General features: G+C 41.9%; 11 protein-coding genes and 1 long non-coding RNA gene across 19 annotated transcripts; 4 read left to right on the forward strand and 8 right to left on the reverse strand.

The window, feature by feature from the left end:
• The first annotated feature begins 2,273 nt into the window (after window positions 1-2,273).
• cabcoco1 (ciliary associated calcium binding coiled-coil 1) lies at window positions 2,274-3,939 on the forward strand. Its single transcript, XM_079577788.1, has 6 exons — window positions 2,274-2,362; window positions 2,436-2,527; window positions 2,652-2,821; window positions 3,024-3,180; window positions 3,330-3,399; window positions 3,750-3,939. The coding sequence occupies exons 1-6, from the start codon at window positions 2,303-2,305 to the stop codon at window positions 3,873-3,875; spliced, it is 675 nt and encodes a 224-aa protein (XP_079433914.1). The 5' UTR covers window positions 2,274-2,302; the 3' UTR covers window positions 3,876-3,939.
• Window positions 3,940-5,212: 1,273 nt separating this feature from the next.
• On the forward strand, window positions 5,213-21,408 carry arhgap23b (Rho GTPase activating protein 23b). Of its 4 annotated transcripts, XM_079577770.1 has the most exons (24): window positions 12,025-12,370; window positions 13,299-13,490; window positions 13,609-13,639; window positions 13,707-13,799; window positions 13,875-13,953; window positions 14,267-14,321; window positions 14,440-15,430; window positions 15,586-15,694; window positions 15,772-15,811; window positions 15,885-16,022; window positions 16,103-16,411; window positions 16,781-16,842; window positions 17,015-17,121; window positions 17,228-17,340; window positions 17,530-17,682; window positions 17,898-17,976; window positions 18,394-18,467; window positions 18,571-18,660; window positions 19,133-19,258; window positions 19,379-19,420; window positions 19,508-19,601; window positions 19,745-19,769; window positions 20,197-20,225; window positions 20,293-20,432. In XM_079577770.1, the coding sequence occupies exons 1-23, from the start codon at window positions 12,170-12,172 to the stop codon at window positions 20,216-20,218; spliced, it is 3,225 nt and encodes a 1,074-aa protein (XP_079433896.1). In that variant the 5' UTR covers window positions 12,025-12,169; the 3' UTR covers window positions 20,219-20,225; window positions 20,293-20,432. The 4 variants fall into 4 exon arrangements, with proteins under 4 accessions (XP_079433895.1, XP_079433894.1, XP_079433896.1 ...); XM_079577769.1 differs by lacking the exons at window positions 12,025-12,370; window positions 19,745-19,769 and adding an exon at window positions 5,213-5,393 and having other exon boundaries at window positions 20,293-21,408; XM_079577768.1 differs by lacking the exons at window positions 12,025-12,370; window positions 19,745-19,769 and adding an exon at window positions 9,001-9,206 and having other exon boundaries at window positions 20,293-21,408.
• Window positions 21,409-22,147: 739 nt separating this feature from the next.
• On the reverse strand, window positions 22,148-26,044 carry acbd4 (acyl-CoA binding domain containing 4). 3 transcript variants are annotated; one of them, XM_079577772.1, is made up of 11 exons: window positions 25,877-26,044; window positions 25,233-25,360; window positions 24,860-24,980; window positions 24,667-24,751; window positions 24,471-24,591; window positions 24,303-24,371; window positions 24,029-24,117; window positions 23,805-23,964; window positions 23,321-23,553; window positions 23,195-23,248; window positions 22,154-22,603 (listed from the first exon to the last, which is right to left on the reverse strand). In XM_079577772.1, the coding sequence occupies exons 2-11, from the start codon at window positions 25,321-25,323 to the stop codon at window positions 22,478-22,480; spliced, it is 1,149 nt and encodes a 382-aa protein (XP_079433898.1). In that variant the 5' UTR covers window positions 25,324-25,360; window positions 25,877-26,044; the 3' UTR covers window positions 22,154-22,477. The 3 variants fall into 3 exon arrangements, with proteins under 3 accessions (XP_079433900.1, XP_079433899.1, XP_079433898.1); XM_079577774.1 differs by lacking the exon at window positions 25,877-26,044 and having other exon boundaries at window positions 22,148-22,603; window positions 25,233-25,355; XM_079577773.1 differs by lacking the exons at window positions 25,233-25,360; window positions 25,877-26,044 and adding an exon at window positions 25,073-25,221 and having other exon boundaries at window positions 22,152-22,603.
• Window positions 26,045-26,840: 796 nt separating this feature from the next.
• On the forward strand, window positions 26,841-33,533 carry plcd3b (phospholipase C, delta 3b). Its single transcript, XM_079577441.1, has 16 exons — window positions 26,841-27,124; window positions 27,695-27,750; window positions 28,411-28,522; window positions 29,137-29,365; window positions 29,475-29,604; window positions 29,765-29,990; window positions 30,493-30,694; window positions 30,771-30,915; window positions 31,028-31,180; window positions 31,599-31,736; window positions 31,810-31,963; window positions 32,028-32,144; window positions 32,218-32,396; window positions 32,472-32,607; window positions 32,906-33,055; window positions 33,128-33,533. The coding sequence occupies exons 1-16, from the start codon at window positions 27,037-27,039 to the stop codon at window positions 33,286-33,288; spliced, it is 2,376 nt and encodes a 791-aa protein (XP_079433567.1). The 5' UTR covers window positions 26,841-27,036; the 3' UTR covers window positions 33,289-33,533.
• Window positions 33,534-36,121: 2,588 nt separating this feature from the next.
• Window positions 36,122-42,274, reverse strand: ghdc (GH3 domain containing). The gene is made up of 11 exons (XM_079576744.1): window positions 42,071-42,274; window positions 41,614-41,904; window positions 40,879-41,075; window positions 40,447-40,641; window positions 39,449-39,568; window positions 38,350-38,647; window positions 37,952-38,141; window positions 37,560-37,631; window positions 37,349-37,482; window positions 36,987-37,075; window positions 36,122-36,440 (listed from the first exon to the last, which is right to left on the reverse strand). The coding sequence occupies exons 1-11, from the start codon at window positions 42,153-42,155 to the stop codon at window positions 36,219-36,221; spliced, it is 1,893 nt and encodes a 630-aa protein (XP_079432870.1). The 5' UTR covers window positions 42,156-42,274; the 3' UTR covers window positions 36,122-36,218.
• Window positions 42,275-44,412: 2,138 nt separating this feature from the next.
• On the reverse strand, window positions 44,413-50,448 carry LOC306978344 (FERM domain-containing protein 6-like; the record flags this gene model as incomplete). The annotated part of the gene is made up of 10 exons (XM_079576867.1): window positions 50,369-50,448; window positions 49,073-49,163; window positions 48,865-48,944; window positions 48,726-48,784; window positions 47,363-47,552; window positions 46,967-47,122; window positions 46,835-46,900; window positions 46,700-46,768; window positions 45,772-45,946; window positions 44,413-44,594 (listed from the first exon to the last, which is right to left on the reverse strand). Exons 1-10 carry the CDS (start codon window positions 50,441-50,443, stop codon window positions 44,413-44,415), a joined length of 1,143 nt encoding a protein of 380 aa, XP_079432993.1. The 5' UTR covers window positions 50,444-50,448.
• Window positions 50,449-52,322: 1,874 nt separating this feature from the next.
• gpam (glycerol-3-phosphate acyltransferase, mitochondrial) lies at window positions 52,323-65,120 on the reverse strand. 2 transcript variants are annotated; one of them, XM_079577381.1, is made up of 21 exons: window positions 64,912-65,120; window positions 62,945-63,075; window positions 62,491-62,610; window positions 61,981-62,054; window positions 60,221-60,334; window positions 59,802-59,936; window positions 59,635-59,734; window positions 59,413-59,546; window positions 58,554-58,653; window positions 57,714-57,926; window positions 57,311-57,424; window positions 57,137-57,222; window positions 56,679-56,791; window positions 54,543-54,613; window positions 53,896-54,163; window positions 53,661-53,818; window positions 53,342-53,419; window positions 53,137-53,274; window positions 52,877-53,066; window positions 52,739-52,797; window positions 52,323-52,639 (listed from the first exon to the last, which is right to left on the reverse strand). In XM_079577381.1, exons 2-21 carry the CDS (start codon window positions 63,026-63,028, stop codon window positions 52,523-52,525), a joined length of 2,466 nt encoding a protein of 821 aa, XP_079433507.1. In that variant the 5' UTR covers window positions 63,029-63,075; window positions 64,912-65,120; the 3' UTR covers window positions 52,323-52,522. The 2 variants fall into 2 exon arrangements, with proteins under 2 accessions (XP_079433507.1, XP_079433506.1); XM_079577380.1 differs by having other exon boundaries at window positions 59,413-59,549; window positions 64,912-65,119.
• A 551-nt stretch (window positions 65,121-65,671) lies between these two features.
• On the forward strand, window positions 65,672-67,377 carry LOC306979104 (large ribosomal subunit protein eL19). Its single transcript, XM_079577919.1, has 6 exons — window positions 65,672-65,779; window positions 66,396-66,502; window positions 66,581-66,703; window positions 66,776-66,896; window positions 66,984-67,094; window positions 67,197-67,377. Exons 1-6 carry the CDS (start codon window positions 65,775-65,777, stop codon window positions 67,321-67,323), a joined length of 594 nt encoding a protein of 197 aa, XP_079434045.1. The 5' UTR covers window positions 65,672-65,774; the 3' UTR covers window positions 67,324-67,377.
• Window positions 67,378-67,714: 337 nt separating this feature from the next.
• On the reverse strand, window positions 67,715-69,353 carry LOC306978435 (dynein regulatory complex protein 10-like). Its single transcript, XM_079576968.1, has 5 exons — window positions 69,324-69,353; window positions 68,531-69,100; window positions 68,258-68,452; window positions 68,117-68,188; window positions 67,715-68,000 (listed from the first exon to the last, which is right to left on the reverse strand). The coding sequence occupies exons 2-5, from the start codon at window positions 69,089-69,091 to the stop codon at window positions 67,722-67,724; spliced, it is 1,107 nt and encodes a 368-aa protein (XP_079433094.1). The 5' UTR covers window positions 69,092-69,100; window positions 69,324-69,353; the 3' UTR covers window positions 67,715-67,721.
• Window positions 69,354-78,013: 8,660 nt separating this feature from the next.
• LOC306978503 (SH3 and cysteine-rich domain-containing protein 2-like) lies at window positions 78,014-104,249 on the reverse strand. Of its 2 annotated transcripts, none has more exons than XM_079577051.1 (11): window positions 103,804-104,249; window positions 92,638-93,019; window positions 91,305-91,399; window positions 87,180-87,264; window positions 86,426-86,538; window positions 86,250-86,343; window positions 84,762-84,817; window positions 84,343-84,431; window positions 81,364-81,415; window positions 79,993-80,130; window positions 78,014-78,680 (listed from the first exon to the last, which is right to left on the reverse strand). In XM_079577051.1, the coding sequence occupies exons 1-11, from the start codon at window positions 103,894-103,896 to the stop codon at window positions 78,582-78,584; spliced, it is 1,296 nt and encodes a 431-aa protein (XP_079433177.1). In that variant the 5' UTR covers window positions 103,897-104,249; the 3' UTR covers window positions 78,014-78,581. The 2 variants fall into 2 exon arrangements, with proteins under 2 accessions (XP_079433177.1, XP_079433178.1); XM_079577052.1 differs by having other exon boundaries at window positions 78,018-78,680; window positions 86,283-86,343; window positions 103,804-104,248.
• An 8,781-nt stretch (window positions 104,250-113,030) lies between these two features.
• Window positions 113,031-121,089, reverse strand: med1 (mediator complex subunit 1). Its single transcript, XM_079576945.1, has 16 exons — window positions 120,944-121,089; window positions 120,230-120,336; window positions 120,059-120,137; window positions 119,921-119,975; window positions 119,700-119,832; window positions 119,592-119,620; window positions 119,430-119,501; window positions 119,276-119,350; window positions 119,036-119,199; window positions 118,856-118,967; window positions 118,644-118,768; window positions 118,442-118,569; window positions 117,946-118,147; window positions 117,754-117,849; window positions 117,564-117,669; window positions 113,031-117,489 (listed from the first exon to the last, which is right to left on the reverse strand). The coding sequence occupies exons 1-16, from the start codon at window positions 121,062-121,064 to the stop codon at window positions 113,697-113,699; spliced, it is 5,397 nt and encodes a 1,798-aa protein (XP_079433071.1). The 5' UTR covers window positions 121,065-121,089; the 3' UTR covers window positions 113,031-113,696.
• A 14,713-nt stretch (window positions 121,090-135,802) lies between these two features.
• Window positions 135,803-138,508, reverse strand: LOC306978742. Its single transcript, XR_013793919.1, has 3 exons — window positions 138,331-138,508; window positions 138,103-138,251; window positions 135,803-135,848 (listed from the first exon to the last, which is right to left on the reverse strand). It is a non-coding gene; the product is annotated as an uncharacterized lncRNA (long non-coding RNA).
• Between the last annotated feature and the right edge of the window lie 856 nt (window positions 138,509-139,364).

A 139,364-nucleotide genomic window follows, 5' to 3' on the forward strand; every position in this document is an offset into this window, starting at 1 on the left:
GAGCTGAAAATGCATTTCAGGCCACAGTACACTTTACAGCAGAAGATACACGTGCCCAGTGCCGCTCTGCGCCTTCACCGCTACAGTCAGAGGATATTTATGGTTCTAGAGAGATGAAAGTTGCCACAGGGATCAAAGCCATGAAACATTGAGAGAATCATTTAACAGAACATTGACACGTGCTTAGGGATAACACAGTCACGTTCATGTTTAACTAATGGCAACAGCAAGCTACATTTTTTGCATCAGAAAACGCTTGCATACATAGAACACACTTGTTCTGCCATTTGGGTCAAGATGCAGGTGACCTCTGCCACAGAACGACCCCAGTAAATACTGATGTCAAAACAACACAGTTGACCAACACTCCTCTACCTCTGAAAGCACATATGCAGGGCAACTCCTCGGTCACCGTGCAATGGATTTTCTGCTGTTCTGCCTCATTTAGACCCATATAGTGCCTGTTCAAACGCCACCGTGAGACTGTGCATGTGAGAGCTATAAGCCTTGAGTGATGTGTGTAGACAGTGGTAGGGAGTACACCCAGAGGCTGAGGACATAGCGCTGTTGAAGCTTTGTGATGTGAGACTTTCATATGAGGCTGACCTGAATACAGTTGGCATACTAAGCGCGTGCCAGGCCGTGTGTGGGGGCAGCAGGCTGACTCACAGGCTCCGAGTGCCCACAGCCAACTCTGCTCCGGAGCTCTGTGTGGAGATGCCTCTACAGAACACACATCTCATCACGCTCCACTGAATCACTATCTATTAGACGCAGCATGGCTGACTAACTCTCAGATCCTCCATGTACTAAAAAGCCCACTACTTCAGCCTCCTCATAAATATATAATACACAAATGCCAGTGTGTGTGTATACATGAGTTCTTGCGAATAAGAGCTGTGTCATGTGACAAGTACATGTTATTTTCTTTTTTAATAAATTGTGTGCAAATATATTATATAGTCATATTACACTGTTTACAAATTCAAACTGAGAAAGCAAGTTACTATGACCTTCCAGTTAAAACACTTGTGAATCCAGGGTCCCCATCGCTTGGTACAAGCAGTGCTCCGCGAGCTGGTGGTCAGGCGGTTGGCCTGGGGCATCTGCCGCTCTGACAGCCCAGAGAGGGCCCTGTACAAGAACGCACACGGAGCCATTTCCTCCACTCTAACCCTACTGAGGAGTGAGAGGGAATCAACAACCACAGTGCACTCTATGTAACATCTCACATCGGCAACCGGTGTTGGTTCTGGGCTTGTGTCAATTTCAGAACCAGTGCTGAATTTTTCCACTCAAAAATGTATGCTCTTAGTTAGTTCCAAATCTAGGACACTCACCATTGTAAGATTGGAGTCAGTTCAGCTCTGGCAAACTGTGTCCTTTGAAATCCATCTCAGGCTGGAGCAGGTGATTCCTACAGCGGCCATCCTAGAAACACAGAGGCACTTTGAGGCGAAATCATATCATTTATGCTACTTTGTGTGGCCACGAGGAGGAGGAGGCTGCATGATGATAAGGAATGAAGGTGATGCTGCTCACTCTGAGGGTGAATGTTGGAAACAAAAACAAACAAACAAACAAACAAACAAACAAACAAACAAACAACTAAAACAAAGTGATTTTCCATTTCAGAATTAATCTAGTGAGCTCCATCTGAATGGTAGGCTGTACACAGAACTTTAACGCGGGCACTTTCTTCTGTCGATTTCACTTAGAATTTATAGAGGACCTGTCTTCACTGGAGGAGCATAAACGCGACAAATCAGCATCACTCATTCTCTCAAGAATATTTGTCCTAGCACTCGCCAAAGGAACAGTTGGAAGAAACGCGCGCTCACCTGCGGCAGGACCGCTCTTGTCCAGCGGAGACAGAGGAATGACGCTTCTCCGCTCTGCCGCGCTCTCAGCATCTTATGACGTAGCGATAGGAGGGAACCTACGGCACGTGTGTCAGCTTGACGTCACTGGGCAGCTTCATCTAGCCTATAATACTGTGGCTGTTTAATGTGTAGGCCTAATGTGCTTTAAGACTTAGGCCTAATACAATGAGTAATTTTTCCACACACGTAGAATTAACACGCGCACAAATTGTGGAAAAGAAAACATCCTACTTACAAGTCCCTTATTATGAAATCAATAGCCACATAAGAGTGGCTATACCATTGACTTCCACAAGAGGTCCCTATGTGACCGCTAAAAATAGGGTGGCAGCGCTTCTTCCATCCGCGTCCGCGTGGGGAAAAGCAACCCGGAGCCTGTTGTCATGACAACCAGTACACAAGGCAGCAGCAGCCTCGGTATGTCCGGTGAACGGAGGCGTGCTGCAAAAGAGAAACTAAATGACGTCGACACAAGAACTGTAAGCTGTTTAATTTCCTCTGCTCTTGGTAAACCTCGTATTTATTTTATCTAACTTTTGTTTTATTATCTAGAAAGAGGAGGCCGTCTCGTGTCTCCAGTGGGACGTGATGTCGCTCGAACAGCTTGAAGGCGCGTTGGGAAAGAGCGAGGAGGAGATGCAGGTGTGAGTGTCTCCTGTCGGTCTCTCTCTGTGTTAAACTATCTGAGAATGTGTTTTTTTCTTTTGTGTGTGTGTTTTTTGGTTCCTATTAGAAACCCAAACTGATGTTTGTTCTGTCTCTCCTCAGACTGCTGTCAGAGCAGCTTGGCCTGACCAGTCCCCACTTGTGCATGAGAGAGGCTGCCCTGCTGCACTACTACCTGCAAGGACTGATCTGGTCCCGGGATGCTCACCTCAGCCCTCTCCAGACCTCCTTCACCATGGCAGTGCTGCACACACTGCTCCACAACATCACAGGTCAGACAGGCTTCCTCTCTGCCTCCGAGACTGTGTAGCCCCAACATCCCAATGGTTTAGATAATTTCAGAGGCATGTTGTTATTTAATGAACATAAACCATCTCTCGAATATTGTTTGATCTCAGTGTTATTATAAAACATGTCGATCAGCGTTCACTCAGAAGTAAAAAACAACATCTAATGCTGTGTTGTATTTAATAGACAAGAACACGGACTTTGTCAACAATGTTCTAGAATTCGCCAAATCATTGGCAATAGCCTGTCAATGCCCCCCTGCACTGACCCCGACCAACGACAGTTTGAAACCACTGCTGAATACTGAGGATGCAGAGAAACTGATCCGATTCATCAGTGAAAGGTGGGTATCAGCTTCTATACAGTAACTATGTGTTCAACCTGCCACACCCCGGTAGATAGAAGACTGATCTTAGGTTTAAACACGGCCTTTCTACGGATAGATATGGGACTTCATGAATATTATACTCATGTTAACATATGTCTACACAGTCTGTTTCAGAAGTACCAGCTGTTCAGGGCTCTGGGCTCTACGCAGGACGAACTGCTGCTGGGTTCTCAGGTCAGACCCTCTCACTCTCAAATATCTCTGTATCTGCCTACTTTCTGTCAGGGCACTATTTTATAATTTATCTCCATATCTACTTTGTACTTGGGCTGGGAATCATACCTGACAACATGTTACAATATGTAAAACATTGTTAAACATGGCAATTCAATATGAAACAGCTTGAGATTTATATCTTTTTGTGCAACATGCACACACAGTTATGACATGTATTCATTTCATAATCAAAACACTGAATACGTCCTAATATTAACTGATACAAAAAAGCTAGCTATTTGGTGTTAAAAAAGTGTATGAATATAAAGGTAGATAGTACTAATGTATAACTAAACTATGGTTTGCAGGAGAGTGTGGATGTATTATGGAGTCAGGATGCAATGACAGTGCTGGAGGAAGGCATCTCCACTCACCTGGTTCCCCACAATACATTCAACCAGCAGCACGATGTTAGTGATGATACTGACTTATAGTTATTGTAACGCCTCCTACAATGTGTTTCAAAATATGTAGATCCACTGAAGAGTTTATTAAAGCATCTGGATAGGATTATTTTTTTAATGTGATAATAAATAAATTGTTCTGATTCTTTAAGCCAATGATTTAAACAAGTAATGCCGGGTGTTTACTGACACACAGACATACTGTTGTAGTTGGAGGCTGCTCACAGTGGTACGACTGTATCTATTATTTTGAAAAGAATAGTATAAAAATCATAAAAAACATGTCAAGGTCAAAAACACGATACTAACCGATGTTACTTGGATGTGATTTTTTTTTTTTGTCACACTTTGTCACACAGTGCTGAATTATATGTCTAGATCTGGCATGCATTATTTATTTTATGGTTTTAACATTTAACTGTACTTGAGGTGAGAAATTCATCCTGAAGGAATGAGGAAAAGGACATCCTGTGGAGCCAAAACAACAGGAAGAGCTAACTCTGCCCGCGTCCAGCTCTGTGACCCTGCCCCTCATTGTACAGGCCTATGAACTACAGGACCATACTTTCTCTCACTGTCCCAGGGGAAGCCACTCAATGCAGCAGATGGATGGTCTGACCCAATGGACATACACGGTTCCAAATTCCATTCTACCTGCACTTGATCCATCAAACTATTTTTCCATTTGGAAGAAACAAACTAAAGCTGTGAGGGAGAACACAAACTCATCTAAGTTCTTCCACTATGGTTTGATTCTACTATTTGTCTGACTGGGACTGTTGATTGGAACAATTGAAAGCCACACAGCAGAACATTACAGGACATGTGTGATGTATTACACTTAGCAACTGCAGGAGAACACGTAAACAATTGTTGTGACAATACCAAATGTGCGCCTAATGATCAGCCAGACCAACAGTATTTGGAAGTATTTAAATCTCATGTTTGGCTAAAGAAAAAAACTCCATGGGGACGAGGTGGCGATGCCCCACGCCCAGAAAAACTACGAGTCAGATCTCTGGGGAGAGGCGAGCCCGGTCACAGTAAATAAACCATGTTTTTAGATCAAACGTGGTAAAAATGGCATCCACAACAAGAAAGCATCATGTGACTGAGACCTTTGAATAGCTTATAGCTCCCTTTTAAGGATAATACTTAACACTTGATCCAGTGTGCTGGTGTGTCTCCTCCACACAACAGAACAATGTCTACTTCAGGAGCAAAGTCAGAGTCTGATGCTATAGGTTTGGAGAGGTGGGGAAGAGGGAGGCTATGGAGGCTGTGGGCTCAGTGTGTGGAAACGACAGCTGCTGATTGTACTACAGCAGGTCACATGACCAGCTCTGATCCTCCCTCCTCTCCAGCTCTAATGCCGAGTACAGCCCGCAGAGGAGATTAGAGCAAGCTCACATTCAGACAGCACATGAGCTCAACACGAGCACGGCATCACAACGAGAAGAGCCCAACAACACAGGACAGCACAGGGAATACAGCACGGGCCGCGCTGGGCTGTGGAGCCATGCAGAGGTCCTGAGCATCATGAAGCAGGTGACTCTCTCACACACATCACAGAGTCCACACAGTGCTGAGGGGACGGGACACAGGTCAGATGTGGGCCCTGCTGGACAAAGCTTGTGCTGTGTAGATGAACCCAAAGTAGACTTTGTGGTCAGTAGTTGAGAATCAGAAAAGCAGTGGGTTGTATAGCCTATGCGAGGCTAAGGGTCCGCTGTGGTGAAGCTGGTGAATGAGAGGATATCCTGCCACACATGGAAAGAAGGGGGGGGGGGGGGGGGTACGCTTTAGAGACACCATTATGCACACAGATTTCTCCCTGTTTAATATACGCTGGCTCTGCCCCATTGTACCCCGCTTTTTCATTTCTCCCATGTGTTTCTCTCCCTCCCCTGTTCTCCCTGTCCCCCATTGTGTCCATTCACCCCCATTCATCAGCTGGATCCCCTCTGCTCTATCTGTCGCCTCGAGCCTGCACTGACTCTTCAGTGATCGGTTTGTGTCTGTGTTTATTTACTGAAGAGTGAAATCATCCGCTCACTTTTGGCAGGGACATACGAGCACCTGTTAGGGCCGATTGTAATCCAGACACTGAAGTGTTTGTCGAAACCTTTCCAGAGAGAACCTTAGAACATCTTGTACAATAAAAAATGGTCAGAAGTTGAACAAAGTGTGTTGAAGTCAATGGGAACTTCTGGGTTTATTCTCAAAATAAGTGACCTTCAGTAATATGTAATACTGAGTAAGTAAGTATGTTAATATGGACAAAAAAACATATATTTGCACAATTGGAATAAACTTTGCAGTAATATAATTTCAACAGGGTCAATATTAGACTAAATTGGAAAAAAAAATATTTGTTTTTAATATTCACACCAAATTTTATTTTAGATTCCAAAAGAAACAAATATGTAGGCTATACATTTGGAATTTAAGTTTTTGCAAATGGATATTTTGTTACTGTTTAGACAAAACAATTGATAATATATTGGTTGCTTGTAACACTTTGTCTGGTCGAAATATTCTATTCAAAGTTACAAGAAGAGCAGGCCCCATTGAAAAAGGTCCATGAAGTCTCTGTATTCGTTGTCTATTTCATTTTCTGTTGTACAAAGGAAGACGGCTGTTGTCATTATCTCCACATGTAAGGCCTGAACAACATGGAGAGGGTGTGTGTCTATAGCCCAGCTGCAGTTGAGCAGTGCCATGGCTCTGCTGGTTCTTCTTTTGTCACAACTTTAGCATTGACTGTGCCCCTCTATGAGAGCTCTGGATCAGTCTGCTATCGAGCTGAACGACTGTGTTCACTGAGTCTGTCACTGAGCATGTTATAAAGGAGAGAGATCCTCTTTCTATTCTTAATAATAATAATAACAATGATAAGAAGAAGAATGCATTGGTTTTATATAGCGCTTTTTCTGGACACTAAAAGACGCTTCACATTGCATTATTCATTCACTCTATGCTTGGTGGTGGTAAGCTACTATTGTTGCCACAGCTGCCCTGGGGTAGACTGACGGAAGCAAGGCTACCAGTCACACACTACATTCGCCCCAGACTTCCTGGTGTTCCCAAACGGTCTCCAGCCAGGCCCTTCCCTGCTTATCTTCCAAGGTCTGACAGGATTGGGCTTTCTTTTTGTTTCTGCGTTGATCAGGTTTCCCCTGGCTTTTGCTGGAAATAGTAGATTGTACCTTCTCTGGCTTTCAGAAGTACTTGGCCAATCACTGTGGGTTTTGTGTGTGACATCATCTTCACAGGCCCCATGTGCAGCTCCACAGAGATGTATGTGCCATTTTCTGCTCTGCTTGTTGGAGCTTTAAATAGGACAGTGTCGCCTCGGTCTCGCTTGGTGTGAGATTGTGAGTACATTGCTCCTTTAGAGTAGAGCTGTGCACATGTGGACAGTTGTGTAACACTCTGGGGACAGCGCTGGGGCTGAACAGGACAAACAGCACCGTCCTGAGAGAGAGTTATGGGCCAGACTCTGCACCCGGGTCGTGCCTCTGTCACTGACTTTGAAGAGCTCATCTGAATAGCTCATTCTAGTGGTTAGCACACACGCCTTACAGCAGTAGAGACCTGGATTTGACGGCTGGGTTGGTGGGGCTGGAGGTTGAATGTTTTCCCCATGTCTCAGAGGGATCCCTTCTGACCATCCTTGCTCAAGATCGGTAGATGAGCCCCAGACATTGCCCACTGCTCCTGACAGGTTACCCTGGGGCACTGGCTGTGGGACGGGTCAAATGAAGAGGATAAATATCCCTATAGGTACAATAAAGGCTACAAACAATAGAACAGGCCAAATAAAAAGTGATCGCTAACATGGTCCCAGACACCAGAGAAAGTATGGTTAAATCAAGGATAAGGATGAGCATGTATTTAATATAGCATAAACACTGGTTTGTGCAGCTCCCTCTGGTGTCCGATTGCGTCTCTGCAGGCCACAGCAGATTACATGGATTAGGAAAATCTCGTACTGCCGTAAATAGACAGAAGGGTGAATGTGGCCTCCCCCACAGGCATTCGGCAAAGGCCCTCCCTGGTAGAGCTGACAGATGTTTAAGACTTTAAATCCCAAAATCAAAGATTTCATCCTCACAGGCAAGACCTCAGCTCAGGCCCGTGGGGTTTATAAATGTACACAGCATAGACTACCAATCATCGACGCATCCCCATAGATGAAAACAAAAGAAACAAGCAACAACACAACACAACACAACACAACACAACACAACACAACACAACAGTACCAAACATGAACAGGATCTCAAGCAGGTTCTACTCGTGCTTCCAGGACTTCAGACAGATGTCAGGACACATCAACAAAAAAGCTTTGTGAGATTCTGATGGCAGGTCACTCGGTGCACGGAGGATTGGGAGAGTGATGGGGTGCCCCCTGCAGTGGGATCACAGCAGATTAATTTAATTTATGCGCAGTAAAGGGCTGAGTGGTGGGGCTGAATATTCTATTGTCTGGGAGTCGTTACACTTGTCCTCTCCCAAAAACATGCAGGTCACGTGACTACTAGCCTATTTTGTTGGATCTGTGGCAGTGAAGTGCTGAGCGGTGGACTGTAGGGACTGCCTGTACACTCTCTGTCGCTGATACCTTTGTGTGAACACTGAGTGCGCGTTTCGGCGCGCTGAAGTGATGGAGCGGAAATTTTTCAGTAGTTCTCTTCTTGAGTATTTTAGTGATCTAGGCTACAACTCCTCTGCCCATCTCCACAGGGGCAGGGTCAATGTGGGCTTTAAGAATGTTATACCCTTGTAGCCACATTTTCACACTACTGGCTCTGATACTATCAAATAAATCCCACATGCAGGGATTTTTGTATGTGTAGTTGCCAAGGCTATAATTCAATAACCTTCTGGCCTAAAGTTAGACAGCAATATTGTGCAAAAGTACTGTGACTGATGATCTGCGGGTGCACGTGTCCCCGCACTGCACGGCTGTGCTTGGGGAAGTCGCCAGATTCTGTTTCAGCAGTTAAAGGATTAATTTGATCTCCGCTGTGTAAATTCATCATATTACTAAATCAGTTCCGTACATCTTGAAACCGTCTGGGGCACGTGCTTTTTTCTTTTTTTCTTCTTCTTCTTCTTGAATTGAATCGTCACTACGCTGTCAAGACGGCACCGCGCGCATTGACGCGGCACGTTGCGAACGGAGGACGTCGCGGCGCAAAGCGGTCGGTGCGAACCTCTGCAGCGGTGTTGGGACATCCAGCTTTGGGACGATGCTCCGGTGCATTTGAAAGGCTTGTGTGTGTGCGCTCTACAGCTTCGAATCAAATGAATGGAGTTGTCTTTTGTCTTGTTGGGATTCCACCTGTCTCTGAAGTAAGTCCGTTAAAGCGCGCGCGCACATGGTCGAATACGCTTCTTCTGCTTTGACTTGTTTATGCTGTTGAGCATCTGTTTATCTGCGCGTTATAAAGGGCGTGATGTTTTTTTGGCCATAAACTGGTGTATTGGGGCACTGGATTTAATGTTCCTTTTTTGAAAATATTTTTAATCGCTTTCTTCAATCGACACTTTCACTCAAAGTCACATAGTTCAGTGGGAAAGGCGTGCCCCGGAGCAGCCCACAGAATGATGGACACATTCCTCTCACCAGGGGAAGACTCCATGGCACACAGACTCAGTGTTCTGTGGTGGCAGAGGGGCGCGGCTGAGTGGGCACTGGGCTCGCACACAATGAGAATCCAGACTGGAATGCACGGACCTCCAAACTGCAGCCCACACGCTCCTCACAGAATGACCATTGTGGGCACTAGTGCCTCCTGCGTTGCTATCTGCACATCTCTCATTCGCCCACTGGCGCTCTGAGAGGACCATGTTTGATGAAAGCGTTGTGTTTACAGGTGGCACTGGAGTGAGGAGAGCGCTCAAGTGTCACCTGTGGACTTGTGAGAGTCAGGTCTGGTGCTCTTACTCTTCCCTGTGGCCCTGACAGGTAGCTGGTGGCATGCCAGAGTATTGCTGCATTGTTGTAGTCACAGTATTTTGAGTGAGAGTTGAGCAGTTCCAAAACAATAAAAATGCATGGCCTGGATTTATTTTACACTTTGCATGCTCGACCACCTTCTCAATTTTTTCATTTCTGTAGCTGAATGTGGCTTCCACTCTGCTCAACCACACGGACCAGACCACCCCCAAGTACTCACTCTGCTTTTGTCAAATCAAATCAAGTGTTTTTGTATCGCCCAATGTTGCCTCACAGGGCTGACAGTCATAAGTCACCAGTAAAATGTGTGACTAGTGACTTATAACTGAGTTTTAAAAGTATTTCAATGATCTCCAGCTCCCCTGCACATCTCCTTTCAAGCATTTATCCGTGGAGCAAGGGTCATGTAATAATTGTATCCCTTTGTGCCACATTATCACGCTTGGTTCTGAGTGGCTAACATGGCTGTTTGAGCACATATTGCATAGCTGTGACGTACGATAATTCTGTGAAGTGGAGCATGTTCTTGAGCCGGTTAGTTGTTTAGTTTCTCTGCTTTTGCTCAGACTCATCTTTGCCAAGAGAGAAGATTTGGACTCATTGCTGTTCATCAGAGCGTAGCAGAATGCACTCAGGCTGTGCATATTTTTAGCTCCATCTTCACAGCTGACTAAAAATAGGTCCTCAGTGTCTCTCAGCTCCGGTATACACTTAACTGTCACATTTGACGGCTGAATGGTTCATGTTTTACTATGTGCTTATACGAATGGTTTGACTTCCTCAGATTATGGGCTCAGTGGCTTGAGTTATAGGTGAGCTCGAGGTTGATTTGTGCTACGGTTTCTTCCCACAATCAAACCTGAAAATGAACCATATGGAGTGTGAATCAATCGCAGTGTGAATTTTGGTTAATCACCGCTTTCTATATGGTGCTTTTTAATCTAGATCACGTTCTGTGTCGGCATCTTGTTTGGAGTTTGGAGGAAACAATGGACGATAACTGTGTAATGATCTATATTTGTGAGGGGGAAGTTGGCTTTTGAATGTTATCATCACATCTTGACTACACTATGAACTGGCTTAAGCTTATGTTTGCTCAGGACATTGATCTTTGGGCCAGTTTTTGTTTTTGTGTGGATAAGCCCAGCAATTCCATCCATATTTCACCGTAAACCACGGCGAAACATCAGCAGATACCATATCCTGTTATACCACCTATAAGTCTTTCCCACATGGAATTCTTGCTGATACCTGGAGTCTCTCTGAAAAGGCTTGATGCTGCAGTAAATCCAGATGCAGGTTCATGTTCATGCTAAATGCAGGTTGTTATAAACCGTAGTGGACATGTGGTGGCCCTGAGCGCAGGCACTGAGAGAAGGAAGAATCAGGGCAGAAGAGATGTGAGTCACTGCACTTATTTTTACCCCAACACAACATCCATGCCCTGGTACATGCAGTCAGAACGTGTGCAGTCGCAGAGTAGAGCAGTTGTGTTTTATTTGCCGGGAACGGACAGATTAACAACATTTACTTGATTATTATTGGATTCATTTTTTGTCTGTGTGTGTTTGGGCTTAATGATGTACCAAGGGCTGAGAGATGTGTGGTAGCAGAGTAGATGCTCCCTCAGCCGTGCCAACTCGCTGAGTGTAAATGGAGGTGACAGGCGCTGCTTTGTGCAACAGACCAGAGTGAGGAATGGAAGCCACGAAAGAAGCTGAGGAGAGAAGGAAATGTCAGCAACTAGATCCGAGAGCGCAAAAGCCTTCTCTGCTACATTACCGGAGCCGCACCGGGATGTTTTTTTTGCCAATCCAGAGCAAAGCGCAGCAGTCTGAGATTGGAGCAGCGTCACTGACTCTTGCCAAAGGTGTGTGAAGACTGAGATGCAAAGAACTGACCAACCGCTGGACTGGAGAAAACATGGCTCTTCCTGAAGCATGGATCACTTTGGAAGAACTTTAACAACGCATCGCTGTGTGTCAGCTCAGCAAAACCTCACAGGTTTTTAGAAATGATTAGCCTGAAGAACTTTAGACCTGAAAAGCTGTTCTCTTATTTAAGTTTATGGCTGGTCTTCACAATAGAACTTTGAGACAGAAAGAGATGATAACTTCCAGAGCCTTCAGGGGATAAGGAGATAACGTTGAAGCTTCAGATGATAACAGACTTCATTATTCGAGCATGAGGCTGATCTGAGCTAAAAAGAAAAAGAATTAACACTCAAGAATTGCATTAGCCATGGCACTGTTTTATTATGATACATCCTTGGACGCAGCACATGCACAAGGCGACTTGAGCATGCAGATGGAGAGGTAGGTGCACCTGCCCAGGCTGCGGTGAGCGAGCAGGTGCCATGCTGGGGGGTGACGTGTCCCCATCTCCTGTGGGACAGCAGTGGAGTTTTCAGTGCTCAGTGGGAGTAGACTGCAGTGCTGCTGAGCCTCGCTGCATTTGGCTTGCTGCTCTGAGAGCTTCACCACAGGCTGAGCCTGCCCCCTTAATGTCACCACTGCACGGGTCCCGCAGACTCTTACGGCGCCATCGCATGGCTGGGGTGAGTTAGGGGCTAACAATACTTGTCTGTCACAGCTTTTGTGTCCTATGCCATAACTGTTTGTTTCAATATCACTCACTGAGCACAACATAGTCACATACAGCACGCAACTTAAGCAAATAAAATAACTAGATAATTAAGCAAATAAATACACATTTCATTTGGGGCTGTCTGGTATTAAGCTGATGTATTGCACCTTTGACATTTTCTTTCCTTTTTAATGGGGCACTCTCTTAAAGGGTTGCTCTCAGCATATCTGTGATAGATCTGCATTCACTTCCAGTGATCCAGATTTACTGATGCTAGTCAATCTGTTCTTGAGAGAAGACCTTGCCACAGCAGAATATTAGCAGTGGAGGAGCTGGAAGCCCCGACGCTTGCTGGTGTGTTTCTTTTATAGTGGCACTTCCATAAGCGTTTGTTTTTCTGAGTGCATCACACATGACCAGGAGCAGAGGAAACTGAAGCTTTTAGAACTACCCTCCGAGCTGTCCTTAATGGGCAGGGCCCTACACTTCCTGTCTCCACGAACACACTTCCTGTTATTTTGTGACTCTGCATGTAAAGGTCTGTGTTTGCATTGTGAACTATACCGCTCAGCTTATCTTAAAGCTCAAAACACATATTTTCTTTGCCATAAGAGCTGTGCATTAACAAACAAACAGAGATATGTTTTTGGCTTGTTCTTTTAAAGTGTTCCTGCTCAAACCAGTGCACACTCATAAATGCTGGCCATGAGCCATTCTTTCCATTGTTATGAATTTGTTTCCTATTTTTAACTTCTTTATTGTTTCTTATGTTAATAATTGTTCCAGATGATGCGCTTTAGTTTAGGGAAAACACATGTGGAAAAACGGTTGGAATAAGTGGAATTCCAGTATCAGGCCCACACCCATTTCCCTTTTCTTGTACTTTTGTTCCCACACAGGTTAAGGGGGAGAAGGATGGCTGTACGTTGCCCAATAGGAATAAGCGGCGTCCTTTGTCATCAGGCGAAGTAGAGGGGATTTCATGGCGGGGACCCAGGACCGTCGTGCTCCAGAAAAACTCTCAGGGCTTCGGCTTCACGCTGCGCCATTTTATTGTCTACCCACCAGACTCATCCCTCCACTCTCTCAAGGTACACACTGTCCCAAACTGGAATGTAAAATTAGCTGTATTTTTCAGTAAGAGTTTCCTGGTTAAATAGAGGTAAAGAAATATAGTCCTATAATGTAATTTACCGTCTGTCTTAACAGGACAAAGAGAACGGGAACACATCTGGGAAAGGTGAGTGTCACATTCAGCATGAAGAAGGATGAATGAATGATATAAATAATAATGATTTATCGTGCAGCATGTGTACACTCGCGCCTGGATCCTGTGGACACCATCTTCGTGAAGAGTGTTCGAGAGAATGGCCCAGCTCATGTGGCTGGACTGTGCACAGGTATAAAGACTGATTAAGATTATGCTACTTTGAACTGGTGTAACATTCAGAGCGTTTACATTTGTGTGCTTTTAGGGGACCGTCTGGTTAAAGTCAATGGGGAGAGCATTTTGGGCAAAACCTACTCCCAAGTCATTGCACTCATCCAGAACAGGTAATCAACCCACCGAGTGAAATGTGGGTGAAATAAAAATCTATGGAACACATGGCATTTACTTCTAATAAATGGAATCACAATAAAAGCTATAAAAGGCAACTGTTTACAATTACTATAAAGGCTTTTGAACCATATCTTTACTGTGTTGTTTGTGATTTATACAGTTAGATACAAATATGTATACATGCTGAATTTACATTAAAAATAAACTGTTATCTACAAGTCTACAATTAAGAAATCCTTACTGTCATTGTAACATTTTTATTTATGTTTTTGAAGTGAAAAAGTCACTGAGATGTTTCTGTTGCAGTGAGAGTGTTCTGGAGCTGTCCATTGTCCCCAAAGACCAGGACGTGCTACAGCTAGTAAGTGTCATTTTTGCCGCTCTCTCTTTCTCGTAGTGCAATGCACACTCGCAGTACAGTAGATAGTTACATGATGTGTTGTATTTTATCAGTGGATAACACTGCTGTCCCTCTTCAGGCATGTTCCCAGGAAGCCTACCTCAGGAGAGATCATCCACCCAGCAAAGAGGCGCGCAACCTGCCAGGGCCTCCACCTCCGTGTGACACCTGCTCCTGGCCCCGCCCCCTCGGCAAACTGGACAACTGCTCTGCCCTGGACAACTCTCACCCCAGTCCAGACCCTTTGCCAAGCACCAACAGGGCCCGCTCTTCTTCAGCGCTCAGAGCGTTGGATTTTCACTTTAATAACCACAACGCGGCCATTGCCTCAGCCACACTTCCACCCCCTCGAAAAAGTAGCCTGCCGGCCTCTGCACGAGCTGAGGCCCTGTGCCAACAGGCCCTGTCAGACTGGTACTATAGCCAGGCGCAGGCTGCCGAACACTTGTCCCCTCGCAGCCGCAGAGTGTCCCAAGACCGGCTGGCCGGACTGGGCCTTGCACTGGGAGTGTTCCCTGGCTCTGCAGAGCTGCACCACTCAGACAGTTTACAACACCATCATCAGATGGCGACTGCCTCTTTTCAAGACTCTTATTGGTTGGGAGGTGGCAGGGATGTTCCAGATTCAAGAAGTAGAGCCTGCTCCCAAAATTTGTTAGCTGCCTATGCAGAGTATGAGCAAAACTATGGTCGCTCTGTGGAAACGCTAAAACAAGCCACCGTATTGGTATCACCCCCACACCCTCACCTCAAAGATTCAGAGCCTGCTGCCCCTCCTGAAGGTCACTTGGGGGATCAGCAAGTAGCAGAGCCCCAGACTCCAGGGAGAACTAGTGAAGTGGGCTACAGTAGCTACAGCCCACCCTTCAGAAGGAAAAGCACCCTTTTGAGTCCCTCAGAAAGTGATGGGTCAATATCTCAGAGGCCCCTTACCTCCCCCATGTTGACCCCTGCAGAGGAGGAGCGGTCCATGCCACTGAAGCAGGAAGTGATCCTTAGACAGAAACCCAGGGCCAACGGCAGCCTGGCACAGCAAGCCTTGGACTCTTTATCCTCCATCCCGTTCATAGGTAGGACCCCGCTCTCCCACCTGATCACACACTTAAAGACAGTGTGACTGTTTGTATAACCTTCCAGCTAATGAAAACATGCTGCTTTGTGTTGCGTGACCTTCAATGTCCCAGTGTATTATTATCTCTCATATTCTTGTGTTTGTGGTGCTCAGCCAGTATGAAAAATCGCCGCTCGTCGTACCTCCTTGCAGTCACCACTGAGAGATCAAAGTCCTGCGATGAAGGCCTCAACATCTTCAAGGACGAAGGCCGTGTCTTCTCGTAAGACCCTTATTCACTATTCATTTATTAAAGTAGTCACATTATGTACAGTTTACCAAATTGTACTCATTTTGTAGAAAGCTTCCTAAAAGAGTCAAGAGCTTTTTCCTGGATGGGGTGAGTGAATGCTGCGTGCTTAAGTTTTCAGTGTGGTTAGTTGCATGTGTGGGTTGAAACTGTGCTTTTCTAGTCTCTGGACAGCCTACGAGCTCAGGAAGAAGCCCGTGCCAAACGCCACTCCACCTCCGAGCTGGGCACCACTGCAGTCAGCAACGTCCGCAAAGAGGGCTGGCTGCACTGCAAACAGGTCCTCAGTGAGAAGGGAAAGGTACGACCTATTGTACCTCACATAACTCACTGAAGGACTATAAATGTACATACTTATACGTGTTCTAATCCCTTTTGCAGAAGTTGGGGAGTGGCATTCGACCGTGGAAGCGCGTTTTCTCTGTGCTGCGTTCACACTCGCTGTTCCTCTACAAAGACAAGAGAGAAGCTGTCCTTCACGGGGCCGGGGCTGCTCCAGGACAAGAGGAACATTCTCCTATCAGCGTCCGCGGCTGCCTGGTTGACATTGCCTACAGCGAGACCAAACGCAAACATGTGCTGCGCCTCACCACACAGGACTTCTGCGAGTACCTCCTGCAGGCAGAGAACCGCGAGGACATGCTCAGCTGGATCAAAGCCATCCGAGACAACAGCAAGAGCGACAGTGAGGTGAGCCAGGCTGCAGAAAGATCAGCCTTTGCTCCACGAGTTAAGTCTACTATAGGCTTACGCACCTTTGAGTACAATTTACATTTAAACACCAGTACCACAGACACTGGTGCACGTCATCCCCAATACTGTCCTGGGATGGCTCTGCACTCTCAAAGTGGCACAGTAGAAAAGTGATTAAGTGGATTCTCAACTAGTTTCTGTGCACTGTGCTGACAACGGTATTTGAAAAAGGTTATTTAGGCTACATTATAGTGTGTTAAAATATACAGGTATGACCACCGCTACCAATTGTTAAGTCGATAATAATTCAGTATTGAGGTAACACGTAGAAATGCATTTCATGGTTACTGTATGTTTCTGTTTCAGGAGATTGGATTTTCCAGACAAGCTCTGATCAACAAGAAGCTTAATGACTACAGAAAACACAGGTCAGAACTATTTTCCATTATTAATGCCATTATTATTATTATAATAAATTCCGCATAATTTTGATTTATAATATATGAATTAAAGAAGGAACAATTCCAATATAGTCTGTATGTAAGTCAACTGATGTGGAGTTTGAAGGAGATTGACCAGTGTGTGTATGTATGTGTACAGTCTGACAGGTCACAAGCAAGACTCCTCCCCCAAAGGTCATCGCATTGTTCCACCTTTGCTCCTGGCCAAGACAGACAACAGCGCTGTGACCCGAGGCTCCAAATCAGGTAAGGTGGACATGGCCTCTGTACCACACGTGGGTGTGGTGGGCCGGGCCTTGGTGTCCTGTAGCAGGTTGTCAGCATTGCACTGAGCTCTTGTGTCACTGCACAGATGACAACAAGGCTCCGTGGGGCATCAACCTTATGAAGAAGAATAAGAAGGTCAGTAGTCCGAAGGCTTTCGGAGTGCGGCTTGAGGACTGCCAGCCTGCCATCGACCATAAGGTGAGCCTTCAGCCCTTGGCATAGCAAATGCATAATAATTTACTGTAACATCTACCATTTGTATGAAAAATAATATGCAAGTTCCCTTTTACATACTGCAGTGTTAATACTTAGGACCACGCATGTTTACTGATGAGTCCAAATACACAGAGAAAATACAGTTCTAATTCACTTATTCCTGCTCCACAGTTTGTGCCTCTGATTGTGGAGATGTGCTGTGCAGCGGTGGAGACCATGGGTCTAGAGTACACAGGCGTCTACAGAGTCCCAGGGAACAATGCTCTTGTGTCCAGCCTGCAGGAGCACCTCAATAAGGGGCTGGACATCAACACTGGGGATGAGGTGGGCTTATTTTCACATTTATGATCTCTCTTTATGAACAGTGCAGAATTACATTTCATATTAGACACACAATATAAAGTGAAAGAGTTTGTCTCACACTGTCATTGTGTAGTGTCCACACACACGCACACGCATGTAGACACATACAACATAATACTGTCAAACACATCTAACCATAATCTGTTCTCTTCTTGTTTTTCTGCACTTGGTTTCAGAGATGGCAGGACCTGAACGTCATCAGCAGTCTGCTCAAATCATTCTTCCGAAAACTTCCCGAGCCACTGTTTACTGATGGTAGGTGTTAGAAATGACTTGCATTGACATCTACACCCATGGTGGAAACATACTTTGAACAGCGCAAGATGCAAATCTATGTCTCATCTGTTGAGCCAACGTGAAGTAGATGATTCAAATTAATTTCTTCAGCATATATAGAGAGAGTGGTGTGATGTCAATCAAATGAGTGCTAGTGCACTACTACCACATTAATACAGGCCAACACCACATTAAGTAGTACACAAAGTTAAGTGAAAAGGAAATTAACCTATAACAATCATTCACCACTACATCAAAATCCCCAATCCTTACTCGGGGCACAAAAACAAAGGCATGATTGGTGTAACACAAGCGTGCATCACATTAGCATTTTGTTGTTTGTGTTGTAACTGATGTCCACTGAATGCTGTCTCTTATTTATCTCACTATGCAAAGACAAGTACAGTGCCTTCATTGAAGCCAACCGGATAGAAGATACAGACGACAGACTCCAGACCATGAAGAAACTGGTCAGTTTCTCTTTTTCCTCAGTCTCTTTCTACCTTCCTGCCTCCCCATCGGCCAAGGCCCTGTGTACCTCAGAGTTTGTTTAATTTCACTCTTTTTTTCTAGATCCAAGACCTTCCGGATTACTACTACCACACACTTAAGTTCTTATTAGAACACCTTAAAAAAGTGGCTGATTATTCAGAGAAAAATAAGGTAAGATTTCAAACAGCATGCATTGTTTTGTTGATTGCCCCAGTGCATGGTTAAACTTTGGAAACTTAAACTTTGGTGGTCATTTATCAAGACAAGGTGCTAAATAGCAAGTGCAAGCAGGAAAATTGCATATAGCCATTTGTGGACAAGTTGCACCTAATTTACAATTTAAAAATGTATGTGTTACAAGTCTGATGTGTAAACGAGATAATCAGTATAAAGTAAGTATAAAATGTGCTACTTTTTTAGCACATGACCAAACACTTCGTAAATGACCCTTTAGCTGTAATAATGTTTATTGAGATTATGTAAAGGATGTTTATGAAAGAGAATACATGTGTGAGATAATCAATTGCTATTCTTAGATAGGTCAAAGCTTTGGCGTACCGTGTTAAGTGCTGTGGTGTTCCCACACCATTCTGTGAACCCGAACTGCAGTGGACATACTAAATGAAGGTGTAAATACTTTCAGATGGAGCCCCGGAACCTGGCCCTGGTATTTGGACCAACTCTGGTCAGGACATCCGAGGATAACATGATGGACATGGTGACGCACATGCCTGACCGCTACAAGATCATCGAAACACTGATCCTGCACGTAAGAAACAACCTCAATGCAAAAACCAAACAGGACACTTAATTTTCATACAAAATGTTGCACCAAATAGAATTGCACTTGTTGAGATAAATTTACTGAAAAATGTTGTTTGTGTTTCAGTGTGACTGGTTCTTCTCAGATGGACCACTGGACAAAAAGAAGGTACATTTGACATCTAACGACCTCAGGATCTTGTTTCTTATTCATTTTGCTCACAATAAGTCACAGCTTCTCTCTCTTTTTGTGAAGGCTCCTGCGGTGGACCGTGACTCCCCGCCGGTGCCCAACATCGACCATCTTCTGTGCAATATCGGCCGTATGGGGAGCCCAGGAGACTGCCCAGGTGAGGCCATGCCCTTACAGCTCTGCCCAGTGAGATGAGACTGTGACCTGTGTGTACTGTGTGACATCATGGCGCAGTGGTATGCAGAAAACGGCACAGCTGTGGTTTCTTTTAATGGTTCTGTCCTTTTCTGTGCGCTGCAGCTGAAAAAGTGGATACACCGCTGCGGTAGGACCTCTGTGTTGTGTGATTCTGTGCTCCATCTGACTGTTGTCGTTTTTATTGTATTTAAATGTCGTCCTGTCCTGAAGTCTTATGGGAACTTTGACCATTTTCTCCCACAAAATGGACACGGTACCATTAGGATGTAATACTATTGATAGACATTAACCACTGCCCCTGCAAGAAGTAAAAGAAATATCAACTTGGTATTATGTATAACAGTTGTTCTTTTGGTTAAAATGAAGACTAAAACATTTAAATCACCTAATTTTCTAACAAATTGCTAGATGTTCTTTTTCCTCTTTATAACAAGTGGTGTGTATCAATAGTTTACCATAACACTCTGTACTGTGAAAGTGACATTTACTGGCACAACATGGAATATAACGGTGTGTTTTTCAATTGACATGTTGCATTTGTTGTTCTTTTCTAGATTCCACCATCGATTCACTTAAACTAAAGGTAATCCTATGGTGTAATCCTCCAGAACCTTTGAAAAACTTGCTTGATAAAAACATGTGCTTCACAGATTTCCTTAAGCTCCAAGAAAGACCTTAATGCCAAGGAGTCCCTCTCCGCTGTGACCCGCAAGCGCAAGATATCCCTCGATGACCATCCTCCCGGAAGCAGCTCGGAAGAAAACGTGGAGCACGAGCCTGTAAAATCCAGCAACTTGAGAAGAGAGCGCAAAGGAGAGAGAGACGGCGTTGGATCTAAGAGTGAGGTCCAACAGGAGGGTAGTGAGTGCACAGTTCAGGGGCAAGATTCCAACAAAAAGGAGGCTAAAAGAGAAAGTAAAGTTAGGTTTGAACAGACTGATGGAGCGCAGCTGATGGCTCACAGACAGCTGAGGCACGTTGCGGATGGGAGAAGAGAGCGTAGACTGCTTCGTCCTCACAGTTTCCATCTCCTGCAGCCTCCACCCAACGCTGCTCCCCTGCACACGCACCTGTCCCAGGCAGGAGCGAGAGGTCCGGTCCGGTCGCCTCGCTCTGGGATTCCTCCTGTTTACACCTCCAGTTTGTATGTGCCCCAGCCGCGCAACTGGGCTCCGGCTGTTCCTCTCCGCGTAAAGAAAACCCACACTCCGCGGAGCAGGGCCTTGTCCATGACTCTAGAGCTGGAGGACAGAGCCAGAGGGTGGAGCACTGAAAAGGTGGAAGTCATACGGGTCAATGAGAGCGGAGTACCACAGGGGTCTGCTATTGCAACAATGTCTTTTCAGCAGATCCCTCAAGTAAACGGTAGGATCTGTCCTTGGCCAGATCACAGCTCCTCCAGGTCTTCCGTGGTCCTTAGAAGACTCCCAAAGCCACGAGAGCAGAGCCGAGGCTGGCGCCGCCACACAGTGATGGTCTGAGCCGTTTTACAAATGCAACACTTCTCTATGCTTCACCTTTAAACACTAAGAAACACAGCCAGTGATGAAATGCACATCACATTCATAGACTTGGTGTGCACAGATCCCTTTGAATTTTACTCTACATGCATTAAGTTTCAGGTCTGAATGCTTGTCTTAAAAAAAAAAAGCCAAATGAAAAGAGTGAACACTTGCTACCTCTTATGATGGGACAGACCTGAGTAAGAGGAGAGTCCAGCCCCTCATGAACCTCGGCCTCTCGTGCTGTTGAGCAGAGGGTTATGGGCTGCACTCTGTTGGTCTAGCTCGAGCTTGTGACATACCACCCGTATGACTAGCTTCAAGTTCATAATGGCACACTCTGCTCCACACGATGATGTGAAATATTTGGGAGGTGAGGTATAGACAGATGTGACCTACTTCTATATTTATACATTGTGCAAGACGTTTTCGATACAATCTTAATTGATTTTATGAAATGGCAGAAGTAGCAGCAAAAAGTATTTCCAAAAATATCCATTACCAGATCCATTTCTCAGTGTGTTGTTGCAGCCTACAGTATCCTCCTCTGCTCTGAACCCTAAAATCAAAATCCCAGTGGAGTTCACCTTTCTGCTGAAGCACTCTGCCCAAAGGTTTGGGGCCAGTTCTTAAACTGTGTCTTACGAGGGACGGTAAGGACAGCAAGGCAGCTATGTTAAGTCACGCCAAATGAGTTTTCTTTCCTTTATACAATCTCTGTGCAACACCAATGCAAGCCCCAGTGAGTGACCCGTTCTCCTGTCCGTGCTGAACTGTATATCGTCTGAATTTTGTGCCCTATGCATGGGCCTGTTTTGTAACCTTTGTACACAGCCTTGAGAAATTAACCTATGTATGTAAATGTTATACATAAATATTAAATTATTATTATCATTATTGAGTTGGAAAATTATTTCATAGGTTTGCTGTATTTGTGACTGGTGTGACATAGAATTGGCATCAAAAAGACGAATGTAAGGCAAAGAAAAATAACGTAACCTTGTATTTTGCTGAATTAAGTTGACATAGAGTATATCACAATAAAATATCACACAAACACTACATAATTGCACCCGGACAATGTATTGAAATGTTGCTGTAGTTCTAATAATGTCATGCTACATCTGGCTCTCGAAAAAACCTATAGCATCACATTCAGACAAATCACAGACACATACGACTTATTAGGCATATCAAGCCGGTTATTGCAATGACCCATTATTTTAATTCAGTGACCCGCAATGTAAATGTCCAAAACCAACTGTTCGTTATCAATCATTCCTTTTACTGATGAGGAAATTGTCCCGAGTGTAGACACACCATAAGCAGCGTTTTATAAAGATATCTTCTTTCTGCGATTGCCTTTGCTGAGCAGGTACAGCAGGCCCTGAGCCATGAAGGGCCACACCAGGAAGATCAGCAGCGTCGGGCCGGACACGTCGAAAGGCCACCACTTCTCCTAACACAAACAATAAATTATGAATAAAAGTCACAACAAACTCAATATTACATTTAATAAAAGTGACAATTTAATAATAGTGACACTCATGAGGATAGTTTTTTGTAAATGCATTAATATCTTAAACACATGAGCTGCAATACATTCTCCATAAATTCCCTAAAAATTATCGTGGATTCTATATATATTGAGCAATAAGTCGAAGTTGTAATTATTGTCACAGGCCTAATTGTTTGTCCAACCAGAAGAGCAGTGCGGATCGAGAGCATTCCCTGGAAATTCAAGCGTAAAATCTAGCACAGATAAATACACTATTCAAGACTAAAACAGTTTTAATATACAGTATCTCTGGGTTTGAATTTGTCATAAAATACTATATCAAGTGTTAAAACAACGGAGCTATTTCTTCGCATTTCTCTCTGTTTCAATGTTTAAATATGTTTTTTTAAACGTTTTCTTATGCAACAACATGGACAATCTAACTTCTGACTGCAAATCAGGGTTTTCTGGGCAGTCTGATTTTGCAACATATTTATCGTGTAATGTGAATTATAGGAACATTTGTCATGCATAACAATATTTCTGTCTTACCTCACAAATACAGCCTTCACAGTGCATGTACGGAGGCTCCTCTGATCCCAGCGCCTGAGACAGAAGCAGTTGTTCAACACTTAAGTAGATAATATTATCCCAGTGAAGGAATTATGTGTGTCTTACATTTGAGGCTGCCAGCCGCTCCAGGACCTCCAGACGCTGCCTCACGTTCCTCATGTCCTCCCTCAACCTGTGCAAGGCCAGAACAATCTGCTGCTGGAGCTGGGCCTCATGAACACCCCAGGCGCCTCCTCTGTTCCCCCCTCCACCCCTGCCTGCTCCTCTCCCTTCACCATTTCCTGCGCCTCTGCCGCCTTCGGGGCCTGCGCGCCTCACTCCGCCCTGAGAAACTCCACCTACAAAACAGGTTTGTGTAAGAGTTGAGGATGTTTCGGGAAGGCGTTTGAAAAAAAAGTCTCCTATTATATGTACTGTATAACTGTTGTTATTGCTGGTTTGGCTTAATAACCTTAAATTAATAACCTTGATACAAATGTTGATTTACAAGACGCATGGCCCCTTTCCTGTGAGCACACAGACCCTTCTGACCTGAGATGAGGAAAGCTCACCTACAGAAAGTAAACCCCTCTGAAGTGTCCCAGCTTACGTTCCCTCCAGTGGGAGGCTCCTCGTCCACTGTCTCGGTTCCTCATTGGTCCCCTTTCATCCTTGCCGCCCTCTCCTCCTTGTCCAGCCCCTGCCTGTCTGCCGCCAGCTCGCTTCTCTGGCTGGCCCAGTGAGTGGCACTCACAGAGGCTGTTTATGACCTGTGAGTGGAGGGACATTTAGTCGGTGACACTTAAGATGATTTCCTCTACAACATTTTGTTACCTTCATGTTGAGCTGCTCTACTGAGTCCACAGAGTCACAGAAAATCTCATTTTCAGAGTCACTGGTCGGCACCAACGTCTCAGAGAGGCCTGTGTGTGCAGCACAGAGAAGCACAGTTAAGTGTAAAAATACAAGTAAAAGATGCAGCTTGTGGCTTTTAATGGCAGATGTATAATAATTAATGAGTTCATGAGAAAATTGAACATTATTATTAAAAAAAAGTTTTATTACAACTAACCTAAGCTCAATGAAAAGATGTGCTGAGTAACATTACCATGGCACACACTGTCAATGAGAGGCACAGTTTCACTCTCTTCTTTGGCTCTGTTCTTCTCAATCAGACCTGAAGGAAAAGGGAAAAAGAACATGCACATTCCTTATGTACTGTACAGCATGTAACTAATAGGTAACATGCTATGCTGTAGTGCTGAAAGGTTATGACCTTCTTGCAACACAAACAGAGCCTCTGGAGGTCGAGGCATATCATGGATCACATGGTAGAGCGGCTCAAAGTGGTGGAAGAGAGAAGCGGTGTTCTCATCCATGGGCATCGTGTCAATGACCTGAAACAGCCGACCCACAGTGAGCTGACTCTCGTCTCGTGCACTGAAATGCGACCATTATATCACATTAAGTACCTCCTGAGCAACGCTTTTCATCTCATCCACGTATGCTGCCATGGCACTCTCGCTATTCATCTCACCCAGTTTATTCCAAGCATCCCTGCACAAGCATCATGTAAAAAGCTGACTTTAGCTTCTTTTTTTGTATATATACTATATATATATATATTATGGCTGGACCACGAGAACAGAAGCTTATAAAACCAACCATTTGTATCGACCTACAGGATCCCAAAAGCCAGGACGAGGCACTTTGCATGGTCCGCACATAGCTTGCTTGTACAGACTATAAAAGCGCAGCATTACTGCATATGATGGCCGGTAGCTTCCTGAACAACAAGACACAGTTTGCATCTTCATCACATACATAAGAGTAAGAACATGTGTTTAGTTCAAATCGTGTGAGGTGCAATAGACCGACATGCATTTTATTCCTACTGATCGCACAGCAACACTAAGTACTGGCCGATCGTGTCACCCAGGATTCATAGAACCGTGATTCCAATTGTAATTTGCATTAATCCTGCTCACTCTATTAAGTCATTCAGTTTCACTCACAGACCAGGACTCGGGACATTTACCATTTTTGGGGAGGTTATGGATGACGTCCACAGCAGCCTGGAAGCGCCTGTGGTGGTCGAGTGCAGGCTCTGCCATAGTGGGCACAGGCATGACACACTTTAGTCAGGGTGGAGCAGTTCATCTGGTCCTGAAAAAGACAACCAAGATTATTGTGACACATTATGACATTTTAGATTTACAATTGTTTCAAAATAAATAAATAAAGAACATACGCAAAGGACAATAAATAAGAGACTAGATGAGTATGCTGAGGCGAATTTGGGAAAGAAAGAAAATACAAATAATATCACTGCAGTAATTACACTGTTATAGCAACTTAAGCTACATACAATTACTATTCTATTACACTTCAATCTTGGTCCTTGTAAGAGCAGTCAGGCGCAGAAACGAGGATGCCATTAGCCTCAAAATGTCAGAAAAGTTCATGACTGTAGCGTATTTCTTTTCAATCCTTCCGATTTAGGCCAGTCAACTCAACTCTCTTTAGCAAACAGACCAGTCAGTGCCACCAGCACCCTTTACTTTCTTTACGAAAGAGTTTGGGAAATAGTTTCTGACCAACACTGCGCTAAATGGTAACATATTAAAACAAGTGTCTCATTGTAATAGGTAGTAAGAGCTTAGTAACAGCACATTAGCTCACCACACTAGCTCCTGGTTTGGATCCCTGTCATCGCTCTTCCAGACCGTCCAACTCTTTTTTCACATAAAAACACTATAAAACACGAGGCAGCTTAAGGTAAACTTTGTAAAACACTTCTCAACTTCAGATGCCCCTTTGCCACCGACGGTCTGCACTTCCGTGTTGACTCACGTGACCAACACCACGTGATCAAAAAAATAAAATCCCGTTTTGTGTAAAAATCAGACAAAAAACAAAACAAATACAATACTTCATTTAACCAGACCATAAATTCCACTACTTCCTTTTCGACTGAATATGTATGTGCACGAAAAAAATAAAATAAATAAAGGGTTGTGTCTTTGTGCTCATAAACCTTGAGAGGAATAGTACGCCGGTTTGTTTTGTATGTTTTGAGTTCTTAATCTTCATTCTTAAACTCCTTAAAATCCTTACCTCCACTCTCCAGATAATCCGTCTGCGGCTCACATTTAACCAAAGGCGGAAATATTTCAAAATAAAAGTCTGGAGCATCCATTGCTTGACGAGGCAGACACTTGATTTATTTATAGCAGCTTTATGTCATAGATCTCCCTTTTTGTCGCGACGTTCCAACCATGATGTCGCGTGAGAACTATTGTTTACATCAGATATTCGTACGGTTTTAGATATTTCTTGTCAGATGCCGAGCAGATTATTTGCATGAGGTCCCATTTTCTTCTGATATAAACCCACAATATATTCTGACTACAACCATGCACCTTTTCTCCCTCCTCTGTGTTAAAAAAAAAAGGCAAACAATCACAATCAAATGACTTGTTCATCCAAAGCTTTAATTGTATAGTGACTCTATTAACCAAGTATTATTGTTATTTTGTTAATTTTCATGCATTTTCTATTTTTAAAAAACCCAAGTTTGCATCTCCCTTAGACATTACTGTGAAAGCCCGCCCCGGACGGTCTGTGGGGATAAACGCTGTGCCGCGGTTGATCCAGTGGCCGCGCGTAAATCTCTGACATCAGCTGGAGGCTTGGCGTCTCCCATAAAACACACAGGGCCCCCACAGGAGAGCCGTGGTTCTGCGGGGACCTCATGCATTAGCGCTGCTCTACCGGACCCCAGCGAGCATTTTGCTCCTCCGAGGCTCCACCGGCCAAACCAAAGCAGGCAAGCGGGAATAATGCTGGGACACAAAAAGAAAGCGGCACCGGCCCTTAAAGATGGAACCGGGACGTCCCAGAAGGCCATTGACCCTCTACGGAACCTCGGTGAGTCTGCGCCACATGGATTATGTTCTTTCCAGGGACGGGAACCAGGAGCGAGGCTTTGTGCGTATTTACTCCCGTTATCTCCCCCCCCGCCCCCTCGCTCTACTTTGGTCACCTCTGATATGAATTCTGTGATGGGATAGAGAGGAGAGTCAATTGTTATTTTCCATTGTCAAGGGCTGGTTTAATGTGTAAGGCTATGGTTTACATGCAGTCTGGTATATTCTCATTAATTTTCCATTCAGGTCTTTCCTTATTAACCATTCATTCATAAGCCAGGCGTTCTCCATACACATAATCACTGAAAGGCAAAATAATTCATTCAGCATGGTTTAATTGCAGTAGTCTCTCTCCCCCCCCCCCCCCCCCCCCCCCCTCACTTGTGGGTTTGTTCTAAATGAAAGCATTTAGTTGATGAGACGGTTCCCTGCGGTCCCTCGTGAACACCCTGATCTGTTTTAGGCCCTAGACCTAGTCATCAACGGTATAGGACTCCACCCCGCTCCTCCTCAAAAATAGGAGATGCTGATGGGACCCTCTGACCCCACCTCTCTGTGTGTCTGTGTGCAGGAGTCCAGGAAGATGAAGATGTGAAGCTCATGCTGCAGGGCGCCGATATGGTCAAGGTGAGGCGTGGCCACTCACAGGTGCATTTCAGACATACAGTGTAACAACAACACTTGAGATCCAGTACAAGTCAGGCAGCAGACACTTCGCACTATGGATGCTTTCTTGCAAACTAGGTCAATATCGGCATATTTGGCACAGTTCTTTTCACAGGGGTGCAAAAGGGGGCCTCATTGTAAAATGTTTTTGTTGCATCTCAATGAGGTAATCATGAGCATTTCGTCTTTGCTCCCCTTTGAAAATCTGACGCTCCCTCAGTCAGTTTGTTCTCATACCAAAACTAAAGATTATTGTTTCCCTTTTATTTACAGCACTGTAATAGCAGGGTGATGTCATGACACCTGGAAGTGTAATAATAGTCACGGTAATTACAAAGAAAGAGGGCACACGTGTGATTTAGTTCATGTTAATACAACTGAGTTTAACCATTAACCACTAGTCCTAACTCAGCATGAAGACTTTAAAGTGGCAGGAAACATGGTTAGTAAAAATAAAATGGAAACAGCGCTGAAAAAAGGCATCAATTCTTGTTATCCCTAGTTTCTGCACTTTAACAATCCTATTACTTCTGTGCTGTAAAATAATAACGTAAGCATCCAGCTGTATACTGCATGAATAAATCCTTGTTGAGAGGTGTAAGATGTGTGTGTGTGCATCAGGTGCGCTCGCCTCGATGGCAGAAGCACAGGAGTCTCAAGCTGATGGAGGATGGGGTCACCGTTTGGTGTCAGTCTCATAAAACGTCGAGCCGAGCCAAAGAACAGCAGTCATGTGAGTAGCCCACAGAACCAGGCTGTGTGAGGTCTCACCACAGAACCTTCTATAGAATTAGTATTTCTCTGTTTTTAGAAAGTGCACTGAAAGGCTTGACTGGGCGTGGAAAGAAAAACTGAAATAGTTGCTTCTCTGAGCGAGTTCAGCAGGCAGACTTGGGCCTGATTACAGAGTGGCTATTTCCAGTATGCGAACCCTGAGCGATGCTTGGGTTTAGTTAGATTACAGGAGATGATGCTGGGAGTGGCCTGTGGTTGTGGTTTCAGCATTGGGCAGATGTGACTGTGATGTGGCTGATGTACCGGCCCCAGGAGTTCTGTTCCCTTCACTGTCTGCAGCATCATGGCTCTTTCATCATACTCACAGTTGCTACTTAACCGTCTCAATCAGGTGTTACTAAAATGTCAAGAAAACGAAAGAAAAACAAGTGCATCTCAAACTTAGGATACAAAAACACCATTAAACCTTTTTATAATCTAATTTAGACTTGTGTTGGTGTTATTTATTGTTTTCCTTTAACAAAGTATTGGCTGACAATCATTACTGACTCCTCTCTTAAATATGGAATGTATTACGCTTTTGTTTACGTGGGTTCCTAATTCGCCCTGCAGTTTCAATCATGGAGGTGGAGTGTATCCGTGAAGGCTGTCAGTCTGAGGTGCTACGTCGCATGGCGGGCTCTGTTCCAGAAAGCCAGTGCCTCACCGTGGTTTTCAAAGGGCCGCGCAAAAGTCTGGACCTGCTGTGTGACAGTCCAGAGCAGGCCCGGTCCTGGGTTCGTGGCATCCACACTCTGCAGGAGCGAGTGGAGAATATGACGCAGAAGGAGAAACTGAACCAATATCCTTTCTACCACAATGTGATTTTGTAGTAATGAGTAAAGACATATATGGATTTGCCTTCTCCCTATGACAGAACTACAGTATCTTTCCTTATCCCTGTTGTTCACCTGGATTCATGCTTACTTGAACCGCGCTGATCAGAACCATGACGATAAAATGAGCTATGACGAAGTGCAAAAACTACTGCAGATGATCAACATTGACGTCAGCGACCAGTATGCACACAGCCTCTTTCAGGTGATCACACACACACACTCTTTCAGCGGGTCTCTGCAAGGGCCCTTCACAGAGGACGCAGTGGGTTCAGGCTCATGGCGCTCTTTGTGGGAGGCCTTTGAGGTGCAGTATACACATGATGCACTTTCAGATGTGAAGAAGCCTATGTTCATGCCCACAGAAGTGTGACCGCTCTGCAGATGGGCGCTTGGATCACGGGGAGATAGAAATCTTCTGCAGAGAGCTGCTCCGGAGGCCAGAGCTGGATGCTGTTTTTATTCAGTACTCAGCAAACGACTGTGTGCTGTCCACTGTGGACTTGAGAGAGTTCCTCCGGGATCAGGGCGAGGACGCCTCCGTCACACATGCTCAGAGCCTCGTTCTCACCTATGAGCTCAACCCCTGGGGTATATATCAACCAGACACTAGAAGCTAATGGTAGATTGGCACAATAGTTAGATAGTAAGTCATCCTCAGTAACACACTAGCATGAACTACTTTGTTTCTCAACATTTGTGAAACAAGAATCTATTTATAGTACATGAGATTATGTACACTGCATGCATAATTCCAGCAAGCTTCACCAGTTTTTGCTGCCATTTGGACACATTCTGCAGGACGTGAGCCCAGTGGTAACTAAAAAAGTTAGTAGATTCTATTTTTACAAAAGATTTTCCGACATCAAATTAAGGTCTTACTGCAACTAACACGGTTTATCCTGAGTTTTGCCACAAGAGGGCGCCTTTTAAAAACACAAGCAACTTTATTACTAGACATTCACAACTGTACAATTCAATCATTTTGATTATTTAAAAAAAACAACTCATGTTTATTTGTATTAAAGTGCACTTGCACTTAATGTTGCTTCGTAGCACTTCAAATTGATTTATAATTCTTTTTTTTTGGCAGCTCAGAGGAACAACTTCATGACTCCCAATGGCTTCACTATGTACATGCTGTCTAAAGAGAACTGTGTGTTTGACCCGGCTCATGGGAGAGTTTATCAGGACATGAAGATGCCTCTGTCCCACTACTTTATCTCCTCCTCACACAACACCTACCTCACCAAGGACCAGCTCACCGGTGACAGCAGCACAGAGCCATACATTCGGTCAGGAAAAGGCATTACTGTATTATTCTCTCATAGTCCTGTTTGAAGTCATTTTAAATAATATATGTTTCAACAGAGCTTTGAACCAAGGCTGTCGCTGTGTGGAGCTGGACTGTTGGGATGGAGAGGGGGGTGAGCCAGTCATTTATCACGGACACACGCTGACCTCTAAAGTGCCCTTTGCTGAAGTCATTGAAACTATCAACGAATATGCCTTTAGAGTGAGTATGTCACCAGACATAACCTTTATTCATTGCACTGTGACAGACGATGCTCTTCTGAGTCAAAGGTGTACTCTATAAATGTGAATGTAACTGTACCCCATGTGCACAGGCCTCCCCTTACCCTCTGATCCTGTCACTGGAGAACCACTGCAGTGTGGAGCAGCAGACTGTCATGGCCCGACACCTGCGCAGCATCCTAGGAGACAAACTGCTCAGCAAACCCTTAAGGGGCTGGGAGTCCCGCTACCTGCCCTGTCCTGAGGTAAACATGTCCACATGGATGCCACCATATTTATACTGAAGTGATGTATATACTGATGGAACTTGACATATACATACATTATATAATATAATACTTATGTATATACTGTACTAAGGGCCAGATTTACTGTGTTGCACAAAATAGGATAGTATGTGCTAAAGTGGTGAAAAAAGCAGGTGCGGTTGACAATGCTAAAAACCACAGCACAAACCGATTCACATATCCGATTCAGTGCAACATGTTAAAAATGGCATGTGCTAATTTTAGTAATCAGGCTCAAAGTGTGCAGGGTTATACATTTCTGCACACGTAAACAGCTAGCTTAGAAAAGATAAAATCAAAAAAAATAAAAACCGACTCAGATGACATGTTTTATGTGGAATTATAATAGATACAAAGGTTTGTTTGTGCTTTGCAGGATCTTAAAGAAAAAGTCTTGATAAAAGGGAAAAAGGCCGGGACAGGAGAGGAGCAGTTCAGTGCCTCAGACTTCAGCTCCTCAGATGAAGAAAGTCAGAAGGAGGCGAGGTCTAAAACAAAGAGAGCTGGTCCTACGGTGAGCCAGTGTGGTGTCGGCTGACGGGTGAAAAAGAATAATAGTGTAAACATGTATTTGTGTGTGACTTCAGCCAGAAGCATCTAATCTGAGTCCCGAGCTGTCGGACCTGGTCCTGTACACTCAAAGTGTTCGCTTTAAAGGCTTTGAACAGGCCGCCAAAGAAACGGAGTGCCACATGTCGTCTTTCTCTGAGAGCGAGGCCCTGAGGCTCATCAAAGAATCAGGTCTGAGGCATTTATTTTTTATCCTGAAGGAAACTCATGTAACACGTTTAATGTTCTTGTTCAGGGATGCACTTTGTTCGTCACAACAGTCACCAGCTCAGCAGAATTTACCCTTCAGGCCAGCGCCTTCAGTCCTCCAACTACAACCCCCAGGACATGTGGAACGGAGGCTGTCAGCTGGGTTAGTTATAAACCTGCAGTGTTTCATCAACCTTTTATTGTGTGTGTGTGAGACTATTGTGTGTGTGGTGCAGTGGCTCTAAACTTCCAGACTCTTGGCGAGCAGATGGACTTAAACAGGGGCAGGTTTCTGCAGAATGGTCAGTGTGGCTACGTCCTGAAGCCGCTGTTCATGTGCCGCCCTGACACCACCTTCAACCCGGAAAATGTGGGCGGAGGTCCGGGCCACCACCCCCTCATGCTGACTGTCCGGGTAAGAAGAGTGGATCAAGGAACAAACATCACCTCTACTGTGTCACCTTTAATGTTTTTCTTTGACTGATTCTAGGTTATTTCAGCGCAGCAGCTGCCTAAACCCGAATGGGATAAGCCTAGTTCTATAGTGGACCCGCAGGTGTGGGTTGAAGTGCACGGCCTGCCAATTGACAACAATAAGAAGAAAACTAATTATGTCGACAATAACGGTATGTACTGAAGGCCCACCTTAACCTTGTACTCGTGTATTTATAGTAACTAGTGATGCTAACATATTTAACTACAGAGAGTCTTGAGGTTTACTAAACGAAACAATAGATTCCTCCCAGATCACAATGCAGTAATTTTATACATTTGTTTCCTTGCTAATCTGCAGTATTAGTAGCCGTAATACTAATACTGTAGATTAGTATTAGTATTACGGCTACGAATAGCTGTAATACTAGGACGACTAGGGGACAATTGGCTGATGTTATTGCAAAGTAAATTGTGTGAATATTCTTCCAGGTTTCAATCCTCGCTGGGACAGTGCTTTCACCTTCACAGTACACGCACCTGACTTGGCCTTGGTTCGGTTCATGGTTGAGGACCATGATTTCACTTCAGCTAATGACTTCTTAGGACAGTTCACTCTGCCCTTCAGGAGTCTCCGTACAGGTCTGTGTCAGACTGACTTTCGGAAAGATTGTAGAAAAATGAATAAATAGCTGAACATGTTTTCATATCCAGGTTATCGGCATGTGCGTCTGCTGAAGCTGGATGGCTCCAGTCTCTCACCTGCCTCTCTCTTCATTCATGTCAAAATCTCCTCGTGCCACGACAGCAGCTCCAAGAGCCCCTGCAGGTCCCCCCTCAGGTCTCCAGCCAAGGGCGCTGCCGCGAAACACTAGACCTGGAACCGCAGGAAAACTAAACACAATCAGGCTCTGTGAGGTGCTCAAAACTGTACTTTAACACATGGCCAAAGATGTATCAGTTATCTATGCAAATGATCCTGCCTGGCCTGGATGAGCCGGCAACACCAGGGCACGAGACACTTTTCTGGTAAAATATCGATCATTATCGTGTTGATAATGGCGGCCTCATACATCCATTTAAACAACATACACTGTGACAGTGCTCTGGGTTTACATTACTCCCAATTAAGGGGTGTAAGATGAAAAATATGTTTAACACTACAGTAATATATTATATTTATAAAGCCAGTGTTCATTTTGACAACATATTTTATTTTAGTTTTAGTCTAAGTCTTTATGATGAAAATGTAGTTTAACTTTAAATTCTCTTCAGTTTTAGTCAAGTTTTAATCGATCAAAATTAAGACAAATTTGGTGCATATTTAATCTTGTTCCTCTGCTATATGGAGCTCCTCCCACATGAACAAAGCTCAGAGCGGTTCCTTTGGCAGAGGATTTAATGATTTGAGGCTCTTTCAAACAGTCAGTGAAAGTTTGGATGAGTTTAGTCTCTTTTCATCTTTATTTAGTCTTATTTTAGTCGTCGAAAATATCTGGACATTTTAGTCCTAGTTTTAGTCTATGAAAAACTACTAAAATATTACTTTGACTAAAATTATGACTTAACATTTTAATCAATGAAATTAACACAGTATGAAGTGAGAATTTACCATTTAGTCAAACCAGCACTAATTAAACGGCAGCTTAGTTTGTCTATAGTCGATGGTTTATTGCTGAAACTGTGTTGTTACAACTTTAAAGTCTTCAGGATATTTGCCTTTCTTAAAACACACGTATCTGACCAGGCCGTAAATGATCTGAGCTTTGAAAGTCTGGTTTGGCTTTTCAGGAGAGACATTCTTCACTTTTATCTCTCTGCATGATGTAGCATTCCTTAGATTTACTGAGTCTTTTGAGACATGGCGCATGATGAGCAACATACAGTACTTTATACTAAGTATAAATACAGCACTTACATTATGTGAATGCTGCGACTAACAAGAATAGTTCAATTTAAATATAATGCTTTGGTTGTATGACCAATCAAATGATCTAATTATTTTTATTCAACTACTATATGAATTTGTAGTAGTTTGTAGTAGTAGTAGTAGTAGTAGTAGTAGTTTATAAAGTGTCAGACAGCATTTAACAGTAAAATGAAATATAGACTTTTAAGTATTTAGTCTAAAAACTGAAAATGTGTCTATTAAAGAATATGGTTTAATAGAAAAAGAAGATCATCTTGTCAGTATCAGAGGGAGTTTTATTGATTTTTTAAAAATTTGTTTAAAGTAATTGCATATTTCTACCTTCTTTAAATAGCATTTTTCACTTACAACGGCATATCTGAATTACTGTATGTCTGATCTGAAGGGATATACGTATCTACATGTCAGATCCCTCTTGTAAATGAGAATTGGTTCTCAGGCAAAAGCCGAATGAAGGTGCAATAAAAAGAAACTTACAAACAAGGCACTTAGAGTATGTTGTTATAATAATGAGCTGTAAACACTTTTTAATCATAGGAACTAAATATTGAGTAAAGAATTGAAGGCGAGGAAAGACATAAGGTAGCGGCGTAATCAGCAATAGTTTTGTGAAAGACTCAAGAGGACAATTATTTAGGTGGATTTTAATTAAATAAATTAAATATCCTTTATACAATAATAAATAAGTTCAAAACTAAGACAATGAGACAATCAAAACAGCATAAATACTACGTTTTGTTTCCAAGATGGAAATTCTATGTATGTATTCTATGTCTAACAAATGCTGTTGATTTTCTGTCTCCTTATGGCTACATCTTCTATAATTGTAAATTCATTGCAATGTTATTTTTAAATAAAGATGTCTCTTATCTGAGTTGTGTGACTCAATCTGGTCTATTCAGTTTAAATGAAGCATCTGCCCCACATAAACTATGGATGGCAAGCAGATATTTTACTCATATACAGGGAGTTTCCAAACCTACTTTAATAATCTCTCATTTCATTATGTAGCTTGGAATCAAAAATCAGGTACATTTATTATCCGTTATGAAAATTCTACACTGGTCACGAGGGCTGCACGATAGAGCCTCAAACTATCACAATATAAGCTGTAAGAAAAAAAAAAATCATGCAAGACGTCACAATATATCGGAATATTATTAGAGGTCTTCCATTTGACTGATTTTTTTGTTGTTGCAAATAATACACACATTAGCACATGATTTTCCTGATTTAGTTTAAATTTAGTATTGATTTTTAAAGGCACACTGGACACATTTTCCTCATGACCAGCTTGACACAGAAAATGCTCTTTGCAGTGGGTAACCATGGAATGGATTTGGGACCTAACCTATTCAAATGTCTATTATTTGTTTTGGTGTTTTTAATGATAAAAAATATCTGTAATCAAATAAATGCTTGTATTTTATTATAATATCAAAATTATTGCAACGACTTGTGTTCAAATTAAATGTTGAAATGGTTTAGATAAATAGCACAATAACAATACTCCCATTTTCAAGGCAGTTATTGGATATTGCAGTTTTTTCACATATCATCAGTGGGATGGTTGATGCCATTTTTGAATGTATTATTTATTAAATATTAGATCTGCAGCAAATTACATTCAGAAAGAAAGACACAGCCTCTTCATAAACCGATACTCAACACAATTACATAAGAATAACAAAAGTTGTGTGACGTTTTTCTAGAAGACAATGTGTAATGTTAAACTCAAAGGCATTTAAATAATGATGTGAATATGAATTCTCAATAATTATGGGGCATGTTTATTTGTACATTTCCTCATGATAAAAACGCACGTCAAATATTCAGTTCTTATCAAAGTCTTTGTTTCCAAGTCCAGAAGAGTTTTTAGGAAACTGTTTTCCCCAAAAGAAAGTCTGCGAACTCTTTCCTTCGAATAACTCGGTGCATTTTGAAGGTGTTTGGAGAAGTGTTGGAGAAGGACATCATTTTCTTCGAGAGTTCGCTAAAGGCTCCGGGTGCCACCAGCTGCACCCTCATTGGTCCGATGCTTCCTTTGATCCGGAAAGACTTATAAACAGCCGAGTCCTGTTGCAGACACATGTCCAGCTAGAGGGAAGAAACGAGAAAACAAAAAATTATATATCAAACATGTCGAGAGTCGAACAGTCCCAACAATACATTTCTGGTATTGTCAGTACATTTATTTGCAATTTGCCCTAATTCTTCCAATGTAATGCTTTATTTTGTACCCAAAGCAAGTTGTGTCTCATGGTGTTTCATGTTCATTGTGTGATATTTTAAGATTAAGTACTTTTTGAACAGAGCTTAAAGGGGCTAGATGCAAGTTTGTCATTTTACACTCACTACTGCCACCTAAGGTCTTGTGCGTAACTGCAGCTTCTATATCAAGCTTGTGCATGACGGCACTTCGGACCGAATTAACACCTTTTTGAGTGACAGTGCAGGATTTTAGAGGCAGTTGTGGTGAACAGGTCTGAGCTCATTCTACACCTTAGGATGGAACATGTAGTTTATTTGGTAGAATAAGGTCTTCAATAATACCCTTTATCCCAACAGTTTCCTTTTATAGTTTATACAAACTTATACAAACTTTATAGTTTGTTATCGTAACAGGCCTGGGTGTGTTTTTACCTTGTAGCGCTGCTCCTCCGTGAGTTTCCTGACTCCTTTGAGCTCCAAAAACACCTGATAATGAGGGTCTGAGCCGCCACTGGAGTCCCCTGCAAATCCATGATATAAATCCATTTAGAGGCTCCTTAAATGTAAGGCATTTTGTCCTGGACTGGGCTACAGCAAATACTACAGCCACCATGCATACACCATACAAATCTAAGCTTGCATTTTCCATCTACTTATCCAAGCAACAGTCTCAAGTTATTTGTTTTGAAGTCCTCATTTTGTCCTGCTTTATGTTTAGGTACCGCATCTCTAAAGGTCTCAAGTTTGTCTGAGTCTATGAACATATGTCATGCTGTAATGAAACATATTTTTACCCATAATCCCACTCTCCACACAGCAGTAGTCCACGAGCTGAGCCCCGGGCCACTGAGAGACGGCCATCTTTAAAGCCGTGAGGAACAAATGCTCAGACACTTTCTCCCCTCGAACGCTCAGCATCTGACCCCGCCTGGCACAAAAGCAGATATAATGTAAGATGTTTGAGGTAAATTTATAATTACAATACACAACATTTATGTTTTATACCTGTATTGAAACTCAATAATAGGACACTGATTGTGGAATCCAACAACCTTCACAATGTCACCGACGCGGTATCTGAAACAACAGAAAGAAACACAAAAGATGAACCCGAAATGTACAACATGCATTTGTAAAGTGACGGTGCTGCAGACAACTAACAACATTCAATTTAACTCTAACCGCCATCAATCCCTCACACAGGGAAGTGTCTTGCCCGAGGACACAATAGTTTCCACTAGTCATAGCGAGGATCTGAACCACTGACCTTTGGATCCATGGACGAACCCAATAACCAACTGATCCACTTATAACACCCTATTTTAATGCCCCTCTGAAACAAATTATTCAGTCCAGTCCACTTTATCTCCATAGTACTGGCCATTGTTTATTCTAACCTGTAGAGTCCAGAAGCGTTTGTGATGACCAGCTCGTAGTTGTGCCCCTCCTTCACTTCCTGCATCAGCAGTGTGTGTGGCTCGTCCTGCTCCAGGCTGCTCTCGGGGAGAAACTCACAAAACATGGAGCGCGGGCACAACAGGTAACGCCTGCTCGACTCCTCGGGCCAAAGGTTCACCCCAATGAGACCTGCCCCAGGGTTTAGCACAAATTAGAAAGGACATTAATAAATAGAGGTCTTAAAAGAGCTTGCAATTCAAAAAGGGTAGGAGTTGGGTAAAAGCATCAGCATTTTTAATTCTTAATCAGTTATGTAGGAAACTTTTAGGGTTGCATTACTGAAAAGCTTCACGGCTCTGAATTTATCTAAAAGTGATCTGAAAGTACTTTTCTATACCTTCTGTAGCAGCGTAAAAGGGTGAGTAGAAAGGCACTCCTTGGCAGTAGCTCTCTCTCAGCATCTCTCCATAAATCTGGTTGGAGCCGGAGTCCACCGCCAGCACCAGGTTAAGGTTGGGCCACAGGCGCTTTGCAAGGCCCCTGAAACCGTCCTGGAAGTGCGCCCGGATTTGGGAAGCCCTCTTTGGGTCTGGACTCATCAGAGCCTCCAGTCTGGACCGCACTTTGGGATCGAGAGCCAGACCATTACTGATCGTCCCTCGCTCTATGTCCTCCGCTAGCTCCTGCCAGCGCTCCTGCAGAGAAGCCAGGAGACATTAGCTTGCAAATCCAACAGGGAAATTAAAGTTTATTTGTGTCAATGAGAGTCAGATTTGGGGGTTTTTGGAGGTGATTTTGGTTCATTTGGATCTGAGGATACAGTCGATGAGATGCGATGACAGAGCATTTATAAACTAACAGGAAATATCATAGAATCATCTGTCTTGGGTTGTTTTAGAATTACTACATTACTACAAGAACAATACAAGAGTAGAGATGATGAGTTGCTGACAAAGCCTCAAAGGCAAAACTAAAAAATCCTGCATGAGAAAGCATGTAGAAAGGGCCAGGACTTTTCTCAATTAATTAGGTTTAGTGCGACTAAAAATGTAATCAAATTTAATCACACTTTACTTCAGCGGCACAGACACTATTTCAGTTTCCTTTTTCCTTCAAGCCGTTGCTTAGGGACGAACACTGAGCAAAGCCAAAAACAATTTCACTGTCACACTTGTTTATTCACACAGTTAAGCCGACATAGCCTTATTTAAAAAGAACATTCTCCAATGTCTTGGGGCAAAATAAATCAAACTGCTATAGTCTCTGAAGTGTTTGAAATGATCACACAGACCTCACATCTCAACTTCAAATAAATTAAAATGTAGGAAAATACAAAGAAGCATCTAACATATACCTCTAAAATCACAACCCCTAAATATAAAAATGTGATTAACTGTGATCAATTAATTACAAAGGCCATAATGAACTCACCACTAGTAGAAAGTATTAAAAATTACAATCCTTCCAAAAAACAAAAAGTACTAAAATGAGTTTACCTGTAAAGCAGCAAAAGCATAAAAGACTGTAGAGGCAAAGTTGGACTCCAGAGTTCCCACAGCGGGGTCCTTCAACGCAAAGAGGAGGTGAAGATACAGCGTGTCTTTCTCACTAGGAACCTTCAACAGAAACAGTGATGTCTTTGTCAGTGAGTTCTTGCATATTGTGATAAGATATGACACTTTATTTTAATCTCGCAGAACAATATGACCAATCAATATGAACATTTCAAAGGACTGACAGTCTTTTTTTCATACTGTGAGACAAATATAGTAATGTAAAAGTGCCTTAATATCATTCAACTTTTTGCTACAGCCGTGCCATGGGGGAGGTCCTTGTTGTGCAAGTAAGCATTTGGCCTCAAGCACAAATCAAGTCCCAATTCCCTCTTCGAGTAATTAAGGTCCATGAATGCAGTCAGATGGGAATAATTTCCCCCCGCTGAATAGTTTGACTCATGGTAATTATAATTGATAATTGAGTTGTCATTGTATAAGTGGCATCAAGTCTTCACAAGTCACAGAGCTCAATCCCAAGTCAAGTCCGAGATCAAGTCCCAGGTCTGTGGTGTTTATGACTTGATTATATATGGTCAATAATATAAGTCAAGGGACAAATGAGGAGACGGTGAAAGACTGTTGTGGAGCGGAGGGAGCTGCAGGAGGAAGAGGAAGGAGGATGAGGGGGAGCTGACCAGTGCAGGACACCACGCTCTGAAACAGGGACAAACCCAGGAGGTGCTGCACTGTTTCAGAAGATCAGAGGAGACAGAGGGCAGCCAGCCAGTTTTCTTCCGGATGCTACAGTTTCCCCGTCCTTCAAGGTCATGCGGGTCAGGCTGACACACAGTTGCAGCTCAGCCGCAGCAGTTCAGGATTGACAGATAAACACTATTTCGTTGTACACTTGTACAATGACAATAAAGCACTTACTTACTTACTCAATAATATAAGTTAAGTCAGAAATGGGCAACGAAAGTGCTGTTTGTTGCTCTAACCTCAAAGGCAGGGGCTGGAGTCGTGTACAGGTTGAGCATGTGTCGAGAGGAGGCTGGTGTTGAGGAGTTGGGACCGATAGGAATACCAGCCTCTGACTGGCGCAGGGTTGGAGTGTAGAAAAACTTTGTGGTGCGCTGGAGGCTTTCTGTGTCTGGGAAGGCTTTTCGCATGGCATCTAAACAGACTGCCACTCCCTGGGGAAAGAGACAAGTTTAAAAATAAGATTTTTTTTTCTGTAATCACTGGGTCATATTGTCAGATGCTTTCTCTCTCAGAAATAATGAACTACGGTAAAGCTTTTTTCCCCCCAAGCTATTAAAAAAAATGGTTGCAGTGTATGTAACAAGTGTAACAAAATTAATATAAACCGACATATAAAAGGCTACATGTTGTGGATTTTTTTGTTATTTTTTTCAAACAGTGATCATTACTTGTAGGAAGAACTCTGTGTTGGTGTCCTTGGTGCTGAGGAGCATGGCACTGCGCCCGGACGTCCCAGACGTCATAGCCAAAATGAGGGGCTTCTCGGGGATGATGAGTTTGTCCTCTCCAGCTGCAATCCTCTCTATAAGCTTCCTGTAGTGCTCATATGTGGTAATAGGGTGACGAGCGCGGAAATCTGCTGAATCTGTGAAGCAAAGTTACAGCACAATCATTCAGTATTAAAGTGAGTCTTTGTCTTCTAGTGTATTTTTTCCTGTGACTCCCTTGTATTAAACACTTTTTTAGCCTTCAATTAATATGATTAAGCTGCAAAGCTATGTGTAATGGAGGGGTAGGATTGTTTTGCTATTGAGAAGCCAAATTTGAATTTACAGGAGTACAGTGAACAAGCCATACAACAGCAGTGTGTCAGCAGTGTTTTTGTTTTCTATAACACTCCTACAAATAACCAATATTTATGGTTAAGGTTGTGCTTTATGGATGTTATTAATTATTAAATAAATATATATTTATCTTCAATTCTTTTACTCAGGAACAGACAGGGCTGCATAAATATAGAAACAAATTCAAATTGATTTTTTTATGGCAGGGGATTACGAGTAGATTTACCATTTCTGTGTTATTTGTTTTTTTTTTGTCAGTTTGTTGCCATTTCTCTTGCATTACGTATATTGTGCAGTGCAGCCCTTATAAAGAGTGCTTACCATGGTACTTACTCTTACCTTTAATTGACCTGAAGTCGTACTCCGTTCCGTAACATGTGTCTCCGTATTTACGCAAGCGCTTCAGCAGGGTCTCTTCTTGAACCTGCTTCACATTGCACGTATCTTTGTCCAGTTTCCTCCTCTGTCTCCTGCCCAGCCAGCCCACGACCTTCACCGCCAGATACTGACTCAGCAAACTGCCCAAGGGCCGCTTTTCGGCTCCCAATTTCGAGCTGATGTCCTTGAAGATCAGTGCCATTCCGGCTGTAGCGCTCAGTGCCAGAGCCCCGGCCAGCGGCAGCGACATGACTGAAGTTACACAAGGAGCACATGAGGCTTGTTAGACAGAAGAGGGCGCTGTTGACCAACTTTGCAAACTTATAAAACGCTCAAAATCTCCGTAACCCGTGTACATGGGAAAACTCGTATTCAGTATAAACTAGACAACCATAGCTACAATTTATATATCACTTACCTTGACCCTGGCCCACAATGGCAATAATGACAGATGAAACAGCGCAGCAGAGCGTCACAACGATATGAAACCAACTCAAGGCCATGCTAAACTAACTCCAAAAGGTGGGTGGCAAGTATATATTCTCATACGATTAATAATGTTTTGTGTCTGATGATTAAAAACACAGGAGAGAAGAAGCAACAATCATGTTTTGTTACTTCCGTGTTGATTCACATCCGCCTTCACTGATTGGCTGAGAGAAGGGTGACGTAGACTGGCGGGTGGAGCCGATTTGGTACCAACAACACTGGACATTGCACCGTCCCTTTTTGTCAGCGGTTAGCTCGCAGCTTAAGCTAGAAAAAAAACACTTTCTGCAAATGTCTCAAGGACAAACGCGGAGACTCATACCGAGTCATGGCACAAGTCTGAACCGGGACCGTATGGAGACTGCACACATTAAAGAGGAGCCAGAAGAGGAGAACATGGAACAGGAGGAAGTGGAGCTGCCAGTGTCTGCGCAAAGAGAGGAATCACAGGAGGACATCAGCACCGTGTCACATTTGCCTTCCAAGACTGAGAGGATCTGCAACACTGTACATGCTCCTCACAGTGACAGTGATGACGACTTGGAACCATTCAGCTATTCAACTGCACAGACTGAGAATGAAGCTGATGGAGATTACATCGAACTCCCGATCAAAGACAGAAGCGCAGCTGCGGAAAACTCAGGTCTGCCCCTCAAATACAAGTCTGCCTCAAAAACAAGTGTCACTGTAAACGATGCAGACTTGTCAGGAACTTACCAAGGAGCTGAGAGGAAGAAAAATGAGTGCCCTTTTTGTCAAAAGAGATTCGATTGTAAAATGAATTTAAAAAGACATCTGAGGGTTCACACAGGGGAGAGACCTTACAGCTGTCCAATCTGTCAGAAAACATTTACCTATAAGGGTAATTTAGATGCACATAGCACAGTGCATACCGGTGAGAGACCTCACATTTGTTCAGTCTGTAATAATACATTTGCCCGCAGGTCTGGTCTCAAAGAACACATGAAAACCCACACTAACGAGAAACCTTACACTTGTTCAATCTGTGAGAAAACATTTGCCCATAAAGGTAATCTCACAACACACATGAGAACCCACACCAATGAGAAACCTTACAAGTGTTCACTCTGTGAGAAATCATTTGCCCTTAAGAACACTCTCGATATACACACAAGGCAGCACACAGGGGAAAAACCATACAGGTGTTCACTTTGTGAAAAAGACTTTTATCAGGGCTCTCATCTCTACAAACACATGAAAAGTACACACACAAACATAAAACAAAGCTGAACTGAAGCTATCGTATGTGGTTGTGTTCATATCATTGTATTATTACAGTTAAATGAAGATGGAGGACAGGGCAAAAAATGCAAATGTTTTTTGTTTTGGATGTGATTAAAATCTCAGATTATTTTTTCCTTCATTTTTTAAAAATGGAGGAAAAAGGCACAAAGGTTTTGTTCATATGTGTTTAATTTAATAATAAATATATATATTTTAAAGTTTCTTTAATTTTAATCACACTGCCGTTAGAAAGAGCTACTTTTCTTAATAAGATTTTTATCAATTACCCACATGTACCAAAGAATGCTCTTCAAGATATTTGAGTCTTGAAAATACATTTATTTTTTGGGCATTTCTGGGCATATGTCAGTCCACAGAAATTCCAGTGTCAGCTTTTCTCTCCAAAACCTGCAAGACCAAGGGAACAAGACGTTATTAGGTAATTTCATTTTTGTTTTAAATTTGAATATCGATTGAACAGATAATAAATACATGCACAGGTTGGATTACACTGTTGATGTAGCATTTGTTTATTTTAACCTGCATGTGTGTGGGCACCGACCTGCTTCATCTCCACAGTGAGAGCTACAACACAAAATAAAGCTGGTGAGTGTTAGAATATAGCCTTGTGCCGTTGCCCAGTATTATTGATCACCTGTCCTGTCAGATGAAGGTAACAGTAACGGTCCATCCACAGAGACGCCAAAGAGCAGCTCGGCCAGCCACAGAACTTCATCTGGACTATCAACAAAAACCTCCTCGGACTCCTGCATGTCCTCTGCAGAAACATGAAAATAACACAGAGCATCATTAAGTTGAAAACATCAGGGCCCATCAGAGGCACTGCAGGTTTGTCCATGTCTACACATCAATAAAAAAGGATTTGAGTATGTAATTGAATAAAAATGCTACTTAAAAGGTTTACTATTTATTTGTAAATTTAGTTGTAATTCATAATAATAATAATTTATACACAGAACACATCGCTTTCTCAGAACAATCAACACTTTAAGAAAAGGAAGCAGATTAGATTTGTAATGCTACATTCTTTCCCTGACAGAGGAACCAACCTTCTCCCTCACTGTTCATCCAGAACGCCCTCGTCTCTGGTTCAGTGGAGCTGTCAGTCATTGAAGACGTTAAACGCTGAAGTCTCTGCCTCAGAAGCGTTGTGTCACAGATGTAAACCTCCCTGTACAAACGAGTGGCTGAACAGAAACAAATTAAACAAGTATGAACATATTTGTAAAGAAAAAAAAGTTGTATGAAAATGCAATTATGAGGATTTAAAAAAAGATGTAGCAAATGCTTAATCAAATCAGCGTCAAAAGAATGTGATAGTTTCTTGAACCCGTCACAACAAAAAGAAAAACTTGACAAATGTGGGCATCTGACCAAAATCATAGCGTAGCGGCAGAGGCGGGCCATATCGTTATACCAGTACTGTATACATATTTTTATATCGTTGTGGACACGTTAAATTTTACATGCGCACTCTGGCTGACTTTGACTGAAGTCACGACCAGGTGCAGGCGGAGATCGCAGCAAATGTTACACTCAGCTCCACTCCGCATAAACACTGACTGTGGAGGACACAGGGACAGGTGCTTAAAAAGTAAAATGAAATGAAGGCTTTAATTGCTTGAGTAGATCACATTTGTGAGGATAAAAAAATATATATATATATCTTTGAACTAATCTTCCAAATTGGCATAAGGCTGTTAAAATATATTGTTATCATAATATTTCTTTTTCATGTCATGATATAGATTTCAAGCCATATCTCCCTGCCCTAAGTAGCGGTAGATAAGTTTCCTTGGTGGATTTTCTTTTCAGGCGCCGAACCTCCCAATCATGGCCCAAAGTAAAGCCCACTTTCTTCAAATCCAACTGTTGTTTATCATGTCTGTCCTAAACGGGGGCTGGGAGTATTAGGACAGCCATATTGTGAAGTATTTTTAGTGCACTTAAACAGGTATTTTTGGACAGTAATGTTTTATAAAATTCTCTTTGGGGCCAGAGGTTCTATGCTGGAGGGCCAAATTGTTCCCGCGGGCCTGAGGTTGCCAGCCCCTGGCATAGAGGTTTAGGTGGCTACACACATGTTGGGCACTTTGCCAGCTCCAACCATGTTCTGAATGTCTTCACTCCCCCTTTACCCCCGTTTATAATCACAAATCAGATAATTTAATCCAATGCTTATATTTAATTTTTTTCGTGAATTATTGTCAAATTACACTTAAGCGAACTAATCCTACATAAGTTTTCCACCATAACTCCCATCAGAGCTGTCAGTAATTATAGTAAAGCTGTGTCTCATCCTGCTGGATACGCCTCGTCTTTCACCCCCTATTCCACAGCTTTTTAAGTCGGGACGTGGCTGACCCTGTGTCTCCTCCATCTGTCGGACGTGGCTCAGTGCGTTTCTGACGGAGATGGTGAAACGGTGGCTGTCTCGCAGGTGCTTCAGGACGAGCGCGGAGTGGAGGGCAGACGGGCTGTAAAACTCCAGCTTAGGCAGACACAGGGAGCCCACGGCGCAGATCTCAAACCTGCGGCCCTGTTGAGGAAGAGGAGGAAAGGACGAGGCTATGCAATTATTTACTTGTTATTGCTTTTGTGTTTTATTTACTGCTGTTTTGTGTAGTGCTCTTATTTGTACTATATTATTATTTCATGAAGACTGAGCTGAATAGATTAATATTTAATTGTTTGTTTTTTAGCAGCTATATTATATTCAGGATTATGGAAATTGCGATGTGAGTATAGAAATTTGCATAGAAATTACTGAAAAGAAAACAAAAAGAAACATTTAGCCTATGTTGTTAATAATAAGCACACATTTTGTACAGCGTTTAATGCAGCTAATGTCAAACTGTATGAATATGTGATGTTGTTACTGCAGCAGTATTAGTATTTCATTAGGATTGTCCCTTATGGGGAATGTACTGAGAATACATGCGTTTCAAACATATAATTTTCTTTGATATAGATGCCATTTTGACACTTTTGTACTTAGAATAGATAATTTTGAATCTTGTTGTGCTGTGTCATATCATATCATTAAAAAGGCTTTACAGTTTGTTGTACAGTGCACTATGGTCTGTTTTCCCCAAACAAGGAACCAAACAAATTGTATTCCTCCACTAAAATCAGGTATAGGGCCTTTAAACAACGATGATGTCATACTTTTTATGTACAATGTGGTAGGGGAATAAAGGAGAGCCCTAGTGACAATTGAAATACTCAAACTTAACATTGTGACATTCCTAAGAGCCAGTACAGGGATTTGACTGTGAGGACGAGGACTCACCTGAAAAGTGACCTGGTCCACATCACTCCATGCCAACTCGTGCAACAGACACCGCTTCCCTTCTACGTCCTGAACAATAAATAGATTAAAGGTTTGCAGAAAACATGGCATGTGTTTGTTAATTCTTAGGCTCACCTGGTAAAGGCAGACACCGTGTACCGCGACACCAAAAAGGATAGACTTTTTCAGCTCTTTCTTTCCCTGTGCGAGAAGAGAACAATCATGTACCCCGATGAAATGAAAGGGTGCCAAAGTGTCTACCCTCACCCGTCTCATCCTGTAGACAGTGACTGGCACATCTTCCACAGTGTTGGACAGCTTCACAAAGTCCAACACAGCTTCTCTCTGTGTCATCCCTCTCAAATCTTCGTGTAGTTTTGGGCAGTGCTGAAGCAGGTAGTCTCTTCCTCTTCTTTTTATGAGCTTTGACCAACCACAAACATGACACAACACCCTAAATGTGGATAATACAGTATGCAAATCTCACGCATTGTTGCCTCTCATCATTTCTCTATTGTGTGGTTGTAATGAGCCACTTTTGGTGACTACCATGTGGACGGACCAAGAAGACGGATGAAAGTCTACTGTCAATACATCTGAATCACATTACATTTGACTATTATAATCATCTAGATCAGATCAGTGTTTCGTGTTTGTGTTTACCCAAGAGGGGAAATAATCCTCAGGAAGAAAGTATTGTTTGTGTTGTGGGTCCTGGATCTCCAAATCCCCGCGTTCAGCCTGCAGAGCGCGGGCTGCCAGCTGGAAGAAGACGGCCTCCTGTTGGCGGCTCAGCGAACGCAGCACCTTCTGTCGCAGCGCCGCGTAGTAGAGCTGCAACTCTCCGCGACTTCTGAAAACACAGGAAAAATCAATCAGCCTCTAAAGCTCTGTTTGTTTTGAAATATTACATTGGTTTAGGCACATTTCCATTTGGACCTTAATGGCAGTGTATTGTGTAAAGGAAACACATGGCCAAGGATGTTATATTCTGGTACAAGCAATGGTGTGATTTCCAGTGGCCGGTAAAGTAAGCTACAAAATGCTCAGGTATTGTGCAGTCGTTTTTAAAATCATATATTATTCATGCAAAAGTAGACTGCGTTTTGGATTCTGCAGGTTGACTGTTGTGGTGTCCTTGGGCAAGACACTTCACCAACTTTGTGTGTGTGAGTGATTGGCACTTCCGTCAGTCTACCCCAGGGCAGCCACCTGGATTTAACCTCCTAACCCCCGCCTCAACCGAGCACATTTTCTTCAGTTTGACTTTACCCAAATCAAAAAGCTTATTGAAAAATGCATGAAAATAGTGAAAAAAAGACAAGACAAAAATGCACCCAAAAAATGCATCAGAAGAGCGACAAAAACGCGAATGAGTCGCTACACTAAAAGTTTTGGATTTGGATAGAACTGTACTGGATAAACTTTAATTGCTTGGTTAAAGGAACAGGCCACCGTTTTTACATACTGAGATATGTTCTTGAGCTTAGACGAGTTGATGCGTACCTGTCTGGTCTTTGTGCGTGCCCTCAGCTACGCAAAACGACCAAAGATGTTCGCATTTGGCCTCTCCTAATGTATTCCTATGGCTCCAAACGGGGGTGAAGTTGGAAGCTACCAAGTTCTTCCACGGGCACGCACACAGACCAGACAGGTACGTATCAACTCGTCTAAGCTCAGGTGAGAACATATCTCAGTAAGGAAAAACAGTGGCCTGTTCCTTTAAGGTGGGGGTTAAGAGGTTAAGTAGCTGTTGTGATGTGGGTTTGCTGCATTGAGTCCAGATGTTAATCTTTGGGATGTGCTGGAGAAGGCTTTGGGCAGAGGTCATACTCTCCCTTCATCAATACAAGATCTTGGTTTAAAAAAGAGTGAATGCAATGCTAGATATTTTGACATTGCAGAAGCTATTTGAAACAATGCCACAGAAAATGTGTGCTGTAATCAAAGCCAACAATGACAGTAGGCTGCTTCACTCACAATTGCACAATACAAAAGATTTAAGGCCTACTTAATATAACCTTACTGTATCAGTCGACCGCTTTGTAGATAGTATTGGACCCGCAGAAATAAGATGGAGAGGCTCTGGAACCAAAGAAGAGAAATGTGTCACTATTATGTACTATGTGTGATTTTATCTTCAGTAAAATCCGTAACTGATTCACCTTTTCAGACCCGCTTCTCCAACTTTTCCTTAAACACTTGGCCAAAGTTTGCTCCAAATCAATGAAGAGGTATTCATTATCTACAAAACACGCACATACTGTATAACGGTTCCTGATCAGCATTTCCTCCTTGGATTCCTCTGTAGATGAATTGAAAATATTTGCCTTATCTCTCCCACTCTTAAAGATGGAACTCCCTTAAACTTACCCTGAAGAGTAGCCAGACCAAAGATCAGCAGCCCACTGATGTCCAGCTGCTCCAGCACTTTATCCAACACATCCCGTCCTCGACTTTTGGACTGAGTAACAAATCACAAAGAAGAAATTTCAGGAAATAACTAATTCAATTCAGTTTTCTTATGCTGCTTTTAAGGATAACGCTCCAACTGCTGGAGGCCTGCAGCTCTGATCAGGACATGGCTCTAGTACTGGGATTGTGGAAGTACAAGAGAATACATTTCCAAATTCTTTTTACCCATAGGATCTGGATACTTAAAGTGTGGGGTTCATTCTGCTTTCTGGTTGGATAATTATCCCAAGAACCAAAATAAAAATTTAAACTAAAAGCAATATGTGATTTTAATGTTTACGTCAGTTATCTCCCCTGTGCAATGTCAACATCCCCCACAAGGCCAAGCCACGGGTGAAAGGTCTTGATAAGGGACTGGCGCCGGGCTCAAACAACATAAACTATCTCTAAGGTCTCTGTGAAGAGCCTCATACTGTGCATGAAACAAAACTATGTTCTATGTATCCATGTATCTATCTATCCATGTATGTATATATCTATCAATGTATCTATCCATGTATCTATCCATGTATGTATATATCTATCCATGTACTGTATCTATCATGTATGTATTTATCTATCCATGTATCTGTCTATCCATGTATCTGCCTATCCATGTATGTATATATCTATCAATGTATCTATCCATGTACTGTATGTATATATCTATCTATCCATGTATCTATCCATGTATCTATCCATGTATCTATCCATGTATCTATCCATGTATCTATCCATGTATCTATCTATCCATGTATCTGTCTATCCATGTACTGTATGTATATATCTATCTATCCATGTATGTATATATATATCTATCCATGTATGTATATATCTATCTATCCATGTATCTATCCATGTACAGTATGTATATATCTATCCACGTATCCATCTCCATGTATCAATCTACCCATGTATCGATCCATCCCGTTGACATGGATATGTTTGTGAAATATTTACAGAAAATATTACATACTTTAAAAAAGAAAGAGAAAATTGTTTTGCTCATCAGCATGAATTAAAACAGATAAATAAAAGTCATAAATACAATAAAAGTAGTTAAATAAAACAACATTATCGTTTCAGTGAAAATATAGCATAATGTAACTTGGTCAGTGGTAAATCAATCAGTTGGAGTCAAAGCTCTCAAGCAAAATTAGTTTTTGAATGTGAATGTTACAATATTGCCATGGATTTCCATAATCATCTACTCACCTCGACGGTACAGTCCAGACGCCGCTTATTGGGCAGAAGGACACACACTTGTCGTTTCGCTGTGGACTTCATCATGTTCTGCCGGTGACGGTGGATTTGAGCCCTTTTATTACATCTAGTGCCCTCCTACGAGCAGAAAAAACAAGCCTCCTAACAGCTTCCTAACAAAAAATGAATTAAATCAACACAGACACACCATTTTAGTTAGTCTACCATTTGTTTATTAAAAACTACATGTCGTAATGCCAGTTGTGCTTTGCTTCGAGAAAGCAAAAACATAGGTATGAAGCTGGTGATTCTTTTCAATGTTACAAGTCCATCTTCGTGTCTATGTGTTTTTTTTTTTTTTTTTACTTACAATCTACAGCAATTTCCACACGAGGTTAACTGTAACATGCAACAATGATGAAAAAAAAAACAACCAAAAATAACACTACAGTGCATTATAAAGGCACCTGCTTCACAAAACACAGGCATTAGTCCTATACAGTAGTTACTCAGTAAAATAAATTACGAGGTCCCATTGTAAATCTAGTTCAAATTGTACCGTCGGTATTCAACAACATTACATTGACAATTTCTACTTAAAAATTCCTATCCATCTCTCAGCTAAATCTCTAAATAAAATTGCCAGAGGTACAAAATCTGCTACCCACAGGCAGCCCATAGTAAAACATGCTTTCCTTTCGCGGTACAGTCGATTCGGGGGAACACCACAGGGACATAGGCTCAGAAACGCGTTCTTTACATTGTCTCTTTGCTTCAGCATAAAAAAAACAAAAAAGCTTTTGCGCATTACTGTGTTGCATTTAAATAACATACTTATCATTTCATCAACGTGCTTATCTTTTATCCTCTTGCTTCATAAATAAGTGGGGGGGGGGGACAAAAAACTGCATGGAAAAGATGCAGGAGTATTACATAAAAGCAGTGTTTTGACAATTATTTTAGATAAATATAGAAGTATTTATCACATACTGTATTGTCAAAAGTCTAACTCATCAGACTTCCTTCTTTTTTTTAACAATACAATGTTTCTTCCATTAAATAGACATACCATTTGCCATCACATCAACAATCAAGGTTCCTGGATTAGAAAATAGTCGTTTTCTGGGATATTGTACAATCACAATATAGAAGATGCCTTTTCAGCGCAGATATGATGCCATTTTTTCAAATCAAGTTCCTTACTTTTATTCAAGCCTGCTCTAAAAGTTTGAACCAGTGTCGTGTTAGACTCGCTCCTCAACGCTATCTACAGCAGTGTATCAAAAAGTAAACATCTAAAAAGAGAAAGGCAGACTATTACTTTTTTTTTTTTTCAAGTTTCTAGACGGCGTACCACTTGCTCCATCATTGTCAATCTCACCTCCCATTCATAAATTAATCGTAGCAAACATGTACTTCAGCTGCAGCCTTTAGTCAGTCTCAGTGGTGAAGGCTTTTTGTTGAGTGTGTTCACAGAGAAAACGCTTCCCCTGAAAGGCATGACAGAACTGTTTTTACGTGTAGTTGATGATGAGGAAGAAGATGGCTGGTTTGCGATGCACATTCATTTAAACCGTGTGTGAAAACATGACAAAAATTGAGTGCACTTAGATGCATTTTCAAAGCACTTTTAGCTTGATTGTTGAAGGTTAGATTGGATTGACAATGCAGCACTGAAATTGTGTATCAAAACATTAGTTAACATAATGCCTATAATTGTACACATACGAAATACATTTTGGACATTGTTCAGTTCATCTAATTTTATACAGTACCTAGAGTAAATAAAATATTCTACTACTACTAAATACATTGTTCCTCAGTGGTCTTCATGTATGCGTTTTACTATTCATCTTGTATAGACCAAAGGCATCTTGCTTTGTTCATGGTTAGAAAAGTTTACTGACCTCATGGAGTACATGTGTGAGACTACAATCTTATGACTACGCGGTATTTCAGCTTTACATCGGCATGTCCTGGACTGAAACGGAGAAAAAAAAAGGAAGACGGCTTCAAGTCTTTCTGCCAACAGCGGAGACGTGTTAGCGTGTTTTTGCTGAAAGGCACTTCCTGGTAAAGCTTTCCGCAGAGTAGCACCTGGGATTGTTTCAGAACTAACCAGAAGAAGCCCTTGAGTGGAGGGAGAACAGGAGGAGCGTGCCCCGTTCACAGTAGAGTGAATCCTAAGATGTACTGCAGGAGTTTGTTACGGTTGGCCTGAGGTAGGAAGGTGCTGCTCAGCTCCAAAGACGTAATCCTGTTCTCTCTACGATCTTTTAGGACCTAGGACACACATAGAGGAGAATATAGACAGTGCTGCAGTAAACTGGCAATAAGGTGCGTGAACATGACGTCATTAAAGATTCTGACATTCTGACATACCCCGAGCTCTTTGAACGTCTTCACTGTATTCTTCACCAGATAATGAGTCGCACTCTCACCTGAGAAAGCAAAATAATTCAATCTGGGTCCCATACTTAATCCCACATCTCCAGGACAATAAAGTCTCTGTTGTCTCACCATAAGCTGCCACTCCTCTCTCTGTGCGTGTGAGCAGGTATTTGAAGAGCCGAAGCGTGAACTCGGACTCCGCCATGGGCTGGCTCAGACTGTGGATAAAGATGGCCGCCCCACCGTAGGCCTCCAGCACCGGGCTGAGCAGGCGCTGCAGGAAGACGAAGAACTCCTGGTGCTCTGCGGAAACGCTCACCTGTTCAAACACAGGAGAGTGAAATAATCTTTGAAGAAGGTGCTGAGGGTGAAGGTGTAACAAGACAAACCTTTAGGTAACGTATTCTCTGCTCTTCCCCAAAGTCACTGTCTTCATCTTCTTCATCACTTCTCCATGAAAGTGGTTCAGGGAACTTTTTGGGCCACGGTTCCTCTGTAGGACTTGGGCTCAGTTCTTCCTGATCCTCCTAAAGGGAAACAATCATTTACCTCAAAGGATATTGAAGCTTTAACAGTTGTTCAGTATTTACTGACCTCGGCCACATAAAGAACTCCATACTGGATCAGTCTATTCACAGCATCCAGAAAAACCTGGTAAATGGTCACACATGGCTGTGGGACAATAAAACATAAATATTATCATTTTCAATTTCTTAAATTAACATATTAGACTGATTAAGTACAAAATAAATGACATTTTCTTTTAAACACTGTTTCCCCTCATTTTGTTGTTGAGATCATTGTATATAGATTATTATTATATCCCACATATTTTATTTACAGTACATTTGGTGTTGCAACAACAGATATGGCTTTGCACAGACAGTGTTAAACTCTTCTAAACAGCACTTACAGGTGCCACAGTGACTTCATTGACGAGGAAGTGGGACAGTCCGGCAGCTTTCCGGATCAGTCGCTCTTGACTCAGGAGGAGGTCGAATGGGTCCTGGGGCTGAGACTCGGACTCTGACTCCATCAGGAGCTCTCGCTGTAATGCCAGAATGCTGCAGGCTTCACGAAAAGAGTATTTCAGTCAAAGAAATACAATATAATATAATATATATTAAGATATAGATAAAAGTACCTACCAATGATTGCATCAGGAATGAAGACATGAAACAGGCCGTTGCTGTAGAAGTTGAGCTCAAAAAGCGCGTTGACTGTTTGGTTGGGCGCGATGGTGAACTCCCCGTTACGGTTCGAGCTGCTGGTCACGTTGACACAGTTGCCCAGCAGGTGGAGCGCCCTCATCACCACATCCTCAGAGTTCCCCGAAAAACCCAGGTCAAAGTCCCGGGACAGAATCTCCTCCTTCATGTTAAAGAAGTCCTCGACCAGTTTAGACAGCGCCACCCCCTGAGGAACAAGTGCATTTCATAAGAAAAACACAAAATAAAACTTTTTTTTTTTTTTGCTGTTGCAATTGAAGTTATTCATTATAGTAGAGGCAATAGTGGTGCCAAAATGAAGAGACAACTGTATCAATCGTTTTCAAAATGTTCACTTCCATTACTGAGTCTGTAGGGGGCAGTATCTCACTAACATAGGCTCCACGTTGCAGGTGAATGTCTACTTTATGCACTTTTCTTCTAATAATTCATACGGTTATTGATGATGATTTATTATTGCTGTTGAACTAATGAACAGCTAAACTGCATCATGTGGTCGTGACAAATACATTTCTACTTCTCCACGAGGGCGAACAGGATGGGGACGTGTTTCGATACGGCCTTACCTGTCTGTGTCTGTAGAGCAGCAGACAGGCGACGATGTGCGTGGACATGATGGCTGATGATTTATTAGCCGCTGTGGGGAAAAATAGCCAGAGGACATGATGTAAGAGCACAGATGGACGGCATCGTTCAGACTTTCACATTAAGATGTCTCAAAACTTAACTGCCCAGGGAACAAATGAGAAAGTTACGAATACGAAACTTCATCAATAACTAACATTTAAAGAAGTAATGGTTGGGTTTATACAAAACAGTTTTAGAATGGATTATGGTAGAAACTGAGACAAATATTTAACAGTTATTTTATCTTCCTTTTTTGCATTAAACAAAAAAAAAAAGTTATTTTACACTTATTCTTGAATTGTGTTTTATAGATTTATAGATTTTGTTTTACTTTTAAATTAGCGTTTTTCTATAGCGTCTCCTTACAATTATAAGGTTCAATCTACATTCTGAGATATTTAGGTTTTAAATTTTTAGAACTCATAGAATGAAATGGAAATGGGAAATATATTTTTGCTAAAAATATTTAAAAAGATAAAAACTTAAAAATGCACTTTGATAGGTTTCCTCCAAGTGCTACGGTTTCCCCGACCTCCAAAAACCTGCTGGTCAGGTTGACCAACAGTGGTGGGTCGCAGCGGCTCAGGACTAACACCTGAACACTATGTCATTGTACAATGACAAATAAAGCATCTACTTACTGATATAGTGTGCAGAAAGGGGTCCAGGAACAGGAATATATGAATATCTAAATTTTGAAAAAAATGTCAGATAGACCCTTTGCCTTCCACTTTGAAACCCTTGGAATGACTTACTATAAACTTGCTTTATCTAATGATCGGAATCCACTTATCACGTATGTGCGGCACACACGTACCACAGTTTGAGAGCCAGTGTCATTTAGTTCATCCGTGTCAAATGGACCTAATAAATCAGGTTTTGGACACAATAATATACTCAATATGACTAAAAACAGTTTTGGTATGTAATGAATCGTACATATAATTTCATAAAAATTGAATTAAAAAAAAACGAAAAGTACATAATATTGCATAATAATACTAATAATAATACTAATAATAATACTAATAATAATACTAATAATAATAATAATAATAATAATCTAGCATCAAGTTAACCTGTCTGCAGTAATACCACTATTTCAATAGGAATGCCTTATGGGCGGATATGGATCTAAACTATGTCCAGTATTTCTGGTTGGTGCCGGGGTTACTAGAGTTCACTCTCCTCATATTGTCGCGCAGGTTTGGGGTGTTCTACATTAGTGAGCAGCGATGGTGCTGCATTCCACCCCTGTCCTGCTTCTCCTTCCTCCCCCGCCTCCCATTGGCTGGAAACAACATGCCATCTTTCAGGAGGCTCTGTGATTGGCCCCGAGGTAAAAAAAATATATAAATAAATCAGAGAGTAGGAGAATGCAGCTCACGGAGCTGGGGAGAACCGGTTTGTGTTGTGAAAAAAAAAGAAGAAGAGAGCCCCAGGAGATTAAAGGGATGTGAGGGGAATAGGATGATGCTGTGCTCAATTTCAATGAACGGAAAGTGCTGGGGTTTCACTAAAAGCATTTTGTATGTGTATATAGAGATTTTTTTATTTTTTTATAAAGAAATAACACAAATAACAGGTTAAGTTGCATATTGCTGCATCATTGCACATGGTAATTGTGTAATAATACTAGACGACTGGGTGAGAGCTTCTACAAAAAAGCAGCTCTCATAGTTTCTTTTCTGCAGCGGTCAAGTATCTGTCATAAAGAGAAGGCGGTAATTGGCACAGACTTTCCTGTCTGGCCCAGTCCATATGACAAGCTACTACGCCACAGATGGAACTGGAGTAAATGGTAGTAGGGCTACAACATTAATCACATTCATAATCAAATTGAAATAGCAATAAGAATGGAGAAATGTTAATGCACTTGTCAGGGCCAATCCAACTGACTAGCCACCATAAGTGGGAAAAGCAGCGAGTGCCGAGTCTGATAGAAAGATGATAAACATGAGCACAATAGGCAGGTGATCACATTATGTCTACTCTGTTTTATGCACAGTGCAAAGGAAAAAAACCCGGTCTAGCCTCAGTGGTGCAATGGCATTTAGGGAGTGTTTTAATCTTACTGTAGAGGACGTGCTTGGCCAGATTATTGATGAGATGCCGTCTGAAGATGTCGTCGGGCAGCTCTCGGTTCTCCTGCTCGTCCCCCTCTCCATCGAACGGCACCGCGTCAGGTCTGGAAGGGGAAAAACGGCGACTCAGCATGACCAGTCCAGCGGTTATTTTGTAAGCTTATCATATTTGGAGCAATCGCTGAGAAGTAAAAAATGCATGAATTCCCTCAGGTCTAGCATGTAAAACTGTTACTTGACAACATTGTGTGACTGTAGCAATTTTATTATGAGGACACTAAACCAAACTGACCCTTGTTGTCGCAGATCCCTCCTGATATTAATAGCATTGTCTGACGTGTTAACAGCGTGTTGAAGGTGACTTTGAACATGGCGCTTTATCATATTACAAGAGGCCATTTATGTTTTAGCGACGGGTACAGTATATCTGAGAGAGACTGTGGACGTACTGGGCTGAAATGATACTGGGCATCAAGGTGTGTTCGAGGGACACAGGAGGAGGGACGTGCCGGCTCCTATGGGTGTCCAGGTATTCCTAAAATTATCCACAAAAAGAAAAATCACCCGATTAAAGGCAATGCAATTCTTTCTTCATAAAACACAGCAAAACCAGTAAGAAGTACCTTGAGTGAGAACGGTTGGATGAAATCCACTCGGACACATCCGTAGTTTTTCCTCAGCATCCGGAACACTCCACACGCGATGCCCCACAAGCTCTCGTTCTTCTTGGGTTTGCCCTGGAAGAAATCAAGCACAGATAGTTACATTACAGAGTAGCTAAGATGTCAGCAGTAAGTTGGGTGGGATTTGATGACACCCCAAATTTCAGATGAGGAATGAGGCATATACTCTGTGGGTGTGGCTCAACATTTGGAAGAAATATTCCAAACAGACGATTCCCAGATGTTTTCCTTATTACTACATTATTCTTATGGGCAACTCAATACTATTGGCTTTTAGACGTCACATAAAGGCAGCTTTTTAACATAAATATTCACACACACTACGGGGCATCAAAGCGCTTACCAGCTGCTCGCTGTTATAGTTGCCTTCGATGATGCGGTCGTAGGAAATCCCCACTGGCACCACCAAAACGTCTGGGATGGTCCCTTTCCACAGAGTGTCCACCACAATGGACAACATGCCGGCCCGCGCTGGGAACACTTTGCCGCTGCGGGAGCGCGTGCCCTCCAGAAAGACCTCCAGAAACTGCTGCTGTCGCAATAACTCCTCCGTGTACTGCAGGGAACACAAGCCATTTATGTGGAAAAAGATAGTGCTTCAGGGGGAGTATTCATATCCCTCTTTCATCTATCCCCATGTAATTATGTTACTGTCTGAAAATGCTCACTCCTTTATTATTTCATTAGAACATCTACAATTGCATGAAGGGCAATTGATGAGATTTACCACAGACCTATTGCAATTATAGTATCAGACTGAAAGAAATCTTCAGAATCCACTGTACATTTACAACACTTGATAGAGCCTGCAACTTTACACTAAAAAACCCCAACAACAACAGTATTTCCAAGAAAAAAGAAGGAACTATGTGACCCTCATACACAGAGAACTGGCCGAGTGCCAGGAGCCGTGCAGCGCGGCGGCTTCACGCGGTTCAGAGAATACACACAGCTGCTCTTTGCTGAAACAATGTCCTGAGATAGATGTTTACATTTGAGGTGTTTTTGCATTGGATTTGACCTTTTACTGATAATACTATTTGCTAAAGGCAGGTGCAACAACATCCTGCTTAAGGCATTATCCTTGCTCAAGTTGCTCAAACATATTTTTAGATACTGAACAATAAAAGCATTATTTAGAATTTCTCAATCCACTTTATGTTACAATCATGACAAGACTTACTGCATGTAAGAGAGATCTGTACAAGACGTCTTTCTTCCCATCAGTCGTCTCCTCCATTCTTCTTCGAATGAAAAACCCACCCAGTTTACGGATCAGGGTGCTGAAGACAAATTAATGGATGTTAAATGAATCAAATCTAGATTACAATCAGGCATATGATTAGGCCCAAGGCCTTTAGTATACTTGGGACTATTACAAAATGACTGTATCCAAGTTGTTCTAAACGTTGAATCATTCCATTATTAAAAGTCATGTTGTATCCAGGCTTTTACAACTACTTTACACTCCTTAGCCTTGGTATTCTTTGTAGTACAACTTAAAGGGACTATACAGAGTTTATAAATGTAAAAATGATGTATTGTACATACATGTTCCAGTAATGTCCTAATGAGCCCAGACCTATTCACCACAACTGCCTCTAAAATCCTGCACTGTCACTCAATAAGGTGTTACTTCGGTCTGAATTGCCATCATGCATGAGCTTAATATAGAAGGTGCAGTTCCAAGTATGGCCTGAGGTGGCAGTAGTGAGTATAAAATGGCCAACTTGCATCAAGCCCCTTTAAAGTAATGTAAATCCTAGTAATACAAAGGTAGTAGTTATGACCCCAAACAAGACCAGAACAAGTTTAGTAAAGGAGTCTTCACTGAACCTCACAAAAATCATGGATATCTCAGTGTAACGTTTATCGGAGTTTGGGTCAGACGTTGTGAGTGAAGAAGATGGAGTTGAAACGAAACACCACTCCAGATCCGTTTGTCGTTTGTTGAGCATCTATACCATGATTGAAACCTCAGGTAATCCTCCATACCATGTTGGCAACATATTTTTAGATCAAACCTGAAATGTGTGCCATACCTGAGGATGGGCATGCTCAGGTTGTTGCCGGCGGCGATGTGCGGAGCTTTGATGTTGTGACAGAACAGGATCAGAGTGATGAGCAGGTAGTCGATGTGCGATTTGTGCACCGGGAGGAAGACCATGGGCATGTTCTGCTGCAGAGACGAGACAAAATAATCATTACTTTCATGAAAATCCGATTGACAAAAATGAGGAAATTATCTAAACAAGATAAGACACCTCTGAAGCTGCTTTCTTGACCATTTCCAGCTGACCCTTATGGATCTGAATGCTCCAGAAGAAACCATTGAAGAGTCTCAGTAGCACCCATCCCGTCAGCCTGAACACAAGCATTCAATAATATCAATGTACACATTCAGGATTGTTTTTATGAATGTGTGAAATACCTAATAAAAGCTGGTGACACACAGGCCGCCATTTCCTGGAGGACGGATCTGGCTTTCTGCTTCACTTTGCTGCCACCTCCAGAAGAGTTGGCTGCATTGGTCTCTGAGGCGACCTGCTCTATAGCGCTCTCCACTCTGGGAAGCAGCAAACAACACATTTTCTTGATTAACATCTCCAAAACACATTTAATCAGTGGTTCAAACGTGGTTGTTTTGGTAAACTATATACATATCAATGTTTCTTCCAGCAACTATCTGACATTCATTAGCATCGCAGCAGTTATGCATCTTATTTGCATGTATAATGACTCCAAATGCCCTGAGACCGTTATCCCTGTAAACACATCTCTGGCTATGTTGGCAGCGTGTAAGCCATGTCTCTCTCACATGTGTCTGTATTGGGTTACACAAACACATACCTGCTGTTGTTGAGCACTTTGTCCACCACATTTCGAGGAAACATGTCCTTATTCACGTCCCTTTCCATGACAAATAGCACATAGCTCAATCTGCGCGCCAACCAGCCCCTCTGCCTGCACACAAAGAAATACAGCAGGTTCAGAAGTACTGCACACCTCTCTATAGTTAGTCCTATGTCAGCACTAAAAATGTGAAAATTACACACATGTTTTCTCTAGATACAGACGGCATCTCTGGATTTGCCCATTTATGGTCATGTTTGAAAACAGTTAAGGGGGAAAACAATTTGGAGAAAAATGTGTGGTTCAACAGCCCATAAATACATAAATAACGGAGAATGCAAGCTACATGCTAGCATCATGCCAATGTATGACTACCGTTTTTTCGCTTCTACTGAACAATCTGCTGTGAATAAACATCCATATGGACCCGATTTAGACTACTTTATTTGTATATGATAAATAAGTCAATATTTCAAACAAAGATTCCATTTCCCCCTCAGCGAAGCCACGCCCCCTTCTATGATGCAATTTTTTTTTTTTTACGGTTTTATTTTGGTAGGGACAGTGCAAGTTAATGAACAAGCCACACCGGATTGTAGCCTTAGGCTAATTTTCATCCGTCGTCCCCCATGCACACTCTCAAACACACTCTCATACATCCTGGCCTATTGTACATGTTTTTAGTGGTAGGGGAAACCGGAGTACCCGGAGGAAACCTACGCAGACACGGGGAGAACATGCAAACTCCACACAGAAAGGCCCCGTCCTTGGTGGGAATCGAACCCGGACCTTCTAGCTGTGAAGCACGAGCTCTAACCGCAAATGCAGTCTGTAAATATTTTTAAACCTTTTTCCAATTCCAATTTTTTATTTCATTACAGCAGGGTGACCAGTGTAGCATTTTTAAAAGCAGAAATGTATGTGGTTTTCGTTTTAGACGCAATACAAGAAGGTCTGAAAAATCTCCGAATCCACAGTCTATATTATATTCCTGACATTTTTGGTTTAATACAGTTTTTTTTTTTTTTTTTTAAATGCTACCACCATCTTATTGAGTTTGCGATCTTTTGTTCTCTGCTGGTGTCTTCTGACAAACAATCTGAATTATTCAGTCGTCTAGCTTTCCACAGAACCGAGCTCGTCTTAGAGCCATTTATTATACACAGGTTGGGTGGACTTCTCCCTTCAGGCGCTTAAAAGACTGGCTGGACCGTGTAATTTAACAGCTGTCAGAAGCCGAGGTGCGTGAGACAAGTGGAAGACAACAAGGAGAACTTTGAAAAGTTTGTTCAGGCATAGTAGGCATAGTTTGCAGTTAACCAGGTTCATTGTTGCCGAGTTTTTCCACTGGAATTTAAAAATAAAGTAAACGAAGGCAGTGTTTGATACTGATATTATCTTTAAAAACAACTACACTCAGGTTTATATTGTATACCTTACCTTTCATATTATGGGAGATTACCACAGACTCAAACCTTTAGTGAATGTCCAAAACCAGGACAACTTTTAACATATACTTTCAAAACTTTGAGTATAATTACTGCTTAACGAGTGAGTGCTAAAAACCTCGTGGTAACGCTGTAGTACAGTCACTAGCTGCTCTACTGAGTGCAAAGTGCTAATACAACGCTAGCCCAGAGGCTGTTTGGATTGGAGGATGAAGACCCAAACTTGACTCAAACTCATTAAGTGTCTTTTTTGTCGAAGCTCAACCTGTTTAGGGGGTTTTCCGGATGTGCATATGATGTGACAGTTACCTGGTGTGTGTCTCGTTGATGTAGATGACATTGCGCAGTCCCAGAGAAGGAATGCTGGTGTTGAACAATCTCTCCTGAAGCGCAAACAGAAAGACTATTAAGATCCATCAAGTTCTAGCATTGATTCTGTAACTATCACGCACGGGGCAAAATTGAATCAGCTCTGCAGAGATCGCTGGAGGATTTTACAAATGTCACTTCAAACAAATAGCTTGAAACATTCCCCCAAGCTTCATAATATGGAAATGAACGCAATAACTGGCATCATACAGTATATGCACAGCCAAGAAAGGTTGCATTCAATATTGCTTACAACAGCTGACGAAATATTGTGATTATTCTAGGCACCAAATAAAACAAACAAATCAAGGTCATTGTGCTTATTTACAATGCACTGACACAAAGAGTAAAGCGTTTACATTTTTTCCATAGCCCACATTGTTTCCTATATCATTTCTGGCCCTTGCCTTATCCTCTTGTTAGAGTTAATTAGCTTTGGTGTAACATTACCCAGCTCTGCGGTGTACAGGAGTGGCAGCAGCGTCCCACAAAAGGTCTCTTTCTGTTGAGCAGACCCTCCTTCCACGTGCTCGTAACGCAGCGCAGGACGGACGGGCTGGTGCTGCGGTCCTGTTACACACAGACAGCGTTAAATAAGGTCAGGCAATACATCAACAGAGGACAACATCAGACTGAACTTTATTAATGTCACTTTGGGGACATTTCAGTCACTTCATTATCAGGTTCAATTCAATGTGTATTTTTAACATAATTAGAAGATTTAATATTTGGGAAAGACAGAAATAATCTAAGAAGAAGAACATGTTTGTAGAGTTCTAAAGTAGTGCTAAAGTGTTTTATACACAATAATGCACAAACAAAATGTGAAATATAAGGTAAGTCAGTAAAGCACAAAAACATAAAACACATAAATATGTACAAATAATATGATCTGTCTACTGACCGAGTCCTCATTGGGGTGCTTCCAGTGGTTGCACCACTGCTCGCCGCTGTTCACCTGCAGCAGGAGGCCGTCCGACAGATCCATCGTGTCTCTGGCCTTCCCTCTGAGAGCAGACACCACTAACTGCTCAGCTAAAAACAAGAACATAATTCAATATAATCAATGTGTGCCATTACACATTCTCCTTGTGATGTGAATCAGTAATCACCTTTTGGACCAGATACAATGGTTACAGAGTGTTTTTTGCCATATGGCTCAGGCTTGACTTAAGCATGACATTAAAGGGTATAATTGATCAATTTGTAACTTGAAATATTTGCGTACTTATATCATTTTCATGAATACTTTCACACTATTTGTGCCTAATATAACTTTAACTTCTCGCAGGCCAGATTGAACTTTATCACCTTACAACTTTCCGCCCACTCTCACATAACAAAAACAAAAAACTAGCATCGCATTTTTCATTGCAATTAAGTAATATAAAGTTTTCCAGAAGTCACTAGCTTTCTTAACTTACAACAATGACATCTTCAGGAAAAAAAAAAAAATCTTTCCAATCCCAATAAATAAATTGTTTGACAAATAAAAAAGACCATTAGTATGTAAAGAGTTGAAGGGTTACATTGTTTGACCATGATTTGGCCTAACGGCTGCTAACACGCCCAAAAACTGAAGATTTGATGGCACTCCTCGTCCTTAAAAATGTCAATTCATCATAAGAAGAAAGATTATATTTTGTTTCTAATAGTCCATGAAGGCATCCTTTCTATTATAGCTTTTCATTTGCTTGGGACACATCCTCAACTAACTGCTCAGACTCTCTCGGGTAAAGACTGGTATCTAAGCATCATAAGGTACAGGGAAACAGCACCAGTCCCAAATGAATTTGAGGGTGATTCACTTTGTGAATACAAGCTCTCACACTCAACTTTGAATGGAATAAAGGGCAGCTTGGAACAGCTTTTCAGCTGGACATTGATGTTTTTGGACAAACACACATATACCTGGCTCAGTCAGAGTAGTGGCCTTTATGAATGAAATGCAGTAAGAGCCATTGTTCCACTGTTGCAGGGATGCTAGTAGGTGAAACGCACACTGATGAGGGCTGCTGGGTGTTCAAAGGATCATTGACCGAAAGTACCTCTGTGGTGGTGGTGTGACTATGATGGAGCTTATGGGAAGGGGTGGGGGTCGACTATTTTAAACCTTTGCACTTTCTATTATTAGACAGAAAAATAGAACTGATAAACCTATGGCTTGTTCAGATAACCACGTCTAACCCCTCCATTGATCGTGACTCTGCAGGCAAAGGGCGTTCATTTGTAATCTAAAATAAAATGAGATAGTGGCTATCTATATTTTCACCAAAACACGGGCAGTAGGTTAATCCAGGGTTGTCTGTGGTAAGCAGGTCACACACAAGAGGTCTGAGTGACAGATGGTCGGTAAAGATACTGACTGGCCGCGCAGACAACAATAGCGCACTAACCAAGCAAGCTGGCCGTGGTTTGTGTGTCCTACAGGGGATCCTCGCCTCTTACATTATCACAATGACACCTGCAATGAACGAGTCAAATGCGGTATTTTCCTTCACCACGCTGATGTGGCACTGCGCTGGAAAAGCACATGAGAGGAATGTGACTTGTGATCCAAATGCGCCTTTACGCAGCGCTCACGCGTCCAATGAAACCCAATTTAGCCTGACCTTATGCGCAGGGGGCTAGTGCTTTAACACTGAACGATGTCCAGTCAAACTTCAATGTCAGCGCATTGCCGTAAAGCGATGCAATTAATCCCATCAAGCATCGTGTGCGAAACTTTCAGAGAACAGTGTTTCACGAAGCGAGCCTCATTGTGACCAAATCCACGTTTCTGACACAAAGCGGCTTTAGTTTATTTAGCTTAAAGTCGCATTTAGCATTAGCTTTGCGGCTTGCCCGTGACATCGACATCACTTTACTTACCTCTAATATTACGTTACGCTGACTCATATCGCAGAAATAAGTCCACACGTATGATCTGGTGCTGCTGCAGCACGGGCCCGGTTTCACAGATACACAGGCGCAGGGCTGGGCTGTGTTGAGTGGACTGGACTGAATGGTACAGCTCCTCCATGCAGCAGAGGAGTGTGACAGGACCACAGGAGGCAGACCGCTGATGTTTAGTTACGGCGCGGCGGAAAGACAGCAGCACAGACGACCAGCAGGGGGCGCTGGAGGCGACTTAAACCATAGGCGGCTAGAACAAGAACACAATATCGTCTTATCATCTCTCTCTTTTGTGTCTTTTTTAATTTGTTTAATTTTATTTGGTCAAAGCATGCCCCATAGATCTATTAAATTAACGATATGCCCTGTAAAATAAAATGTTTGAGCATGATAAATAGATGTTTTATTTCACGCCGTGTGGCAGTTGAAGATCGTTAATTAATTGAATGTTAATAAATGGTTCCTGAAGAGAGAGGAAGCTGCCATTATTATTAATTGTGTTTTCTCATTGATAGTATCGTTTTATTTGTCTTTTACTACTATGGAAAATGAACGCCACCCTCTGGTCATTTTTAGGACTTGCAACCGACTGGACCGTACTACTGTATTTCCAAACGGGGTCTTTTTAATCGTTGGGCAACATACTCATGCTTATGCCATTTTATTTTAAGCAACAGTAAAAATATGTGTGAAATAGTATCATTTATTATAGATTTGAATGCCGCAAACATGACCCTTATTGTTGTGTTCGTTATTATGTCCACCTACAATTTTAGATAAAATGGTCGCGTCCATCTCGCTCTATTTCCTTCCTTTTCGCTAAGCTAGCAGCTGCAGCCATGAGGTGAGCCAAATATATGACATTTAAAGCGTAACTGTGTCGTTTAATGTTACACTTCGCTGTCATTGTGTTTCGTAGCTATAAAGGAAAATTAAATCATGTAGAGAAGCTTATACTTAAGTAAGATTACAACGCCTACGTAGCTGCAATCTGGCCTGTCCGTGAGCTGAAAGTAAGACATGTCAGAACATAATACCGTCGGGAAGCTACATTGTTGGCATTGTGTCAATTATGTTACATTTAGCGCAAAAGTGTGTGTATAATTGTCAGCACAAACATTACCTCCAATATGTAGTAGTAGTAGAAAATGTATTGTCCCCGTGGGGAAATTCATTTGCAGTGAGTGCACAAATACAACAATGACCACAGCAGACAGATCCAAACATTGACAACATACAAAGAACAAACCACGGCCCGTCAACCTCGGTTTAAATTATGTTAAAATCATTATCTACATTCCATAAAAACCTTCTCTGACAGATCAGCTGTGCAGAATATTAAAAAAAAATGTCACTCGTAAATACATGTTATGGTTATTTGTATTTGTTTTAAGCATCCCTCCTCCAGATGTAATGAGACAAGACCACTGGCTAATCTGATTGTTTTCTTGTGTGCCCAGCATGCTCAGGCTCCAGAAGCGTTTGGCGTCCAGCGTCCTTCGCTGTGGCAAGAAGAAAGTCTGGTTGGATCCAAACGAGACCAATGAGATTGCCAATGCAAACTCCCGTGAGTGATCATGAGTGGAATTGGTGTTTCATTCAATTCCTGACTGTTTGATTTTCTGTTTTGTGTGTGTGTCATCAGGCCAGCAGATCCGCAAACTGGTGAAAGATGGTCTTATCATCAGAAAGCCTGTGACAGTTCATTCACGCGCGCGTTGTCGCAAAAACACTCTGGCACGTCGCAAGGGTCGTCACACAGGCTATGGTGGGCGTCTTCTAACAATTACAAATAACTTTCCTGCGCAATAAGGATTATAATGAAGTTGTGCCTCTGCAGGTAAGAGAAAGGGAACTGCTAATGCACGTATGCCTGAGAAGTTGTCCTGGATGCGCCGCATGAGGATCCTTCGCCGCCTTCTCCGTCGCTACAGGGAGTCAAAGAAAATTGACAGACACATGTATGCACTACAAAGACATTTTAATGTTTTCTAACCAGTTAACCATTTTAAATGACACATGTTGTTTAATAACTTCCACACTTGCAGGTACCACAGTCTGTACCTTAGAGCCAAAGGTAACGTCTTCAAAAACAAACGTATATTGATGGAGCACATCCACAAACTGAAGGCAGACAAAGCCCGCAAGAAGCTCCTCGCGTAAGTCCCTCCTCAAAATTTGATCTCATTGCTTGTCCTCTTAGTAGTTTGTTGTGGTAAATGAATGTCTAAATTAATACCTTTTTTTTTTTTCTTGAATAGTGACCAGGCAGAGGCTCGTCGTACAAAGACGAAAGAAGCCCGCAAACGCAGAGAAGAACGCCTCCAGGCCAAGAAAGAGGAAATGATCAAGAACTTGTCAAAGGAGGAGGAATCCACAAAGAAGTAAATTTATGTATATTCTTGTGAATCTCCGTTTGCTAAATAAATTAAGATTTAAAAATCTCTTGGCTGTAATTTTTATAAGAATTATTTGATTTCAAGACAACCTTAAGAACAACACAGATCAGATTCCATAAAGTCTCTAAAGGTGGCAGTAGAGGTCTAAGCATAGATTTGCAAGCTGACACATGTGGCCTGATTTTGAGTGAGTGTTTTCAATCTGCATGTCAATTCATTTTCATTTTTCTCCATTTATCAAATTGTTTATCAGCAGAAATCACAGTTGTCCTAACAACAAAGCAAGAGACAAAGCTGTACTTCACCTTCCTGTAAATCTGTTCAAATAAGTTCAAACTTAAAAATAAAGAGGCATTTGGCTACTTCCTAAAGAAAAAAAAATCCTCTTCATTTCTTCTTGCCCTTACCCTTTTTCCCTTTCCCTTTCTTATCCTTGTTTTTCATTGCTTTGCGGACACAGTGTCCCCTCCACCAGGACTGGGCGATAAGGGCAGCTTTAGTTTGGGCCGCCACAATCTGCTGCTCCTTTCTCATCTTCTCATCAGCCTTCTCTCGCTTGGCCACTATCTCCTTGTACTCTTCCTCTAGAGGAGCCAACAGTTCCTCCAAGCTCGTGATCTCCTCCTCATAGCTTCGCTGCTCAGCTCCTTTCACCTCCACATTGGCCTGGAAGACACAACAGTGGTAGCCGATTTCATACAACATAGTGAAACGCCTGAGGAATTCTGGATAGCCTTGTTTATTAGTTTAGACATCCAATTCTACCAGTGTTCAAATATTACCTGCGATACTTCCATTTTTTTATCAAATCTCTCCGTGATGTATTCAATTTCCTCTTCCACCACATTAGTTCCCTATCAAGAAAATGGGTGTTACTATTATGTATTGCAACCAGAAATTTTACTTATTACTCTTGAAATTACCTCACTAATGTCTCTCTCTGTGTCTCTGTTCTCCTGAAACAACTTATTGAGCTGGACAGTGAGATGATCAAGTTCATTTTGAAGACCGATCTGCTGCGGTGTGTTCAAATACGACTGATATTCTTCATCCGTGAGAGGTTCCTCGAATACAATCGGTGTTTTTAATTCTTCGATTCGAGCTTTGCAATCCAAAATCTGAAAACACAATTGGAATATGTAGTATAAAAAAAAAGACAAATCTCGGCCTTTGTAAAGATTGTCCGAGGCTTTTACCTTTGCACCAGTGCTGCTTATCTTTTTGGTAACACTTGCAATTCTTTCATCCAATGTCGCCTCATTTTTTGGAGCTTGGAAAGGTGTGACCTTCAAAAGAGCCTCTTCTTGCTCCCCTCGGTCAAACACACTGCGAATGGCTGCTTTAAAGTTGTCAATGAACGACTGCTCTAGTTTCCCCATGTCGTTGTCACATCTGTGTTTCATGTCAGCGGAAGCACCGGGGATGTCTCTGGAGCATCTCAACACATTTTTGTATGAGTTTTTCACTTCTTTCTTAAGCTGTGCATCCACATCTCCTTGAGTATCTTCTGCTCTCTCCAGTCCCTCACATAGCAGCTGGTGGGTTTGAAGTGACCTAGTCAGTAAAACATCTTTGCCGTCTGAGTCTGACACACAGTCCGGCTGCAAAGTCAAAGCCTCTTCCACTTGACACATGCACTCAGCCAATAGGTTTGAAAGGTATTGTTCTTCCTTTAGCTGCACTTTCTTTGGGGTCTGCTTGCGAGTTTCCCTCAATTTCTGTTTCTGAGGACTTGAAAACAACACATCCCCAGACATGATGTGAGCCTAAAATGAAAAAAACAAAAGAAAAAAACAAGAGTCCTTAGTTAATGCCACTAACAAAACAAACAATGGTCCCTCATAATGTATTTTCCCTCTTATCTACCGTTGTGATTATTAAATATTAAATATAATAATATAATATCCTACCCATCTGTTTGACCGTACGGTACATTTGTTTCCCTAAAATAAAATCACAATCAAAAACAACGAAGGCAAGTTACCGTACTTTTATCCGCTGCGCTAGAATACCGTTGCTTCTTTGGATGTGTACGCGTTGCCAGGATACCTCCAAAATAAGAGCCTGTCCTCCGCTTTTATTGTGAAGTGTATTTTGTAAATGTTCATTTCTATATATTTTTGCCAATATAATAAGTCTACTTTCTCTCTAGGTGCGTACATTTTTGGGGTGCCATTTAGAGTTCAAGAGGCTTAGCTATGCATCTGTAATTCTGGTGATTTACCGCCAGAGGGCAGTGTCTTATAACTGCATTGCCCATAAACGGGACATAGGAGCATTGTACAAGTTGTGCCTGTCTCTTATTAGTTTAAGAACTCACAGGTTGGGCCCAATACTTTTTGGTTGTATTCTGTAAGGGCAATCAAAACATTAAAGTTACATTTAAATTTGATTGAGATACTGATGTGTGGATACTGGAGAAGTATACATTGGATCAAGTTAAATAGCTTGTTATTGAGTTTTCCTTTGGACACTAGCTCCCAGAGGTATCTTTTTAACTTAAGAGCCTTCAGTTTTGCTCATAAATGTGTATTTCAAAGGCCTTGAGGAAGTCAGCTGACAGCTCATATTAAATAATGCCCTTTTTTTTTTTATCCCGACATCCTGCATTGATTTCAGCACTCTGCTTCCCATGCAGCTCTTGGCACATAAAACTATTCAACTGAATGTAATGATTATATACGGAAGACAAAACCAATCTAAGGCGACAGCGCAGGGAACTCATTGGAGAGGCATCAGTGAAGGAGAAAACTGGCCATTTCACAGCTCTGTTAATGCAATTCTTAATTACCGGGAGGCATACACTTCCTGAAGCGTGAGCCTTAATGGTTTCAGATAGGGGCCGGAAAAGAGGGGCTGCGCTCTTTATTACAACTCTACTTCAACCTGGGACTAAACAAATGTAAAAGGCAAGTTCAAGATCTCCAATGGCAGTTCAGATCATTTCAAATCCAAAACATTTACTGTAAAAGAAAGAATTACACTTTATTAACAACTCTTTATCTCTCTTATTGAGTTATGCGTAAAATGAGTGCACACGTGAGCTGTTGGATGAAAGATGTCTCAGTGTCCTTATCTCATTGAGGGTGGCTTATTGAAGAATTCATCACAGTTATTAACATCTAAGATCAGATAAAATACCTTTTTCCCAGATTTGTAGCTATTTTTGGAGGCTACTGTTTCTCACTGTGACCAAAAAGAAAATGTCTTTCAGTGACAGGCTTGGAAAAACAATCCCAGAAGAACCAATTTCCTTTTTCTTGTCAACACATAAAGCACCGTGTTACTGTGATTAGTGTTCTGGCATTGTGCGCAAAGCTTCTACAATGGCAGTGGTATACAGTATAAACATCTGTATAAAATCTATGACTTAGCAAAGCAGGAAAGTAGGGTATTTACCTGTTTGTTTTCTACAATTTATTAGAATTTGTCCATAACTTACAGCGTTCATCCCTGTGGACCTAATGCAGCCTTATAGGAACACAATGTACTGTTTCTCTATAGCTTGTAGCAGGACAAAAGGTTATAGACTATAGAGCTTTGGTCATATGATGTTCTTCATGTGCCTCTGTGCATTACACTTCAGTTTCCCTGTGTGCATTCAAGTATGTCAGCACAATTTAATCATTTAAATGCCAAAGAAAAAAGGAACTGGAAGGTAAAACCCTGGATTTACTGATCAGTCTGTTCTGACCAGATACCGGAGAAGAGGCTGAAATGATTCCTCCGTTAGGCACCAAGTCACCCTAGAGAAGCTCGGAGTCACTGCTCCCCCATGTTGAGAGGAGGTGTTGGGAACAGGAGCGAGTGATATATATATAGTCATTTTAAGTAAGCCTTTGTTTCTCTGATGGATAGGAGCTAGAATCCGTAAGAATAAATTCATAATATTTGATGTAAAACATGAACTTTACATAAAATATTACATTCATTTTTATTTATTTTTTTCATTTGTTTACATTCTTTTATGGATACTCGACATAATTGAGTTTATTTACTCTTGTCAGATTGGATTTAGAAAAACACGCTCCCTATTTTACGCCTGCCCAGCAAAAATCAATCCGTGTAATTATGGGCCACAGCAAATACAGCAGCAAACTGAGCAACGCTAAACACTTCATTTCAAAATAAATGAGTCAGCGAGACCCCATTCATCAACAGCAAATTAACAACTCAGATGCATTTTCACTCCGCAAAAGCTGAGGTTCTGTTCTTTACATTTTGACTGAAGACGACGGATGGCGCTGCCGTGATCTGTCGTGAAGGGGAAGTATCAGAACATGAGCTCTGACCAGGGAGGGAGGGAGGAGGAAGGTGTCACCTGAGTGCAACAACACTTTGATGATGGTTTGCTTCTTTTGTGGGGAACAGAAGCAAGATCATCTACAGTCAATTTTGTAGACAAGTCTTTGTTGGTTTCCCCTACTGCTAAAAACATGTACAATAGGTGAATCCTCCGGCCAGGTGATTCTGACCATCAGCCTGGCTTCACATCTGGAGATGGTGTCGCTCACTGCTCCTTTTGGGTCGCCCCAGTGGCATCGAAGGATGGGTCAAATGCAAAGGACAAATTTCCCATGGGGACAATAAAGGTAACCTTAATATTGAAAAGATGACAGAGTGGTGACAGTGGCTTAGTGGTTGGAGTGTTGAATGTGAATGAGTAGCAGTTGCTGGTGAAAATGGTCAGCCTCACTTTTGTCACTACTAGTGGGCAGCTGTGATTACAGTGTGGGAAGTGATAAAGTGCTATAAAGTGAAAAAACAAAACAAAAAAAAACAAGCCGTTATCATTAGAGAATTAAAATACTTATGTATGGTATGACCACAGCAGAAAAGCAGAGACTCTCTCTCCATGGACACATACTGGACACTACACACTCATATAAAAGGTGCACACCCTCAGCATTCTGGACTATTAACAATCTAGAGTTGACACTCACTTGCTTTCCCTAAACCAATGGACCAGTGGTTCTAAAACTTGAGGCAGATACATGAGGCTTACTTAAAGGGTCAGATATTTTAAAGGTGGTACTTGGTGTGAAAAGTTCGACAACAGCAGAAACAGAGTTGCCAGTATTAAGACCAGTTCACACATTACTTTTTTTTTGTCAGGTATGAGAAAAATCCACACTGGTCTTATTAAAAAGGAAATGTTCTGCAAGTAAAGCGGTATAATATCGGGTCTATAGCCTGTTCTTTCTCTGCACTTTCTCAATGAGCAACGTTTTACAATCGCTCCAAGAATTTATAACCATGCGTTCCATTCCAACCCTGCTGATTCTTAAGTATTTTCTGCCTGTTCATCTGAGTTTGTCATAACAGAGTTGTCACTGACTTTGCTGAAAGACAAAAATGTCAGCTGTAAGCCAAGCATCTTTCCCAAAACGGAAATTGCTCTGACGCAAAGACATCAATACTGAGAACATTTTTGGACAGCGTCATTTTATTGAAATTGGCCAAAATTTGAAAGAGTGATGACAAAGCTTAAATTGGCAAACAAGCCTGTATACATAAGTAGCAAGAACACAGGGAAATAAACACAATTAAAAATGGATACATTCACTTCAGCTGTGTTGTAGTGTGGGCTGCAAAAACTGACTCTTTCATCTGTGTCTTTGCAGCCTGCGTTGCTTTGATCCAACTGTCTGATGTGGTTCTAAGGAGATTATATAAATCAACCAAACTTTAAAGCGAAAATCTTAACAGCATCAAATGACTTTAGATGTAAAAATATTTTTTATGCATAAATATGTAACCTTTTCCATTATTTTAACGTAGTGGTAAAGCTAAATCATGTTAATATTCAGCCTATAAAGAGCATGCAATGATTATATAGATGAGCCAATATCAAAAAGCTTAAAAACAAAGATTTTTAGAAAGAACACGTCAATAAATAGTTCATAAAGACGTGTATTAACTGCACCCTGGACATTTCTCACCTTTAGTGTACCAGTGCATTGTACGGAGGTTAATTTGGTTGGACTCTTAACCTTCATCTTGTCATTGTCCAGACTCAAAGTAGCAGGACTGTCAAGCCAAATGGACAGTTTTTCCATGATTACACACTCCTCTTAAAGACCGCTTTAAAGCTGCATCATCAACCCCCATCTAAGCCACTTTTTCTGATCAAATAAATGCCCAAAGTGAACAAGTGCCCCTCACACGCTCCTCGCTTTAGTTAAGAGGCAGGCCCTTGCAGCCTTGTCCTACGCAGTAATTGTTTGACCTGACCTCCCTGCAGTGGAGTCAATGGGGCCAACAACAATATAAAAGCAACATAATGACTGGAGAGCTTAGAGCTGAAGTAGCAGAAGAGGCAAAAACACATACAATGGGCATCAGGGGAGCATTTGATCAGTGCTGAGTTGCAGGTGTCGAGGGGAGAGGGCATGGTGGTGGAATTTCAATTCAGTGAAATGTCTGTGAGGAAATTAAAGTCATTTCAGAATTAAGAGTAAGACGATATAAACCGAATGATAACATTTTAAGTAATTTGTTATGGTACAATTGCTCCTAAGTTTTCCATAACATAGAGTGTGTTTACATGCGCTTGAGTAACCTGGTTATTAGGCATATCCTGGCTATGACAATATTCTGGATATGGTGTCTGCGTGAGTCCGAGAAACCAGGACACTCATATCCCTGTTACTGTGAGCAACTACAGTGTCCAGGATATTTAGGCTCCAGAGAGGGGCGGAGCTAATGACAAATATTCTAAGGAGCCAAATAGTTTAGCAATGTTGCTATCGCATAGATTTTTCAGACATTTCTCTATAGCACAGGGAAAAAAACTATCCAAGGACGCACTTAGAACCGTTTTTTCCCAGCTTCAGCAGCAGAGAATTGAAAAGGTACCAGATAAAATGGCTGTAGGAAAGTTTTTGCTGCTGCCGTATCTGTTTCAAAAGTTCACACATGCAAATATGTCAGCAGTGGTGGAAAACCAGGATACTCTTTACATGATGCTGTATCCTGGAAACTGTGGGAATATCCCAGTGAGAATATCCTGGTTTCTAGTAACCGGATATTGGCTTATCCAGGAACTGGAAACCAGGATTCTGTGTTTACATGAACCAGACAAAACCAGGAAACTTAGATTCTCCCATTAACACATTGAGTGCCAAAAACGGAGAAACTCGTTTTTAAACTAGACACTCTAATACACCTTATGTGTGATTTTGGGAGCTCTGTGATGAACAGAAGTGAAATAAGTGACGATCAAAAACTTGTGAAAAGTCACAATCTGAACATTTTATATATATTATTGCGTTTCTTCTCTTTCTTTTTTCTGCTGGTGTTGCATAGCGAACAGCTGCTCCCGATTAACAGATCGAAACAGTTGAGATTTTAACGTTTCTCTGAGTTTTTAAATGGTCAAAATCGGTCCAAGGACGGCTGAGGAACATCCTGTTAAAGCCTTCAATCCGAGAACAGGCTGTTTACATGCACACGCGATAAAACGGATATATGGGCATTTGCCTCTTCCCATAGAGAGGATAGGAGAGGAGAGTAGGAGAGGAGAGAGTTGGAGAGAGGAGTTAATCAGAAAGCATAAAACACTCTCCTTCATTTCCTTAAAAAAAAAAAAAACCCTGATATCTCCGTTTCTATAAAAAAAAATCTGTGATTTTGATCAAAACTAGCCTCTGTTTAGCTTAGATTTCTCAGGCACATAGAATTAAACTGTTTTCACCTACGGAGAGCTGAGAGTCCCACCTTTCAAACAAGCCACAGCATGTATCCATAGCTATAACATAGAATATGCTGTGGTGCTTCAAATGGAAAATGGTCTGGATTGTTGGCACTAGCTAATAACTAATAGCGTGCTAATAATCTGGATACCAAGTAAACACACTCAGAGATGAGTTTATAAGCTTCCCTAAGTTTCAGCGAGTAAATCAGCCTACACTATCCTTTAATTAGTTGCTCACAGTGGTCTTTCCTCCCCACATATATATCTTTCTCTAGCCAATATGTGTTAAGTCACTGGGAAGGATATTTCCTCTGTATTACAGAAAGTTGTAGCCTCTGCAACACGATATGGGACTCAGCATCAAACTCTCTCCATATTCAATGGTGCTGTTGGCCCGGGATGTTGTTGAGAAATGTAAACAGTGACAACATGAAACGCCTCAAACTCCTCTAAAACCTCGCCCAGGTTCAGTGTGGGGCCTGAGGCAGCGCTGAGGTGGCATGGCGACATCCCTGTGTTTCATTATTCATCAAGCCCAGTGGATTTAGAAGTGTTTTTGTTAATTAAAAGAACCAGCAGCAGCAGCCTCTCAGTGACGCTGCATTTCTAAGACTGGAGCTTGGAGCTGAATCAGGACAGAGGAGTGCTGGCTTCACAGATGAAAAAAAAAAAAAGTAAAGTGAATCTTCTGAAACATTTATTGTCCAAGAGAATGATATTAGACACACAGTACATTTTAAGGTATACTTGAAGAATGTTTACTTGATTTTATTTTTAAACTACATGTGCCTTAGATGGAGTACATCTAAGAGTTATTAGCCAAGACTATGTGCCTCGTCTCAAAAGCACCCGGTAAACATTGCGGTTCTTGAGGTTAATACTGCATTTACTTAGACAATTTTGTTTTGAGCTTCAAAGTCAGCGTTTTCCAGTGAAAGCTCAATCCACATCCACAGCCCATTTCTTCAGAGGCCAAAATCACATTTGATCTGATGCGATAGCAGAACTGGGTCATGGTTTTGAGAAATGCTGCTCTCTCCACAGCACTGGCACAAACCACTCTGCGCCAGTACATTTTATGGGCTGCCAGGAGAAGCTCTGCTCTTCTGCAGCCAATTAATTTTAAGAATGCTTAATCTCATTATTTATGGTCATTAGGAATGTGCATGGCTCTCTGCAAAGTCAGTGTTTTGGCTGCTCCGGGAAAACGTTTTTTTCAGTACAAATTTAAGTGTGAAATGATACAGCGATAATAAGGTTATAGTGCAGAGCCTGGACTTCAATCTGCTAATGGTTGAGTTACGGTAAACTTATTATTGGTTGTTAATGTATTGTGGAAACAAAAAAGACCTCTCATAGAGCTTGTGATCTCCTACTCAATAATTCATGCAGGACACACAGATATTTGATGCAACTTTATTGATAGGTGAGCATCACAGAGCAGCTTGCCATGCAGTGAACTAGCCTGAAGGTGTGCACTGAAGTGAGCAAAGACCTGGATTGAATTGATCCTGAGCCAATCTCCATTCAAGTCAATGCCAGTACATACAGTAAGATGCAGACTCAGGTCCAAGATGGTCGCTCATGAGTATGTAAAATGTTACTATATGTGTTATGTAGAGATAAATGCTGATACGTGTGACTTTATTGGGAATATAAAATAAAGTGTGACAAGAGCTTTTGTGCATAGTATTTTGACATTTGTGCTGATGTTAATCGGTGCATACATGTTAAGTGTGTGGGACCTATTTTTTACTTTGTGAAAGTAATGCCCTCATCTGGCCCTAGAGAGTGTTATGGAGAGCCAAGTGCGTACAGTCTTTAGAAGTCTATGTACAAAGTCATATTTACATTTATTGCCATGGTAAATTCTGACACAGCCCCCATGTTTGAAACTAAAAATAAAATAATGTCAGATGCTTCTCCGGTGACATTTCAGAAACATCTGAGGCTAAAGTTGAAAAAGCTTTAATGATGCTCTGTTACATAAATCTAGTATGCATTGTAGATGGGTATTTGAATGGGATTGTTTGCTTATGGAAATGTACAGCTCCACTTTACTATTTACTGCAAACTATAGACTGTGAACAACAAACCTGTGTGAAGTTCCTGTGTGACATAATAATATGGGACAGCTCTGGAACAACCAGATGTTTCTGAAACCTCAGCAACAAAGAGAGCAAATAAATCAGACCTAGGTTTGGTATGACTGTCTGACAACAGTAGTGACAACTTCTTGGGATAATAACATCTGCTCTCTGTTCACTGAAATTAAATCAAGCACATCAGAGATTCAAGACAACAAACCATCCAAGCTCTGCTTTGCACAATTAGACCTGACAGGAGAATTACGGGACATTACATAGAGATAAACTTTGTGATAGATAGGGCTGTAATGACAGGAAGTTATGTGCACGAAAGCAGAGGCTGCGGAGTGTGACTGAAGGACACAGTGAGGGTAAAACGCACTGTCCCCAGGCGTTCGTCACATTGGAGTTGTGAAGAGCGGGATATAATCACCAGAGATTTAGAAACACTAAATCATACATTTGTGTTGACCTTCATTTGATCATAGATTCAAAGACATACAACGTGTGTTAACTGAAACAGTATGTACATCAAGAACAGGAGCAATAAGAAACATAAGGTATATGTGGTACATCGCTAGTTCTCAAACTATGGTGCAAGTACCCCATGATATTGACAGGCCTTCTGTAGCTGAGACTTACATTTGGAATGGAGCACCGTTCAGTCTTGGTCTACAGCCTTAAATATAGGTTTGGTTCCAGTTTAGTTTAGCTTTCTCATTTAGTAACCATCTTAGTTATGGAACACAAAAGTCCCGCCCCCTTCGTTACATAAATAAAATCTATTTCATTTTACTCATAGACACAAATATCTAATATTAAAGGGACCAATCAGCTATGTGGAAACTACTAACCATAACTACAAACCATAGCGTGATTATTGTCAATTTAAAAAATAATGCTTTTATAACTTTTCAGTTTATGAACTATCAGAAAAACATTCTAATTCTATTAATCTCATTGTGAGTTGGATGTTCATGAGTCACAACATAGTTAATCAATCTCCATCACTCTTTAAAACTTGAAATCTACGTTTGTGAGCCACTCTCCCAAAATAAATAATACGTAAATACATGTGATGAGATACAGTAAAATGCAGAAAGTTCCCACATGTCTTTAGCAACAATAATATTGACATCATTTAAGTCTTACGCAGGCCACTGGAGACGGCTATTGAGGTAGCCAGACTTTCCCACTGTTCACTTGCTACATCTCTGTTGTGAGTGCGCTACAAGATTAGCAGCCTCTAGCCTGAATAAATTTTAGAGAAAACCCTTGGCCGACTGCGCTTGTAAGTCTTCAGGCAGAAAGAGCAAACTTGTGGTTGGAGCTACGCGGTTATCCACTCAAGCTGATGATGTTTAAAGAGCTGGCTTCATTGAGGTTTTCGGCTAAACGCTCCTGAGGGGATCACAGTTCAGTGACCTTTTCCAGTGTCAAGGAGAGGTGTGCGCTGCCAAAGCTTCATATTTCCATCAGGTTCTTGACTGGGACCATGCCTCTCTTTTTTCCGCTGCTCATTCGCAAAAAGCCTTCGATCTCCTCGTTCTTCCCCACACAGATCTGCACGACAAAATAAGGAGGTTCAAAAATAACTTCAGAGATATTGATCACCTGCACCAGACTCCGAGGCTCTTATACACAGACACACAGCATAATCGAAACCTTTTCACAAATTATCATGAGCACTACGAATCACTTGTTCTCATGTTTAATCCAAAAAAAAAAGATTGATGAGCGTAAAAGAGTTCATCTTTTTCATACAGGCAGAACACTATACTTTAATGCCACAAATGCAGAAAAAAATCTGCACATATTTACTCTTTTAACATTTCATCAAACAGAGGAAAGAGAATTGGAACGGCAAAAAAAGAAGCGGTAAATTTCAGCCAAAACTGCAACTGTTTATGTTTTAGATCATAATTTTTGTATTTTCAATGAATTTATACAGTAAAAAATGATGAGTAATGCCATAATTTTCAGACATTCAAGGCCTTGATTTTGGCTAAATTCATTTAATGAGCTTTAAAGCAGTACTATGTAACTCATGCCCCTAGAGGCCATAAGCGCCACTGCAGGCGTTGTAGCAAGTTGCGTTTTTTTACTCATTAATTGTCCATGAGAGTAAATACTACACTGACAGAAAAGACAAAGAGGGATATTGTACATCCAAATACACAATAGAGATAATTTTTTTCACTCATATTTGCCTGTAAATACTGTTTAAGTGGCGCTAGCCCGCAGTTAGCTTTGCCCGTTAGCCTGCTAGCTTCTTCTTAGTGATTCCATTAGTGTGTATTGGGCCTCCGGGGCGGTGCAGGTAAAGCTGCAAGGGTGGTTTTCTGGCCAAAGACCCCCCAATCATCCCATTAACACTTGTATTACCCCTAGAAGGACTACGAAAAGGATTTATTAAGGTAAAGAAGTTACTTAGCACTGCTCTTTACGGCCCCGCAAAAACCCTGTTGATGTATGTTTTTAAATTTTGCATCTACAGTAGTACCAGAATTACATATTTGTGTGTATTCTACAACAAAACCGTAAAACAGGACAAGTAAATCGAAAGCAAATTTATTTATCGCTTATTTGATAGAAATCGTCTAGTTTTCGCTTTGCTTTTTGGTTCTCCTGACAGTACATACAGTGCTGACCTTCAGTAAATTCAATTGCACCATTTGGACGGGTGCTAAACGCTGCTCTGAAACCTGCACCTCTCTGTCCTCTGTAATTTCAGCATTTTACTGCATCCATTTGCATCACATTACATCCATCCTCTCCCTTTATGTAAGCCATATGGGAGGGAGGGGGTGAGAGACAGAGAGAGGAAGCAAAAGAGGGGATCGTGTATGTTTTCGTTGTTGCGTGCACATTTCACCTGAGCCTCTTTGACGCTCATTTGGCCTTTGTCTCGGTTGCCGTGGAAACCGGCGGTGACCTTCCACACCCGTTCGCCGGGACGCACTCGCTGCACAAAGTTGGCCGGGAAAAAGCCCACCTTGTCCCTGATTTTCCCCTGGTAAATACAGCACAAGCAAACATGAAGGCGCAGCGTTGAAAAAAAACAGGCCGTTAGTCCTTGAGAGTTTGCATGTGATTTTACGAGCCGATTCTTAATGAGATGTTTAAAGCCATTGTGCACAAGCCATAACATTATAAACTTATAAACATGGAGTGGAGTCACTGACAACCTACTGCTCCGATGTGCCAACCCAGTACAAGGACCGTAAATTAACATATAAAAAGGTTTGTACTTTCTGCCAATAATATGGAAACAAGGCTGCAAAAAAGTATATCTCTCCTTATCCCTAGTTTCCAAGCTTTCTCCATCCTATTACCATGTTATTGCTGTGCTGCAAAGTAAAGCGCTGCCAGATTTTCTCTGCAATTGCCATAGCCATTCATTGTTCATGTTTGCAAAAAGACTCAGAAGTGTCTCTCACATATTTCTGCCAAACTACATCATGAATCCTTTAGAAAGTATTTGTGGAGCTATAATCCCCTGTATTGTCTTTAGGGACTATGGCACAGAGGAAAACAAAACCCAAGGGTTTTCAACGGGACAATCAGCTGTGCGGTTTGCGTACAGATGTTTGCGTGACGCTTGAACCAATGAACCAAGAGCTTTTATGTCTGAGTTCAAAGTCAATAACCAATGTGTTTTTCTGAAGGTCCATCTATCTAGTTATAACATATGACAACTTAAAGTATTTCATCCTCTCTTCATTTTTAATTCAGTTTTTTCAAGTGAAGAGTGGATTTTATTGGTCTTACATGCCTTCTTCTTTAACGCATCACTTTGAATTACTTTGTTCTAATTGGGCTTGATGAATAAGCTCACCTTGTCATTTACTTCAGATTCACAGGAAGTCATTATGCAGCTGAAGGTAAGACAGATTAAAACATTTTTGTCTGCAAATCCTTCAGTTAACATTTAAATGCCAATCTGCTCATTCATAGTGACATTTCTGTTGTTGGTATAGACTTAATAGTAATATATTCTCACTTCCGTTAGAAAACAGGTAAAGGGTGAAGACAGATCTCATTAAGTGCCGTCTGTAATGTGTCTTGTCTCTTTTCTATGGTAACTAGTCCACCCACACGGCCGTCCTTCAGAGCAACACTCGTCATATTGTTACTCAAGAGCGGTGTAATGCATTAAAATGGTGGTCTCGGTGAGTGGGAAGTCAATGAATGGGCAGCGTTGCAGTGCGCTTTAGAAGTACATGATCAAAAGAAAGAAACCCACTTTCCACCAGTCCTCATTGGAGTCGTCTGTCACTTGTATTCTGTCGCCAGGCCTGAAATAAAAAGGCACAAAGATGATGTATTATCACATTTACATTAGGATTTGTGTCATTTCACAAATATACATTTTAGGTTCAAATAATGATGACAATGGAACTTGTATTGTGCTTAAAGGGGCTGGATGCAAGTTACCTTCTATATTAAGCTCGTGCATGACGGCAATTTGGACCCGACGTAACACCGTTTTGAGTGACAGTGCAGGATTTTAGAGGCAGTTGTGGTGAACAGGTCTGGGCTCATTCTACACATTAGGACATGGCTGGAACATGTAGGGGGAGGAAAATACATAATTCTAACATTTTTAAACTCTGTATAGTCCCTTTAAAGCAGCACTAAGTAACTCTTGCCCCTAGAAGCCATAAGCGCCACTGCAGGTGTCGTAGCATGTTGCAGTTTTTTACTCATTAATTGTCTTTGCGAGTAAATACTATGCTGATAGAAAAGACAAAGGGAGAGAGGGAAATTGTACATCCTGGAGATAATGAGGTTAGCTTTGCGCGTTAGCCTGTTAGCTTCGTCTTCGTTCACCATTCATTCACGCGCATGCGCAAGTGTTTTGCCCAAGGACACACAGCGGAACTGTCGGCCCACACTCCGTACACAATTACTCGTCACATTAGTCAGTTTTATGTCTCAGTTCAAAGTCAATAACTAATGTGTTTTTTCAGTAGGTCCAGGGTCAACGTAAAACTAATGAAATCACTATAATTCTCATTCAAATACACATAACATACTGTAGTTATTTATGTGTTACAACTGTGCATGGATCAGCAAATTCAGCTTTACTTTTGAGTATACAAAACACTTGCAATAGTTGTTTGCTGTTGGCCAGAACTGACATGGAGTGGAGGCAATCTGAGCGCTGAGGTGATTAGATCTTTGACTGATTTGAAATGTCCTGGATAAGGCAACATGTCCACCTTTGGGCTGTTGTTAAGGCGCCATAAATACTTTAAATTGATTTTTAGAACAAGTCGGGTAAAGTTGCACCTTCACGACATCAGCAGATGGAGGTCAAGTGTTCATATCTCTAGAGAGGGAGATGGACTGAATATGCAGAATCACTCAAATATGCATGAATAAAGTCAGTGTATGTTTTTATAATGAAGTAGCAACATTATACCATAGTTAAAAGCTCCAGAAATCAGTTTGCCGTTATATTTGTCTGCCCTTTAACCTCTTGACCCCCATCTGAGCCAAGCACATTTTCTCCGGCTTGGCTTTACCCAAATCTAAAAGCTTCTTGGAAAAAACTGTCAAAATAGCATCAAAATTAGCCAAAAACAAGAATGAAAACGTGACAAAAATGCATGAAAAAATGGCAAAAAAGTGGCGCCAACATGGCAACAAGGCAAGGAAAAAGATCCGGTTTTGAAGGTCTTAGCTTACACTACACTGGCTTTTAGGCAGTAAGCTCCAATTGAGAAGCTTTTAGATTTGGGTAATGCCGAACTGGAGAAAATGCGCTCGGTTAAGCCGGGGGTAGAGCTTAAGTTTGATAACATTCCTGAAAACGTTATTGCATAAATATAGCTTTTGCTATACCCTCAGCGTGGGTTGAACTGGTCTATGCAAACATTCATTTAAATACCATTAGCTCCTCTTCTCTGAGGCGCTCTCTGCATATCTGTGTTGACTAAAGACATGTTGTATCGCTGCACTCTTGATTAGCTCCGGACGTCCCGCCGCGCTGCCGCCTCCCACAGTCATTCAAGTATGGAGTCTTTTGGTCAAACGCAGCATGGCCATTTGTCCTTCCCGGGCCTCCTATCAGGCGCTCCCCTCCCGTTCCGAACACTGCACCCCCTACCACTGTCCCACTGGGGAACAGATGGTGTGTGAATGTCAGTGAAAATGTGCCCAGGTATCTTCTGCTTCAGTAAGGACAATTGGTAACACTTTGCACAAGCTCACAGAACAAAGAGGTTGTTTTGGGTTAGAGGCAAATGTTATTTTTAGGTCTGAATATTGTCACTAATTACCAGGTCTTTTACCATTAAGCAATCGCAAACCAGAAAACAGAGCTAACTGATGCAGTGTCTATAGATTTCTCCTGTATTCCAACCCTTTAATTTCTGAGGTGGCCTTTAAGATTCACAGATTGAATGGGCTTAGTTTAAAAATGCTAAAATTATGCATTTTCCTCCCCCTACATGTTCCAGCAATGTTCTAATGTGTAGAATGAGTCCAGACCTTCTTCACCACAACTGCCTCTAAAATCCTGAACTCAAAAAGTTGCTACTTTGGGTCCGAATTGGCATCACGCACGAGCTTAATACAGAAGCTGCATACGTATGACCTGAGGCGGCAGTAGTGAGCATAAAATGGCCAACTTGCATCTAGACCCTTTAAAGTTGGTTTTAGATTTTTTTTGTTTGGTCAAGCAGTGTACATGAACTGCCCCCGAGTGCATTTTCTCCAGTTTGGCTTTACCCAAATCTAAAAGCTTCTTGAAAAAAAAGTGTCAAAATAGCAACAAAAGACCGACAAAAGCAGGACAAAAAAGCAGCCTAAGGGGCAAAAATATGTAATAATTATTATCATTTGTTTATTTGATATGGACATATCAATAGCATTGGACAAGCCAGATACCTTGTTAGTTGTGTTATAGCTGCTAATTTGCAACACTTGTCCATAAGAAGCTTCATTGTGATGAAAAAGCAGCAAAAACGCCACAAAAGAGCAACAGAAAAGAGTGAAAAAGTGACAACAATGTGACGAAAAAGCGATGACAACACAGCAACAACGCCAGGACAAAAATCAGTTTAGGTGACTTTTGTAGGTCTTAGCTTTCAAATGAGACGTTACAATGGCCTATAGGCTGTAAGCTTTTAGAGTTCGCTGATAGTGAACTGGAGAAAATGTGCTTGGTTCAGGCCGGGGGTTAGAGGTTAAGGTGTATATGTCATAATGTACTCACTGTAGCTCCAGGTCGTTCTTCTCTTGAGGCAGGAACTTGTACAGAGCGACGTAGGTGTGTACAGAGTGGACCTCAGCGCGTTTAGGCGTCTGAGAACACAAGCAAAGCAATAGTTACCCTTAAAACTAGTTAGTAAATCCGCAGCCCGAGCAGTTATCCCATGTATCCATTCATATTGCAAACTGCTACACAAATAAACTTTGATCTGTACGAACTGAGTATCACTTTAAAGCTCTATACTCAATAGCAGTAGTAGTAGTAGTAGTGGTAATTGTATTAAAAATGTAGCATTAAGTCAACTTATGCAATGCAGTTTTCTCTCCCTTTTGCAGGAAGAGGATGGAGACGTTATCGCAGGAGAGAGGGTGCATTTAATCAAGAAAAAGCAAAAAGCGGAGACAGAGATGCTGACTACACACCTTCAGGCTGACCCTGTCTTCTGAATCAGCCTTCTCACTTTCAGGCGGCGTGAGCACTGTAACATCAGAGGGAGAAAAATAAAATAACATTAGGAGGATAAACAGAGAGAGAGAGAGAGACGTGAAGGAGAGACGGATTATTGGACGAAACTGAGAGGAAAAGACAGAAAGTGACAAAGGACAAAAACTGAAGCGGGGCAGCGTGGACAAGGTCATGTACAGTGGAGGGGCAGGACAAACGGATCGTCCCATCTCCGGGGGGGGGGGGGGGGGCGGGAGAGAGGACTGAGCACACATTAGTCCTGCGGTGGAAGCTGATGGTGCAGTTTGTAAAAATAGGGATTAGATGTAATTGATTAAAGGTTGTGCTGAATCAATACAAAAACGTTATAACGCTTATGGATCCTGGTTTGATGAATAAGATGGTCCATTTTTTATGGGGGTGTCAGTGCCAAGAAGAGGGCTGCCATTTTCCAATAAAGCCTTGCATCCTACTTCAAGTGACTCATTATCTTTATATTCTTTACGATAAAAGATGTGACTTCAAGCAATATGTGTGTACCAGGAGTAGTATTTTATGTCATTCACACATGTTAAATTACCAGGGTTCAGTGTTGGGGGTTACGTATAACAAAAATATATTACTTTTTTCAGTAACTAAGGAATAATATGGGAATATATTAGTCATTACATACATACAAGTGCATTCAAATGTAACGAAAAAAAGTCAAACTCCCCCCAAATATAATGTAGCATGTCAGATCAAGTTGGACACTGGTGTATAAGATCTGCAGTCTGTAGTTAAAGCAGAACTAAGCAACTCATGCCCCTGGAGGCCAATTGTGGTTTTCTGGCCAGAGACACCAGGGGAAGATGAAAGACTCCCCAAATCATCCCATCAACACTTGTATTACTCCCAGAGGGACTACGGAAAGGATTTATTAAGGTAAACAAGTTACTAAGTACTGCTTTAATGTCGTCAAAACAAAACATGAGAGAACAGGTAAAGCGAAGGAAATCTTTGACTGCACTTTTGCTCAGTGGAATTATTACTATTTTCAGTTTATATTTTGCCAAAAGTAACTCAAAAGTAACTCAAAGTAGTGTACCTCAGTTACATTTTTGAAACAGGAATATGTAATACAAACACACATTTTTGAAAGCTGTACTCACTAATATAGAATATATTAATATATTTCTTAAGTAACTTGCCCAACGATGCTAGGGTTTTCTTCTTCAACTACAGAAAACACTACTAATTGTATTTCCTGGATTTTGTTGTGTAATAGAGCTAATATGAAAGAGTCTTCCACATTTTCAATTCACATAAATCAAACTATCACCGGACCATGGATCTGTTAGCATGCCCTCGTCTGTATTTTGTGTTTACTATGGTTCACTTAGATGTATAACATTTTTCCTCCTATATGGTTTTCACAGATTTCTATACTAACATAAACAACACCATCATCACAAGGCTGCACTCACAATCAACTCTTTCAATGACCCTCCGTAACTCACTTCCTGGTATTGACTCCTCTTCAGCGATCGGTTGGTTTTCGAGTTTCTCCAGCGGGTTTTCCTTGGAGAAACAAAACAGAAAAGCCATTAGATGGACACTCGGAAGGAACGGACTGCCTTCTTGTGTCCACTTGCATCTTTACCTCGTGACATGGAGACTCGGAGATGCTGCTGAAGCTCGATCTGCTCATTTGTGCCAGAGACGTGCCGTAGCGCAGAGCTTCATAAACGGGGTCCAAAACACAGGTTCCCTCTTCTTTATGAACATATAGAATAAATAAGTAAATAATGCTTATAAAGGCACCAAGCGATCATTATGGTTAGGATATCGACAAATCTGCTACTTTTCTGTCAAAAATATTACAGTAATGGCAATTGAGGCTAGATTCTTGACCTATTTTTAGTTAGTTCCCACCACAAATGTACATGAGTATTAAGATTTGAGATTAATATCAACTGTTCTTGTTAATGAGGTGAGTATTGAGCATTTTTTATATATACAGTATCAAAGAGAAAGGAGATTTTAGTCTGGTCAACCCAATAAACACTTTTCCTAATCTTTACAAGTGACTGTGTATATCTGGATTGCCTTTAAACTTGGGGGAAATGATGGGACATGTTGTCAGTGCAGTATATTTCATAAATAATTGCTGCATTTGCAACTTACTAATTATAACTAGATTTGTGTCGGATGTGAGGAATGTCACAATGTTGAGGCTGATTTATATCAGCGCAGAATTGATTTATATCAGCGCAGAATTTACTGGTTCCCCTACTCTTGCTCTTATACACACAATTTTCAGTGAAGGCCACAGTGATCACTCTTTCCTGGACTCAATCATTCATTTATACATTTTTTTACAATGTGATGCCTCTGACAGTGGGTCCATCGCTCACCTTGGGCAGCGGGAGCCTCTCGAACCGCGCCCAGTGGATCAATGCTGAGCATGGGAGAGCTGAAGTTTCTTTTAAAGGCTCCGCCCTGGAGGATTCAAACGACAAGGGCGAGAGAGGAGAAACGTCACTCCGAGCAGAAAATAGACACACTGGAGTTGACAAAAGCTGATTTATTGTCTCAATGCAAAACTATGTTTGGATTATTATGAATGCAGTACGTAATTCTCAACCTAAATTGCAATAATCTGCCTGTTCGGAAAGATTGTGATATTGGGGACATGGGGATTTACAGCAAAGTGCAAACTCTCAGTAGAAGAAGAGTTTGCACATTAAATAGTTATAGGGCAGGCGTGTAGGAGATAAGAGAGCAACACAATGTTCATCCATCAGGAAAAAATCACACACATTGCCTCTCTTGCTAAATACTACAGTATATTTATGAGGACATCATTCCAATGTTTCACTGCTACGGCCTTAAACATATAAATGAAAAACAAAACAAACAACAAAGAGAATTGCCTCATGAATCTTTGTGTCATATCGTCCACCACCAACTAGCATATTACATGAACATTCTGACTCTATGACTATTTCCTTAACAATTGGGCAAAGCAATAGCACTTGTCGGGGCTAGTATTAAGACTTTATTACTTTAGTACTTTCACTTACACATTTGTAGACTAAACCATAAAATAAAAATACCTTATATTATTTGAAAACCACTGTTGGTCTGAGTATTTACTATGACATGAAACTTGCCCATATTCAAACAAAGAGTAGTAATAGCATACTGCACTTTGTCGCAATGTCCCACACAGTTACAAGGCAAAGGCCATTTCCAGTAAAGACATTATTTCTGCATTATAACACAAACTGTATTACATAACGTATAGTGTTGCCAATAACGCACTCTCCATTAGTTTTCACATTAGCTTAAACACCACTTCTCCTGACCTCATTGAGTGTGCATAACTTTATACATTTCTGTGCTGCTTCCAAGCCAAGATGTGAAAAAACACAGAGGTGTCTGTGTCAAAATTATTCTTGCTTTAATCATGTTGGCACAGATATTTCAAACTAAAATACTGCAGTATTTTTAGATGTGTATAGTGACAATGCATTTCAAAGTTCTAATTTTAACAGCTGATCTATTCTGTTCTATTTTCCACTTAAAGAGTTTTATTTGTTCTTTATTTGGAAAATGTTGTCAAAAGAAACAAACCCAAAAAACGGATGAGAATTCAAATCTGACAACAGCCACGAAATGGAGAAATCCAACTACATTTATTTAACACAATTTACAGAAGACATCCAAAAGTTAAAGGCATATTTCAGGAGTTTTGACATAGGGCCTCATTTCCTAGTTATCCAGAGTGTTGTTGATTTCTGGAGATATTTTATTTTTTAAGTAATGCAGTCCTTATGTTTGAAGAGTTTAGTGGTGCCAGGCTAGTGCATTTCTATGGTAACTAGTAGAATGCATTAAAAACCTCTCGTTGTCATATCTGATTTGTAGAAAGCTCCTTTGTGAATTCCACGTGTAGTAATGCCGGCCGCAGGTAAACAAACTAGTGTAGGTCCGGTAACCGAGCAGATCACTCCGCCGCTGCGTAGCTTACAACCAGGAAGCTGATGCTGCTCAAATACTGTGTAAGTTATTTTAAATGCAAAATGTTATATTAAAAAAATTATTCAATCAACACAGACATTTATATGTGTAGTCTGGTGTTATTAGTGATTTGCCTCAGGTGCACTGTGCTTGGGTCAGACTATTTTTAATAAAGGCTACTAGTTACAATTGACATGCACTAGCCTAGCACTAGCCTAGCACCACTAAACTCTTCAAATAAAAGGACTGCATGAATTTAAAAAAAAACGAAATCTCCAGAAATCAACAACACTCTGGATAACTAGGAAATGGCACCCTATGTCAAAAATCCTGAAATATCCCTTTAAAAAAGCAATATGCTATAAAGTATATGCTGTGGCTGTGTGTTGGTTGTACATTGCATCCCTTCTATCTTCCATGACATTTCTCGCTGCATCACAGAAACCAAGACTCCCACTGTTCTAATATACATGCTATAACACTGAGTAAAAAACTCTGAAAGATGCAGTAAAGCCAGTTGAAGGTGAGAGAAGCTAAATTAGTCGCAGTAATTAAGCCTGATCTCCCGCAGTGAGGGCGACGTGTGGACAATTTCCTGCAAAGACAATTATTGAGTGCAGACCTCAGCTGTCCGCTGCTTTAATCAAACCGTGATGCCCCTCTACGTTTAATCACATTGATCCAGAGATGTTTGTCAGGATTCCAAAGCAATCTGAGCACTTTGATTTGGAGCGTATTTAAAACGAATTGGTCATAAACAGGTGCACTCAGCAAATAGGCAGAATGTAAGCCAGGGTGAACTCAACAAGATCAAACCTGTATGATTATCTTTGAACCAGGAGACTGGTAGATCACAACGACGTCGAATAGGAAACTTTTTCATTTTTGTGTTGTTTTTTTCTTCACAAGATTTGGCCAATAACTACGGCCACAGTTTAAACCTTGTTTTCATTGTTCAATACATTCGTAGAGTTTTGTCAAGTATTATATATATTATATCATCCTCCGATAAATTGGACTGGCACTGCAAGTCAAACTGAGTCCACTCTTTTAACACCTACAAACTTGTTCATTATCTTGGGACCTTAAAGGTGCATTATGCAACTGTTTATGCAAAAAAAACCAACAACAACACAAAAACGTATATTATATTTGTGCATAATGTACCTCTTTGTGACCCAATGGCTGTATGTGTGGCTGATCCTTTACTTTCCACCACAGTGGCCTCTACAACTCTCAGGATCTTTTTTTGTGTGTAGATTTTCTGGTGAGAGGGTCCGCCAGCAGTGAAAACTCCAAAAATAACTGATCCTGGAGCCTCATAGAGTCCACTGTTATGGAAAATAAAGGCACCATGCTAACCACAGGATCACTACAAGGTCAAATACGCACAAATAAAACCTTTTTTTTTTCACATAAAAAGTTGTGTAATGCACCTTTAAGGCTTTTAAATGGACAGGTTTCAATGTTGTTTTGGAAATGAATTGGTTCTTTACTGACCCGGGAGAAAATATTTTAATGCATAAATTGACATTGGGGTATAGAGTTCAGTGGGTATTTTCTTTTTTTTAACCATATTCTCTCTTTTCTGTATACAGTGCCTGATTGGTGCTTTGATGAGCGCCGAGATGGGAGAGGGACATCACTGGGGGCTTGGAGAGGCTCCTGTGTCGTCTCCTCCAGGGGATTGTGTGCTCCTCAAACACTGTGAATTTCACAGTGAATTAGCCCAACCAGCTGCTACAGACAGATATTGATTTTTCTACTGAGTTTAGAGGAAATGTAGCACCAGGCCAGAGCAGAGGGAGGGCGAGATGTGAGAAGAGCAGCACATGCCAGAATAGGGATGAAAGGCCAAAGTGGAAGAAAAAAAAAACGCCGCGACTTGGCTATGAACTTTATCAATGTCAATCTCCCTTCCCAGATCTGATGGTATTTTTAGCAGGGAGACAGTATGATCCCGCTGCTAGCCCTTTCACACATCTCACACCGACTTTGGCTCCACGGTATAGTAGCTTTCATCAGTCTGCAGCCCCTCTCCAAGGAGCTTTATCCTCTTGGAGCAAAATGGGGGCTTTGAGGCTTAGCCCAAAAGTAAAGACAATTTCAGCTGGAGGACTGGAAGACAATTACACAGGCTAGATGCTCTTTAAATTTGCAGACAATGCATGTTTATATTCATACAGTAGTGTAGTCAAAATTTTGAGCTAGATTTGGAAATAATCTATTCAGTGTTAAGAAACTGTCTCCAGCAATTGCATACAGTATACTCCAGAATTGACAGAGATTGCAAGATAGAACCAGCGCCTTTAACAATCTGAGTTTTAAATACTAGACTACAAAACATTCTGAATAACAACTTGACTCTCTGCATAATATTGTCCCCCTCACCATAAACTGCATAAACTGATAATCACTTGAGAGCCCTGCCATATGGTTGTCTCTGTGTGGGCTGTAATGTAATGTATAGTTCTTAAGTACATGGAGGAGCGCATTGAAAAGCTACAATAACTTACCTTCCCAGTGCAGGGCTGCTGAGAGAGCTCGGAGGAGCACCAGAGGTGGGCTGCCAGCTTACAGGCTTTACACCGCAGCCCCTGCTTCGAATTCCCTGCACAGACAGACATTTCTAATTAGAACCATGGCTATTATATTCTACATTCATTAACACTCACAACAGTTTATGACTTAACTGGAAATGTTGTCTTACTCTTTTAACTAAGCGCATACAGTGGGAGGAAAAAGTGACTACACTGTGTGGAATTTGTCACATTTCTGCCTAAATTTGTCATAAAATGTAGGGTTTTGATGCTGGTGTGCTATATTCAGTGACCCAAAGTTGAATAGTTTGGGAGGAACACACAACGTCATGTGTGGAGGAAAATGGAACAGCACATCAACATCAAAACCCTATGCTCACTGTGAAGTCTGGTGCAGGGAAAATCATGGTGTGGGGCTGTTTTGTTGCCTCAGGGCCTGGAACAATGCGCTATCATCAATAGAAAAATTAATTCACAAGTTTATAAAGATATTTTGCAGAAAAAACAGAGACATTCACAACAGCATGTGAATAAGTGAGTACACCCTTGTATTATATAGCTGGTTGATCCTTCTTTTGCAGCAATAACTGCTTTCCTGTATAGTTCCAGATTAGACACTCACAACGATCAGGATGAATCTTGGACCATTCCTCTTTACAAACCTGTTGCAGTTCAGCGAGATTCAGGCGGTGTACTCACTTATTCCTCCCTCTTCTGTGAATGTGTTCATGTTATGGCCTATAGAAAATATGATCAAATGTACATTTTTGGGTGGTATTAGTTCAAGCAGACACTGTTTAATTGTTCCTGTGATTTTAATAAAGACCAGACCACATTTTATGACAAATTTAGGCAGAAATGTAAGAAATTCCACATGGTGAACTCACTTTCTCCTCCCACTGTAGATGAGTGTATAGTATATAGCCCACATGTTTAAAAACTACATTATCGAAAACATACAATAAATGTTCCTACCGTTGGAGACACGCAAAGTCCTTTTTATTAGGTCATTTAAAATGCACCTGTGTCTACAGCTCTTATCAAACAGACTGGACTCAAAATGTAGATTCACAGAAAGATATGAGAATGAAACAAAATTATACTCAAGGTACACTGCCCGAGAATCCCCTTTTTCTGCTCAGGAAGTGTATGTTCTGACATTCAAGGTAGGTTTTTACATAACTTTGCATAACATGGTTTAAAGCTCCGAAAAATTGATTTGCATTAAATAGGCCCAAATGTGCACTTTTGATTTCATATCAATTATTGTATGTAAATCATTGGTCCTGAGCTCCATATCCGGCCATACCTTGAATGGCGTGTTTGCATCGATGACAGGTGGTGGCTCTGCGGAAGACGTGCTCCTGGAAACAGTGGGTCTTCATGGGCTGGACGCTCAGGACCTGAGATTTGGAATGCGGTTTGAACTGGGACACTATGGACGGGCTTACGGAGGGCGAGTGCGACGACAGAGACGGGTTGGGGCTGGCGGAGGGGGAGAGCGAGGGGGAGCGCTCGTAGCCCAGAGGGGAGTCCGAGGAGGGGGCGCTCGGGGTGGGGGGAGAGGCGGGACGAGCCGGGGTGATGAGGTCGGGAGGCGGCCGCGAGTCGCCGTTTCTCTGGAAGAAATTGTCCATGCTTTTGCTGCGCATGACGGACTTGAAGGACAGGGACCTCTTCAGCCTCTGCAACTGCAAAAAGAAAAGAGAAAGAGTTGGATGGATTTTATTACATTAGCTGTTAGCGTTCACCTCTGGCTGCCCTTCCCCTGCTTCCTGCTCAATCCTTCTTTCCCATAGGATCACAACTTCTGTCATCTCCGGTCAATACCCCTTCAAATTCATGTGTGATTGCTTTTATTGAGCGACCACGTCTTTGCATTTGGTACAGCCAGTGACGCTGCTGTATTTCTCTTGGCTGTAATGGCTTGTGTTACACTTCCTCTGCAGCTCCTGGCCACAGTAAATTGGGACTGATGATGACAAACAGTTAGCAGGTGAAGCCAGATCTGATATATGAGAATAATTACAGCAGCAAGCTCGTACATCAAGAGAATGGCCTGAAGAATGAGGCCAAGACGGTAACAGCTCCCAAAGAACCAACAGTCAATTTTCAAGGAGCTTGTTAGCCGTCTGTGAAGAAACGTTGTTTTGATAAGCTAGTTTTGTCTAGAACGTAAGCCTTGTCTTTGTATTTGTGGGGAGATGTATTATTTTTGAGACATTGTTGTAGTCTTAGGCTTTTGTACAAACAAAATCGTAGATGCAGCTGTGTTCTGGGGCAAGAAGACACTTAACTTCCCGTACTTTGAGATGTTTGTAACCCTGTTTTGTGGAGGTGTTGGTGTGATTGTTGTGTGACATGTGTCTCCTCAAAAGAGCAAGGCTGATTATATTCAGGGCGGCCTCTCTGCCATCTTGCTTATTGCCCCTTTGATCTCAGGAGTCACTCATGAGCACTGCTCCTCAGACGTAAAGTCAGTCAATAGCATTGAGCAGGTTCCCGCTTTTTTTCTCCTTTAAGCCTCAGATTCACAGATACCAATTAGTCTGAGTGATGAAAAGAGTCGTCTCCGCTGACCCATTAGATGGCGGCACATGTAAGGCTTTTCTTCAGGGAGCTGAGGCCTGCTCTCCCTAATAGCCTTCCCTGACTCAAGCGGTGGCCCGTTCAGTAATGGATGTTCCTGCATTCTGATTCTTAACTTGTACAGCTTTGTTGTGCTGTGCAAAGGACTTGCTTTCAGGTGCATGTTATGAAGATGAAAAAGACATCCAGTCAAGCCTGAAGAATTAAAAAGCTGAAACCACGTCAAACAAGTTAAAGCCTCTTAAAACTAAAAGGAACTTAGAAATGAGATTGGCTTGGCTTTAATTCATTAAAGAAGTCATGTCACTTTGTTTTACACCAGCAAACCTCTCCATTTATTCAGGCTTGAGACAGGGTAAAGATCAATGTCTTCCCAAATCTGCAAATTGGAGCTTTACTCGACAAACAATGAATAAGTTTGTTGTTGTTTGTGTTGGATAAAACTCACATTATTTCTCAAAATGTATTAGAAATTATTATTCAAAACAGACCATATTACTAAAGTTATGTTGATAATTAGATCATTGAAAAATGACTTCATTTTTAAGTTGTTGAAAGGCCAATACAGAACAAGCTAGCGCCCTGATTTCTTAAAGGAACAGGCCACCGTTTTTCCATACTGAGATATGTTCTTACCTGAGCTTAGACGAGTTGATTCATACCTGTCTGGTCTTTGCGCTCAGTCACGCAAACGTTGTTAACATTTAGTCTCTCCCGGTAAAGGTGTAGCTCCAAACTGGGCTGAATAGACGCTAATAGCGTAATAACACCTGGAGAACTTTGACAATATTACTGTGCAGACTTCGAAGTAGGTGTTATTACGCCTCACAATATAGTGCTCCTTTTTATCCACTTAGAAAATTGACATGTTTAATTTAGTGTAATTAGACTTGGCTCGTAGGAAAAACATGGAACAGCTCGGTAGCTTCTAATGTCACCCCAGTTTGGAGCTATACCTTTGCTGGGAGATGCTTAACATTTTCATGACTGAGCACACACACAAAGACCAGACCGGTACGCATCAACTCGTCTAATCTCAGGTAAGAACATATGTCAGTATGTAAAAACGGTGGCCTGTTCCTTTAAGGCAAACCTATGCAAACAAATGCATAAATATACATCCACATATAGAGCAGCCATTTTCTCTCTTTTCTCTTCTCTGAGGCTTTGAAGTATTTATGGTTTCTAGCACTATTGTCACACACTGAACTTCTACTGACTGCAATTAGCTCAATGTTATCCAAAGATATGATACAGTAGTGACAATATACACTGTGCATGACCCCGAAATGCAACAAAGCTTTCCAAATTGCTCCAAATGAAGGAGAAATTTGCATCTTGCCCAGTAGTAGCTCAGATGTGTAGACGCTTCTATAAATAGTCAATTGTGAAGAAGTGGATAAATTAATGATTAGTGAGAGGGGAGTGGTGGTTGGCTGTGTGCCCAATGCCACTATGATATTTTCTGGCACACTTCCTCATGCAGTTAAATTCAAAATAGCCTGGTGTCGAGGAACAACATAAAAAGAAGAAAAAGATCAAGCCGGGTGTGACTTTCAGTGACCGAAAGTCCTTTCCCAAAGTTCCAGCTGTGAGCGAAGGGAAGGGCGTTTTTTTGTCCAAAAAGAAGGGTCTATAAAGCTGACTCAGCCACAAAGAGTCAAGTTAGAATTTATTGTTGTGTCAGCCCCTTGCTTTTACTAAACCATCTCAACAGAGTATATTCCTTTTTTTCTTTTTTTTTAAATCAAATTGCATCAATTTCGAAGAAAGCAAAGGACTATATTGTTTTTGTGTCCTAAATTTTGTTTCTTGGTTTGCATCAAAAGCCTCCAGTGAGAGCAGAGTCTCTCCATAGTCAAACGTAAGAGTTGAGAAAAAGAAGCTTGCTTTTTCCAAATCCAACCATTTAAAGAGCTTAACCTTAACCACACAATGCGATACAAACGTTCTTAAGCTGTCATCTGTACTGGCCTATTTTAGTGTTGAGGACGTTTCACCCTCTCACCTCAGCCTCGTTGACAACTAATGATGTTTAATCAGCAGGCAGAATGTACCTGTACCACACATTTTCTTTCTCTCAGGTTGTACAATAGGCTCTATTGTGTAGAGAGCATCAGTATCAATAACTCTGCTTACACTGACCTGACGTCTCCTCTGTCTATTGTCAAGACCCGGGGCTGTGTCTCATATGCATTAGCATGAGAATGCTCTTGATGCTGTGGTTTATCTTTTTGGATGCACTAATTTCTGTCTCAAAGTGTTAGCTGGTTTGAAGAAAACAAAGTACCGGGATTCTGTGCTCCCTAAAGATCCTCTGGAGCAGACCTGGGCAAAGTACGGCCCGCGGGCCACATCCGGCCCGCGAGATGATTCAGTCCGGCCCCTAACTTGTAGGGCATAAATTCATAAGCATGTCAAAAAAAAAAGTAAGTCTCTAGCTCATTCCTGTGCGGAGTTATGATTTTTTTTTTTTTATTACCAGAATGCTCACTCCAGCCACTAGGGGGCAGATTAAATAAGAATAAAAGTAAAGAATTCCACAGGTGTCCAGCAAAGGGCACTGGCATAATAAGATATAAGGATATAAACAACACATTGTGTGACTTGCAAGTGGGATATGGACAGTCTGCCCCTGGGCAGCTGTGGCTACAATAGTAGCTTACTACCACGGAGTGTGGAGTGAATGAATATTGACTACAATGTAGCAGAGACTTGTGACACAGGCTTGTGAAGTGCAATAAGTTTAAGCCGTTTTTATGAGGCCACAGTCCTGCCAGGCTCATCATTACAGATTTATTGAAAAAAAGTCCTCAATGTATTTTCCCAATCAAAACATTTTTTTTATTTTGGAGCTTTTGTTCATGGACCCCGGCGATACACTCCCGATATATTACACTTATATCCCGATACAAGTTTGTGTTATTGTTGGTGCGGCCCTCCGACTCAATTCAGGCTCCTCATGTGGCCCCTTATGAAAATGAATTGCCCACCCCTGCTCTGGAGCCTTTCTGATATCCCAGCGACATAAGGCATAGTGTTTATGCAAAGCTCCCAGCCACAAACAGAGCAATATGGTTTACTCCATTTATTGCATAGAAGGGTGCAACGAGCAATGGAGAAACCAAACAGCCACTTCATAAGAGGCTGTGCCAACACCACAGGAAAGTACTGGCAGCCCACAATCAGCACCTGCATCTTAAAGCCATCAACCAGACTTTGATAACAGTGAGGACAAGAAGGTGGTTTGAATGAGTAAGAAGAAAGAAAAACCTTCAGTGAATCGTCAACATGGGGCCATTGGATTCAACCTGTCCTCTATTTACAATAACCCTCTCCGGCCCAAGTTTAGACCACATCACTGAGACACCCACACCAAAGGCACTATAATAAGTCACAGACAAAACACTGATGGTACCAGCTTCAAGGTAAAACACTTATTACTAACTACTAGGTAGTTGTATAAACAGCCTGCTACTAAAATATAATTATTATTAGCCTCTTATTTATCCGGGACAATGCAATTAACACAGCTAGAATTCAGGCTTGCTGCTGTGCTCATGTCCCAGGTTGGGCCTTTCAGGCAAAACGGCCTCAACACAGCAAACAACCCAGTACTGATGAAGAAACATCTGTGCAACTGAGAGCTTACACAAACACACTGTTTAACAATTTTACTTCTCGAGAACAGCATGTCCTGACTGCACATATAGGTCATTCACTGAAGGGCTGCTCTGCAAAGAAAAAGGTTGTGTTATTATGGTTTAAACAGTAAATATGTCTTTTAAAAAAAAGTGTTTGGTTCATATAATTCTTGCAAATGGTTTCTTCATTAGAAAATAAGCCTATCTTTTGATTTTTTCAAAAAGTTCCCATAGCTGAAAGTATTGATAAAATATACAGGTTTTATTGATAGGGAACAGAATGTCCCTTCAACTAGGTCACTCACTGCAACATTTTACAAAGATCAAAAACCTTTCGAGGCTATAGAAAGTAAAATGGAAGTTGCCATTGATTAACGAAAAACTGAAGCTAAATGTGTTTTTATTGAATCTTTAAATGATGATGTCAAATAGATACTGAACGGTAATGTTTGAGTACCAATACTGTAAGCCATGAAAAAAAGACACTTGAATGAAGATCAGAAAACAAGTTAATGGCGGACACATAACAGCTATTTTTGATTCTTGAAGTTTAAGTCTAGAGTATTATGTGCCATTTATGGTCAAAGAGTCACATCTGTAAATGGGGTTTGGCAGTATATGTCTCAACAACAGCCTAAACCCGTTCAGTCAGGCATCATTTACTCTTAAAATACTTATAGTACATGTATTCTTATTGTATATGTACAAGATTATTGAAAATATGGGACCGAATATGTGTTCTAAGACTAAAGTAATAAGCTACTGCTACTACTACTACATTTTAAGCTACGCAGCCTTTAACAATAACTACACAAGGTTAAACCATATTATTGACCATAATGTGCCGTCATCAGCACAGTAGAGAGCACAGGATTGTGTTGTGAAAACCGCAAAGTTTTCATGGAGTCTTGATGCACTTCATAATAATAAACCAATGGAGATTTTAAAACGTAAACACTGGAGTAATCTTTCAAAGAAAAGCTTTGAACATTATAGTGTATGGTTTACCAGTAGTGACCCGGCAGCTACTGGAGTGGCCCCATGGCTCTTTTTTCTAAATATTGCTTTGAACTAATAGTCCATGGGTGATGTTTCTACTACGCCTTCGAACTCCAAACTCTATTTACCTGTCATTTACCTAATGCTTTGACAACTATTTCACATTCTGCACATTTAAAACTTTATAGAGATTGAAAGAAAAAATAATCTTACATCCGAAACATGCTCTACTGCATATTTCTCATACTTACAAGTCTATTCTATGAGCCCATTGCCTTTTTTGCAAAAGACTTTTACTGCCTCTGTACATCATTTTCAGGACACAAAAAAAAAGCTATTCTCAAAAGGCCGCACTCTCCCTCGACACAGCACTGCCCTCTGCTACTCCAGCGCAATCTCCTCCAACTCAATCAAGGACAGTCATTACGGGGCTTCATCATCCATCAGAGCAATGCTTGGTCAACGGTTGAACCAAGCAGTGACCCTGTAAAAAAACATGTTATTTCTTCTGATTCCGTATAGTCACCCTCTCTCCCCGTTGTACACCTTTTTTTCACCCTCGGCGTCATTTATCACGCAGTTTCTTTCATCGGATTTATGTGCACAGTGTCTTGTAGCAAAGGTCAGTGGTGCAGTCCATCACCACAACACGGAGGGACAACACATCATGGCCTGTCCCAAGTTTGATCAGGCAGTGATTGATGGATCCCAAAACGATGAAGTTAGGCTGCACTATATACATTTGTCGCGGTCTTACGGAAAGTGGGAAAGTGAGGAGGCAGGTGTAGTGTGGGCCAGTTTCTTGAATGTACTGGAGTACTTTAAAATTGCGTCATTCTTTGATGAGTAAAAATAGTCTGTTCACCTGCCACTTTTTATAGCACTGCTTCTAAATTTGGTCCGCTCTCTTCCTTCCTTGTTGTTTCCTTAATGTCCCAGCATCTGCATCTCTAATAAACCTATAAAGGACACTATCAGTTAGTACTACTGCAAAAACTACATCATTGTGAAATTTTACCAGCAAATTGTGTCAAAACCAGGCTAAATTAGAAAAGGTGTGACTCAAACGGAAGCTTTTGTTTTACGCTGTGTAAATAGAAAACCTTTGTGATTCTGCAATATATTGTGGCTTTTACCGATAAGGATATTGCATCATCTAAAAATCACAATAACTTGGTGATAGTATATTGTCCAGCCCTGTTCTCGACTGTTTTAAAAATCCCCTTTACGTCACATTTATTGTCCGTCTAAGATTCATATTTTAGGCTGGAAACAAGCTGAACAGTGAAACTATATTCAGCCACAGTGACCCACTTTTGGTTCCTGACCCGCTCTTTGGAAAACAGTGATTTATGGCGTTTGTGCCCTAAATGCTTTTGCTTCATTTATCCTACCTGCTGCAGGAAGCCGTCTGCTCTGGGCAACGGTAGGGCTAATGTCAAAATCACACTCACATGCCACAAATCGAAGGCAGCATGTTGGCAGCATGTAGCATCAGCCATAGAACTGCATGTGCCAATATAACATATATAGAAAATACAGCTGCCGGGTCATCACTGGCACATACAGCATCAGACTATAGGACAATAGGAATACAACACACCTGTAAAAACTAACCCAAATCTAAAACTGGAGCTTACAGCCTAGATTTTGGTGTTTGGTCACTTTTTGTCCGTACCGTTTTCATCACCCTTTAGCCGTCTTTTTGTGGCTTTGCTATTGTTGCTTTTCCAGCACATTTTTCTCGCTCTTTTGTCACGTTTTTGTAACATTTTGGAATTGTTTTTGTTGTGTTTTTCGTCTCTTTTTCATCTCTGTTTTGTCACTTTTTTGTTGCGTTTTTGTCACTCCTTAGTTCTGTGTTTTTGTTGCTGCTTTTTGCTTTCAGATTCCAAAATAGGAGAAAATGTGCATGTGGGGGTTAAGAGGTTAAAGTAGCAGACAACTAATAAGACAAGATGATTTACCAAAGTGTATTTTTTGGACTATGTGAATAAGGTTGGGGGTTTGACATACAGGTCATTTAATGCTAATCTGAGCTCTCACTGTCCAGGTTTCTCTCGCAAATGCCATTGATTCCGTTTGTAAACTAAGTTATTCACATCGACCGAGTCATTATTGCTTGTTCGTCGGAATCAATTGATTACTATTAGTCAGTGAGTTGCTGTGAGTGGAGCCTCATTCTCATTCTTCGCTCACGGCCCAGGAAAAAGAGAGAGGGGTTGCAGAAGGAAGTGCATCCGGCATACAACCTACAACAGTTGACTTGCAGTGTTGACCGGGGGGAGATGACAGCCAAAGGGAAAAGAAGTACAGCCTTAATCTCGAGTGTGAAGGGCAGGAGAAGGCATGCTATGATTGACTCGTAAAAACTTCTTTACTCTGAGGTTTTATGGCTGCGTGATCCCTCAATTTGTTGCGTGCTACTTATCAGGGCTACACAATTCATCAATCAATTCATCAAATCGAAATTTCTATTAGGGATGAACCGGTCCGATTCTGGTATTGGAGCCGATAATGAAAAAAATATGATGTCGACTATCGGCTACAAATATCTGATACTGAACCGATACCAGTTTTGGCTTACAATGCCTTCAAACATAACCTAAATCTAAGTGAATATGGGCATGCTGCATATCATAGGAAAGCTAAGAATCTGGAGAATTCGCTAGTTAGTTTCAAGCTAGTTAGTTTCTCCGCATTTTTAATCACCGTGCAAAATGCTTGGTTAGCATCCGTATGCTAAAGCTAACAAATCAAAGCTGGGACAGAAATGAGCATAAAAAATATCTAAAAATACCTAAAGTAGCCTAATAAAATATAATCTCCCACTGCTGAAGCCAAGCGTTTGTATCCTAGTTTAAGAAATAACTGATCTAACATATTTGTAATGATCTGATCACTTAATGTGAGTTTACATTAAAGAGACTAGATGCAAGTTGGTCATTTTATGCTCACTACTGCCACCTCAGGTCTTATGCGTAACTGCAGTCTGGGCTCATTCTACACATTAGGACATGGCTCGAACATGTAGGGGGAGGAAAATACATCATTTAAAAAAAAAATTGAACTCTGTATAGTTCCTTTAATGAAATCTAAAGCCTGCCATATGTCCAAAGGATATTTAGTGTAGAAAAGTCCAGGGATCCTTGTTAAATGTTTATCCAAGAGTTTATCAATAAATTTGATTGATAGTTGATCCGTAATATCATGGCAACAAAATATGACTTTATTGATCTTAAAATGGAGAAAAGAGTCAATTAAAATGTTCACTCAGAGAAAGCCACTGTAAAGAAAGTGGTATTGGTAAATATCGGGTATCAGCAGATCCTCAAGACCCTGTATTGGTATCAGTAGCAAAAAAGCTGGATCTCTAATTTCTATACGGCCAAGAATGAAATTATTTAGGCAGAACATATATGATCTTTTTGCAAACAACTACATTTCCTGTCAACATGCGATCTTCTTATGTTTAAACCTTGCTAACCCTGTATGCGAAAATCACAATTCTTTTGTTTCCTATAGAGTGCCACCCAAACTGTGCCGCTTTTATCTTGTCCATAGGTGAATGAAGCTTATTATAGCCATTGCAACTGCTTTTATTAGAAGGCCTTATGTATCCAAACCTTTGATGCTGCACAGGTAGGTAAATGTAAGAAAAAAATGCTGACAGAGGCTAGAAAAGACATCACCCATTTCATTTGTGTTTTGTAATTCAAAATCCCTGTTGTCTGTCATAGACACCTGGCAAACACACACACAGATTGGCACAAATGATGACACAGCTAAGAATTGCTGTTTAGTCGGCCATTTGCGTGAATTATGACCCATCCCATGGCAAGACACAGCAAACATCTGCGAACTGATTGGCTCCATAAATCCACCAAGCCCCATTGTGCGCTGCTGTCTGCTCTCAAATAGATACAACAAGAAACCGGTCCAGCTCGCCTTGTTGTCCCGGGTCCCTATGGCCACGGAGGCTGACAAAGGCGATGGGAGGGAGGATTTGTTATGGTGAAGGCTGCGGCTGCAATTAGGGCTGTTCTCCGCGCTCAATTAGACACAGGCCGAGAAATGGATTTGGGTCAGGGCTTTGGCAAAACGACGTCCAGAATGTCATCAAGAGGGATCGATAAGCGGCGGTGTGAAGTCCAGCAGTTTTACAAACCCATGGGAGGTCTGCGGGGGTCATGTGGTGAAAGTGGTTTAAGCAAAGATACTGCAAAGTGTTTAAAGTCTTTTATGTTACATTCAGGCTTTTGGATAAAAACACCCCACCTGTGCAGAGTGAACCTTTTTTTTTATTATTTTATTTTAAGTGTGCATGAGTTAAACAATGCACAAGATCTGGTGTCTTTATGAAAGCTCATAAATGTTTGCAGAATAAGCCCTCCACGTAATGAAAGATGGGCAAATAGAAAGAGTTGAGATACTAAATCTGTTTCATCTGTTTCAATCGGTTTCATAGCATGCAGTGATTATTGTATGAGGTAAAACTTTTATGCCAGATGCCCTCCCTGATGCCCTCGTGCTACACATGAACAAGCAAAGCGTGTGATTTGGTATGATCTACTAGAGTAAGATGGCAATTTATTTCTCAGGCAGCCTATTGCTCATTTGATTTTTAGCTTTGATCATTTGAATTCATAGAAACTGACAATATAATAGAACAATAGGAATTTCTTAGTGAGTTCAGCCTCCAACATTCTCTAATATTCTCTTTTTGACACACTGAAGTGTAGTACTACTGCTGTAGTACTAGAAGAACATGATGCCAAGGGACTGTCTAAGTCAATTTGGGACTTTTACATACAGTAAGCTTAATCCCACAAGCTTTTTCACAGGTGCTCTTTTAAACATTAAACATTCAAACGACTATTACTGTATTGAGAGACTTTAGTCTAGTGATTTGCGTTCTCACATAGATGGTGCCTTGTGTCTATCTCCCATAAAGCAGTTTACAACATAGCTACAGTCACAATAAGCAGCATCGATCTCAAAACCACAACACACCTAATCGCTTGGCCTCTAACTTTAGGTTAGTGTAATACAAGAAGTAAGCGGATTACCGCTGTTATGTAAGTCCTGAAACCACTACAAGGCAAGCCACAACCTGCCCCATACTGTAAGGGAATGATAAGAAGATGAATGATATCTAGTGCTTCATAGTGGTATTGGAAAAAGATACACAGATACTGAAACAAATCCCCAAAAGTAAACGCTTAAACGCCGGCTTTCTTTACCTTGGACTCGGGTTGACTGGGGACAGTAGCCTGCGCTCTCTGGAGGTCCCGGTTCTGCGAGGGTTCATTCTCCTTTTCACTAATTTCCGTCATGTTGGCTTAGAATGGCTTTTTAAAGGCAACAGTGGGAGGAAAACAAGTCCACAGTAGCAGCAGCAGCAGCGGAGATCTGAAACAACTGCGCACAGCACAGCGAGGGGTCCAAAATGCGCTACAGCAGCATCTTTTTACACGGAGTCAGGCTGCATACGGCAAACCGCGCTTCAACATCCGAAAGAAGCAAGTTTGTTTCTTATGCTAGAGTCAGTCCAGGCCGATGAGCGCACTTCATACTCGCTGCCAAACGCATCCTTGTCTTCTTTCTCCCAATTCTCCCAGTGCTCTGTCCGCCGCCTCGCTCACTCCACGCGGCTCATTCCTCCGCGCTCCTACTGTAACTTTGATTTCGCCAAAGTGCTCAGCTCGCTCTGATTGGCCAAAGCCTGTCCCGGAGAGAACAGCGAGAGCCTCGTGATTGGTTGAAATAAGAGTACAAACGTAAAGGGGGCGGGACAATGCTCAGGTAGCTAATAGACGGACAGGTTTGCTAAACTAATGTTTGTTTGTTTTTTGCGAAAGCTGCGAGATCTTACTTATTCAAGCTGTAAACTATGTGACTGATTAAATAGCCAAAGTTTATTTTCTAGCATGGGTCGATCTGCACTTGTGTAGCTTATACACATAGGCCTATAGCTTCTCAACAATTTTGGTTGCTTGGCGTTAAAAAAAATAATGCTAGTTTTTTTATGCTACAGAGAAGTTGAGTCATATTTTCCTAATTAGCCCCTTAACCCCCGCCTTAAACAAGTGCATTTTCTCCAGTTCAGCTTTACCCAAATTCAAAAGGTTTCATTGGCCTGTGTAACCTTTGACATAGGCCAATACAACGCCAAAGCTAAAACCTACAAAACTAATCTCATTGTCGGCATATTTTACCACTTTTTCATCGCTTTTCTGTTGCATTTTCATCCTTGCTTTGTCTCATTTATGTTGCTATTTTGAGTGTTTTCCAAGACCTTTTGGGATTTGGGTAAAGTCAGACTGTATCAAATGTGATCAGTTCAGGTGGGGGTTAAAGGTTAAATGATCAGCCTACATTCCTGTTCTGTCAAAGCACTTTGAAAGACTTACGTGCGGGCAATTGCCTTCACGCCTTGTAGCTTCTTAACAGCACCTCGAGCGAAATGTAACACACATGCTCAAAAGCAGCGGAGCAGTGGGTCGCAGGCACTAAATTTAGCCACTTATTCGTGTAAATATTAACATTTACAGTTGCCTGGGAGCTTCCGGGGAGTCTGCAGACACAACAGTCCCGTTACTGTAGCGGAGCCCGGAGCCAAAGCATGGGCGGCTGATTCAGCACCAAGGACAGCTCCGCGCCTCTCCCTGCTTGTGTTCCATTAATTACTTGAGCATCGCAGAATGAAAAACCATGTGGCTTTATACTCATCTAATTAGGTTTACTTTCAGCGCAGAGGCTTGAATTGAATTCCCATTATCGGGTCAGCTCATGTTACTTTAATGGCTCGTGTACTATGGTATTGTGTTACGCGGTTCTGCTCCAAGAATAGCCGGAGAACAATGGAGTCGTCGAACCACCTGCCAGTCATTGCTGCGTCAAAGCCAAACCCATACATTCTGAACAAATAGGCCATTACTCTAAAACGGATCGATGTTTAAGTCAAATATATTTCCCATTAATGTTTCGGCAAGGTTGAGTACAAAGTGTTCCTGTTCTCTTAATGGGTGGCCTTGAGTGGCTGGGAGGTGGACTCACAGCTTCTTCTACCCTCCCTGTTCGGCTATGGGAGCAGGGTAATCATGCAGATGGAAAACTGCTATATGGTTGTTGTTTCTTGATCATGGCGGTGTGGAGAACCTGATAAGGCACCATTCATTGGTTTAATCGCTAATGAAACAGACACAACTGCAGGACAAGTGATTATTTGACCTCATGCACATTTAATGACACTATTACTACCAGCACCTGCTTGCACTAAATGTAATTGATGGTTGACCTACAGGTTGCACGTTGTGCGGCCATGACGTCAACTCTAAATCCATTTCAATAAACCAATAACAATAGCCACAAAGCCTCACTTGTATGTTCAGTCATGCTACAGAGTGCAGAATAAAGGAACTTTTTCTGCTCAACTTATTATGCACGACATTTGCTCAGCCTGGAAATCCATCTCATTCAGATTTGCACTTTGATCGACAGAGTGTGCATTGTCTCGTGCGCTCGTGAAATCATACTCTAAGATGCTATTTTCTGTCATGTCTCCTGGTTTTGCAGTTTTCTTCCTTTTTGCAGCTTGCAGGTGTCACGCTGGTTTTCCCAAGCTGTCAGCTAAAATATATGCTACATCGTTCGTTGTGCGAGGAGATCAGCAAAAGGGGGATTTGGCTCCTGTCTCTGCAATGCAAGCAACCTGGTATGACATTTAATCTTAAATCCATTGAAATCAGCATATTCCTCGCCCTGTTTTCCCCACATTCTTCTCCTCAATTTATGGAGTAACCCTAGTCCTCCTTTGTTTACTTGTTATCATGCACCATCTATGTCGCTTTTGTTTCTCATCTGTTTTCAGGGGAAACTGAGCTGTATCGCAGGGAGAGGGGGTGTAGTGAGCGGAGCTGACATCAGCACTTTCTAGCGCAGGGGGTCGGAGATTTTTGCCATTATGAAACGCGCTAGTAAGACTTTCTTGGAGCATGGCAGATATGGAGCCGAGGGGTAAGGTAAAATCCCACCAGAGCAGAGTCCCAGAACAGCAATACAAGTAGTGTTGATAATGAACATTGAGTCAGCCAGCAGAGAGACAGTTTGATAAACGATATTCATTTTGCACTGCATCATTAATAGGAAACATCTTTCTTTGGGGAGCTTGTGGTGTGATTCCATATTTGGTTACCGTCACATTTAGACCCAAAACTGTTTGTGTGTTCACATTAATAATAGAAACTCTTTCATTATTACATACAAAGCTGAAGGTGCAAACCTACAGTTGGTCTCCTGTGAGAGAGAGCTTCTCATTATTGTAGCGAAAAGTGTCGTCAATATCGCAACTTTGCAGTTCTCTGGTGTCAGACCCAGTGCCGTTCTTGTCATAAAGGCAATCAATAACAGACATAAAGGCATTCGTTCAATAGGGATTTGTTTCTTGTTTAATTGCTCACACAAAGCGCTCTGGAGGTCACAGAGGATGGTCATCAAATCTGATTACAGACACATTAACAACAGCCTTCAGTGGACTCTGTTAAACGTTAGGCTTAATTTTCTATTGTGTTCAGTGATGCGAAAAAACTGTCCAGGATGTTGCAGCTCAGAAACCTGTCGAGCACAACATGCTTATTAAGATTAGACTGACCAAAGGGTTTCAAGGGATACAGACTTCCCTCAGGCACAAATAACAGTCATGTTAGTCGTCCTTGTTGGAAAATGTAATCCAACAAAAAGCAGAATATGTTACAGAACTGCTCCTAAGTGTTTGATGTGAAGAACACAGACTGTATCTGGGTCATTTACTAATAATTTCTGATAGGAGACAAATCTCTTTCATGATGCAACACACAAATGTTAGCTCATGTGTGAAACAGCCCTTGTTTTTTATTTATCACTTTGAAGAGTTTTTCAGCGTACACCCATCCCCGCCTGGAATACATGCCCCACTTTCTTATGCACTTGTTATAGTCCTGTACTAGTACAGCGAGCTCACATGAGCATTTTAGATAGAATAAAGTGATGGGCCATATTCTGTGTTTTACTCAATGGAACCTTTGTGATAATATATAATCTATGACATAATAACAGAAAACACAATATACAGTATGTGTGTGTGTATATATGTATACTGTATAACGTTGCTTGGATTAATCCACTCTGTGCCACATTTTTACAATCAAAGCAGTTTCCAAAGCGCTGCACTAAGTGATTCATATTTCATATTTCAATCAGTGCAGACAATAATGTATTCTTACTGTTAAATCAGCTGCACATTTTAGTTCAAATTCTCTATGCAAAATGGATTATTGTTGTAAGTCATTTGCCATTTTATTTATGCTGATGCCACTCTTAATTAGGAAATGGATGAAGCTATGGAGCTTTTTCTCTTAAACTGCATTCATTCCAGACATTATACAGCCATAAATAGCAGTAGTTAGTCTCTTCGTTGAAGGAGAAAAAGGAACATTGAGTAAATCCACACTCTTCTATCTCCACAGTGGTAATGCAGTGACATTATTACACATTACTGGAAGATGGATGATGGTCGTGAAGGAGAGAAAGAAGAAGAGGAGGATGGCAGACAGAGAGATAGAGAGAGGGGCAGGCAGAGGGCCAAGATGACACTGGAGTCTGTGTTCAACGCTGCTATTCGCTGACTCACACCAGGGTCCACTGGGATTCAAGGCACAATGGACTTTTCTTTATAATAAGCTCTAAACTAGCCTTGCTAAAGTACCACACAATATAAGAAACAATGTGAATTTTAATTCATCATCCCATAAGAATGATTTTTTTTTCTTCTTTTTTTTAACAAATAAATACATTCTCACGGGATAAACAAGAATCCCATAAGAAGATGCTTAACCTGGTGCACTGTAAGAAGGTCCCGGGTTCTATCCCTTTCTCTGTGGAGTTTGCATGTTCTCCCTGGTTCTGCATAGGTTTTCTCAGTGTGCTCTGGTTTCCCCTCCCTGAGAAGATGCTAAAGTTCAGTCATAGACATAACATTTGACCTTTATTTAAGGATGAAAGTCCAATTGAGATTCTCTTTTAGAGCAGAGTTCTGGCTCTAGATTGAGGACTGTACTGCACATGTGTTAAGGTAGTGGAAGGGAAAACCTACAGTCCACAGTCACTTCTGCTGATGTTGTGCGGCAGTTTTTACAGCCACGGACTGCAGCGACCCTCAGCAACTCTGATAAAAGTCGCTCTGACACAGCATTTTAAACTTATACTGTTACCACAACAAATCATTCTCACAAAAACCATTAAGTAAAACGTCTCAATAAAGGCTTGCTTCCTATTCTCCTAGGAAAGCTTAATTACATTTCATGGTTCACTGGCAGAAAGTTCAAATTCAACCCCAGTCACAATGCAGTCTATTCAGTTGTGCTATTTTTGACAGTGATTACTATGCACTGGCTCTGATCTCCTTTACCAGACACGCATATAAATTAGTGGCACACTGACACCATTGCTCACTGTTTCTGCAAAGTAGGAATAAGCTCAAGTCTTGCGTGGTAGGATCGTAGTATCATAACAATGCTTCGGTTAAGGAAGGAGAAGCGAGGTATACATAGCCATCATTTCATTGCCTCTCTCCCAGCACACCCCCCTCTCTCCCTCTCTCCGAAATCTGACTGCATTAGGGCTATAAAGCTTAACTATGTGGCAAATGGCTCTCCGTATCTGCTGGATAAGCCTGCAGGTTATTTTCATACTACACAGCTCATCAGAAGTCATGGCGGTGCGACGGCAGCGCTGGCTTATTGCTCCAGGTGTCAACTTCAGTGCACCGAACTCAATGAACTTCTGCGATTTGCATCCGTACTGTAAATCAATCTGGGAATATGGCAGCTTGGAATTTACCAGAGGAGATAAAAATAACTGACTGCTATAGTTACACTGCGTGATCAATGATATTATGATCAATTCGCCAAGATTGTTGTGAGAAGCAGCTGCAAGCGACGACCATAGATTTACAGTAACCAAACTAATAACCGGCTGGGGGAGAGAAAGAGAGAGAGAGAAAAGGATTCAACTGCCAACTACTGTCAAAAGGATTTTATGAGAACAATAACCTCTGTTTTTTACATTCCAGGGATGGAGAAGGCAATCTGTGCTTTGTCCCTAGAAGAGAGTGCCACAATAAAGTGTCATAAGATCTTCTTCTTCTAAATAAAGATCTTCTTCTTCTTCTTCTTCTTCTTCTTCTTCTTCTTCTTCTTCTTCTTCTTCTTCTTCTTCTTCTTCTTCTTCTTCTTCTTCTTCTTCTTCTTCTTCTTCTTCTTCTTCTTCTTCTTCTTCTTCTTCTTCTTCTTCTTCTTCTTCTTCATAAGTGCATGTTATAAATGCAACTTCAAATCCTCTGCCTCCTCAACGTACATTCATTCATCTCCTTGATTCTTCACTTCCCGCTTCTCCCCCAGCAGTTCGAAGCATCCTTCTACCACTCTTTCTGTCTTTATCCCCTAAAAATGTAAGAACCACTGACAATGCTTGACAGTGTGGCCAGATTTCTAGAACTACAGCAAACTGAGCCTGCTTTTGTTAGTGGGGAGAGGATTTGCCTGATATGATACAAAGCTCGACAGACAAATTCGCCATAATTAATATGAAAAGTTTGGCTCCATCTTTAAAGGGACTATAATATACTATTAAGTATTTTCCTCCCCCTACAGGTTCCAGCCATGTCCCAATGTGTAGAATGAGCTCAGACCTGTTCACCACAACTGCCTCTAAAATCCTGCACTGTCACTCGCAAAGGTGTTACTTTGGGTCTGAAGTGCTGTGAAGCTGCAGTTACACGTATGACCTGAGGTGGCAGTAGTGAGCATAAAATGGCCAACTTGCATCTAGCCCCTTTAAATGCCAGAACCTCGTCTGCAAGCTTCAGGTTCCCCAACCATCAACCTTTAATATGCACAGTATCCATTGAGCTTGCTGGCCATGATGGGTCCCTGGGTAATGCACTGCAGCCAGTCACCCACTCTACATGGGGAAATACACTGGACACATTTTCTGATGTGATAATGTGAATGTGACTGATAATAAAGTTATCACTATATACAATATTCAAATCAAAGCCAATATCCTTTAAGCAGCCATTATAAATCTTCACTCATTTGGCTTTGCGCGTGATTCGAGGAGTGATGAGCAGCCTCACAGAGACCTGCAGTGGGACTTGTGTTTGAAGAACGATGAAACAGGAGGACTCTGATGAAAGCGCGTGAGGAATGAGAGGGGGGACTTTGCGTGGATCTACTCCAGGCTCCTCGCGATTTCCAAAGCCAAGCCGGAAGTTTTGAGTGGCGGGACCCACAATGGACAAATTAGCCGCGCTCGTGAGAAAGAAGCGGATCAGCAGTTTGAAAAGGTTGACAACAGAGAGAAGAGCGCGCGCGTCGGAGGCAGGAACTTGCACTTTCAGGGTTTCTTTTATTTTGTTGGCATTTGACAAATTGGTCGGGAAGGCCTGGCACGAGCGAGCACGCTGACTGTAATGAAGTGCTTGGCAATCTCTAAATGTGGGTTGGATGGAGAAGAATGTAAAAAGAGACTGCAATTATAACACACTGGGGAGTACAGTAAGATATTTCTGGTCTGTAGGCATTGAAGTCAGTGTTAGACTATTTAAAGTGGACAAATAAACATTACAATAAATTCATTTATCTCTCAAATGCAGACCGACTTTTTTGTTTTAACTACAGAGAATTTCATGTAAGCTTTAGTAATGTATTTACTGTAAGTTTGATGAGATTGTACTTAAAGGAGACATGTTCTTACCTTAGCTTAGACGAGTTGATGCGTCGCTGTCGGTCACTACGCGTGCGCTCAGTCATGTAAACAGAGCACAGACAGCAAAAGCTTCTCCTCCTCTCCTCTACGGACCCAAACGGGAGTGAAGTTAGAAGCATCCAAGCTCTTCCACGTTTTCCCTATTTAAACACCGTTACATGAGCCTTTACATGATCCAAGTATAGTTAAAATTAAAACATGTCTATTTTCTAAGCGGATAAAAAGGGGAACTATGTTGCAACTATGTGGCGTAATAACACCAGGAGCTTGACGTCCATGCAGGGAAGTCAAAGTGCCCCTAAGATATTACTACGCCTTGCAATAGTTCCCCTTTTCATCCACTCAGAAAATCAATGTTTTAATTTTGTGTAACTATACTCGGCTCAGTAACCGTGTTTAAATCTACACCTCCGTTTGGTTCCATAGAGGAGAGGCTTTTGCTAACGCTGTCTATGCTCTGTTTATGTGACTGAGCACACACGTAAAGACTGGACAGCAACGCATCAACTCGTCTAAGCTAAGGTAGGAACATATCTCACTATTTAAAAACGGTGGCCTGTTCCTTTAATATGAAGTGCATCACCACTTTACAGAATCCCATTCACCTGATAAAGTTCAATGTGACACATCTGACCTTTATTTATTTCAGTCACAACATACAGGAGGGGCAATGATAGAGACCTCGCTCACACAGAAACTGCAATGGTTTTAGGGACGCTTGGACACCACCCAAGTGTTGTACCAAACAGCAGCTGTGGACAGATGTTACCCGATAAAGAAGTGTAAATAGCTGATGAGCAATTTGTATCCTACAGAGATTTGTTTGTCAGCTGAGCCTGAGCTGTGTGCGGTGATGGCTTCTTGGAAAATGAAATGCATGGTCAGCCGAACTGGAGAGGGCTAAATAAGGCAAGTGACATTTATATAAGGTCTAATACTGTATGTTCTCACTGGGGACAGAAACAGCCTCAGGTGTATACTGTCTAGGTTTTCTGTAAAAGGATACAGACCAGTATTGACCACAGCAGTTCAGAATCTGTCCCCGTTGGATGAAAAGTGACAGACTACCCCCTAAGGGATGAATAATTGAAAAGAAGTGCCATCTTGAATTAATAATTTGCCTTTTACATTAGATTTTACTTTATGCAGTGTTACAGTGTTATGGAAACCGTCAACAGGTAGAAATAAAAATTGGAAAAACATGTTGAAAGGCAATCCTCTGACTGTTTTGTCTTTTCAGCGCATGTTGAATCATTCAGTCTTTTAAAGCTCACCTCATTTAAACCTTACAATTATACTACAATGTTTACAGTTTCAATACACGGAATACACAGCCTGGGATCTTCAACCACTGGCTCCCCGGCCTTTTCCAAAGGGCACAGGTTTTCAACATTTCAACATAAGCATGGAGTTGATGTCTTGGGGAAAGACTAACAAAAGGAAGCAAAGAAAACAAAATATTTGTTTCTGTGTTGAACTATCATCTAATCTTAGCAAATAATCTAGGGGTGTACTCCACCTAAATCAGATTGTCTACTCAACTATACAAAAATTAATTAGCATTCTGCCGTATATTTTATTGTTTTCCTGTAAAGATGGCCATTGCTCTCTTCAGCATTTCAATTGAGGCACAAAACATGTTTCCTAAAAGTTGACTTGATTTACACAATCTCCAACGTTTCTAGTTCATAGTACACAAGTGTTTACAGTAGTCTGAGGGATGCAATGCTGCTGCCATCTAGTGGCAGAGGAGAAACTAACCATAATTTGCCTGTAGTAAATGTACAACAAACCTGTTTTGCATTGAAATATTTATTTCAAGCTATAGATCATTTTTACATTTTGACAATCCTACATCATCTTCTTCAGTTTTATCTAAGGTCATTTACAATTTAAAAGTATAAAAGTCCTGTATGGCGCTCCCGAAAAACAAGGCATCTGAACACTGTGTCCTTCTAGCTGTACAATACTTAAAAAAATACGCTCATTTAGACAACATACAGCGGAGAGGTCTGTAGTGATCGCAATGACCAAAATGATACACATTATGGAGTTTACAAGGAAATAGAAATATACTGTTTGAAAATAGTTTCACGTTAAAACTGAGGTGGTTGAGAGGTTTTAACTTGCATAAAATTGCCAAAGATATAATACAGTGATATTCAGATAATTCTAATATTGTAAAGATCAAAGCTCAATGATTCCTTAAACAATCCTATTAGCAGGTATTGGCCAAAGTTAAATAAATAAAAGTGTCCATGTAAAAGGCATGTTTAAAATGGTAACAGAAACAATATACAAACCCAGAGGACTTTTTTAACAATTAAAATCACAGGTTACCAGTAAGAGCTGAGTCCATGAGATCATCGTCTTCATTTCTCATGTACATTGGGCTGGATCTGGAAGGCCGGTCAGAGCCCATCATTGACAGACCTGAATCCGAAGCAGAGATGGGGGAGCGGGACCAATTGTCTGCTTTGATAGGATGAGAGGATGAGCCCATTGACATAGAAGACTTCTTTTTCTCCTTGTCCCGGTCCCGATCTCTGTCTCTATCCCTCTCCCGTTCCCTCTCTTTCTGCTTCTTCTTCTCCTTTTTGTGCTTTTTGTGCTTTTCCCCTGAACTCATTGAGCTCACGTAATCCTGGGGAGGAAGAGGCCTCATGGTTTGGTCGTCATCTGAACTCGGGCTGTTTTGATGGGACTTTTCAGCCACGGAGCTGCTCCCTGACTCGCTCTCGCTGTCGTGGTTGAGTGGGGTGTACCCCGGGGAGCGGCTGTGGCTCGGGGATGAACGATCGTGCTTGGGTGTTGATCCGCTGAACAAGGGTGACGCTTTGAGGCTTGAAATCTGTGGTCGCATTGAATCCCCAGACCCGTCGCCCGTTTTCTGGAGGGATACTTTAGTTTTGATGCTCGGGGAACCGCCATCAGGTTTGCTAATAATAATTTTTGCCAAACCCGTTCCCCCCACTCCTCCGCTTTTAGAGTCCATCTTTTTATCTCCGCTGCTTCCTCCTGATACGGAAACCTTAGCTTTAGCTTCTTTGTCTGATTTTTCACGCTTGTATTCCCCACTCTGTGAAGAGGAGCTGTGTTTTGAGGGGCCGATGTTGGGAGCTCCACCGGTGGGGGCACTTCCAGGTCCGCTTCCAGGGGTTGATCCGGAGCCGGTGCCCCCTCCCTGTGGCCCAAGCTCACAGCCATCCTCTCCCGCACCACCGACACTCTTCAGTTTGTCGATAACGGCTGTAAGGGAGGGCTTTTTGTTTCGACTTGGGGACTTTCCTTTGGCGTTTGGGTTGTTTGAGTTGTTTTGATTGTTTGCTCCACTACCAGAGCTACCACTGCTGCTGCCACTGCTGCTGCTACCACCTCCGCCCCCGCTTCCACCCCCGCTTCCACCCCCTCCACTGCCACCATACTGAGACTGTGAGCCTCCAGAGAACCCAACCCCACTAGATGAAGAGGAAGAGCTTGAGGATGACGATGCTGACCCACCCGAAGAGCTCCCACCCGGTTTTTGAGAGCCCATTCCACTGGAGGACTTTGACCCACCAGACCCACTGCTGCCTGAGCCAATAGGAGACTTTGCCTTTGATGAGGGAGGCGTTCCTGGCACTTGAGACTTCATTGGGGAGGACATTTTGTCACCTGAACTGCTGGAGCGCGAGTGTGACGGGGAGATATTGGGCTTCATGCCTGGATTCATTAGAGACCCAGTTGGCTTGCCACCCTGTGATTTGATTTTACCACTGCTACCCATACTGCTGCTGCTGCCCCCAGGTCCCGACAGCCCATGTTTTGTGATTGGAGAGGAGCCGGGCTTGCCTACTCCCATTCCCTGAGATGAGCTTTTGGACTGGGATGAGCTGCTCCCCCCTCCTGAACCTGTGTTACCGGGTTTGGAGCTGCTGCCCTGTGATGACCCTTCCTTCGTCTTGATCTTTCCTGAGGAGGAGGAGTGTGAGTGGTGGCTTTTGCTGCTCCCAGTTGCCCCTCCTCCGCTGCTACTTGTGGTGGAACTACTGGAGCTATCCCCACTGTGAGATGAGCTTTTCCTGCCTGTTATGGTCCCTTTTCCAATCTGGATAGTTAATATAGGAATTCGTGGAGGTGTTTGTGAGCGCCCTGAACTACCGGGTGACTTTGAGCCCCCGCCACTGCCCCCAGAGCCCGGTCCTCCACTAGGAGGGGTGTAGGGCCTTCCTCCTGAGCTGTGTGAAGGGGACTTTCCCTCAGGGTCAACTTTTTTGCGCTTAACAGGTTTGTCTTTAGATTTCCCCTCACTCGAGGGTGTCCGGCTTCGCTTTACCTGTTTACCCTCTGATGCGCTGCTCCCCATTACTGAACCTGTGGTTGCACTTCCTCCATTCTCATCTTTTGGCCTGGTCACACCAGACTGCAGCTGTTTCACTTTAGATTCAGCATTTTTAAAATCACTGCTCGCACCTCCAAGTCCTATCATTATTGGGCTCTGGGAACCACCACTGTGAGTGTCTCCTAAATCTGGAGCTCCCAAAGGTGGTTTCCCTCCCCCACTACTGCCACCGAAAACTATCCCTCCCATGTCAAACGGGTCTTTGAGCGAAGGGTCTGGCGTGCTCTGACCATGAGGGGTTGGGTTCTGAGGAGTTCCCGAGGGTGTGTTCTGCTGGCTACTTCCACCAAATCCTTTTACCAAGTCCATGTCTCCATCAGCACTTGGTGAACTATCGTCAAAGTAGTTTTGAGAAAAACCATGACCAGAGGCCAAGAGGTCAGGGTTAAAGTCAGCAGCGTCTGGAAAGAAGTTTGTTGAGGATGAATCACTGGTGGGAGTAGCTGCTGTTGCAGTTGCTTCAGCGATCAAGTCTGCAGCATCAGTGAAAGGATTTTCATTGCTATTGGTGTTGAACAAGTCTGAATCAAAAACTGCACTTCCTTGGCCAGAGCTAGAGGAATCTCGGATGGGCGTGCCAAGGGGACCAGCATCCTCTCCACTGCCCATTGGAAGCTGAGTCGCCCCAGTGCTTTTACCTGTTTGATCAGGTAAATCGGATAATATTTCAGTGATATCAGGACCAATACTGTCAGAGCTCGAGAGACGCACAATACGCGGCGGCCCAGCACCTGGGGGTGGCTGCTGTTGAGATGGAACATGGGACTGTGCATAGGGTATGCTGGGGCCAGAGGGAGGGGTCTCACACTGGCTGGGTGCCGGTGTAATGCTGTGGGGAGTATCTAATCCATCACCTGCAAGATTCACATCAAATATTGAATTTTGAGACGCATCCACATCCATGGAGAGCAGCTCACGGTGAAAGTCATCTTCATGTGTGACATTGTGATGTGGGGGCAGAGGGCCCTGTTGGCCCTTCATGCCCCCAGGAGCTGCACCAGGTAACACTCCAACCTTATCCGTAGGCCGCCGCGGCTTCTTCTTCCCTTTTGAGACGCTTCCAGGGCAGTTAGTTCCCATTGTCTCTGTGCGTGGTGAGCCTGATGAATTTTGACGCTCCAATGGACTCGAGCCATATAGCGCTGCAAAGTCCTGTGTCGGGTTGTCCTTCAGTAAATTCATGAGCATAGGATGATTCTTGGTATTGCTGGCAGGTGAGGATGTTGGAGGAGGGGTTTGGTGAGGCTGTGGTGCATTCTGAGAACTGGGACTGGAGCCTACATTTCCGGTTATCTGTAGCAGGCTTGTCAGGATGGGATTCTGAGTCACTTTGTTGTAGTCGTCTGCATGACCTTGACCTGCCTGTTGTTGTTGTTGCTGTTGTTGTTGTTGTTGCTGTTGTTGTAGCTGTTGCTGTCCTGTTGCTCCGCCTTGTGCCATACACTCTCCCCCTTGACTCTGTCTCTCCGACCGTGACATCCCAAATAAAGAGGAAATGGGTCCAGCATAGTTAGGGCCCCCAGCAGATCCGCCTACAGTAGGCGTGTTCCCCCCTGTGAGTCCAGGTATTCCCATAGGATCTCCGGCTGCCATGTTGTATGTAGGGCTGCCTGAGGGCGGCAGGTTATTCTTCACCATAGTTTCCACTGTCTGTGCGATCAGGGAAAGAGCTGGAGTGTCTGCCTGGATGGTCTCAGCCTTGCGTCTTATGGCTCTCATAGTGACAGGAATCGACATACACCTGAAGGAAAAGTACATTTGTTGACGCACTTCAAAAAGCTGATTTTTGACAGAGAATAGCCAAGTTTATCCTACCTTTGTACGACTTTAGTGATGAACTCATCAGTGCATATGAGGGCATCTGAGAGGCCTTTATATAGTTTGCAGGATACTTGGCGAGAGTCAATGACCTCCATCACAACTAAAAGTAAAAAGGAATAGAGGATGCAAGATAAAACAACACACTTTATTAAGATCTAAAACTAGTTCCAGTTTTTGGACTTACCACAGACTAAGGATTCATTGACAGGATGTTGGAACGAGACACTAAAGCTAGAGTCTGTGAGAGGACAAACTTCAAACTGTAAAAGGCCTGCTGTATCTGAAGACAAGACAGAAACAAAAAAAATGCTACTTATCGTTTTTTGGACCATTTATTTTTGGACGATTATTTTTGACCAAACATTAAAGTATTCACCCTCTTTGAGAGACGTCTGTTTGACACAGCTTCCAATCAGCGTATTGTAGGCACCTTGGTGCCGGATAATGTCCAGCAAGAGGGGTACCTGAGCTGGATGGCGGAAGGGGATCTTGGTCACCAGTGCCCCCTGGAGACAATGACCGTCCTGCACTGGGGCATCTCCATTTAGGAAATAGCAATGCTGCTGATCTGGCAAAATCTACGGAAAACAACTGTGTTTATCATTTCTGTATCAAGTGACAACAAACCTTTCTAGAAATGAGATACAGCTCAGCTGTTAACATAATAGCTTGAGTAATATTTGAAGTTTTTGTGGGAAATTTAAAAAAAAAATAGTTTGTACACTTATAAAAGTCACTTAGACAGAAGATGCTTTTGTGGTTGCACCAATAATACCTTAAGTAGTGCCACAGTGTTTTGAGACAACAAAAATCTCAACCTCAAAAAATATGCGATGACAATACACTACAATTTAAATGTTTGAATTACTCACCGAGTAGAAATGCATGCTGTGTTTCAACAATGAGGCAGCATTTTCTTCCTCCAGAAGCTGAAGCTGGCTTTGGACAATTAGCTGATAGAGAGGAGAAAGGCTTGGGGGGCTCTCAAACACAGGGACGGCTAAAAACAATGATAAAAAATGAAACTAGTAACAGTGTTCTCTTCCTTGTGACATGTTTTGTTGATTGACTTACATGTAGCATTGCCCAATTTTTGAATAAAGGACAAGGAGAAAGGCATTGGTCTGCTCATCTTGAGGAAAAAGCAAGCTGGCAAGTCCACACTGTTTGAGTTGGATACATTTGAGAAGGATGGGGTCCTACAATAGACAATATAAAACTTAGGTGCATCTTAATTACTCAAATCAGTGTTTTATCAAATGTATTGCTGTATTACAACATCTTACCCCTTGTTGTCCACTGGGTGCGATCCAACAATGAGAGGAGCAATTGGAAGTTTGTAGATTGCGGATGTCCCTTCAATCGTCACGGACACACTAACACCTAGGGACTGTGGAACTGCAATAAACCACATACACAATTAAAACTCTGTTGTGAAGCGCAGTATGGTTTATTTTATTTTTTACCATTGCTGTCTGTTAAGTTGAGTTGGGAACCCGCCCCCTCCTCGAATATGTCATAAGGGGACACATAACACTGAAGTGTAACAAGGTTTCCTCCACTTCTGGCTGTTAGCAGTCCAACACTGCCATGAAGAATAGTCTCCACTGTAGTAGCATTAGTTGCCAATCTACAAACAAAAACAGGTTATGTCCCGTTGAACTAGAATCCCAAGAAGTTTGTTTAACAAACGAAAAAAAAGGTACCTGAACATGTGCATCATCTTTGTGAGATCAAGCTCCAAAGATTGGAGGGCAATGTACATCTTTGTTTTTAATTTGCTGTGAGAAAACAATAAAAGTAACAAACAGACACTTAAATTTGTTAAGTTCATAAAATACTTAAAATCTTTGAACTTACTTATCTCCAGGCAGTTTATATAATTCAACTAGTCCTTTTAGGTGTTTGGAAAATTCTTCAAAGTTCTTCTCTCTAATGCAAAACAAAAAGAAGCAATCAAATAATATCATTTAAAAATAGTAACAATACATGAATTTCTTCTGACTATTGGCATTTACTCACCTTAGATGTTTAATCAGCTCAGAACAGCTCTAAAACACACAAACATACAAAGATTAGTTGTGTTACTGTTGATGTTATTACCCCTCTGTCCTTCACTGTTATACTAACCGTGGGATTTTCTCCCTGATGAGCCACCTTGACGTCCACTAGCTGACCTGTAGGGTCCAACTGCACTTCTACATAAAACATATCTGATGTAATGTAACACTCTGTCCCTGATGGACTGAGATGAGAGCCCAACCTGCACAAATAAACAAGAATACTTGTCTAATAAAAAAAATCTCTAAAAATCATTGATGAAAATGTCTTATAGAACCAAGATAACTCACATGTTCTGTCGAGCGATTGATTCTAAACGATCAGTCATTGAAGACAGAGATGTCACTGAGAAAAGAGAAAAGGATCATTCAATTCATTAAAAAGAAACAAAAAGTTTCAGTTTGTCTCAGTCATTTTGGCTGCCTCACCCTTCAGAGCCTTTTGCAGAGTCTCCAGACAGGCAAGCAAGAGTTGGTGACCTGCTGCATTCATCACCCCACGCTTTTCCTGTGAAATCATAAACAGCAGTGGGTTAATCCGTATTATTATGGAGGTTCATGGTGCATGTTGGTAAACAAATTGGATTAATAATAACCTACCATTGCTTGTCGGACCACCTTGGAGGTCTCCTGCCATGGCCGTGAGGCGTTGTGTTTGGCATGAAGCCTCTCCAGCAAAGCGGTGACACGGCTCTGCTTCTCTGTCTCTACACAGATTATGAGAAACGATTACTTTTTATCACAACCTTTGAGAAATAAATTAAAAGTGCATGAGGTTCAACATGACCATTTCCTTCAGTTTACAACTGCAGTGGCTTTTCAATGGCACACTCTACTGTGACAAGTTATTCATAATGACGTCGAGGGACATATAATCTTACCAATGAAAGCGGGTTAAGAGTCTGAAATGTAAGGCCGTCGGGCTGTTTCTTTTTCTTTTGTCCATTACAGCATATTATTATGCACAAAAGTCGCAACAGGACAAATGCAACAATGTTACTACAAAGTTGTTATTGTTATTGTTGGGTATTATGGCGTGATGCTACGCATGGATACTGCTGTTTGACCAAAACCGAAAGCTTTTGGCCAAAGTCAATACTGCTAATAAAGGCTGATGTAGAGACACAGACATAGACTCTAATGGAGTCTACAGCCTAAGTATAACTGCGTAATAACGAAGAGTGATCTTCAGTGTAAATCTATGAAACTATTAGCTGTTAGCCCATTAGCCCGAGCAGAGCGAAAGCCCTGACAGACTCAGAGTGCGGCTGAATCATGTGAAAAACAACACTGCACTTTTGTGCATGAACTTACCTGAAACATCCTCGGCTTTTATCCGATCTAGCTGAGTTTGACTGCATCCTTGAGAAACAGAGAGAGTTAGTTCTCTCGCTGGGCTGTTGCTTTGCAGTGTAACTCCAGGCCCGGCCGCCATTGTCCCCCGTCCCCGCTTCGCCTTCTCGCCTCCCAGGCTTCCGTAGTCACTGCTCAGCTGTGGTGTCTATGGGCAGAGCGTGTAGTTTGGACTTTTTGCAGTTTATTAAATATCGGAGTGTGGAATTGGAAGTTTTTTGTTGTTTGTCTTTTTTTTTTTAATCAAGGTAGATTGTTTTCCCCGTATTTATGAAGTGAAACCACCATGACTCTTATGCGAATGGCTTTTTAAAGCTGCTTTGACAAACTATATTACTAATAAAACCTATATTTTACTAGTTTGCATTTCTAAATGATCGTATAGGTCTGTAATCTTACCTTCATTTACGCAGTGTGGGAAAGACAATGGTCCAATAAATACTCCAGATGGCGTAGCATCGCCGCGAGTAAATGATTCATGTTTTGCCAAAAGCAATGAAGCGCCTAAAACACACTGCACAATTAGAATAATCGTGTGAAATGACTTCAAATGTACGACAATGCATTATTATAACCTGAACAGTGTTTCTCTGGAAATGCAGCCTTCATTCTTCATTCATAAAGGACTAAAGAATATTATTTATACTCTCAGGTTCTAATCATATTCCTGTCCTCTTCTTGTTCTTAGTGCGCACACCTGAGCCTTCAGTACAGCTGGGCCTGCTGTAAGTGAGTGCTCTCTGGGGAGGATTTTCCCACCAAGCTTGACCTGCCCAAGAGAGGGCTTTGTGCATTTATTCCTGCATTTGTGCATATGCTGGTATACAGTAAGTGAGCATGCGCATCACACACAGCAGTGGGGATGGAGTGGGACCAGATTGGCATCATGAGTCAGTCCAGACCCATAGATAGACACAGGGAAAAGAGGGGAGGTGCCGCTATGTAATTGATGTGCCCACTAGGAGTTTTTGCTGGCTGCCTGGCATCAAGAGGAGGTGTGCACCGCTGCCAAGACATCAGTAGGAGAAAGGCGAAGGGAAGCTTGGGCCTTGGGGAGCGCTGTAGCGGGTTGAAACCGTGCCCATCAATCAGAGGCTAGTTCACCTTGCCATGCCAAAAGGGACCCTCTGTGCCCAGGGAAGGGGTGGCACTGGGAGTGAGGCTGGCACTAAACCCTCTCTAATCCTCCCGGTGGGTGTGTCAGTGCCATGTCTGTACATTGGGCAGAGCCGAACACGCGCAGAAGAAGAAAAGAAAAGTTCAGAGCCTGTCTCAGTTTCATGCAGAGTGACAGTGCAGAGATATTCTTTTTTTGGACATTTTTTGAATTGCCTAAAGTGGTTCTGAAAGTAAATAGGACCGAACCACAGACTATGTTTGCTTTGTCAGGAGAGAACTCACCCCCAAATTATGGGGGAAAGGGATTGGCTTCAGTTTGGAAACAGGCTTGCAATCAGGACTAAAGCAAGGTAAATATTGGTCTGAAATCAAGGCAACTCAGCAGGACTAAAGTCACGGATAAACTGATCTACCCAGTGTGTAATCTCATCAATGTTTAGTAGTAGATAATACTGCATTATTATCATTAACAACACCCATATGTTTAAGACCTATAGTTGAAGTTACTATTTCAGATTCTATACGTATCCATACATCCCTCACAAGCATTCATTTCTATTGGTAGTAGAGTTTCTCAACATTTTTGTTCTTGCACTAAAAGTAAAATGGAGTTTGATTTTATTCATGCATCCACAGTTTAAACACAAGAGGCATATAAACAGCTTGGCAACTGCACCGAAGGCTTTGAAGTAACCTACCCTCCTCTTTCTGCCATCCCTCTTGGTGAAAAATGCATCGCTATCAGCCAAATTATTCAGACAGTAAACAACAAATTAGTTCTGAATTGGTGGATGTGATTTGAATAGACTTCTTCTTTGTACCTACAGCTTTTCTACAAGTTTGAGACCATTGATGTTGGAGGCGCTCCAGCGAACAGTGCAGCATTATTGGGACACAGTTTCTGCTTCTTTGGCACGGATCGTCTTGGAAGTGCAAGGGCAGCTGGGAAAGACTGGCGGCTGCGGGTGGAAGACGGAGGAAGCGTGGAGAAGAGGAGGGGTGAGCCCTATAGGACCATTTGGGATGAGGCTCATTTGCACAACGGCACTTAATTGGCTACAACAATTAATTAATGTGTTGGAAAGTTGGCACAAAAAGTTCATTTAAGGGGGTTTTAATAAGCAATTAGGGAGATGTAACCAGTGAGGTTGAATGGGGAAAATAAAGTGGGTAACTCCGGCTTTTTGGGGAATAATGTGCCTGAAAACTGTAATGTGGTCTCCCTATAACAGCCCCGCATCCCATTGCGACATAAAAAATACATTATTTTTTACCCCCGTACTTTTACAACCCCAACTGTTCCCCACTTTCTAAAAAGCAGCATTGTCTCCTCTCCCCTTCAATCTCCCTCCCACTGTATGAAATATCGCATGACTAATGAGCAGAGCAGGTTGAAATCCTGGGGAAGATGTCCTTGGAAGACGAATGCATTTTCAGTAGAATAATTAACTTAATTAACAAATTCACATGCATATTCATCAGCCTATTAATGTCTCCTCTGCGCGGCTTGATGAGCAGTGGGGTAATAACCATCTCATTTGCATAGAGTGTTCACACGAATCCCTGTTTTTTTTTTTTTTTTTTTTAAAGCAGAATAGGGCGACAAGTATGGAGATAAAAAAAAAAGTGGGGGGACAGAGTGGCTGAGGTGAGAGAATGACGTGCTTTCAAACAGCCCTATCTGACTGATGACTAGGCCACATCATAGGAGCATAGGCCCGCTTTGTGGCAGATTGGCTTTTGCCTCCCAAACATCTCCCGCTGTTCTCTCATCACCATCACCTCCTTTAAAATCCTGATCCTTAATGACCCTCTCAGTGCCCCATATAGTCTAATAGCAGGCTGCTCCTGTGGTAAACATTGCATCATTGCTATCCTTTACTGCCTGTCTCACTGCATCCCTGCCTCTCTTGGGAACATCTTCTTGGCATTGCTCCACTTCTTTCTTCTCCGCTGCCATCGCTTGCTTTTTTTCTCTGTCTGCGCACAACCTGGTGCTCCTAGCAACGCCACCTCGCTCACACACATACTCCACTTGGCGAATGGTCTGAATGTGTCTCTCGAAAGCACAAATCTCATATTTACACTCGCGTCCTCTCCACTTATCCCAATCAAGCATCATATCAACTTTAAAATCCAATGGGTATTTACTTTCAAAATTCAATAACAAAGTCAAATTTAGCTGACAGGAGTTCTGAGTTTGCAGTCTCCAAAGAGTGCACCTTTGTTTGAAGTAGTCTAAACATTACTTGGCAGACAATTATTATGCTTCTCATCCCGTTTTTATTACCCAAGGCCATTTCCAGCAGCCTTAATCATCTATTCACGAGACATGTTCAAATTATAGCTTCATTCAACTTATTACAAATTAATGTGCTCCTAATTGGCCACAGTTGGATTTCTAAAACACACGTTTAACCAGTAGTTAGATGTTTAACTTTAAAGATTGAAGTCAAGAGCATGGGTGCAGACTAGAGTAGAGGCTAATAGGGGCGGAACAGGCATCGCATGCTAATTCCAGTTAAAGCGGTAGAACGTGTTTTCATGTTCTTTAAAGCCACACTGCATAACATTTCACACAGATAGATTAAAATACAACCATTTATTTTATTTGTATTGTCAAAAATGCATGTAAAAACGAAAAACAGTGTGTTGTGCTCATCTCTCCTAAGATATGAGTTGTAACTTTACTGAGAGCGAGACATGTCCTGCTTGTCTCTGAGGAGATGTTGACTAATGGCAGCAATAAGACATTGAAATAGGACCTAACCTATTTCAATGGTCCTCAGTAAGGCTGAACGATATGGACAAAACTTCATATCTTGATATATATACCAGATATCACGATATCGATGCGATATGATATTACTACAGGTCATTTTTCAGAAAAAATAAAATAAAATACAAAAGAGTGCAGTTTTAGTGTTCATATCTCGATATCGATACGATTCGATATATCTTTCAGCCCTATTTTTTTCATTATCAATATCTTAAATGTCCATATCTCGACATCGACACGATAGCGATATATCATTCAGCCCAAATCCTCATTTGAATCCATTCTTTGATTACCCACTGCAAAAATAACATTTTCTGTGTCTAGCAGTTCATTCAAGGCATGCTTTGTATTGCAGTATAATCCAAAATGTTAAGCACTGTGCCTTTAAGAACCAGCTATTAGTCTGAATTTAGTGAAAAGGGTAGTAGGTCAAAAGATGCTAACGTCGCCAGAAGTAGAAGCATCACAATTGCTTTGAAAATAATGGCATGATTTGGCATTTTTACCTTTGCAAAAAATCGGGTCATGTGCATGTTTTACTCAAATTTTCCACATGTGTCCAATAATGCGTACATTTGTTGCATTTGTGGGAATGCAACAAAATGGGAAATACATTTGATTTCCCCTGTGAGTTAAGAGTTTTGGAGCGCAGTGCTCAAAAATACCACCAGTTTGTGTTTGGGCACTCTATCAAAAAGTAGCACAATGCATAAGGGCACTGCACTGGTGAGGTCTGGACTCTCTAAGTGCTTTTAGGTGAAGTAAATTACTTATTTGCCAGTTTTGCGTTACCTGCTGAACCAGCCTTATTCCATCCATATGGCACCAGATTGCTAAAACATAGTGAACCATTGGTCATTTCAGATAGGAAAATACCTAAGGGCACCAAGTTGCTCAACCCCACATGTATTAAAAGTAGTATTTTGTAGAACGAAGACGGGCTTGACCTATTTGTAACTTACACAAACCATTCATACACCGTAAGTTAAGCCCAAATGTGTTTAAGCATTGCCTAAAATGATTTGCCCCATTTACTTCCTCCACGAGTGTGAAGTAGTGACCGCGTATGTAAAGATATTTTTCATCTTTGCTGCTACTGGTTTAGAATTACCACCAACCTCCATTCCTAATGTTGTCATCCGTCATGCCAAAATCACTGCTGCGTCCCTGACACTGTTTTGTCATCTGCTGGGATAACTGTGAAAATATTTTGCTCTTCGTTTTATGTGTCATTGTTTTTGATAGATTTTTTTTTTTTTGTTGTTTGTTTTTCTTCCCACACAATGATCCAGGTATTTTCATTCGGCCGGGCCTTTTGTTGAGCCGCTGATTGGTCTTGGGATGGAAAGTGCTTGGAGGAGCGAGGAGGATAAGGCGATTGAGATACAGAGCATTAGCCGGTGTCAGGAGGAAATTAAAGGCCGGATCACTTTCTTAATCAGAGCACAAGCGCCGTGTTAAGAAGGAATTAGGTCGACAGCTGCCGCGTCGCTCTACACCTAGGGCCCTCTCCCTCCCTCATTACGCTTATTGGCTTAGGCCGCAAACTACACCAAACTAACTTCATCCAAAATCAAAACTTTTAAATAACAGTGTTAATTATGCAAACTCAAGCTCAGATCTTTTCAAATGCGCAATGATCATTTATAATGTAGCCGTGCCTTGCTTTTGGTCGGTCAATCTGATTTCCATTTAGCGCTTTTACTGTGAAAGTAATTATATGATGAATCAAATTGTTTACAAAAGGTCATTGTGCGGTCTTGACAATAGCACTTTTTGGTGTGTGATCATAATTTGACGTTGTAAGCTTGTCCAGTTGTAGCACAGTCACTGAAGCTTTTATTCACGGATTCAAAGATCAGCGGTTCGAATCCCAACTTTGACCACAGGAACCCAGGGTGCTGAGGGCGCTACAGCACCCCCTGGTGGATCATTTACGCTTCATGAAATAAACTGGAAATAAGTACAGAAATGGCGTTTTTGGGGGCAATCTTCTCTCTCAGCATCCTCTAACCACAATATCTTCTTCTTGTGTCTTTGGTCTTTGTGGAAACCATGCTTTTGTTATTCTATCCCAGCTTTGGCTCTACGTGATTGAATGATGGTGAACTGTAGCGTGAAAAAGATTATGTGGCGAAATGTTATGTAATGCCTTATTTACCCCCGAACGGAACGATTCTCTGTTTGCCGGGAATTGAATGTGAGATACAGGGAGTTTGTTTTCACAGCTCTCAGCCCCATAACATTACATACATACATAATTTTCACACTGCTTTGGCCAGAGCCCTTCACACCAAAGATGCGATCTCACCTTTTTTCCCGTATAGGCTCCCTGGCAACAATACAGTGCACCATGCAAACCCGTCTTTCATGGTACCGCAAACTGTCCCAACTACTCTATCACAAAATCGAGTTTTCTATACATGTAACGCTTGTGTCTCGGTTGGTGGGGAAACTTGACATCTCGGCTATTTAGCATTTCGATCATTTGATGAAATTCTGAAATGAATGATGTGTTATTATTTTGTTTAGGGAAAGCTTGTTGATTTCACACAGCAATCAAAGACACTGACCAATAGTTGTAGGGAATTGGTGCAAAAACAAATTACAACCTGTGACCTTTTTTTCTTCATTTTGAGGCAAGTCGACAGGGAAGAAATCAAAGCGAGAGTTGGGAGTGACAATAATATGTGCCTTTAAGTGCTTCAAGCTTCTTCAACAGATATTATCTTGTAAAGGATAGCATTGTATTGATGTGGAAATAATTAAATATGCATAGTGTTAACACCTAAAAAGAAAGTGTGAGCTGAGGCGTGCTGTAAAATCTGCCTATGTAACCTATTACTGTAGCATGTCAACACTACAGCATATTCTTTTGTTTGTGTCTTAGATATAGACTCATCCTTACTGTATGCATTTGCGGCGCCGCTCCGTGCCAACCCTGCCGTCACTTTTCTCATCTTAACCAGCGGATCTAAGCTTTGGGGAGAACAGAGGGGCCCGTGATGGATAGGGCCCCGATTTTTTTTTTTTTTTTGGGCCGGATCCAGGACTCGCTGTTTCCCCCGGTGCCTGATGGATGAGCTGTCACTGTTGAGCTCTTTGGGGCGAACACCTGAGATGAATGGGCAAACAGCGGTGGCCCTTTCCCTGTCGATCCATCTCTCCTCTGTTTAGCTACAATCTGCTTTGTCCCACCCACGCGCGCACGCCGACACACTCCCACATGACGAGCTTTTACTTTCGGATATCATTATTTTAAAACCAAAGAGGTGCCAGTAACAAGATCCTTTTTGTGCCAGAATGAAGTGCATTTTAATGTGAACGTTTATTATCGCCAGAAACGTGGCACCGGTTCAACGTTTTGAACATTGGTATTGTTGCTGGAACACTTTATCTCTTAATCCTCCAGTGAGAATTTACTGGCAGTTGTTCATTTGTTTTAAAAGTTGAACAAAGGCTTGTCCATTTTCAAGTGGCAAAAATCACTCAGTCGTTTTGTAGAAGGGATACATTTTTTAGTATGAATTTTAAATGGGCCTGTGTGTGTCCATAATGGCAAGATTTTTATTTCTGTATTTATAGACTTCTTTTTTTTTTTTGTCTCTGTATTTGTCAATCAGTTCAGAGCAAACTGTCAAGAGAAGTGGAAGACCGGGATACCCATTTCCAGATCATGAGTTAGGATCTTGGCCAAGTACCTGGAGGATCAGCCTTCTGTGCATGTATTGGGTTGATGGAGGAAATGTGGACGAACAGGCAGCTGCACAGACAGCACTAATCCACCCGTTTTGACAAGGTACAACACTATATATTAGGGCTTTACTGCTCAGTGGTCAAGCATTTATTAAACGAATCATCCTCCCTTTGAAGTCTGGTCTAAGCGTCTGCGTAGGCTCTCAGTCGTCCTGCCATCTGATCGCTATACATTGTGAGACAAATTTCTAATCTCCCCACATCTCTCCTGCCTATTTAAAGACTGTCCGCTCTTTAATTTGCCCAATGCGCCGTGTAAATTGAAATTTGTTGCTTTAATCCGTTGAACCAAGTGGAATGACCCTGAGTTTTCAGTTGCCAACATCTCTCCAAGCAAGTTTTTTTTTTTTTTTTTATCATTTGTTGGCATATTGTGCGGGTCATGTCTTGGTGAAGGACCCAACTTTTTTTTTTCTTAGATTTCGTCTTGAATTTCATTTTGGAACGCTATTAATTAATTTCATTTCTATAGTAAACATCCAATTTCTGAAAGGCTAAATGTTATTAAAGGTAAAAGGAAAAATTATGCTTGGTCCAGTTGGTCCGATGTGCGTCCAGTTTTGCGATCGGCCAAATCAAGCGCATGCATTAACCCACCTCTCACTTGCTTCTATGGGGGTAGACTACTCTGTGTCCTCTCCAAGGGGAAAGGTTTAAAAACATTTAATTAGGCTTTTGGCAGTGCCCCTCTTTTAGCCTGGAGGTGCTGGAGGAGCTTTTACACACTTACATCCCTATTAGAGGCCCACAGATTAAACATTTATGAGTGCAATCAGCCTGTGATATCCTCCAATATGTAACTTTACCCGATAGATGGTCAGAACACATAAAACTTTACATTTTGTTGTGCGCGGGTAACAATATGTCTAGTTATCAGGTTTATGGCCAGAGCACATTGGAGGTGTGCAGTGCTGATGGTGCTTATTGTTGGGGGGGGGGGGGAGTGGAGGGGGGGCAGATTGTGGGGAGCAGGAGGATGGGGCGGGGGGCTGTGGGGGGGCAACAGATGGTACGCCACGCTGCGAGGGCCGTCGGCTGCCACGGGTATAGGATGGTACAGGGTTAGGGAGGGGGTAACACTGGAGACGGGGCAGATACGTGTGGGGAGGGCGGGGTGCTTTTCCCCTTCCCTGCGCTTGACGATCCTGAAAGTGCCAGCAGGGAAGAAATGGAGAGTCTAAAAGAAGACACTTTAAAAAACAAAAACAAATACTAATTCACTTAAAGGGGTGTATGTGAGTAAATGGTTTACTCACCCTTCGATCTCTTACTCAGCTTCATCCTTTTATCACGAAGTAAAAACACTCGCCGTAGCTTCTGTACAGTCGAGCCACACAGAGTGTTTTATTTCCCCTTTTTCTTCTCTTTATTGAAGCAGCTGCGTAGCAAAGGGGAGCAAAAGAACGGGGATGGGAGGGGCTTATGGGGAGAAGCGTGATCAGGAAGTGAAATTACTGGATATTTAGTTTCTGCTGTTTTTGATCAATATGACATTTTCTAACCAAAAAAAAGTGTAAGACAGTGATAGGGATGTATTTGAAAAAGAAGTTTTAGCCTTGCTTATAGAAATGGTCAAATGTATGTTTGACTATAAGCAAAAGCTATGGATGCAAAATGCAAAAAGGAAAAATAAACAGAAACTCATGAATATCTTCCTTGCTCTCTATAGCCGACTTTTCCCCATAGAAAATCATTGACTCTCTGGGTATGGGGCGTTTGCTTTATCATAGCCTCTTTGTTATGCCTGTTGCCCTTTCTTTAGGTTTGGAACTAAACGCCAGACACCAGTGCTTGCTTGTGGGGCATTTGGCCGAGGGCTCCAAACGCTGTACGTGACGCGCTTCAATCATTTAGCATTCTCTTTTTTCATCACTGGCAACTCCCCTTCACAACGATGGCACCCAGACTCGGGGCTGAAGGCCGCACTTAGATCTATACGGAGAACTTGAGGACTCCCCACTTCCACCAACCTGCCGCCCCTGCTCTGCCAAACGAGTTGACGCTGGATTCGCTCCTGCACCCCAGTTGTTGTGATGAAGTACAAATTATGATCCTCACGTCAGATGCCATAAATCAGCCTGGAGCAAAACGGCCATATGTGAAGGGAATTCAATCTCTCCCCCATTTGAGCTTTTTTTTTTTCCTTTTGTCTTTTCTCCCCCCAAAAAACCGTCGCTGTATTTCATATTTCATGCACTAGAAGATGCTGAGCCAAGAGGAGCAAAATTGAAAGTTAGCCCGCAATCTCCTGCATCACATCCCCCCCCCCCCTACCTTGCTTACATGCCCCCCCTCCTCCTCCTCAACCATTTTTCTTCCACTCCTACACCTATGCGAGGGCAGACGGCACACATGCCCCCCCCCTCGCCACCCACCCCCACCCCCCCCCAATTACACCGACTGCCTGTAAGCACACCATCCACCAGCCTATATGAACAGATGTTGTGGAATTTAAGATGCAAAAAGCCCCGCACGTACACATAACTACCAGCGCATAGACTTTTTTTTTCCTCCTCTTTTTTTTTTTTTTTTTTTTTGCGCAATCTGGCCCCTCCCCATCCCCCACATTCCCCCAGCTGGCCTCGGCATCAACGTGCCATGTGGCGGCGCATTCCCCCTGGCGCTACCACTCTGACTGTGCCAACTCTGCCGCGCCTGACCGCCAATCTGGAGGAAAAAAAAAAGAAAAAGAAAAAAAGAAAAAGGAAGATCCAAAGTGTCCCGGGTCTTTTGTGTCTGAGAGGATGTTTTTTTTATTTTTATTTTTTTTTTTCACCTGCAAAATCCCTGAAAAATCTCATGTGTCCACTGTCCGTCATTGGTGAGACTTAAGAAAAAAAGCCCAAAACAAAAGGATCTTTAAAAATGTGGGAAAACGGGCTTCTCTCGACTAGGTGCGTCTATGACAGTGATCAGGCGGGAGATGGCGGGAAGCGTTGTCATGCTGTCAGAAACATAGAGACGCTCGTCCCCGGGAAACTCTCGTGGGAACGCCGGTGGTGGAATTCCTGTTACCATGGTGATGTCCAAGCTCATCGGTGATCAAATTTCAACTTGAGAGAGATTAATTCAGGGGATTGTGTTGATTTATTCATCCTGGTGGATACTGATGCGCTCGCTCATTCGCTCTGATGTTGCGGGGGCTCCCGTGGCCAGCCATTTGGACCTTTAGAATAACTGTTTAATAATCTGATTTGAGAAGAACGCCAGAGCCGGATAAAAGTTATAAGCTCGTGCTGTAGGCTGCGGATGCGTTTCATTCGATCACTCCAATCATTACGTTGTTGTTCAGCCCAATATCATTTTACATTTTACTTTAACTTACAGACAGAAGGACAGTAATGAGGCAGATATCAAACATGTCAAGTCAAATGTCCCAACAATCCAGAGCGAAGCAGCAGATGGATGCTTGTCCCAGGGCGTCCCCAGACTTCAGACCCTCCCAGGATATATGTACCCGCTCATGTCCCATAGTTTCTACAAACATGGAAGAAAAACGGCTGAACTACTGAAATGACCATACACTGAATCCCCGCCTTAACTGAACACATTTCTCCAGTTTTACCCAAATCTAAAAGCCTATCACAGCATATAGACCAGAGTAAGACCTCAACTGAAAGCTAAGACCTACAAAACTTCTAAATCTAAACTTTTTCCTTGTTTTTGTCATCACTAGATTGGCAGATTTGTGTCACTTTTTTGTCACGTTTTCATTGCTTTTTTTGTAGCATTTCAGCCTCATTTTATTTTTTTGTGTAACGTAACAACGAACAACATGATGAAAACACAAACAAAAAGGCCATTACGAGGAGGAAGCTTAGAGGAGTTTTGTGGACTAAGCTTTCAAATGAGGCGTTACACTGTCATGCTCAACTGGAGAAAATGCACTCGGTTAAAGCGGGGGTTAAGAGGTTATATAATATATAATAGTAAAATAGCCTGTTATAATATTGCATGCTAAAGTTAAAGGATCTATATCATGCTATTTTAGCCATTCCAAAGTTAAGTATAGGCATTTATATGAATGATTGTGCCTCTACCGCTATTGAGCACTCATTTTTGTGATAAATATAAGTGTTTTCTGGAGGTATTTTTCAAAGCCGGAAGACAAAACGCTTCGATTCAGTTAACTCCGCCCCCTCTCTCCGCACATACTTTACCGTAATATAAATAAACAGCAATAAGTGAAGTTACTTCACGATGCAGTTATAAGGAGTTGACATCTGCAACACAGCTTCATAAATGGCTAACACACATGCTAATATGCTAACCCGCGTGTGGACTGACTCACCGCTCTGGTCCATCGCTGTTTACTTTATGGGACTTGCGTTGGTTATAAAAGTTAATCCACTTTGATTCTGGTGAAGGTTCACCAAACATCCATCAGAGACAGTCACAGAAAAACAATATTTTGGTGATAGTCGCCGAATCCCGGAGAAAAAAACAACTTCAAGTGGCCTCTTCTTGAAAAAGGTTGAATAAACTCCCGTCCTCGTAGCCAAATGCGCTTCTTTTTCTCCGTGACATCGAAGAAGAATAAAGAACAGGTGTGTCCAGAACAGGTTATAACGAGCTCCATCTTCAGCTGCAGCGCAAACATGACGTCTGTTCAGACGCTCAGGGATGTGTTTGTTTTGGCCACAGCTGACCTGGAAGCACCTCGGGCACATCCTTTTTTTAAATTTGATTTATGTATTTATTTTTCTCTTTGCATCTCTCTTACGACAGAAATAATGAAAAAGCTGTTTTACAAATTAAAATCAGGCTGTAAGAAATTGCATTACAGACGTCGAGCACTTCCGTTCCGCTGTGACGACACAACTGAACACTCAGTCGTTCACCAGGAGAGGGCGGAGCAGCTGCTGAGAGAGCAGGATTCAGGAGGATTACTGAGAGCTGCGTGAATGAAGCCGCAAACCACTCTGGGAGTGTTTTTGATAAGGAAATAGCATAACAACATGGCTAAAAGCTCTAAAAAGTCGATTTTGCATGATATAGGACCTTTAATATAATGAGTCTGCTCAACCTTTAAATTTAGGTTGAAATTCACAGGAAAAAGTAGAACTGTAAAATTTAAGTCAAAAAAGTACTTAAGTCTATTCAACTTTAAAAAAAAAAAAAAAACTATGTTGTATGAGTCCTCTGAACTTGTAATTATAGGTTGGATATATAACGTAGAAAGTTTATAATATTAACTCAAAATTCATATCGCAATAAAATGTCCATAAAAGTTTTGAGTTGACTGAACTTGTTTGGGTTTGCAGTGCAGGTAGAGTGTAAGAAGGCATCGCATTACATTTTGGTTGCTCATGGATATAAAACACACAATTTTTGCCGCATTTTCTCTAGTATTTGATATTTTCGTTCGTCACATTGGTTAGCCGCCAGACTTTCCAAGCGTCTTTGACAATCCCTTTTCCAAATGTTTCCTTCAAAATCTCAAATAATTCTCATTTGTGCAATATTTCCAAACATGTTTCGTTCCACCTCACACTTCTTATTACATCCTCCATATTCCGGCTGTAATTGGATGCGAGCTAATTGCTTCCTCATCGGCTCCAATACCCGCTCTGTCGCCTGATAATATTTGCACATCCACATCCACGCATTCAAGTGTCCATATGCATGAACATCTGCTAAATACCAGCACGCTCCCTGTGTTCCCTCTTTTAATTCAATCGATAGCCCCTCGCTGGCCCCCCCACTCTGCACTCAGGGCCGTCCCACGTGGAGATGGAGAGTAGGACCTCCCCGCGTGCCTGCCTCTTATGGTAATCTCCTTTAATCTGAGCGGGGCAGAGGCGCTGGGCTGCTGTGTCAGTGCCTGCTGCTCCTCCGATTGGGTTTGTTTACGTCCCCGTCGCTCTTCGCTGCGGTCAAGAGAGGAGAGGAGGAGCGGCGCAGCAGAGGAGAGATGCAAAATAGATGTATGGAAATGATCCCGCGGACGAAAGGAGAGCAAAGACACATCATGTCGTCCAGAACTTTTTTCCTTTTGGAGGTTGTGACTCTTGTGAGGTGTAAGTCGTGAGTCAGTTTAGGTCCAAGCAACGGGAAGAATAGCTTTACTTGTTGGCTACTTTTAAGAAAATATTGAAAGCCATTTGAGTGCCCAGCGGTGGTGGAAAAGTGCGATATAGACATTTACCTTTTATCAGTCATCTTCGACAATATTTAATCGTGTACAACTTCAGCATTTTTGCCATTTTACAGAATATCAAAACTGGTTCATGTGACAGAAGTTCAATCTTATACCTGTACATTTAGAATAAATGGTTTCATTAGTTTGACGTGACTGTGACATGACTTGAGTTGTACAAAGCAAATCTCTACTCTACTACTGTAGCTTTCAGTGGCCTTTGGGCTGGAAATAGAGTTCTATCTGGCAACACTGACTTGATATTATTTGAGCAGTAATGCTAAATCTGTAATGTAAGACATCAATTATTTAAAAAAAAAGGCGTAACATATTTATTTTGCTTATTTACCTCTCAAAGCTATGGCTGGAAAACACTATCCTATAGCCAATAGACCAGTGGTGTGTAACTGGTGTGGTGCTGAGACCCGACCGAAATGTGAATTTAAATTTATAACAAAAATACTTTGACCGTGGAATACAGTGTTTTATCAAGGTTTACCACATTTTCTCCAGTTTGGCTTTACCCAAATCTAAAAGCTTATTGGAAAAAAGCGTCAAAATAGCAACGAAAATGAGGATGAAAACGCAACAAGAAAGCAACGAAAAGAAGGTCATAAAAAAATGACAAAAAAGCAACAATAATACAACACAAAAGTGACTAAAGAGTGACAAAAAGTACAAACAAATGTGGCAAAACACGACAAAAAAGCAACGGAAAAAACTATGAAAATGCAAGAAAAGCGGAAAAAAACACACACACACACTCACACACACACACACACACACCAAAAAGGGTCAAAAATGAGTTAAAAGAGCCACAAAAAAGTGACGAAAAGTTGAAAACATTTTTGAAAAACGCCTCAAAAATTAGACAAAAAAAACTGTGACAAAAAAGTTAGGAGCAGTTTTGTAGGCCTTAGCTTTCAAATGAGGCATTACACTGTTGCTCTCCAATTGAGAAGCTTTTACATTTTTTACACTCTGTTAAGACGTTAAAGCCAGAATCTAAACATCGACTGACATTTTACGCACCGTTGTTGAGGATCCTGACCCACAGGTTGAGAACCACTCGCCTATAGACACAGCTCACACAAATGAACCGGGCATAGGCATTTTTTTTTGCCTTCCTGGTATATTTCGAGGACACTTAACTTGTCTTGTTCTACTATTTCCACAATATTTTCCTGTTGTCGCGTACACCCGACATTTTTAACTTTACCATCTGACCTTTTAATAAAAACTATTCCACCCCGGCGCCGACACCCACTCGAGGTACAGGTCATCGTGGCACAAAGTCGAACACAGCAGGTAGCGGCAGAGTCAAGGCCAGAGACTAATCAGTATGTGGTGTGCGTTTTGGCGTGTGTGACAGTGTGTGTGTGTGTCTGTGTGTGTGTGTGTGCGTGTGTGTGTGTGTGTGTAGGTGTGCATGTGTGTGTGTCGGATACATCTGCAGGCAGCGAGCGGAGACGGCGCGCTCCACTGTTTGTGTGCGACTGAGTGTTTAAATTCAGTGACAGCTGTTCATTAGTCCATTACAACCCCACACTGCTGATCCGCTCCACGCTGGAAACACCGGCAGGAGGAGGCTGATGCTGAAACGCTCAATCGATGCAGAGTTTTCACACGTACTTTTGAAAAGATGAAAAATATATATTGCCTCTGTGATGAAAATATTGGGGTGGACTTGAATGCTCTACTTGCCCTTTTGAACGCCCTCTCCTTGATGACTATCCTTTTATCTTTCTCAATTGCAGTTGTCCTACTACATTCTTATAGTATTTGGATCCACACTATAAATATTTCATCCTTAACCAGTTTTGCTTTGCAGAAATACACCATTCATAAAAAGACGATAGATGTTGCCATGTGCTACCATTAAGACTTTAACAAGTAGACTTCATTTTCTCCTTCCTAGTGAAATCAAAAACCTAAAATACAAACCCAAGTAGCCTCAAATATTCACATAATGGCAGGTTTTGGCGTGCGAGTGTCACCTTTTATTCTATTTCTTAACCTCTTAACCCCCGCCTGAGCTGAGCACATTTTCTCCAGTTTATTTATGGACATATTTTTGGAGGATCAGCCCCATGAGATGCATCATCTCGTTTTCAAGGGGTTCCTCGGGATCACACATCCACGGAAAACAAAACAGCAGTGTATAAACACAAAATCAAATAATAAAGGACAAAACAGTGCAAACAAAAACTAATAACTCACCCATCCACCTACACACGCAGACACACAGCGGCTCTCAATATTCACCTCCCCACCCATCACAGAGGGAGAACAACACAACAATACAGTGGTTCCCGACCTGTGGTATGTAAAACCACTGGTGGTATTTGAACAAGTGCAATTGCAATTTTAGACTTTATAGAAGCTAAACAGATTCCATTTCCATCTAAATAGCAATGGAACCTCAAAACAATGGACAAATCGGTGAATATCAAAAGACATAAAATTGCAGACACAGCCATGCCCTCCATTTTCTTTTGCTGGGTTATAACTTCACACACATAAGCTTTATTTAGACTACAGGAGATAATTTATACTAAAATAAGGAATTTAAGTTGTCGTTAGACACACTTTGAACTTAATAAAACATTAGTTAGTCAGATTTAGATTTGTTATAGAGACTTTTTATACCATTTTTTTAGTTTGTCATTATCCAAATCTAAAAGCTTTCAAAAGGAGACGAAAACGACGATGAAAATGCAACAAAAGAGCAACAAAAATGCATTGAAAATGTGACGAAAACACACACAAAAAAAGTCAAAACAGAGCAACATAAAAGTGACAAAAAAGCCACAAAATAGTGACAAAGGTGTGGCTAAAATAGGACAGAAACCCAACGAAAAAGCGATGGAAAAAAAAACAGTAACAATGTGAAGAAAAAGCTCGGATTTTGTAGGTCTTAGCTTTCAAATGAGGTGTGAAACGGGCCTATAGGCTTTGACCTTATGGATTTGGGTAAAGCTGAACTGGGGAAAATACACTCTGTTAAGTCGGGGGTTAAGAGGTTAAATCTCGATCTGGACACTCTTCATATTGTCGTATCTTTACAGGATACAGAGTATAGATGATGACCTTCATAGGATGGGCAACTCCTGTACAACTGAGAGCGCACACAGACATCTTTAAAAAGGATAGTTACCACACTCCCTGAGCTGTGGCTTTATACAACAACGATCTCAAACATTCTTTTCCCGGTAAGCGCTGCTTTCACAGAACAAAAATGACAGATAGCTCTTTCTGTTTCGGAGACTTGAGTAACTACGGGCCTTTTGTGGTGAAGGAAAAGACTTGTGTTTCTTTATACGTTACCTAATAGTTTGCTGATTGTCCGCCAACGAAAAGAAAGTGCATCAAAAGTGTGACTCATCATGTGTGCTCAGAAATGTCGACCGTCTTTGGGGAGCTCCTTGGAAAGGGCTGTAAAAGCTGGTAGGTCCAAAGCAACTAGTTGGAGACGTCTGTTGAAGAAGTAGCTCATTACTGGGTGTGGACGGTGAAAGAATAATGCACACAATTGTCACTCGCCGTCGCTTTTACCTTCATCTTGAGAATGTGATGAAGATGAAACCATTTCCCCACCCGTTTGCCGTGTAAGTTGAGTCATTACCGTCACGTCTCCATGCCGTCCTTATAAATATTTGAAGATGTTGAATGATGTCTTGTGCTCTAATTACAGGCTAATTAGTAATAATTGAAATGCTCATGCAAAGGTCATGTGTATAGTTCCTCTTCCTGCCTATAATCTGCAGTATTTAACACGTGTACATCTGGGGCTGTCTGTCTGTTGTCTGAGTAGCTCTTATAGAGACATATGGACAGTGACCACACGGCTCCGTCTCACTGACGCTTAAATAAAACCCACACACCTGGCACGCGACTGGCCCACTGTGTCTCTGTGTAACCAGGATTAGACCAGAACTGATGTCCCTGTCAGAAACGCATGCTATTTCATATCGACGGGATTCACGGCGATGTCGAATAAGGAGCATTGCAAGTAAGAATACGATAATACAACTCATTTTATTATGCAAGTGTGGTTTATATAAATGGCATGTCTTTTTGGGGGGAGATTTCTATGTTTCAAGGGGTTCTTGAGCCGTCATCTGTAGTTTAAAGGAGAACTAAGCAACTTTTGCCCCTAGAGGCCTTAAGCGCCACCGCGGCTGTCGTGGCATGTTGTGTTTCTTTTACTCATTAATTGTCCGTGTGAGTAAATACTACGCTGACAGAAAAGACAAAGCGAGAGAGGGATATTGTACATTGTGCCACAACCCAATTACACAATGGAGATATTTTTTTCCGCTCAAACTTGGCTGTAAACACTGCTAAAGTGGCGCTAGCCCGCTGTTAGCTTTGCCCGTTAGCCTGTTAGCTTCTTCCAAACAACGTTTTGCTAAATTTCCATCATCAAAACAAAAGCTTTAGACCGAATGCAGTCAGGACTTACCTGTACCATGAGGGAGATGTTTTCCTATGAGTGTGTATTGGGGCTGCCGGGTCGGAGACAGGGAAAGTTGCAAGAGTGGTTCAGGGGGAGATAAAGGACCCCCCCAATTATCCCATTAACACTT

Source organism: Gobius niger, assembly GCF_951799975.1.
Source record: "Gobius niger genome assembly, chromosome: 19".
NCBI lineage: Eukaryota > Metazoa > Chordata > Actinopteri > Gobiiformes > Gobiidae > Gobius > Gobius niger.

Excerpts from the sequence above, each read along its gene's own strand:
- LOC306978435 (XM_079576968.1), bottom strand. The coding sequence starts at position 69,091 with ATGTCTGGGGATGTGTTGTTTTCAAGTCCTCAGAAACAGAAATTGAGG. Across the intron at positions 68,453-68,530 it reads TAAGCAGCACTGGTGCAAAG|ATTTTGGATTGCAAAGCTCG; the intron begins GTAAAAGCCTCG and ends TTGTGTTTTCAG. Across the intron at positions 68,001-68,116 it reads AAAAAATGGAAGTATCGCAG|GCCAATGTGGAGGTGAAAGG; the intron begins GTAATATTTGAA and ends TGTGTCTTCCAG.
- LOC306979104 (XM_079577919.1), top strand. Across the intron at positions 66,503-66,580 it reads GATTGCCAATGCAAACTCCC|GCCAGCAGATCCGCAAACTG; the intron begins GTGAGTGATCAT and ends GTGTGTCATCAG. Across the intron at positions 67,095-67,196 it reads GCCCGCAAGAAGCTCCTCGC|TGACCAGGCAGAGGCTCGTC; the intron begins GTAAGTCCCTCC and ends TTTCTTGAATAG.
- plcd3b (XM_079577441.1), top strand. The coding sequence starts at position 27,037 with ATGCTGGGACACAAAAAGAAAGCGGCACCGGCCCTTAAAGATGGAACC. Across the intron at positions 30,695-30,770 it reads AGCACAGAGCCATACATTCG|AGCTTTGAACCAAGGCTGTC; the intron begins GTCAGGAAAAGG and ends ATGTTTCAACAG. Across the intron at positions 32,145-32,217 it reads GAACGGAGGCTGTCAGCTGG|TGGCTCTAAACTTCCAGACT; the intron begins GTTAGTTATAAA and ends TGTGTGGTGCAG.
- acbd4 (XM_079577774.1), bottom strand. The coding sequence starts at position 25,323 with ATGCCTGTGCCCACTATGGCAGAGCCTGCACTCGACCACCACAGGCGC. Across the intron at positions 24,372-24,470 it reads TCTGTTTGTGTTGCAAGAAG|GTCTGATTGAGAAGAACAGA; the intron begins GTCATAACCTTT and ends CTTTTCCTTCAG. Across the intron at positions 24,118-24,302 it reads CATTGACAGTGTGTGCCATG|GCCTCTCTGAGACGTTGGTG; the intron begins GTAATGTTACTC and ends CTGCACACACAG.
- med1 (XM_079576945.1), bottom strand. The coding sequence starts at position 121,064 with ATGGCGGCCGGGCCTGGAGTTACACTGCAAAGCAACAGCCCAGCGAGA. Across the intron at positions 119,976-120,058 it reads TCTGCAAAAGGCTCTGAAGG|TGACATCTCTGTCTTCAATG; the intron begins GTGAGGCAGCCA and ends CTCTTTTCTCAG. Across the intron at positions 119,200-119,275 it reads AAGATGATGCACATGTTCAG|ATTGGCAACTAATGCTACTA; the intron begins GTACCTTTTTTT and ends TTTTGTTTGTAG.
- cabcoco1 (XM_079577788.1), top strand. The coding sequence starts at position 2,303 with ATGTCCGGTGAACGGAGGCGTGCTGCAAAAGAGAAACTAAATGACGTC. Across the intron at positions 2,363-2,435 it reads ATGACGTCGACACAAGAACT|AAAGAGGAGGCCGTCTCGTG; the intron begins GTAAGCTGTTTA and ends TTTATTATCTAG. Across the intron at positions 2,528-2,651 it reads AGCGAGGAGGAGATGCAGGT|ACTGCTGTCAGAGCAGCTTG; the intron begins GTGAGTGTCTCC and ends GTCTCTCCTCAG.
- gpam (XM_079577380.1), bottom strand. The coding sequence starts at position 63,028 with ATGGATCTGTCGGACGGCCTCCTGCTGCAGGTGAACAGCGGCGAGCAG. Across the intron at positions 60,335-61,980 it reads ATCAACGAGACACACACCAG|GCAGAGGGGCTGGTTGGCGC; the intron begins GTAACTGTCACA and ends CTTTGTGTGCAG. Across the intron at positions 59,550-59,634 it reads TCAAGAAAGCAGCTTCAGAG|CAGAACATGCCCATGGTCTT; the intron begins GTGTCTTATCTT and ends TCGTCTCTGCAG.
- arhgap23b (XM_079577767.1), top strand. The coding sequence starts at position 12,170 with ATGCTGGGGGGTGACGTGTCCCCATCTCCTGTGGGACAGCAGTGGAGT. Across the intron at positions 17,122-17,227 it reads GACCCGAGGCTCCAAATCAG|ATGACAACAAGGCTCCGTGG; the intron begins GTAAGGTGGACA and ends GTCACTGCACAG. Across the intron at positions 17,683-17,897 it reads ACATCAACACTGGGGATGAG|AGATGGCAGGACCTGAACGT; the intron begins GTGGGCTTATTT and ends ACTTGGTTTCAG.
- LOC306978503 (XM_079577051.1), bottom strand. The coding sequence starts at position 103,896 with ATGACGGAAATTAGTGAAAAGGAGAATGAACCCTCGCAGAACCGGGAC. Across the intron at positions 84,432-84,761 it reads AAGACAGGGTCAGCCTGAAG|ACGCCTAAACGCGCTGAGGT; the intron begins GTGTGTAGTCAG and ends TTGTGTTCTCAG. Across the intron at positions 81,416-84,342 it reads AAGAACGACCTGGAGCTACA|GCCTGGCGACAGAATACAAG; the intron begins GTGAGTACATTA and ends TTTTTATTTCAG.
- ghdc (XM_079576744.1), bottom strand. The coding sequence starts at position 42,155 with ATGGCCTTGAGTTGGTTTCATATCGTTGTGACGCTCTGCTGCGCTGTT. Across the intron at positions 41,076-41,613 it reads CGACTTCAGGTCAATTAAAG|ATTCAGCAGATTTCCGCGCT; the intron begins GTAAGAGTAAGT and ends TTTGCTTCACAG. Across the intron at positions 38,142-38,349 it reads CTTTTACGCTGCTACAGAAG|GTCTCATTGGGGTGAACCTT; the intron begins GTATAGAAAAGT and ends ACCCTGGGGCAG.